Source organism: Physcomitrium patens, chromosome 11 (genome assembly GCF_059467195.1).
Source record: "Physcomitrium patens ecotype Gransden chromosome 11, ASM5946719v1, whole genome shotgun sequence".
Classification (NCBI taxonomy): Eukaryota; Viridiplantae; Streptophyta; class Bryopsida; order Funariales; family Funariaceae; genus Physcomitrium; species Physcomitrium patens.
In genome coordinates this window covers 11,831,728-11,975,906 of record NC_143420.1, presented here as the reverse complement: position 1 = coordinate 11,975,906, position 144,179 = coordinate 11,831,728, and the positions used below count along the sequence as shown (strand labels likewise).

Below are 144,179 nucleotides of genomic sequence, written 5' to 3'. Positions count from 1 at the left end.
ACCAAGGCCTTGTGGCCTCTCTTAGCAATCCAAATACTACATGTGAGCCTTGGTGAGGTTCAAATCTTTAATCTATAAGTAAGTTATCTTTGAGGTAAAATATTTTTATTTTATTTATTTATTTATTTATTTACTTGGTATCTATAAACCTTTATAAATTATTTTAAATAATTTTAATTTATATAGCTTTTATATTATTAAAAAGCTAAAAAAAATATCTTTTTAAAAATATATTTTTTATCTTTTATTTTATTTTTTACTAGATAAAAACTCAATAATCAAATTATAACCTAGCTTTGGATTGTGTAATTGCTTGATTTTATTTATTTCACTTGTTTTGTATTTTTTCTTTTTTTGTTTTTATTATTTATTTCTTTCAATTTACACCACCAATTACAAGCAACTCTTGATTGAGACCATCTTATGATTTGGATTGAAGGTTGGAATTTATTCTCATAGGTTCTAGAAGTAGATATAACTATTACAATGCTTAAAATTGGAATCTATATAAAGTCTAGGCATAAATAAACGATACAAAAGTATCAATTTGAGAAGCTTAATAAGCATTTCATAGCTTATAAAAAGATTAAGCTAGCATCAATAATATTATTTATTGGTACTAGAAAATTATACGTAGCTTATATCTTAACTACCAGAATAAAACATTAGATTTATATCAACCTCTTTCACTATTCAACACCATGTCATAGCTTGAAGGGACTTTTTGATGAGTGAAATATAATTTTTGTTTTTTTGTTTTCTTTTTTTGTTTTTTTATTTGTTTATTTGTTTGTTTATTATTTTTTTTCCTACATCTTAAATCTCTTGAAGGATAAAAAAAACCAAGCTTCTAAGTTAATTATAAATAGCTTTTGGATTTTTATATCACACACATGATTATAAATAATTATGAAGATGAAAGACATCTTTTATTAATCAATCTATCTAGGACAAGATGTAATTATAGATCAATTGTACAATTATCTAGTATTTTTATTGGAGTAAAGCTCAATGCTACAAATATGATACTTATTGCACTTCTTTATTGTCTTGTAAATTATCCCTCTAGTAGAAGAGATACTAAACTATTCAATGTTATAACATGCATTTATTTATTTATTTTTTTAAATCTATTACCTAATATTGATACTTATAATGGATTAGAATTAAAGAAGTCGGAGTAGAATAGGTTGATGAATGAATTCCTAAGAATCTAAGAAAAAAAGTATCTATTCTCTATTTTTACATAATATAATATATTGCAACAAAGGAAGGGAAGAAGTTTATTTACAAAGGAGCTTTTTATATAGCAATAAGGTATGGATGAAGGTATTATCACCATAACATGGATAGCATTGTTTTTTAATTGATTTTTTTTTTTTTTTTTTTTTTTTTTGTATTTTATACTTGATTTTTTAGATTTTCTTCTTTGAATTTAAGAATAAAGAGTGTTATTGGTGGAAAACATTGTTGGTACCTTGAAGAATCCATAAGATATTTTTATTTAATTCATTCTCTTCTTCTAAAGTTCTTTAGTAAGAAAAGAATTGTAGCCTCATAAAGAATTTAGGCTAAACTTCAAATTAATATAAAGTACAAGTAATTAATTATATGATCAAAATATTTATTTTTTTACATTCAAAGATGTTATTTTAACATACCATTCAAAAGTTGTATCTAAATATTAAAATTTGTGTAATTTGGAAGAAATATGATATATTTTTAAAATGGCATTATAACAAAGTTTATTATTTTTAATAGTATTTTTATTCCAAAAAATCATAGTGACTATCAATCTATTTACATTGAGTATTATTCTATTATATTTCTATCAACAATATTTCATTGTATGTATATTTTGATAGTATGTATATCTACTAAAATAATTTCTATAATATGATCATGTTGTATTTATTATTTTTTTTTTCATAGTAAAAATAAAAGATAAAAATAAAAATTATATTCAATAAAAGATTGAATTTTTATTCTAATATTTCTACATTAATTGTGAATGAAGAATTGGTTATGATTCATATTTATCAATAAATAATTTGACCTTATAATTAATTATATAAGATCTTTAATATAGGATAAAATAGTTTTGAAATGATATTAGTAACTTAAAAATATTAAGGCATGTCTTAGGGTTTAATTAAAATTTATTTATAATATTATTTTATTTAATCTCTCTTTTGGAATCTATTTATATTTTGTAATTTGATGGATTATCATTATTTTATTTTATTTTATTTTATTTTTTCTACTTTGATCATTGCTATATGAAAGGTTGTGCCATGAAGTTTCTAACTCAATGGTTTGATAATCACTCAAGTTGTGGGACATGTCTATTTACAAACCTAGTGTTTTTCTATGGTAGAAGATTCAAGCTTGATAAGTATTTTAGTGTGAATTGAGATGATGCTCTTTATTTGCAAAATGTCATTGAATGAGCTTTGTTGCACCAGTACTATCACAAATATTGTGAGGCCAGAATTGAATAATAAGGTCAAAGATTTTTTTTTATTTTATTTTTTTGTATTTGACACCACTTTAGTTTCATCCTTGATATCTAAAGTTTTTTTTAGTTTAAAATTATCTTTCTTTCATAATAGTACTTGATTCCATTTTAATTTATTTAGTTTCTTGATACTTGCAAATTGAGAAGTTATAGAAATAATCTTTACTATTTTTTCTATTAATTTTGTAATGATTGATTATTAAAGACTTAAATACCACTAGTAATTAACTTTTTTATCTTCTTAAGGTTATCCATTGCCTTAATTAGTTAGGAAATCTCGGCTAAATCATTTGAAGTTCCCACTTATAACTTCAATTATAATAGTATTTTATAGAATTGACAATAGTTAGAAAATAGTATATTATTGTTAAGAGTCACTTATGCATTGACATATAGCACAATTGGAGGTACAATAGTCAAGCCTCTGAGGCTCTATTGTCTTTCTTTTCTCAATTTAAATGATTGTTCATCTTATCTTGTTTGATTTTTTTTAATTCAAGTAGATGAATAACTTCATCCTTTGTTTGTTTTAAAGACAGTTTAACCTCAAGCGTATATTTTATTCTTACACTAATATCATCTTTTGTCTACAACTCTTTATCTACTTCTTCTTGTTGCCTAATTTCATTGAGTTGCCAAGCCATCTCTTCTTTTATCTATTCATCTTTTTCTATCGTGGTAAATAATTATAAGGAGAGAGGTTTACATGTTCTATCTATGGTCCATGGATTGGTACAAATAATAAAGATAAGGAAAAATTGCCAACATCCAATTCTTATACATTTAGTTGTTATCTTTAAGATTCAATCAAGGAAGAATTTATCTTAGTTTGGTACTAAAGACTTGGTGATAGCTCCTATGATTATTATTGCCAATGCTTTATTGACTTACTTTAAATTATTTGGATGTATGATTAAAATTGAGAATTCAAACATGAATTTGTATCAAATGTCTAATATCCCAATAATATGATATCTTTCCTTTGAATCTAATGAATGAAGAGAGAAGATAGTAGTCATCTCTAATATCATCTTCTTACTCTTCACTAATAGGCTACTCTATTTTTTCTTCAATTAATATAGGTCTATTACCAAAGAAAGATTTTTTATATTTAAATTTTTCAAATTGATTTTTCTATCTCCATCAATACCTTCTTGTGATGAACTTACTCACTATAAATTTATCTTTGAATTACTATGGCATCAAATAAAGATTACCACATTTTAAGGTGTTCAAGATCAACTTATAATGTCATTCTTTCTATATCATTAAAAGAATTTCTAAGACTAATCTTTTTCAATCTGTTAGGGACATAGTCCTTAGAACCTTCTAGAGACAAGTTTCTAGAACCTTCTAGAAGCAAGTCTCTGGAACCTTCTAGAAGCTTCTTAGTTGATAGAAGATGTTAGGGACATAGTCCTTAGAACCTTCTAGAGACAAGTTTCTAGAACATCCTAGAAGCAAGTCTGTGGAACCTTCTAGAAGCTTCTTAGTTGATAGAAGTTACTTGAGAAGCTTCCTAAATAGGAGTATATATTGGAATCAAGGGTGAAGAGTTCTTCAGTCTCGACAATACATCTCTTCGAGCTCTAGCTCACCTCTCTGGTGTTGTTCTTGTATTCATCTGATTAATCTAGTTCTTGCCAGTTCTTCTTGAACTTCTTGTTAGATCTCGAGTTTATATTTCTGTGTCCGTGATAGTTTGTCGAGACTTTACTCACCTCACATATCAGAGTTAGTTTCTTCCTCGTTAGAGTGTGGATTACCCCTCTGCTTGGAAGTGTACTAGCATTTTAGAGGTTGCGGATTACCCTCCTCTAAACTGATACTTCTTTTGTTACAATATTGGAGTCTTATTCTTCTTGGAGAGAGTGGATTACCCCTTTTCTTGAAGCTCGTAAGGTATTTTAGAGGTTGCAGAGTACCCTCCTCTAAACCAATATTGTCTTCTTATAGAGTCATTTCTGTCCTTCTTTTAGAATGGCCGGAGGCCAAGTCATTAGTATGACGGAAAGTTTGGAGTCCAAGTTGGATGCTATCATGAATGCCCTCGCTACATTATCACAAAGAACTGCAGAGATTGAAGGAGTCGTGGCAAGGCTTCATAATGATGGAGCATTTGGGATGGCACAATCTAGGTTGCACCAGCCTCAAACTTCTACACTTGGAGAAGCAACTTTGCCTCAAGTTCGACAAGCACCGCTGGTTCTACAACATAAAGAGCCCCGAGTTAGCCTTCCGGACAAGTTCGATGGTAAGCGTTCCAAGTTTCGAGGATTCGTCAATCAAATCAGGTTGATAACAGTTTTACAACCTGAACGCTATCCAACGGAGGAATCACGTGTTGGGCTTGTTGGAACCTTACTTACAGGAGAAGCTCTATCATGGTTTGCTCCTTTGTTTGAAAAACGATCGTCCATATTAAACAACTTTGAAACCTTTTTCGAGGTATTTGCGGAAGCATTTGGTGAACATGACAAGGTTCGATGGACTACAACAAAGATCCGGTCACTACGACAAGGGATGCACTCTACATTAGTCTATGCATCGGACTTATCGTAATTAGCATGCGACATCAATTGGGATGAAGAAGCGTTGATGAATCAATTCTATTGGGGTTTAAGGGATGATGTGAAAGATTTGCTGTTAACTCTTCCTGATCCACAAACGCTCAACAAAGCTATTAGCCAAGCTGTGAAGTGTAATAATCGCCTATTCCAACGCCGCTAAGACCAACATTCAAGTCAACATATGGTTCGTCACGTCCCAACTATGTCAGCAAGCAACGTCAATTCACATTCAGAGATAGAAGACATGCAAATTGATGCAGTACGTGTCAAATCCCTTACCCTAAAAGAGAAAAAGTGGCGTATGGAGGAAGGTCTATGCTTGTATTGCAGTGAAGAAGGCCACAAAGTTGGAAACTGCCTCAAGAAGCAAAATCGACGTATTTTCAAGACTATGGGCGCATTTGTTTACGAAAACGAGGATGCCCAGCCACAAAAGGAACCATGCGCCTAGACAGTGAAATATCACAACAACAATCAGCTTCCTTTCTTTCTACTCAACCTGCCCTTTGCTTTACAATCCCTTTGCTTATTGGCCCTGAGAAACTGAGAACCTTAGCATTATTAGATTCAGGAGCATCTGTTTGTTTCTTAGAGGAAGAATTTGCGAAGTGTCATAAGATCCCTTTAGTACAAAAATCCAAACCTGTTCACGTTGAGGTCATAGATGGGCGACCTTTATTGTTTGGTAGTATCACCCATGAATCAAAACCTATAGAAGTGACGTTTAAGGGCCATAGTAGTCATATTATTTTCAATATTATTAGAACCCCATCAAATCCTGTTATTCTTGGTCTTTCCTGGTTGGAAAAGCATAACCCATCCATAGATTGGAGGTTGCAAAAGATGACCTTTCCTACAAAACCACCCAAGAGCAAGCCTAGTAGAAAACCCCGAATAAAGAAATTCTTATTCATTGGAGCAAGAGCGTTTATAAGATTGTCTAAGGAAGGCACACCGTTTGTCATTTATGCGGCTCCAACTACCGGGGAGAAGATCTCGACAACAAGTATACCTGAGCAATATAAGGATTTTAAAGACGTGTTTCAAAAGAAGAATGCCGACATGCTACCAGAATACCAACCATATGATTATGCCATAGACTTGTAGGAAGGAGCACAACCGCCTTTTGGCCCAATCTACAATCTATCGCAGACGGGGTTGGCAGAATTGCGGAAGTACATCGACGAGAATCTAGCCAAGAACTTAATCCGTCATTCAAAATCGTCAGCTGGAGCACCCATCTTATTTGTCAAGAAAAAAGATGGCTCGTTGCAGATGTGCGTGGACTATCGAGGCCTCAACAAGGTAACAAAGAAGAATCGTTACCCATTATCCTTGATTTCTGGTCTCTTAGAACAACTGGGACATGCAAGGATCTTTACAAAAATTGATCTAAGGGGAGCTGACAACCTCGTACGAATCAAGGAAGGAGATGAGTGAAAGACAGCGTTCCGTACAAGGTATGGCCATTTTGAATATAATGTCATGCCCTTTGGTCTTACCAATGCTCCAGCGGTCTTTCAACATATGATGAATGACATTTTTCGAGAGCACCTTGACGATTTTGTTGTCATCTATTTGGATGATATTTTGATATTCTCCAAAAATGAGGAAGAGCATGAAAAACACGTTCATTTGGTATTGGAGAAACTACGCTAGCGAGGACTATATGCCAAGTTGGAGAAGTGTTTATTTCACTAAATAGAGATGGAATTTTTGGGATTCGTTGCGACTACGGAAGGCTTGAAGATGGACCCCAAGAAGGTGGAAGCAATCGTGTCGTGGGAGGTTCCAAAGTCGGTTAGAGATGTACAATGCTTTCTTAGTTTTGCCAACTTCTATTGGATCTTCATCAAGAATTACTCTCAAGTTGCTGCTCCTCTCACTCGGTTGACATGCAAGGATAAGCTTAAATGGAGACCTCTAGCGGAAAAGGCCTTTCAAGACTTGAAGACCACATTTAATACGGCTCCAATCTTGGTACATCCAGACTTTACAAAGGCCTTTAATTTACAAACTGATGCTTCGGATTTTGCTTTGCGAGCTGTACTTTCACAAATGAGAGAAGACAAGAAGCTCCATCCGGTTGCATTCTATTCTCGAAAGTTCTCTGCTGCTGAAATCAATTATGAGATCCACGATAAAGAACTTCTTGCTATAGTGGATTCTTTCCAAAAATGGCATCACTTTCTTGAAGGAGCTGCACATCCAGTGACCGTATACACAGATTACAAGAATTTGGAGTATTTTATGTCGGCTCGAGTTCTAAATCGACGTCAAGCTCGGTGGAGTATGTTGCTATCTAGATTCGATTTTGTTATCACTTATCGACCTGGAAAGCAGCAAGGACTATCTCATGCCTTATCGAAGAGATCGTATCTTGTACCAAAGGCTGAAGAAGCAGTGTTTGATCAACAATGTACGACATTGTTGAAGCCAGAGCAATTTCAGCTTTGTGCTACTATTGTGCCAATTGATGCTGACTTCCTGAATCAGGTATGTGCCGCAACCATTGAAGATTCAGTAGCCATTGATATTAAGCAATGTGCCAATGACGACAAGTTCAAGGTGGAGGGAGATCTTTTATACTTTGAGGAGCAGTTATATATCCCAAAAGGACCAGCACGACTTCGAGTTCTTCAATCTCGCTACGATTTTCCAATTGCGGGATATTTTGGATTCAACAAGACCTTGGAGCTTATTTCTCGAGATTTTTGGTGGCCCCAAATGTGGAAGGATGTGAAAGATTTTGTCTTCTCCTGCGACATCTGTTCAAGATCCAAGAATCCTCGGCATCGCTCTTATAGACTCCTACAGCCATTGCCGATTCCACGTTGACCATGGTCTTCAATTTTCATGGACTTCATCATGGACCTACTATCATCGAACTCATTTGACAGCATCTTTGTCGTGGTAGATCGACTTACAAAGATGGCACACTTTGTCCCTTGCAAGAAGACATCGTCCAGTGAAGTCATAGCAAGACTCTTTCTCGATAATGTGTATCGATATCATGGACTACTAGATGATATCATATGAGATCGAGGAACCCAGTTCATATCAAACTTTTGGAGATCTCTCTTTGAGATACTGAAGGTGGATATCAAGCTTTCTTCGGCTTTTCATCCTCAAACTGACGGCCAAACGGAACGGATGAACTAAGTCTTGGAACAATACTTACGATGCAGCATCAATTATCAGCAAGATGATTGGACCACATATCTGTCGCTAGCCGAGTTTGCATATAACAACACCCTCCATGCGTCGACTCAATACACACCATTCTTTTCCAACTATGGGTATCATCCGAAGCTTGATTTATTGAGTCCATCAACAAATAACAATCCAGTAGCTGAAGGATTTGCGAAACAACTATCAGAGCTTCAAAATACGTTGAAGCTTCAATTACAATCCGTTCAAGAATCCTACAAGGTGTCTGCAGATAGATTTCGGAATCAAGCACCTACTTTCAAAATTGGAGATAAAACATGGCTTCTTCGACGGAATATCAAGACCAAGCGACCATGTGATAAGTTGGACTATCGAAGATTGGGACCATTTATCATCCAGAAGCAAATCAATCCAATGGCGTACCGTTTGAAATTATCGGCTTCTAAGAAGGTATATACAGTCTTTCATGTTTCTTTGTTGGAGCCTTATCGAGAGTCATCTTTTCCTGGAAGAGTGCAATGTCCGCTGTCGTGTTGTAACACGAGTATACCATGAAAATATAAAGAAATGTGACTTTTATTAATGTTCAGTTACCTCGAATATTGGGAGCAACGACCAATTCCAGTACAAATACTGAGAAGCCAGGTTTAGTCACCCCGTTACAGTCAACCGGGGCATACTAAAATGCTCCATTTGATTCCAATAACGGGAGTCAGCAGAAAGGAAAAGGACCAATTTAATGACGGGTGAGCCTGGTTCGAAGAGCCAATTGGATCCAATTTCAAGACATCCAATCCAAGTCCTATTACGGGTCTCTTACCCAATATGAGACCTAACTTCGTCGAGTAACCCAATGCGGTCCAATTACGGGAACATCCAGGTCTTACTGCGGGCCTCTTAGCCAATCTGACGCGAAGGACCAATTTGATCCAATTACGGGAACATTCAGGTCTTACTACGGGCCTCTTAGCCAATATGAGACCTGAATTGGTCGGACGACTCAATGTGGTCCCGATTACGGGGGTTTCAATTCCGTTTCTGGATGTCCTGTTCTCTGTGCTGTTTCAGGGAACGTTGTTTCCGGAAAAAGAACCTTTTAAAAGGCAAAAAATGGAGGAGAAAGCTTGGACGGCGGAGCCAATTCCGGATCCAAGACAGTAGATTGAAGAAATTTAGAGGCTAGGGTTTGAAAGAAAGGAGAATTAGGGTTAAAGGGGAGGATAGGTTGAGAAATGAAGGAGAGAGAATAAGGGGTTTTCAAGGGTCAGAGAGCTAGCTTCATGCCTCGGGCGGAGAAAAAAGACAGAGGATTGGGGTTTTTTTTTTTCATAAGGTTTTGGGAAGACTGAGACAATCATTGCTGAAGTCAGTATTGTACCAGTGAATCGGGATTTTAATGAAGTGGGTGTGATTACTCTTGACTGTTTTGTGAAATCAAAGTTACGTCTGTGATTGAAGAATTAAAAGGATGTCTATAGGATTGAATATGCGGAGTGAATGAAATTTATTGGGTTAATCTAACGAGACAGTTAGTGGATACAAGGTCGTGAGTTTAAAGCGGTATCGGAGATTAGCAGATCGGGTTGTTCGGGGTTCTCTGTAACGTCTAGAGACCTACCGGCTGGGGCAAAAAAGATTTCGGCGAGCAATTGAAGGACATCCGTATAGATTTACGATATATTCTTACAATCGTTTGTATTCCAACAGTCAAAAACCGATAGACTGCTTGAATATTAGTGAATCTCCATACTACCTTCTACAGCCAGATGCTCGACACATTCTCGAGCAGAAAAGCACGTAATACGACACAAGTGGTGAACCCGACGTGAAAGCTTGAGGTGGAAGGTATTGGATTTTGTTTGATTTTATTTTTATTTTTATAGAGAACAAAAATAAAAATTTTGAAGGATCTTTGGGAGGAGTTTGTGGTGGGGTTTCTTCTAAAGGACAAGGTATGCACATGGATCCATCTATTGCTAGTATGTTTCAAGCCTTCTCATTATCAATGTAGCAACAGCAAAGCAATGATCGAAAGGAAGCTTTGGCAACCAAAGCATTGCAAGCAATGGTCAATAAAATTGATCAATTTGATGGAAGGAATATTTCAAGGTATTTAAGATGTTATGTTCGTGAAATGGAATTAAATCGGGTTTCTGAGAAAAAAATGGTTGAATTATTTGGACTTGCCATGATACCAGAGATAAGAGACCATATTATATCGATTACAGATCGTTATGGGAATTCATGGGAGGTTTTTTCACATGCATTGAAAGACGAATATTTCTTGGAAGATGTTGATCGCGTTACTAAGAAGTTGTTTCTGGAATGGATTGGACGGCCTAATAAGAATTTGCAAGCAACAGAGCTACTAAGGGAATTTGAGAGGCAGTACTCTCAATTGTCGAAGGTAGAAAAATTGACATTGGAGCCAAATAACGTTGATCTATTTCTTTAAGCTGCTGATGGAGAATTGCAAGGGAAATTAGAACTCCTTCTTGAAGACAAAGAAGAAGATGAAGGATTGACAACAAAGTAGAAGAATATTGAAGATGCGATGGGGTTGCTTACAAAAAGAGAAAGGAGGAAGGATAGGAGCAATATTCCAAAAACAGTACAAGCACCCAAAGCTCCAGTATATACAACACCACCAACAATGCCTACAGTTCAACCTTCGACATCCTTATCAAAGAAAGCTGATATGGGGATGGAAGAAATTATACAAGGAATGCGAGATCTTCAAATCAAATTGGCAAGACTTGAAGAGAATACTTCTACAAACAATTTGAAGAATGTTTCAAAACAAGGATATGTACAAAGATGCATTTGGTATTATGATGCTTCACACACTAGAAAAGATTGCAATGAATTTAATAATATGATACGACAAGAAATTATTTGCTAGAAAGATGGAAAGATAGCATTAAAAGATAGGGAGGATCTTCTTCAAAACAATTTTGGCAAGGGAAGAATGAGAGCATTGGTTCAAGATTACTTAAAAGAGTATGAAACAGCAACACGAGAAAGTGTAAGTTATGGTGCTAGAGTAGATGATGACCTTGGTGGAAGTACGAAAACTAGTAAGTTTTGGGCTTCTGCCATTTCTACAATACAAGAAGGAAAATTACCTCGAGAAGCATTATTGAGGACTGCAGCTACAATATGAGGTGCAACAGGTTGGGAGGATCCTGTTGAGTCTCTTTCAGTTCATGCATATATTGCTAAGAGCCAACATGAAGCTTTGATAGAAGAAAAGAGACGAGGAAATTTTGATGATACGAGAGAAGGAAATTCTTCTAAGAGGCAAACTCGAGGAGACAAGGCTTGGGAGGCAACTTCACAAGAATTTTCTGTAAAGGATACCTCAGCATCATTGGAAGAAAAAACAAGGGAGACAAAAGATAAGGGCAAATCAATTGCTTATAAGCTACTTTCTGACATTGAAGCGGCAACAAATTTGAAAGGGGTATTGGAAGAACGTATATTAAACGCTAAGGTGGAATTCACATTGAAAGAAGTTTTGGGAATTGCAAAGAAGGAGTTTCATGATGTTATCATTGATAGCATTAAGCGAAAGAGGCAATTAATGGATGAAACTGGAATGAGTCATGCTATTGATGCAAGAATATATAAAGATGAAGAAGAGGTTGATATTGGTTACAAGCAACCAACAAATGAAAAGAATGGGTATAATCAACAAGTACGTTTTGAAGATTATAGTGATAAGGAAATGGAAACTTTGAGCCATTATACTCGAAAGCATTGGGCAAGGGCAACTACTGAGGTATTGGTGAAAGTAAGAGATATAGAAGAACCAATTGTTGCTTTAGTCAACCATGGTTCTGAAATAAATCTTATGTCTAAAGATCTTTATAAGAAGCAAAAATGGCCAATTGATATGGAACATGGATGGATACTACGAGCAGCTAATAATATATGGGCGAATTATATGGAGCTTGTCCAGATGTCAAAATTTGGATTGGAGATGTTGCAACGGAGCAACATTTCTTTGTTCAAGATACAACGTCTTATCCGTTGATTTTAGGACAACCTTATATTACGGCAATACGGATGGAAACAAAAATACTTGACGATGGTTCTCCTTATCCAAGGATACGTAGCGAAGATGGGAGGAAAGCTGTACAATTTCTAACAGTACCTCCTAACCATGAACGGAATCGAGATAGGTTGAGGGAGAAACCATTGCCAAAGATTGTTGAAGGATTTAAGGATTTTGGGGAGGTACCACTGTAAAGCGAGATTATGGAGGTACAAAAGAGGAGGTACTCTCGCGAGATGAAGGTGCCTTTGATGCGAGTTTTATTGGTATTTTAGAGAATGGAAATATTATGTATAAGAAAGTTGATGATTTTAAAAAAAAAAAAAAAAAAGAGATTATATAATATTGAAGGAGAATTATGCAAGTTAGGTACGCAGCAAGAAGATGAAAGTGATTTGGATAATGAAGGTGATGAAGACGAATTGGGCAAAGACATAGAGAATATATTATAAATCAAACAGCAATTGGATAAATTGGAGCATACCGGAGGATGCACAGGTTCAGAGGGAGTGGATGTCGTATTGTAATACGAGTATACCGTAAAAATATAAAAAAAGGGGACTTTTATTAATGTTCAATTACCTCGAATATTAGGAGCAACGACCAATTCTAGTGCAAATACTGAGAAGCCAAGTTCAGTCACCTCATTACAGTCAGCCGGGGCATACTGAAATGCTCCGTTCAATTCCAATAATAGGAGTCAGCAGAAAGGGAAAGGACCAATTCAACAAAGGGTGAGCCTGGTTCGAAGAGCCAATTGGATCCAATTTCAAGACATCCAATCCAAGTCCTATTACGGGCCTCTTACCCAATATGAGACCTGACTTGGTCGGGCAACCCAATGCAGTACAATTACGGAAACATCCAGGTCTTACTACGGGTCTCTTAGCCAATCTGATGCGAAGGACCAATTTGATCCAATTACGGGAACATCCAGGTCTTACTACGGGCCTCTTAGTCAATATGAGACCAGAATTGGTCGGACGACTCAATGTGGTCTCGATTACGGGGGTTTCGATTCCATTTCAGGCTGTCCTGTTCTCTGTGCCGTTTTAGGGAACATTGTTTCCAAAAATAGAACCTTTTAAAAGGTAAAAAATGGAGGAGAAAGCTCGGACGGCGGAGCCAATTTTGAATCCAAGACGAAAGATTGAAGAAATTCAGAGGCTAGGGTTTGAAAGAAAGGAGAATTAGGGTTAAAGGGGAGGATAGGTTGAGAAATGAAGGAGAGAGAATAAGGGGTTTTCAAGGGTCAGAGAGCTAGCTTCATGCCTCGGGCGGAGAAAAAAGACAGAGGATTGGGGTTTTTTTTTTTCATAAGGTTTTGGGAAGACTGAGACAATCATTGCTGAAGTCAGTATTATACCAGTGAATCGGGATTTTAATGAAGTGGGTGTGATTACTCTTGACTGTTTTGTGAAATCAAAGTTACGTCTGTGATTGAAGAATTAAAAGGATGTCTATAGGATTGAATATGCGGAGTGAATGAAATTTATTGGGTTAATCTAACGAGACAGTCAGTGGATACAAGGTCGTGAGTTTAAAGCGGTATCGGAGATTAGCAGATCGGGTTGTTCGGGGTTCTCTGTAACGTCTAGAGACCTACCGGCTGGGACAAAAAAGATTTTGGCGAGCAGTTGAAGGACATCCGTATAGATTTTCGATATATTCTTACAATCGTTTGTATTCCAACAGTCAAAAACCGATAGACTGCTTGAATATTAGTGAATCTCCATACTACCTTCTACAGCCAGATGCTTGGCACATTCTCGAGCAGAAAAGCACGTAATACGACACCGCCACCTAGTATTGAGATCAAGAACCATGAGAAATACGAGGTTGAAAAGGTGCTAGATTCACGGCAAAGGTAGGGCAAGTTGGAGTATCTTGGTCATTGGTGCAGCTACGACATTAATGAGCGAACATGGGAGCCAGCTGAAAATCTCACCAATGTGCCGCACAAGGTACAGGAGTTTCATCAACAACATCCTCATAAACCTAAGCCAGTTCGACGATAGCTTCCTTCTAAAGCTTGCTCACCTAAGAATATAAAAAAGGAGGAGAGCACCACCAAAATTTGCAGTTGATGTAGTTATTTTCTCCACGATAAAGTAGAATTTCTTCAGTAGCCATAGTTTGGTCTTCTGATATGGATAGCCAAGAGATAGATACTATGCTAGTCAGATTATCTCAACCGACTAGCTCACGAAGGCGACCCCGAGATGAAGAACCGCCTACACCATGACGACGACAAAGGATACCGAGTAACCGATCACTGGTGATTGTATTCGAGTTCGAGCTTGCTTACGATGGTCAGCCAGAAGGCGTATTTACAGGACAATTTTACAATGAGGACACGAAAGTTCATGCTTGGTCAGAAGTTGAAGGAGTGGGCTACTACTGTTGGCTTCAAGGGCCAATGAACCACTTGCCTCATGAACAACAGTTGGAGTTGATAGCAGACATTATGCGACAGATCTTCATTTTCTTGCGTTGGTACTCATTAACAAGAACATTGCTTCTCAGAGACCTCGAAGCCAAAGGAGGGGGTGATGTTAGGGACATAGTCCTTAGAACCTTCTAGAGACAAGTTTCTAGAACCTTCTAGAAGCAAGTCTCTGGAACCTTCTAGAAGCTTCTTAGTTGATAGAAGATGTTAGGGACATAGTCCTTAGAACCTTCTAGAGACAAGTTTCTAGAACATCCTAGAAGCAAGTCTGTGGAACCTTCTAGAAGCTTCTTAGTTAATAGAAGTTACTTGAGAAGCTTCCTAAATAGGAGTATATATTGGAATCAAGGGTGAAGAGTTCTTCAGTCTCGACAATACATCTCTTCGAGCTCTAGCTCACCTCTCTGGTGTTGTTCTTGTATTCATCTGATTAATCTAGTTCTTGCCAGTTCTTCTTGAACTTCTTGTTAGATCTCGAGTTTATATTTCTGTGTCCGTGACACAATCTTATAAGTACCAAATGCCTTGTAATCTTCTTCATTAATTCTCTCATCCTTCTATCTCAGTATTTTATTTCAATGCTAATGCTACTCACTATGATTTCTTTTTTTATTGTTTTGTTAAGTCTTTTGCCTCACTTTATTCTTGTCTAGGATAATGCAAGCCCTCTCATTATGGTTTTAATTTGGAACTTAAAATGGGACAAATAGAATTTCTATTTGTATATTCTATTCTATTGTTCTATCATTCCATTTAATTCTTTTTTAAGTCAAATTGCCTCAAATTGGCCAAAGGTCTTGAATAAGACTGCCTATCATTTTTCTAAGTTCTCGTTGATTAATGGCTACCTATTACAATTTGGTTCATGTTCATCTCTATCTTAGAACTAGAATTGGTCTTATGTCATGCATCAATTTGATAAAGGAACAATGGTCAAATTGCATCTACTTCCCAATTTTTCTTTCTCCAATTCTTAATACTTTTATAAAGTTTCTATTTTTCATATTTTTTAGTTTTTTCTATCTACTATGAATATATTAATTTTTCTCATTTAATCCTATTTAGTAAACAATTTGATACTCTTAGCTCCTACAAGACTAGCTTACTTCTATCTTAGCTTTTAGGTTCTCACATTTATTATAATAAACTATGGTTTTAACTTGTGACCATCTGAATTAGAATCTTTATCTTATGCATTTGCTCATGTATTGATTACATGAATGTTATTTAGAATTTAAAAAGTAGAAAAGTATTCTTTAATTATATATATATATATATATATATATATATTGTTTATACACAAAATTATTGACTTTGTACCTCTTATAAACATTGCTTTGATCTCCATTTTTTGTATCATGTCTAGTTAATATACACTATGAATCTACATATTAATTTTTGCAATGAGATTTTTGCAAAAATTAGGGAATTGTTATTATAATTTTTTAATTTTTTTTTTTAATTAGGGAATTGTTACTATAATTTTTTTTTCTAGTAATAATAAATCATTCAAGTTAAAAGTTCATCCAAGACAAATCTCATCTACAAATGATTTTCATCCAAAAATAAATTTTCATCTACATATGAATTATCATCCAAGAATGATTTTTCATCTGCAAATAAGCATTCATCCACCTTAATTAACTTCCATACATAATTTATCATCCAAATTGATTGAAGTTCATCCATGATTAATTTTTCATCCAACACTCATTCACACGAGCTGAGGCTAATTGCATTCTAACCTAATTCGCTTAATCCAATGGTACTTCTATCCAAGAAAATTCTGCACCTTCCCGTTAGCAAGCTCCTGATTGTCCTCCAGCCTTCAGCACCGCAACATCCTGCTTCTCAGGTCGTGTTGGACTCCGTTGAATCTGTTCCGTGCAAGCTTCCTGGTCGCCACAATCTCTTTCTATTCTTCACACTCAACATTCGGAATAGAATGTGCTCCAAAAGCAGTCTTACTTCAATTTCCTCCACGCTGGCTCCGTTCACTCTGTGTACTACCTTTCCCGATCCGATGGCAATGGTACCACCTTGTCATGGAACCACAGTGTCACGAAGATGTAACGGCTCACAACTATGATCAAGTCCACTACCTACTCTGTCTCAAAACTGAATTATAATCTGGGGGTCTCAATTTAGATCCTCTCATCTCGAGGGAGTCGACCACCTTTTTCTACGATTGTTTTTTTTTTTTTTTTTTCAATACTTTTGCGAGCCGCAGAAGCTCTATATTGATAGCGTCTGAAATTGGGATGAGGGCTCAGAGTCGCGCGATGTGGAAGTTGTTGAGCCGCGCGAGAGCTCCGAGGATTCACAAAAACCACACGGGTAGCAGATCTACTATCATCCACTTCTTGCTCCTAACTTCAACGTGGTGACTAACAAGCAGCAAGAACAGTAACCGCAGTCGCTCCAGGAACATAGACAGCTCAGGGTCTGCCCATGATGTTGTAAATTTATTGGTTGATTGGAAGCTATATCATTGCGACCACTCGCATTGGTGCGGCAAGGAAGAATCCCAATACAAAACAATTTTGGAAGCTGTAGTCCTTCCTTTCCGAAGAGTCCCTTCTTTCCAAAGATCAGACCCACTTCTTTCGTGGAAGCCCAGAGTCCACCAAATTGTTCATAAAGACATTGATTTCAACCGACGTCACCACATGGAAGCATCCACTAAGCATCCTTACTACAATAGACGCTCTCTTGATTCTTAAACTGTCTCACTCGGACAATTGAATTCGCATGCTCTAGGTTAGCACAACCGCTATCCACTTTTGATTGCAAAAACAAGATACCAGAACTGAAGCTAATTTCTGAGTAATAGTTAACATCCACACTCGATTCCACACAATTCCCAATGCAGAACGACCATGTATCAAGCATGGAAATTCAAAAAATCACTCTAACCAGATCAGCCAACCAAAGGAACCAGGATAAGGATCCTCGCAGATAGAAATCTGCAACTTCGAATCATATTGACAACCAAGGCGGCGAAGGCACTAGCAGTCAACGGCGTAATGCGACCGCAGCACCACCAAATCAACGATGGCGCACTACAGCACCAGGAGAACCAAGAGTGCGCTGAGCCAATGCTACCGCTCACCGATGCACCCCGCATCCAGCACACAATGGCCGTCGACAATCGACTCCAACGCCACCACTCAATGGCGCACAACTTCCGCACGCACTAAAAAAATAAAAATAAAATAAAAAAATAAAAAGGATTTCTGCACCGCAACACTCCAACAAAAAGAACCACACGGCAAAACAGTGTCAAACGACCAGCCGATTCCGCTGTAGTTACCTTCCACGGCAACAAAAACCTTGGCCTTCCGCAACACAACCAAGATAGGAAAACTGGGAGAAAACAGGCTATGCCGCCGTCGCCTTCGGAGCCCCACAGCGACACATTCTGGCGCAGCATCCAGGCAGATGAGGCTGGAGCATAAAACATAAAACAATCATAAACCTCTATCTGCGGTGCTTTAATACTCACTAAAATTTGGCTACGCAATTATTCTAAGGTCCTCATGGAATATGTTCACAACAGAGGTAGTCACTATCTACACTCAAATCTTCTAGTTAAATTAATGTTCACGTTGCACCTAATATCTAATTAGAAAAAGTTGAGCAAATATAAGCAAACACTTGAGATTTGCAACTATTTCATATAAACAAAAATTCCTAAAAAGAAGTTTTATATTTAGATGATTATACAAGTAAAATTGTTCAAGTATAAGTACAGAACCTGAGCCTTTCAGCTGCAGCCACGGTATTTTAATGTAAAATAATTTGTAAGTTTAACCTAATGTGGCATGAGTGTTAACCTTACAAATTGATTGACAAATAAACTTGCACAGAGAGCATAATGCTCTAACAGTCCCTCTTGCTCTCTATATTATTTCTCAATCAAAGATGTTTCAAGTGAAATTTTTGCCTTCCTATGTTACAATTGGTTTTTAATAGTAGATTAAAGTCTTGATTATAATATATATTTTTACTTTTAAAATATAATTCAATTTTTTAAAAAATACAAAGATATTGCTTATTTTACTTTTATTAATTCTTGAGTTTAATTTTTTATGTAGTGGCAATTCTTGCTTGTGTCAAATTGATTTTTTGTGGTTGTTGTTTAGCATATCATCAATGTTTTTAATGAGTTGTTCCTTTGTTGTTTCAATCAACTAGTTGATAATATAAGAGAGCTTGTCAAAGATGCAAAGGTTAGTTGGATGCAGTTATAGTTAGTTAGTTCTTCAATGGAGTGTGAGAGTGATATTGGTTGTGCTTATTGTTGTGAAGTTGGTTTTTCAAGGTTAGCAATCTTACCTTTGTTACAAGGAAGGAAACTTTATGCTATCAAGCAAGAAATTAGGCTTGATATTTACAAATTGTAAGAAAAGTGTGAGCACCAAATAAATAGTTTTAATGGCTTACAATATAAATCTTTCAAGTCAAGAAACAAAGCTAATTTATATCTAAGTTTAAAGGTTCTTAGAGTTCTAGTCTCTAATAGAAGAAAACATTGCTAGTAAGGATTTTATGCTTGGATTGTTTGCATAGCAGGTGTAGGATATAGTCTTTGTAATAAAGTCTGCTCATTGAATAGATGTAGGAACATAGTCTACTTTAACTTGTCTTTTTTGGAATTTTTTCTAATGAAATACATCATTATATCTATGTATCGGTTATTTCATGCATAATTGATTTGTCTACAAGTCAAATGTAAGATTGATTGTAACTAAATAAAGATGTAGGAGTTGTATTTTTTAGTTCTTTAAAGAGTTTCTAGAAGTGAATGTTATCTACTACCATTGTCATATTATATGAAGCCTTGTGTGAGAATGCATCGAACACTTGGTTGTGGAAGGTAGAAGGAGTATTACAACAATAAGATTTTAATTCTAATAAAAACCTAAATAACTCCAATTAAATCTTAACAATATTAATCAAGCTTTAATCAATTCAAAGAAACCTCAAAGAAATTATGAAAGAAGCATGAAAAATCCTAAAGAAATTCAAAAGAAGTATTAAAATAAAATCCAAAATATATCTTAAATAAATTCTAACCAAATCTTACTTTAATCATATTTAAAATCCTAATAGTCCTTACTTAAATCCTAAATCAAACCTTGATTAAATCCTAAACAAACCTTAAATTCTAACTATTTCTTAAATCCTAAATCAAACCCTAATCAAATTAACATGAACCTTATGGTAGTTTAGAACCTCAATATCTATTGATTATATCATTGATCTTGCTTAAGATTTTATACACCTTTCAAAAACTAAGTTGGCAACAAGCACTTAAAATTTGAAGAAGATCGAACTTACTAAATAGAAGATTGACTCTAAATTTGACATGGGCATAGAAAATCAAGTCTAGTCTCTATATATAAAAAATTCACTTCAATCCAATCGATAGATTGATAAAGATCTTAAAAACACTCACTAATCCTCAAATTCCAATTTTTGAGACATCAATCCACAAAAACCTTTACACACTTCAATCTAATTATTCGATTGATTCCAAAATTTTCACACATACTAATAACTAAAATACCAACCCTTTTTCTAAAATTCATTTATACATACACCACAGAACTGAAGAAACCCTCAATTTTGTAAATATAATTTTATTTTTTAAAATCTAATACAACCAAGAATATTACTAATTTTAAAAAACTTTCAAAAATTGAATATTAACTCAATTTACACAAAAAAATGCTGAAAAATCTCTTTGCTAATCTATTCTCTAATTCTACTCTTTGATCTTCCAAAGAACTCCAAAATCGCCATAGATATGTAGTTTTGTATCTTAGGGATCTCATTTTGATCTAAGTTGACAATTAATCCTCTCTAGGTGTTAATATTTGATAATTTGAGGTAATTTTTGCTTGAACCTATTAGTAATTTCCTTCTAAACTTGTCTATATGAATTAATTATCTCATTTACTTTGATTTGAGGTATTTATGCCCATAAAATCAAATAGAAGTTCCTTCTCTTAAAGGGGGCATTAAGACTAAATCTTTTATTATCTTTCTATTATTTAACATTATTTTCCTACCACATCTTCTGATTAAGCTCTTCTATAACAATATCTATATTTTTATTTTTTACCATATAATTATGTTTCTACATAATACTACATTAAAAAAAAACTTTGTATTTGACTTTAGTGGTTAATAGGAAGATTCCATCTTGCAATTTCTTGACTAGTATATGCTTGAATTTCTTAGCTTATATATAATACTAGATATTGATCTTTAGGTGTCTAAGTCTCTTTTCCAATCAAAATTTTTAAATATAAATTATGATTTTTTACCTATGTAAGATAATTGTCGACCTAAGTTTAATATACTTTTTATATATTTTAGGATTTATTTTGCTATCAATAAGTATCTCTTTAGGTGAGACCATATATATATATATATATATATATATATATATACATCAATAAAATACAAGATTGTAGATGTTATAAAAGCTATCTTTGAAGCTTCAAATGTTATTTTAGCTTCTTTATTTTCTTCAATTTTGCCTTAAAAAGTTAAATATATTAGTAGAACTACAATATTAAAAAAATTGATAAAAATTTAATAGTAATTAAAAAAATTCTAAAATATTAAAAATTTCTTACTATTCTAGAAATCTTTTAATCCATGATAATTTAAACTTACTTAGGATCCATTATATAGCCATCATTTGACATAATATATCCTAAAAAATCAACTTAAGTTATATAAGACATACACTTCTATATCTTTACACATAGCCATTCATCCCTAAGTTTTTGTAACATACAATAAACATAAATTTTATGATCTTTTGTGTTCTTAGAATAGATTAAAATTTTATTTAGATAAAAAATAACAAAATTATCTAAAAACTTTCAAAAAATATTATTCATTAGATATTAAAAATCAACAAGCATATTTACGAGTCTACAATGCAATCTTCTAAAATGACATTATATTCAAAATATAATCTTTCATTCATCTCTTTCTTAATGTATATAAGATTTTATGCTCTTTAAGGATTTATTTTATTTAGATCTTTTCTAGATTTAATTAATCAAGATTCTTAATACCAAAGGTAGAGAGTATCTATTATCAAAAGTAATCTTATCAAATTGTGAATAATTTATAGAAATTTGAAATTTATGAACTAAAATAAACCTCTACTAGTTAGAAGTCTATCTTAGTTCATAACAATTTAATTATTTAAAAGTAGTAATAATTTCTAATTTCATTTTTTTTAATGTCCAATAAGTCCTAAAACATTCCAATTGTGAGTTAAAATAACCACTCTAGTTGGTGATTTCTTCCAATTCACAATTACTAATAAACTTGTGAATTAATTATCTAAATGCTTTTAATTATTTTTTGCTCAAAAATCTTTAATATTTCTAATTAATTAAATGGCACATTCTCACATTTACAATACCATATTGCAAGCCACTAACAATTCAAAAATCCATACTTCAAGAAGAATTTTTTATATGATGTTATTTTAATTTTTGACTTTTTTATTTATTTTTTTTATCTAATATTAATTATCATTCAAATTAAATTTTCATCTGAGATAAATTTTCATCTAAGATAAATTCTCATCTTTAGATAAATTCTTATCCAAGAATAATTTTTTATCTATAAATAAAAATTTATCCACCTTAATCAAGTCTCAGCCACTAAAAATAATCTAATTGATTTGGCAATCATCTATTCAAATCATAGCCTCATCCAATTTAATTTAATTTTTTATGTCTTTTAATTTTTTTGTCAATCACAATTCTTTGGATCAAAGATAATTTACTAAAAAGAATTTAATGAATAATTGAATTTTGCTAGAAAAGACTAGATTCAATTGTGATTTTTTAACTCACAACCATCAATTATAATTCTTTAGCAATGCTTTAAGCATCTCTTTTGGCTTCTTATTGAATGCCTTGCTATCGATCCTTGGCAATAGAAGCCTTTGAAAAATCTTCCATAGTATTTCTATAGAACTATGGTAAAAACATAGGATCTATTGATGTTAAACTTTTAAAATTTAATGATTTGAGTTTGTTTGTTTAATTCAATATACACTACAAGATAAATGTTTTTACTTAAATTTAAATCTTTTTCTAATTCTAACTTCTAAATACAAAGCAATATACTCAAATTAAAAATATTACTCCAAACTAATTTTGAACATTTCATATTCTAATTTTTTATTAAGAAAAACTCCAAGCATTCTTTATATACTTGAAAATTTTATCAAAAAAGCAATAAATTAAGTAGAGACTTTGGACTTGCAAATGATAGTTGAATATAACAGATCATATGGAGGTAATTGTTTATTGATCAAGGGAGTTGATGTCATGGATATACATATATATTCTAATAAATATCTATATAATTAGGTAAAAATAGGTAAAAATAGATAAAAATAACTTAATTTTATAATATCTTCTAAAAAAGCTTTCTAAAAGCTTCATAAATGATGCTTTGATTTTACATATATTTGTAGTTAATTGATAGGTTAAAAACTTAGTCTACAAGTTAATCATATGTTGGTAGCTTGCAAAACAAGATAACTATGTGGTGCACATATAAAAAAATTTCCTTGCAAGTTAAGATACATGACTTAAAAAGTCAACATGTTTTGGAAGTCCTATAAGACATTTCCACATAGCTTTTAATTGACAGTATATACGGAGGCAAGAGTAAAGCCTTCTTCACTCTTATTAATGCCTTTTTAGTCTTTAGTCTTGTTTCAAGTCTTTTTAGTTTCTTATTTTTAATAATAGACATTTTAGTTCAATATTATAACATCTTTGATTAACTATTTAGTTCTTTCAATAATCTATGAGTGTATTCAGGATTTCTTTCTTCAAGATTCATATCCTTGACAATTAGATAAGAGCATTAAATTAATTTTTTTGTCTTATTTTAGAAATGAGTGGATTATCCCACTTCCATTGTTATATTTTGAAGATTGCAAACTATCTACTTTTAAACAAAAAATCTTATTTTCTAACATTGATCCTTTTCTAAAAGAAAGTAGATTATCATTCTTTGTAGAAATTTTCATTTGATATTAGAGGTTGTAGATTATCCTCTTCTAATTTAATTTTTTAAATTTGTTTGAATTATCTATAAAAAAAAAGATTATGGATACTACTCTTAGTGGAAGTAAATAGATTTGCAACTATTACAGATTTTTATTACCTTGTCAATATTCTAAGAGTAGAAATCTCTTGTATTTCCAATATGAATCATAAAAATACTATTCCTATACCTATAGAAGAAATTAAGGGTCTACAACAAGAAGTTATGTAATTAAAAGAAGCAAGTAGATTGACTTGACAACCAAATTCAAGGATTTTTTCTTTTACAAGTATAACGGGGATAAGAATTAGTATGCTTAAGAATTTTGATGGAACAAGATTAAAATTTTGAGGATTTTTATATTAAGTCAAGCTCTATTTAAGGTTGCAATTCTTCCAATATCCTGATAGATTTATCCAAGTCAAATTAATAGGCACACTTGTATCAAGAAGTACTCTCTCTTGATTTGTATCTATAATGAAAAAGAATTCACGACTTCTTTATGATTTGAATTCATTCTTATAATTGTTTACAACCACATTCAAAGAAAGTAATTGAAAAAGAATAGGAGAGACGAAGCTCTTATCTTTACAACAATGATCATAATTAGCCACCATATATATTGCTGAATTCCAAAACCTTACTTGCGACTTAGATTGAAATGATAAAGCCATTATCAATCAATTTTGATATGAGTTGAAGGATAATATCAAAGATTTATTATTAACAATGCCAAAGGCAAAATCTTTGAAATAATTTATTATTTAAGCCATTGCATGCAAGAATCTATTATTTAAAAGACGTTGTCGTAATACGTGAAATCTTGCTTGAAAATGTTCCAAGCACCTCACTATGGAAGATAGAATGGAAAAAAAAAAAAAAAAAAAAAAAAAAAAAAAATCCTAACTCTAATAGAATACTAACTAAATTCTAATTAGACCATAAAAATGTTAAGTAGGCTTTAATCAAATTCAAAGAAACCTGAAAAGAATTACAAAGAAATAATAAGAAATCTTAAAAAAATATTAAAATGATCAGAAGTATATCTCAAATACATCTTAATTCAATCTTAATTTGATCTTAGTTAAAATCTTATTAGACTTCATTCAAACTTTAGGCCAAAAACTAAATCTTAAATCCTAAATAAACCCTAATAAAATCCTAAATCCTAAATCAAATCCTAATAAAAGCCTAAATCCTAAATTAAACTTTAATTAAATCTTAAATCAAATCCTAATAAAATTCTAAATCCTAAATCAAATCCTAATTAAATCCTAAATCCTAAATCAAACCCTAATCAAATCTAAAAAATAAATCCTAAACCAAACCCTAAATCCTAAATCAAATCCTAGTAATTCCTATAATAGATTTAAACATCAATTACTAATGAATGAACTATTGATCTAAACTCAAAATTTACACATTTTTTAAAAATTAAGTTGATGACAAGCACAAAAAATTTGAAAAGAATCAAAATTATCAAATAGATGATAGCTTCAAAAACGTGCTTGGATATTGGTCGGCCTCCTTCTCTGACCTTGATGCCAATCTCTCAGAGCCAATATCTCTCTTTTTTACCATTCGATTGATCTCAAAATTATCATATATATAGGAAAACAAGTCTAATATTCTCGTACATAAATTTTATTCTAATCCAACTAGTAGATTGCAAGAAAACTTAAAAATCCTCATTAGACCTACTAAAAGTCACTTTTGTAAAAAAACAGTACTACTACTAAAATTTTTATTACCTTCCTATCTTTTATCCATATTTTTCTACTTAATCTTTTAACTTGGCTCCTATAATAAGATCCATATTATCATCTTTTATCATATAGTCTTGTTACAACATGACAACATGAAGAACAAAGACTTGGCTGACAAGAAATAAATCAAATAATAAAGGCAGCTTCTAAGTTTTAAGAAACTTATTCTTTAAAATTAAGACCAATGCAAATTGATGCAATACATTTTAAATCCTTTATGCAGCAAGAAAAGAGTAGAAAATATCAAGAATTTTTATGCTTATATTGTGGAGAAGCTAAACACACTACTTAATATTGTCTAAAAAAACAAAGCAACCACAAAATCAGAAGCATGGTTGCCAAAGTAGACAATGTGTCAAAAAATTAATTTCTCTAGCTACAATAAGCACTAAGCCGCTAGAATCTTATGTAATTCCTAGTAAAGGTCTTATTTTCTCTTCAAATCCCACATCTTATTTTATAATAGAAGTTTATTTAGGACCTAAAAATCTCAAAGTCTTAGCTTTATTAGATTTAAGAGCCTCAATCTATTTTATAGACAAAGATTTTGTCAAAAAATAAAAAATATTGTTAGCCAAGAAAACTAAACTTATACATATAGAAGTCATAGATGGTCATTTGCTATCTTTTGAAGATATTATGCATGAGACTATTTCTTTAGATGTAGCAATTAAATATCATAATAGTATAGTAATATTTAATATAATAAGATCTCCATCTAATTTAATTATTTTAGAATTATCTTGGTTAAAAATGTATAATCCTTAAATAGATTAGATTTTTCATAACCTTAATTTTTCTAGTAGTTTAATCCAAAACCTTGTTAGTCAAGTAAAAATACATAAGTCTAATATATCTAAATCTTTATTGATAGATGTAAAAGCTTTTACGCATGCTGCAAAAGAAGGATTATCTTTTGCTATATATACCATATTTATTTTTGATGGTGAAAAGATGTTAAGTAGTATTTTTAGCTAGTATCAAGATTTCTAAGATGTTTTTGAAAAGAACAATCAGATATTCTTTAAAATCATTATTCTTATGATTATTCCATCGATCTTTACAAAAGACCTCAACCACCATTTGCACCAATCTATAGCCTTTTATAAAACAAATTGGCTACATTGAAAGAGTATATTAATGAGAACTTAGCTAAAAATTTCATATGCTATTTTGAATTTCCAACTAGGGCTTCTATCTTATTTGTGAAAAAAAAAAGATTGATCTTTGTAGATGTATGTACACTATTAAAGACTCAACAAGATCACCATCAAGAATAGGTATCTTCTACCTTTGATTTCATGAATTTTTAATCAACTCAATTAAGCAAAGATCTATATAAAAATAGATCTACAAAGAATATATTATCTAGTACACATTAAAGAAGGAGATGAATAGAAAATCATGTTTTGAATCAATTATGGGCATTTTGAATATAATGTCGAAGCTTTTAGACTCACAAATATACTAGCTACTTTTTAACATATAATGAATGATGTCTTTTATGAATTTCTTGATAATTTTATCATCTATTCTTTGAACGAGATCTTAATCTACTCTAAAAACACTGAAGAGCATGAAGTTCATGTTTATCATGTGTTACAAAAACTTAGAGATGCAGGTGTCAGGGACAAGAACTCGATGAAAGCTAAAGAGTAAGTGAGACTTTTCTCAAAAAGAAATAGGACAAAATAGAAATATGTATATTAAGAAAGAAACTGGAATGGCTATTGCCAAAATACAAGAAAACTAGAGACCCTTGAAACTAGACTAGAAGCAAGAAAGGAGTTGACAAGAGTGAAGAGGGCTTCACTCTTGCCTCTATATATACTATCTAACTAGAAGCCACGTGGCGATGTTCTATAAGACCTCCAATATATGTTGACTTTCTAGGCCACATGCCTTTGCTTGCAAGGCAAGTTTTCTATGGATGGACCACGTAGTTAGCTTGTTCTTTAAGCTTCCAACATGCGTGGCACATGGCTAACTTGTTGACCAAGTTTCTAACCTAAAAGTCAACTATAGACTCCTATAAAGTCAAAGCAGCGTCTATGAAGCTTCTAAGAAGCTTCTCTAGAAGATATTACATAATTAACCTACTTTTACATACTTTTATCTATTCATATAGGTAATTATATGTATGTCCGTGACATTACCCCCCCTTCTAGGGACGAGTTCCACGAGGAGCGGTGATTATATATTGAGAAAATCTAATATGCTGCGAATTGTATTTGCTACATACTCTGATCTTTGTTCTCTTCGAAGATAGTTGATGGGTCCTCTTAGCCATCGATAGTGTCCCATTCCAGGGCGAGAAGACCACCCTGTTATTTGATCACTGTTGAGGCCTTCATAACTTCCATCTATTCGAGGAAGAACATGTCGTTCTTGAGGGTCTTCATTTCGGTTGCATCGTCTTGAAGGTTGTGACAATCGCAATGTCTCATCCGGTAAGTCAGCAAACGAAGGTTCTTGAGTTGAATCCGCTGGTTGTTGGCTCTCCATCTAATTAGCGTCACAAAATGCAAAGAAGTTACAAACAAGGATAGGAAATTGAATGTTATCTTGCCTCAATCTTGTCTCTTTTATAAGAGAGGTTTTCATCTTGGTTTTGATGGATGTCGTTGATGAAAAACTTTGACTTTAGCTGATGCATTTGCTAGATTCCTGGATGGCTCCCATGTGCGCTCACTAATATCATATCCGCACCAATGAACAAGATATTCCAGCTTATTTCGGCGCCGCCTTGAGTCTAATATCTCTTCCACCTCAAATTCTTCATTATTATCTACTTCTATAGGAGGCGGTGGCATTTGTCTTCTTCCTTGTATATCCACTGTCTTATATGGTTCAAGAAGAGACACGTGGAATACAGGATGGATCTTCATTGACTCCGGTAGATGTAACCGATATGCAACTGGGTTGATCTGTTCAGAAACAGAAAAGGGGCCAAGCCTACGATAGTCCAATTTGTCACAAGGTCGAGTAGTCTTGATATTGCGACGAAGTAGCCATACCTTATCACCCACGTTGAGTTGTGGTTGCTCTTTACGATATACATCTACATTTATCTTTTGTCGTTCTTGAGCTTTCTTCAACTGCGCCTTCATTATTGCATGTAACTCTGACAACCGATTTGCCATATCTTCTGCTGTAGGATTATCAACTTTTGAAAAATCAAAAGTATCAAGTCGTGGATGATAGCCATAATTGGCAAAGAAAGGTGTTTGTTGCGTGGAGGAATGTACCGTATTATTATAAGCAAACTCTGCCAATGGCAGAAGGTTTGTCCAATCATCTTGTTGGTAGTTGATGGTACACCTTAAATACTGTTCCAAGACTTGGTTTACGCGCTCTGTTTGTCCATCAGTTTGAGGATGGAAAGCTGAAGATAGCTTTATGTCCACTTTTAAAATCTTGAAAAGAGTCCTCCAGAATCTCGACACAAATTGAGTTCCCCTATCCGATATGATATCTTTAGGTAATCCATGATAGCGATAGATATTATCAATGAAAAGCTTAGCTGTTTCTTCACCTGTGATAGATTTTGTACATGGCATAAAATGTGCCATCTTGGTGAAACGATCTACTATCACAAATATAGAATCATAAGATCTTGAGTTTGGAAGATCTGTGATGAAATCCATAGAAACAGAAGACCATGGTTGTTCTGGTATAGGTAATGGCTGAAGAAGTCCGTAAGGTCGATGACGAGGAATTTTTGATCTTGAACAAATATCACATGATTTTACAAAGTCTTTGACTGACTTCCACATTTGTGGCCACCAAAAATCTCTTGATATGAGTTCCAGAGTCTTATTATATCCAAAGTGCCCTGCTGCTGGAAAGTCATGACGTGCTTGAAGAACACGCAAACGTGCTTTTCCTTCTGGAACATATAGGCGTCCTTCAAAATATAATAGATTATTCTTGAACTCGAACTTAGAAGAATCATGAGACTTGGAAGAATTATTCTCGATATCATGAACAAGAGGGTCTGAGGACATACTGGACTGGATTTGCTTGAGAAAAGTTGAATCAACAGTCAATGTTGATTTCACTGCTCAAAGATGAAATTGCTCCGGTTTCAAGAGGACCGTTCTTTATTGCTCAAAAGCTGCATCTCCTTCTTTTGGTGCAAAATAAGAACGTCTAGACAGGGCATCGGACAAACCTTGTTGTTTTCCTGGCCGATAAGTGATAATGAAGTCGAATCTTGACAAAGACATACTCCAACGAGCTTGACGACGATTCAACACGCGTGCTGACATGAAATACTCGAGGTTCTTGTGATCTGTATACACAATGACTGGACTAGAAGCACCTTCTAGATAATGACGCCATTCTTGAAAGGAATCCACGATTGCAAGAAGTTCTTTATCGTGGATCTCATAATTGATCTCGGCTGCTGAGAATTTTCTTGAATGAAAAGCTATTGGATGAAGTTTGTCATCTGTTCCCATTTGTGATAAAACTGCACCCAAGGCAAAATCCGATGCGTCTGTTTCCATAAAAAATGCCTTGGAAAAATCAACACGATATAAGACTGGTGCAGAGACAAACGATGTCTTCAAGGCTTCAAATGCTGCTTCCGCTTCTTGATTCCATTGGAATTTATCTTTACTAGTCAAGCGTGTAAGTGGAGCTGCAACTCTTGAGAAGTCTTTGATGAAGATCCGATAGTAATTGGCAAATCCCAAGAAACATTGGACATCTCTCACAGTCTTTGGAATCTTCCAATCCATGATTTTTTGGACTTTCTTAGAATCCATCATAAGACCATCATTTGAAATGATGTATCCTAAAAAGTCAACTTAAGTAGTGTGAAATACACACTTTTCCATCTTGGCGTACAATCCTGCATCTCTGAGTTTTTGTAATACTTGACGAACATGTATTTCATGTTCTTCAACATTCTTAGAATAAATCAGGATATCGTCTAGGTAGCAGACGACAAAATTGTCTAAGAATTCACGAAATACATCATTCATGAGATGTTGAAAAGCAGCTGGTGCATTCGTGAGTCCAAAAGGCATGACATTATATTCAAAATGCCCGTACCTGGTTCGAAACGCAGTCTTCCATTCATCTCCTTCTTTGATCCGTACTAGATTATATGCTCCTCTTAGATCTATTTTTATATAGATCTTAGCTTGATTTAACTGGTCAAGGAGTCCTGATATCAAAGGTAATGGATACCTGTTCTTGATTGTGATCTTATTGAGTCCTCAATAGTCAACACACATTCGTAAAGATCCATCTTTTTTCTTTACGAATAAAATTGGAGCTCCTGCTGGAGATTTTGAATGGCGTATGAAATTCTTCGCTAAATTCTCGTCAATATATGTCTTGAGTTCAGCCAACTCATCTTGCGATAAACTGTAAATTGGTCCAAATGGTGGCTGAGTTCCTTCCTTGAGATCGATTGAACAATCGTATGGGCGATGCTCAGGAAGAATATCTGCATTCTTTTTCTCAAAAACGTCTTGATAATCCTGATATTGACTTGGAATGCCACTTGAAGTCTTTATGCTTTCAGAAATAGGTGCAGCATAAATAGCAAAAGTTGATCCTTCTTTTGCTGCGTGTATAAATGCTTTTGCACCTATAGGTGTGAGTTTTACTATACTAGACTCATGGTTTTTTACTTGGTTAATAGAACTGTTACTAATGCTTTGAGGAAAATCAAGTTTACGAGAAATCCAATCTATTCGAGGATTATACTTTTCTAACCATGATAAGCCTAAAATTATTGGATTAGAGGGAGATCTAATTATATTAAAAATTACGCAACTACTATGACTATTTATTACTACATCTACAGGAAGTGTTTCGTGAGTTACATCTCCAGAAGACAACGGACGACCATCTATGACTTCTACGTGTACAGGTTTAGTTTTTTGTATTAATGATATTCTATGACATCTAGCAAATTCTTCATCTAAAAAACAAGATGAGGCTCCTGAATCTACCAAGGCAGAGGCTTTGTAATTATTAGGTCCTAAACGCACATCTATTATAAAACAAAGAGATGGTTTTGAGGAGAGGATAGGACCTTTATTAGAAGTTGTACAAGATTCCAGCCGCACGGTCCCTATTGTAGCTGGACGTACTCGTTTTCCGACATACTGTCTTCTTTGACAGCCGTACTCCTCATTTTATAGTTACGTCGCTTCTTTGGACAATGTTGAGCAGTGTGCTTGGGTTCTCCACAATATAAGCACAATCCTTCTTCTCGACGACGAGACTTTTCTTGCTCAGTAAGAGGTTTGAAACGTACTGCATCAATTTGCATATCCTCTACTTCCGAAGGTATGTGTTGAGGAGACGTCGGTGTTGCCATTGAATTGTAGTAACGTTGAGGCCCACTTGTGCGACTCTCGGATCGAAATTCAAAAAGTCGATTGTCGTACTTCACAGCAAAGTCAATTGCTTGACTCAATGTTTGAGGATCAGGTAAATTAAGCATCAATTTCTTTACCTCATATTGTAATCCGTAGAGAAATTGACTCACAAGTGCGACATCATCCCACTTGATATCAGTTGCAAGTTGTCGAAATTGCGAAGCATATAATGTTACTGATCGATTGCTTTGTCGCAAAATATGGATCTTGTTGGTTGCAACACGAATTGCATCATGTTCTCCAAACATGGATCGAAACTCCGCCAAAAAAGCCTCTAGATTATCCAATATTGGATCTCGTCGTTCAAGAAAAGATGAAAACCATGACAATGCTGAACCTGAAAGAAGTGTACCAATGAATCTAACTTGTGACCCTGGAGTTGGATAGCTCAGGGGTTGAAGTTCAATCACTAATTGGACCTGATTGATGAATCCTCGAAACTTGGATCTGGTACCATCAAACTTCTCGGGCAAGGCCACTCTCGGTTCTCTAACACTCGAAGGGTGTTCCATTCTGGGAGAAGGGACATGGTTTGGTGCAGATGTTGAAGCAGCCCCAATCATCTCTATATCTTCACTTCCTACCATTCTTGTTGCTCCTTGTGGTGGTAAATTGAGTTGATGCATCGCAAGCATTAACTCCCTCAATTGTTCTTGCATCTGTGCCATTGCACTCTTCATTTCAACAAGCTTTGCCATAGTAGCACTTAGAAAAGAGAAGATGTCTAACAATGCTCAAAACAAATAGAAGAGAGGAATTGATAACAAAGAAAATACTAAGAACAATATCAGTTTAAAAGAGGGTAATCCGCAACTTCTAATGCGCTTATGTCTTATCAAGAAAAAGGGGTAATCCACTCTTAATCAAGAAAAGACAAAGCTCTGATATTGTAAGTGTACTCTTGTCAATCTGTCAGGGACAAGAACTCGATGAAAGCTAAAGAGTAAGTGAGACTTTTCTCAAAAAGAAATAGGACAAAATAGAAATATGTATATTAAGAAAGAAACTGGAATGGCTATTGCCAAAATACAAGAAAACTAGAGACCCTTGAAACTAGACTAGAAGCAAGAAAGGAGTTGACAAGAGTGAAGAGGGCTTCACTCTTGCCTCTATATATACTATCTAACTAGAAGCCACGTGGCGATGTTCTATAAGACCTCCAATATATGTTGACTTTCTAGGCCACATGCCTTTGCTTGCAAGGCAAGTTTTCTATGGATGGACCACGTAGTTAGCTTGTTCTTTAAGCTTCCAACATGCGTGGCACATGGCTAACTTGTTGACCAAGTTTCTAACCTAAAAGTCAACTATAGACTCCTATAAAGTCAAAGCAGCGTCTATGAAGCTTCTAAGAAGCTTCTCTAGAAGATATTACATAATTAACCTACTTTTACATACTTTTATCTATTCATATAGGTAATTATATGTATGTCCGTAACAGCAGGATTATATATCAAGTTAAAAAAGTTTGTATTCTACATTACTCAAGTCGACTTTGTAGGACACATCATTTTTAACAAAGGACTAATAATGGATCCAAAAAAAGTCTAAATTATCATTGATTAGAAGATTCTAAGAACAATAAGACATGTGCAATGTTTTTTGGGCTTTGCTAATTACTATTGAATCTTCATTAAGAATTTTTTTTCAAGTTATAGCTTCACTTATATATTTCATTTGTAAAAACAAACTTGAGTAGAATAAAGAAGTCAAAGCATTATTTGATGCTTTAAAAAAAGACTTTACTTTTGTATCAATTTTATATTATATTGACTTTTTTAAGGTAATTTTAATGGAAATAGATGCATCAAATTTTGCCTTAGGTGCAATATTATCATAAATAGGAAGAAATTAAAAATTCTATTTAATAGTTTTTTATTCCAAAAAAAAATTAATAATTGAGATTAATTATGACATCCAAAATAAAGAGTTTTTTGTAATTGTAGATTCATTTCAAGAATGGTATCATTATTTAGAAGGCACCTTAAATCTAGTCACCATGTATATAGATCATAAGAACTTCAAGTATTTCATGTTGGCATGTGTTTTGAATTATTGCCAAGCTTATTAGAGCATATATTTATTAAGATTTGATTTTAAGATCACTTATCAACTTAAAAAACAACAAAGTTTGTTGGATATCATTTCTAGATATTCTTATATTACACCAAAAGAAAAAAAAAAAAAAAAAAAAAAAAATACACATCTTTTAATCAATAAAGAAGGATTTTCTTAAAATAGAATCATTTTCATCTTTGAGCAATAAAATCAATATTAACTATTGATTCAACTTTTGTCAAAGAAATTCAATCAATTATGTCTTTTGATCCTCTTATCTATAATATCAAAAATAATTCTTCTAAGTCTCATGATACTTCCAAGTTCAAGTTCAAATTTAAGAACAATCTATTCTATTTTAAGGGAAAATTATACATTCCAAAAGGTGGAGGATGATTACGTATTCTTCAAACTTGTCATGACTTTCCAATAGCTAGATATTTTAGATACAACCAAATTTTGGAATTAATATTGAGAGATTTTTGGTGGCTTCAAATATAAAAAGTAGTCAAAGACTTTATACAATCATATGATACTTGTTCAAGTTTCAAAGTTCTTTGTCATCGACTTTATAGACTTTTCTAGCCATTACTTATTCCAAAACAACCATGGTCTTTTATTTTGATGGATTTTATCATCAATCTTCTAATATTAGATCTGTATGATTCTATATTTGTAGTAGTAGATTATTTGAGTAAGATGGCATATTTTGTACCATGAATAAAATATATCATAAGTATAGAAATAGCTAAGCTTTTTCTTAACAATATCTATTGCTATCACGAATTGGCTAAAGATATTATATCAGATAGAAAGACTTAATTTACATCAAGATTTTAAAAAATCCTTTTTAAGATTTTAAATGTAGATATAAAATTTTTTTTGGCTTTTCATCCTCAAATTACTAGGCAAATGGAATGAGTGAATCAAGTTTTGGAGCAGTACTTGAAATGTACCATCAACTATCATCAAGATGATTGGACAATTCTTTTACCATTGATAGAGTTCATATATAATAATTTAATACATTCTTGTAATCAATAAACATATTTTTTTACCAATTATGGTTATTATCTATGACTTGATACTTTTGACTTTTCAAAAATTGATAATCTTACTGCAAAAGATATGGCAAATTGTTTATTAGAGCTATATACAACAATGAAGGTATAGTTAAAAATAGCTTAAGAATGAAAAAAGATTATTGTAGATGTCTATTGCAAGGAACAACCATAATTCAATGTAGATGATAAGATATGATTACTTTATTGCAATATCAAGATTACTTGTTCTTATGACAAATTAGACTATCATAAGCTTGGACCTTTTTCTATTGGTGAACAAGTCAATCTTGTTGTTTATGGATTATATCTATCAAAGTCTATGAAAATCCACCTTATATTTCTTGTGTCTCTTCTTGAGCCATATAAGATAGTAAATATCTTGGAAAGAAGACAAATGCCACTTCTTCCTATAGAAGTAAATAATAATCAAGAATTTGAGGTAGAAGAAGTCTTAGATTCAAGGCAGTGCCAAAAAAAGTTAAAATATTTTGTTCATTGGTACAGATATGATATTAGTAAATGCACATAGAAGCTAACAAAGAATCTTACAAATGCAATAAAGAGAATTGAATCTTTTCATCAATAATATCTATCAAAATCAAGATGAAGAATAGCAAATCTTTGTTGTAAAAGAAACAAGATCTAAAGAAGATAACATTCTATCTTCTATCTTTTTTTGTAGCTTCTATGTATTTAAGATGTTAAGAAGAGGGAGAACCAAAAACCAATAGAATTAAGTTAAGAGTTTTTACTCACTGACTTATTTGAAAAGACATTACAATTGTCACAACTTTTAAGATGACGTAATCAAGATGAAGATTCTCAAAAACAACATATCTATTCTTGAATAGATGGAAAGATATAACATATTTGATATCATGACCTTAGAAGAGACTTCCAATGTTTGGTGATTTTATTAGAAATAGGAACAATTTCTAACAATTTTTTAAATATTTTATTTTAAAAAAGTTATGAAGGCCTCAACAACAATGAAATAATAGGGTGGTCTTTCTATCTTGGTATGGAACACTATTAATGGTTGAGAGGACCTATCAACCATCTTCAAAGAGAACAAAGATCAAATTATGTGGCAAATATAATTTGTTGCATCTTAGATTTCATCAATATATGATGATTGCTCCTTATGGAATTTGTCCCTACAAGGGAGTTAATATCATAAATATACCTACATATTCTAGTAAATGCCTACATGATTAAATAGAAATATATAAAAATAAATAAAAATAACTTAATTTCATAATATCTTATAGAAAACCTTTTTAGAAGCTTCATAAATGGTGCTTTGACTTTATATGTATTTTTAGTCAATTAATAGGTTAAAAACTTGATCAATAAGTTAACCACATATTGATATCTTACAAAAAAATCTAACTATAAAGCACACATATAAAAAAACTTGCCTTACAAGTTAAGATATGTATCTTGCAAAGTTACTACATTTTGGAGGTCCTACAAGACATCACTATGTAACTTCTAATTAAGAATATATATGGAGGCAAGAATGAAGCCTTCTTTACTCTTGTCAATATCTTTTTAGTCCTTAATCTTGTTTCAAGACTTTTTAATCTTTTTATTTTTAGCAATACTCATTCTAGTTCAATATTATATCATCTTTAAGTAACTTTCTATTTCTTTTCAGTGACACAAGAATGTATGGAGGATTTCTTTCTTTGAGGTTCATGTCCTTGATAGCTAATTAAAAATTTTGTCTACCTTAGCACTGCTAGTAATGTTTCTTTTCAAGCAATTCATGCTTTAGCCTTAAAACTACTTTTAAAGAATACTAGTTATTTAATTTTCATAATTCTTGATAAAATTGACTCCATGACCACAAAATTCAATAAAAGATCCACCATGGATCTATTCAAAGTTTAATAGATTTTTTAAGTATTCAAAAAATTTATCAATTATAGCTGTTCAATTAAATAGATGTTCAAATTGGAGCTTATCACAAATATGATAAGAATATAATAATCAAATATAGCCACCAAGATCTTTGCACTAATCTAAAAATTTGCAAGCTCACTTTGAAAATTCTAATCACAACAAAGGATTTTTTGGATAATACCATAAACATACATATTTATTTCAATAATTATCTATATGATTAAATAGAAATAAATAAAAATAGATTAATTTTATAATATCTTCTAGAAAAGCTTTTTAGAAGCTTCATAGATGTGGTTTTGACTTTATATGTCTTTGTAGTTAATTGATAGCTTAGAAACTTGGTCAACAAGTTAATGACATGTTGTACATATTGGTAGCTTGTAGAATAAGGTAATTATTTGGCAAAAATATAAAAAACTTATCTTACAAGTCAAAGTATATATCTTGCAAAGTCAACATATATTAGAAGTCATATAGAACATGGCCATGTAGATTTTAATTAGATAGTATACATAGAAACAAAAATAAAGCCTTCTTTATTCTTATTAATGTATTTCTAGCCTTTAGTCTTGTTTCAAGACTTTATAGTGTTTTTATCTTTGGCAATAGTTATTCTAATTTATTATATTACTAATTTTGAGTGACTTTCTAATCTTTTTAATTGACATTAGAATATATTGACTTTTCTTATTTTTGACAATTTTACAAGAATTTTAATTCATTATTCTTATTTTGTTTTAGAAGTAAGTGGATTATTCCACTTCTATTGTTATATTTTAAAAATTGTGGACTATCCACCTTTAAAAAAATAGTTTAATTTTTTAACATTGATTTTTTTTAAACAAAGCAAATCACTATTCTTTATAAAAATCTTCATTTGACATTAGAAATTTTAAATTATCTTCCTTTAATTTCATTAATTTATTTAAAAAAAAAATCATAAATACTATATTTGATGGAAGTAAAAATAAATTTTTAAGTATTATAGACCTTCATGAACTTATCAATACTCTTAAGATAGAGATTTTATACATCACCAATGCCAACCATGAAAGTACTATTCCTATACCTATAGAAGAAGTCCAAAGTCTATGCCAATAAGTTGTGCAGTTGAAAAAAACAAGTAGATCAACGTCACAACCAAATTCAAGAAATCTTACTTTAACAAGTACAAGAGAAGCAAGGATTAGTATACCCAAGAAGTTTTATAGAACAAGATTAAATTTTCAAGGATTTTTATAATAAATTAAATTCTATTTAAAATTGTATCTTTTTTAATATTCAAATAGATTTATTCAAGTTGGATTCATATCACATTATTTTTTAGAAGTATTCTCTTTTGGTTTTTATCTGTGATGGAAAAAGAATTACAACTTCTTTATGATTTGAATTCATTTGTAGAAGTATTTGCAATCACATTTGGAAAAAGTGATCAAGAAAGACTAGCAAAAATCAAGTTCTTATCTTTACAATAAGAATCATGGTCACCTACCATATATGCTCTTGAATTCTAAAACCTCACTTGCAATGTGGATTAGAATGATAATACCTTTATTAGTCAATTTCAATATGTATTGAAGAATAACATCAAAGATTTGTTATTAACAATGTCAAAAGAAGATTCTTTAAAATAATTTATTACTTAAGCCATTATATGCAACAATCAATCATTTGAAAGGCATCAAGAATAAAGATTTGGCTAAAAAAGAATAAATCAAGTAATGATAGTTGTTCCTAAGCTTTCAAAAATCTATTCATCAAGGCCAAAACTAATATAAATTATTATAATATATTTTAAGCCTCTAATTGATTGAAAAAAGATTGAATATTATTAAAAAGGTTATGCTTATATTGTAGAGAAATTAAGCACATTATTCAATATTATTCAAAAAAGTAATGCAATCACAAAACAAAGAGCATGGTTGCAAAAAAAGCCAATGTATTAAGAAATAAGATTCCCTAGCTACAAAAAGGACCATGCAGTTGAAATCATGTATAACACCTAATAAGGGTCTTATTTTCTTGTCAAATCCTTCATCTTATTTTATAATAGATATATGTTTAGGACCAAAAAATTACAAAATCTTTGCCTTATTAGATACATGAGCCTCAGCTTATTTTATAGGCAATGACTTTGTCAATACATAAGAAATACTATTAGTCAAGAAAATTAAATCTGTACACATAGAAATCATAGATTGTCATTTATTACCTTTTGAAGATATTACCTATGAGACTGTTCTTTTAAATGTAGCAATTAAAAATTATAATAGAGTAGTAATATTTATTGTAATAAGATCTCCTTTTAATCTAATTATTTTAGGATTATCATGATTAAACAAAATATAATCCTCAGATAGATTAGATTTCTTAAAACCTTAAATTTTCTTGTAATTTAATCCAAAATTTTGTTAGTGAAGTACAAATGTATAAGTCTAGTACATCCAAATCTTTACTAATAGATGTAAGAGCTTTCATGCATGTAAGAAAAGAAAAATCATCTTTTGCTATATATGCCATGCTTATTTTTAATAGTAAAAAATTATCAAGTGATATTCATAGCCAATACCAAGATTTCTAAAATATCTTTGAAAGAATTCAAATATTCTTTCAAAACATTGATCTAATGATTCTTCAATTAGTTTATAAGAAAGAACTCAACTACTATTTGGACCAATCTATAACTTATTGCAAAATGAGTTGATTGTAATTAAAGAATATATTGAAAAAACTTGGCTAAGAACTTCATATGACATTCAAAATATCCAATAGGAACTCATATCTTATTTATAAAGAAAAAAGATAGATCTTTGCAGATGTGTGTAGACTATCAAGGACTTAATAAGATCACCATCAAAAATAAGTATCCTTTATCTCTAATTTTAAGACTTCTTGATCAAATCAATTAAACAAAGATTTATAAGAATAGATCTATATATAATTAAATTTAATTAAATATATAATTTAATTTATACTAAAAAAAAAGATAAATAAAAGATTATTTTTTGAATTAAATATGAACATTTTAAATACATTGTCATACCTTTTGGACTCACAAATACATTAGTCGCTTTTCAACAACTTATGAATGATATTTTTTGTGAATTTTCTATTGATTTTATCGTCTATAACATTGTAATCTATTCTAAGAGCAAAAAAGAATATGAACTTCATGTTTGTTGTACATTACAAAAACTTAGAGATGCAAGGTTATATGTCAAGATAAAAAAAGTATGTAATCTATATTGCTTGAGTTGATTTTATAGGATATATCATTTGTAACAAAGAGCTAATGATAAATCTAAAGAAGGTCCAAATTATCATAGATTAAAAGATTTTAAGAATAATAAAAAATATTTAATATTTTTTAGGCTTTGCCAATTACTACTAGATCTTCATCAAGAACTTTCTTCAAGTTGCAATTTTACTTACATATTTGACATGTAAAAAAAAATTCAAGTGGAATAAAGAAACCAAAGCATTATTTGATGTTTTGAAGAAGGAATTTATTTTTGCACCAATCTTATATTGCATCAATTTTTTAAAAGAATTTTTCATGGAAATAGATACATCAAACTTTGCTATAAGTGTTGTATTGTCACAAATGAAAGAAAATGACAAATTCTATCTACTAGCTTTCTATTTCAAAAAAATTTTAATAGCAAAGATCAACTATAAAATCTACAATAAAGAACTTCTTTCAATTGTGGATTCTTTTTAGAATAGGCATCATTATCAAAAAAGCTCTTCCAATCCAATCACTATATATATATAGATCATAAAAATCTTAAATACTTCATATCAATGGTGTTATATAGTAATACAACTATATAGTGAAAAATAAAAATAAAGGTATTGTTATAAAAGAGCCGAATAGAAAGATATAGAAGAAAAACTATGATAAATGATAGGAAGGTAACAAAAGGTTTAGTCTTAAATTCTACCTTTTAAGAAAGAAGTTTCTATTTTCTTATAGAAATATAAATGCCTCAAATCAAAGTAAATGAGATAATTAGTTGATATAGACATATTAAAAAAAAAAAAAAAAAAAAAAAAAAAAATGCCAATAGGTTCATGCAAAAATTACCTCAAATTACTAAATATTGATATCTAGAGAGGACCGGTTGTCAACTTGGGTTGAAATCAAACTCCAAGGCACAAAACCATGCACCTATGGCAACTCCTGGGTTCTTTGGTAGATCAAAGAATAAGATTTGAAAGCAGACTTGTAAAGAAATTTTTGAGTATTGGTTTTATGCCAATTGAATAAATATTTAGTTTTTCAAAGATTTTCAAAATTAGAGATGTTTTTAGTTGGATTAGGCTTTTCAAAATTAAATTATGTTTACAAAATTGAGGGTCTCTTAAGTTTTGTGGTGTGTATATAGATAAGTTTTGGATAATATGTTGTTATTTTAGTTGGTAGTATATATGCAAATTTTGAAGTCAATTGAATGGTTAGATCAAATTTTATAAAGGTTTTTGTGGATTGATGTCTCAAAAATTAGAATTTGAAGGTTAGTGAGTATTTTTAAGATTTTTAATAATTTATAGATTAGATTGAAGTGAATTTTTTTTATGTAGAGACCAATATTGATTTCTAAAAATTTAATTATATTTTAGAGGTAATTCAATTGTTCAAGAAGGAGATATTAACTTTAAAAGTTCAACATTTAGATTAGAATAGGAGGATAGACAATACCTGAGTAGAATTTAGGATTGATATTCTATTTGGTAAGTTTGATCTTCTTCAAATTTTGTGTATTTGTTGCTAACTTAGATATTAAAAGATATATAAAATCTTAAGTAATATCAATGATATAATTTATAGATATTGAGGTTTTAAACTACCTTAGGATTAGATTAATTTGATTAGGATTTATAATTTGTTTATAGTTTAGAATTTTTTAGGATTTACTTAGGATTTAGTTAGGATTTGACTTATGATTTAAGTAAAGACTACTAAGAATATAACCAGAATTAAATTAAGATTTGATTGAAATTTAGAATTTTATTATAATACTTCTTTAAAATTTCTTTGGGATATCTTCATGCTTCTTTCATAATTTCTTTGAGGTTTTTTTGGATTTTATTAAGACTTGATTAGCATTACTAATTTTTAATTGGAGTTATTTAGGATTCTATTAAAATTAAAATCTTGTTATTGCAATATTCCTTCTACCTTCTACAACTAAGTACTTGGTGCATTTTCAAGCAAGGCTTCACATAATACAACATGGGTGTTGAATTGTGACTAAGCTTGTTGGAATATGTCATTATGAAGTTTTGTTTTTAAGATCACATATTGATTTAAAAAAACAACAAGATTTATTAGATGCACTTTTTAAATGTTATAATCTTATACCAAAAGATAGAGATGCAACTTTTGATTAATAAAGAACAGTCTTTTTGAAGCTTGAGCAATTTCATCTTTGAGCAATAAAATCAACATTGACTACTAATTCAATTATTGTCAAGCAAATTCAATTAAGTATGTCCTATGATCTTTTTTTTTATGACATCAAAAATACTTCTTTTAAATCTTATGATAACTTTCAAATTCAAGTTCAAGAACAATCTACTTTATTTCAAAGGTTATCTATATGTTTTAAAAAGAGAAGCATATTTACATATTTTTTAAGCATTTCATGACTTTCCAACAGCAAGACATTATAAATATAATAAAGATTTGAAGCTTATATCTAGAGATTTTTGGTGGTGTGAGCTAAAATAAACCTCTACTAATTAAAAGTTTACTCTAATTCACAATAAATGAATTAACTATGTGAATTTAAAAATAAAGCTATTATTTAAATTTTAATCTATTTATTACTTGTTCTTCTTAAAATACCAAGTTATTAATCAAATCTTCTAACATTACTCACATTCACAATGATAATTCATTCCTTAACTTCATACAAAAAAATTCTTTCTTCTACTTCTAATTAAATAATTTGGTTTAATTTTTTTTTATTTTATTTTTATCATTATTATTATTTATTTATTTATTAGGTCATTTTTATTATTTTTTATTATTTTATTATTTTATCATTTTTAAAAATATATAAATTTTTACTTCTTAAATAACTGGTGGTAAAAGTAATTAAGTTATTATCTTTAATCCATAGTAACTATAATTTTTTTTAAATGTTGGATTAAAAGTTAAAAGTAAAGTTTAAAAGTAAAAATAAAGTAAAAGTTTAAAAAATAAAAAAATAAAAATAAAAGAGAGAAGATTAAAAATTAAAAATTAAAGCCAAAAGTGAATGTAGAAATTATAAGTTATTGTAAAAAATAAAATAAAGGAAAATAAAAGAAAAAATAAAATAAAGAGAAGTATAAGCAGAAGTACCTTGACAACACCCAAGGATTGAAGGAAGCACCCCCCTTTTACTCCAAAATTTTCTACAAATCCAAATTAGCTCCAAATCTAGTGATTTTTATTTTTTTGGAAATTTAACTTCAAGAAGCTCCTGCTTTGAAATTTTCGTGGCAATCTAATACTTGAACTGCGAGCAATACTTCTTCAAAGTTGGGTCATTGGGCCTACCACTACAGCTGACCCCTCTTCACTCAAAAACTCATTAAAAATTCAAAATTGCTTAAAATCTAATGAAATTTGTGCCAATAGAAGCTTGGCTTAAAGATGCTTGTATTTACATAATTTCAAATTGATCCCATGACTTGGCACTGAAGAATGGCTTTTAAAAATTGGGTTATTGAAACTACTAAGGCAGCAGCCCCTTTGCACTCAAAATTCACCAAATATTTGGTTCGATTCCAAATTGAGCAGGCCTTAGCTCGTTGGAAAGCTAATAAAAAGGGCTATGTGATGGTAAATCTTTACTTAAAAATCTTGTAAAACCACAGATTTATTGAGGAAAATCCGACACCTCTCAAACCCTTTTGACTGTGGAAATGGTTAGTGACCACTAATTGCAAAGGGGCGCCTTTTAAACCACAACAAGCACCACCCATGACACAATACCAATACTCATAAGTTTCTAAAGTTCATAGTGAGATCTAAGATCAAGAAAGAAGCAAAAAAAAATAAGATTAGAATTAGGGTTGAGACCACATGTTAGCATGGCTTCGCCCTCATCAAAAGAAAAAGAGAGAGAAGCTTGGGAAACCAAACCATTCTTATAAAATTTAGTGGTGGCTTATGGAAAGGTGGCCACATCTCCATCCTTGATCTCAAAGATCCCTAATATAGATCTATGGTCTTCCTTCATCTAAGAGCTAATTTCATGACTAAGGCTAATGGCTCTTGTAAGTGGAAAAAAAAACATTTTTTGATAAATCTAACTTAACCATTGTGTTTAAAACACCTTTTTATGTTAAGATTGACTACTAAAATGCATCAATCTATGCTCCTTTGCAACTTTTATGAAAGTTTTTTACTTAGAAGGATTTAGGCAATATTTGTAAAATTCTTCAAAAAATGAGAATTTCATTTTTCTACTTGTGCTTTGAAGGAAAGGGTGCTGATCTTGTTTTCTTCACTCCACATGGTGCATTTGATGCCTCCATTGCATTTGAAAGGCTTCCATAAATTAAAAGAATCACTTTGCCACTTGGAATTGTTGAATTTAGAAAAAATCTTCAAATCCATCATAATTAAATCTCACTAGATTTTCTTTTTTCTTTTTTTTTTTGATACCAAGACTACTTCTTTTATAATTCTTCTACTACTAGCTAACTAGAAAAATATATTCTTTATAGTTTTCTCTTACTAAACTCTATCCTAGATTGCATGTCCGCTATTAACAATTTATTTTCTATTTTTTCCTAAAATTTTAATATTAACTCATAAAATTTATATTTTAAGCATAATAAATGTATTTTTTATACTAAATATCAAAGTGAATCAATTCAATGGCTTACAAGTGGTAGCAAGTGTAGAAGGCTGTAAAAGATTTTGTATAGTCATGTGATGTTTGTTCAAGATCAAAAACTTCTTATTATTAGTCTTATAGACTTTTTCAACCATTGCTTATATCAAAATAATTATGGTCTTCAATTTCTATAGTTTTTATTACAAATCTTCCAAGTTTAAATTCATATGACTTTATATTTGAGATTATAGATTGTTTCAATAAAATAGCACATTTTGTACCATGTACAAAATCTATTTTAGGTGATAAAATTGACAAGGATTTTTTTTAATAACATCTATCACTATTATGGATTGCCAAATGATATTATATCAGATAGAAGGACATAATTTATATCAAGATTTTAAAAAATCATTTTTAAGATATTAAAGGTAGATATAAAATTATCTTTGGCCTTTCATCTTCAAATTGATGGATAAAAAAAATAAGTAAATAAAGATCTATAGTAGTATTTGAGGTCTACCATCAACTATTATCAAGATGATTCGACAATTTTTTTGCCATTGGTATAGTTTACACATAATAATTTGATACATTTTTCTATTTAATAAACATCTTTTTTTTATCAATTATGGTTATAATCTATGACTTGATGCTTTTGAATTTTTAAAAGTTGATAAAATTCTAACAAAAGATTTGATAAATCATTTATCAAAGCTATATAAAATATTAAAGGCACAATTAAAAGAAGTTCAAAAATAATAAAAGATCAATCTAGATATCTATTGCAAGGAACAACCACAATTTAAGATGGATGACATAGCATAATTACTTTGTTGCAATATCAAGACTACTTGTTCTTGTGATAAGTTGGATTATTGTAAGCTTGGATCTTTTCTTATTTGTGAATAAGTCAATCATATTGCTTATTGATTATATCTATTGGAGTCTATGGATATTCATCTTATATTCCACATATCTCTTTTTGAGCTAACATCTATCAAAACTAAGATAAAAAATAATAAGATTCAAAAAATATGATGATTGCTTCTTTTGGAACTGGTTTCTAGCAAGAAAGATTATATCACAGACATATATTTATTTCAATTATTATCTATATGATTAAATAGAAATAAATAAAAGTAGATTAATTTTATAATATCTTTTAGAAAAGCTTTTTAGAAGCTTCATAGATGCAATTTTGACTTTACATGCGTTTGTAGTTGATTGATAGGTTAAAAACTTAGTCAACAAATTAATACCATGTCATATATATTGATAGCTTATAGAACAAACTAATTTTATGGCACACATATAAAAAAAAAAAAAAAAAATCCTTATAAGTTAAGATATGTGTCTTGTAAAGTTAACATGTATTAAAGATCCTATAGAACATGGCTATGTAGCTTCTAATTAAAAAGTATATATAGAGGCAAGGGTGAAGCCTCTTTTAGTCTTGTCAATGTCATTCTAGTCTTTAATCTTATTTCAAGATTTTGTAGTCTTTTTGTATTTAGAAATAGTCATTCTAGTCTTTAATCTTATTTCAAGATTTTGTAGTCTTTTTGTATTTAGAAATAGTCATTCTAATTCAATATATTACTATCTTTGAGTGACTTTTAATCTTTTCAAGTGATACAAGAGTGTATTGAGAATTTCTTTCTTTGAGATTCATGTCTTTGACATATAGTTGTCAGCTCAATGGTTCTTAAGAGCTTATTTAGTCACAATTATTACTTCATATAAGAAGTGTCAATAGATAGAAGTATTGTGATGCACAACTATTAAACTCGCCAATATTTAATCTAATGTCACTAAACCAAATAAAATTCTAATGACATTAATATACAAGCTAAAATTTGCTAGTGGCAATGACAATCTCTTGGAATAAAATGAATTAGCTAGTCAGATTTATAATGGGCTCGAATCACCTCATGACAATATGATCTTCAACTACCATCCATGAGCGGTTTACAAATACAACAACATCCTTTCTGTACCAAGATCTATATAAATTCTATAGAAATTATAAAATATCTTGGATTCTTTTTAGATGCTTATAAGATATTAAAAAGATGCCAATTTGATGCTTGCCAAAATAATTTCTATTTAGGAATTTATACTAGATTTTTTATACTAGCTATAATTAATATATTAATCCTATTTTGCTTATATTTAGACTTTTTTACCTAATCTTTCACTTAATTATTTCACTTGGCACTTTAATTGTGTTCTTTTCTTCTAAAATAATTCATGAAACAATTTAGTGACTTACATAGTGATTTGTCTTTTTTATATATAGACACAGTAAGAATTCTTGCTAAAACTTTTGAATGGCATATGAGATTTTCGAATAAATTTTCATTGATGTATATTCTAAGTGAATACAACTCATTTTTAATAAACTTTAGATTGGTCCAAATGATAATTAAACTCCTTTTTAAAGATCAATTAAGTAATAATTAGGATAATATTTCAAAAAAGTATCTACATTTTATCTAAAAGAGAATTTTAAAAATATTTATACTAAATTAAAATATTACTTAAATTATTTTTATTTTTAGAAATAAATATAGCATAAATATAAAAAATATATATATATATATATATATATATATATATATATATATATTTTTTTATAGCATATGCATTTGATGTTATTAAAGCTTATGCATATACAAATAAGATTTTTGGTTTTTTTTATTAGATAGCAAAAATCTTGGTTATCATATTGAAAAATTAAAGATTACAAAAAAATATATATATTTATAAAATAATATTTTTTTCCTATAATAAACTTTTAAAAATTAGATTAAAATAAGATTTAATAACATCAAATGTTACTAAGCTATTATGATCAATTTTTGCCATATCTAAAAGAAAATTTGTTTTGTAACATTTCTAAAAGAAAAGAAAAGAAAAAAATAAAATAAAATAAAATAAAAACATAACAATCTATGACTCTTATATGTACAGCCTTAGTTATCTTTATCAAGGATATTTTATATATTTTAATAAAAATTTTATTTAAAAAACAAGATGAGACTCCTAAATTTAATAAGATAGAGGCTTGGTGATTTTTAGAGCCTAAAAAAACATATATTGTAAAACAAAATAATGGTTTTAAAGAGAGAACATTACCTTTGCTAAGTGTTTCACAAAATTCTACCTACATAGTTCTTATTGTAGCTGAGAAAACTTATTTTCCAACATTGTCTTCTTTGAAAAGCATGCTATTTATTTTGTAGTTGTATCACATTTTTAAAAAATGTTGGCAATGTGCTTAGATTCTTCATAATATAAGCACAATTCTTCTTGACAATGTCAATTCTTTTCTTCTTCAATGAAGAATTTAAAATATATTGCATCAATTTGCATATCTTCTACTTTCAAATATATGATTTGACAAGATATTAGTGTTGCTATTGAATTGTGAAGATATTTAGACATACTTAGGTAACTCTCACATTGAAATTTAATAAGCCAGTTGTTACATTTTACAGCAAAATCAATTTCTTGACTCAAACTATGAAGATAAAAAAAATTAATATTAATTTTTTTATCTCATATTAGAATCTATGGAAAAATAGGCTGATAAGTGTAGAATCATTTTACTTAATATTGATTGCAAGATGTTAAAATCATAAAGCATATAGTGGTATTGATTAAATGCTTTAACACAAAATGTAAATCTTGTTGGTTGCAACACAAATTGCATTATGTTTTTTATACATGGATTGAAATTTTTCCAAAAATACATCTAAATTAACCAATATAGGATCATGCCATTTAAAGAAAGATGAAAACTATGATAAACTAAATTTGAAAGCAATATTCTAATAAGCCTGTCAATGACAAGAATTTAAATAATGTGATTAAAAAAGTGAGATGTGTCTCAAAAAAAGATGATATCAAGAATATATATATATATTTTTGTAAATATAAGAAGAAACTAGAATGGCTATTGCAAAAGATAAAAGAAAATTACAAACTCTTGAAACTAAACTGAAAGCATGAAAAGAGTTGATAAAAGTAAGGAAGATTTCATTCTTGCTTATATATATATATATATATATATATATATATATATATATATATATATATATATAAGCTAACTAAAAAACTATACTTAAATAATTTTCTAAATATATTAACATAAATTAAAGATCTTATTGCTTAATATTAATCAAAGTTCTAATAATGTATTATTTACATTATAATAATGATTGATTTACAAATAATATGAAATTTTTTTATTATAAGAATTAATTTTTAAAATCAAATATATATATATATATATATATTATATAATAGAAGAAATATGATATAAAATTAATATTATTCTTTATTATAAATAAATTACAAAGACAAAAAAATCCAATCATATATATTAGTTGATTATAAGTTAATTTATTATATATATTTAATTTTTTTTAATTCTTTGTACAAAGATACAAGTAATTACCACTATACTACAAACATTGTTTTCAATGAAATAAAATAGAGATGTTTGTTTAATTTTCTCAACTATATGAATAAAGAATGTTTGCTTTAAAATTAATTGATTAAAATTTCTATAATAAGAAGTTTCTTAAATTATTCTCTAAATTACTACTTTTAGAAGGTATAATTAACTTTGACAAAAGAAAACCTCTATAGTATCATTTTTTTTAATGTTTCTTCTTTATTTCTTATTATTCACAAAGCAAAGGTGTAAGGTACTTATTACTAAGTGTATATATACATATATAATAAAAATTAACCAATAACTTTAATTCTAACATCTACAAACATATGTATATGGATAATGAATATTAATATTAATTAAATAAATAGAATTGAATAAAAATAAATAAAAATATATATTAAATAGATAATATCTTGATCAAGAAAATTTTTAAAAAGTAATAATAATAATATTTATTACATCCTTAGATACTTCTAAATATTCCTCACATTTATTAAAACATAGTATTCTACTTTCTTACTTTTAAGAAGTTGCATTGGAAGTAATTTACAATAAGTAATTTACAATACTTAAAGAATATGTAATATCAATAATACACCTTCCTATTTATCATCCTCTACATTGATAAACTCCACTAGAAAGGATTTAGGTTCTTTCATTTGAAATAAAATATTGCTTGATACTGTGTATATTACATAGTCATTTCACAACAGTTAAAAATAGTTTAAGTTGTAATTTTAGTTACATTTTTTAGTATTGCAGAAAAGCTTGTAAATCTGGAGCAATCAAGTTATATGAGATAAGGCACTACCTTGGTAGTATCACAATATTAAAATTACTTAACAATGGACAGGCTTACAGTAAAGTAGGATGACCATCATGAATCACACAAGTTCTGAGACTTTAATTTAATTACCTTAATTCTTGAAAATCCTCCAAGAAACTAGTTATCATTAAAAATCTTCAAATAAAGGTAAGCTAAGAGCAGTGCTTTTCAGACTAAATCCGTCCTTAGAGTCAATACAGTCGGGCACAATTTGTGCTTAGTCTGCAGGATTGACTTGCTTATGGAAGTAAAACATCGCAGGAAGACTACGAGATAACTGACAACTGCCAATCACCAAGCTTGCCTAAACTAAGAGCTGAATTATCTTACTCACGTTCAGCATAGTAACAAATTGACCTTCAAATACGTATAATCTCATGTGATAGACACATCGATATTGATGTACCTAAAAGGCATTCTCTCCTCCACAATCCCATTAATTCTCTGGTGTGTTGTCGGCGGAGAGCTACTTTGCAAACATAAGCAGGTATAGTTAATCTAGTCATTTGGTAACTATTTACCGGCCGGATTGAGCTGTTTCAACAGGCCCCCATAGGTGGAGTATAGGACGCGATCTTTTGCCCCAGTTCGATGTTTATCATTATGCTTGCAAAAGAACTTGAGCTGATCAAGAGTACAAAGACCAAGAGTCTGAGTTAGCAAGAGAAATAGCCAGTTTATTTCTCTCTTTTTCTCAGCTATGATTGGCTTCACACAGTCAATTTGACGGCACAATGTGCAATCAAGAAGCCGTGGAACCATCCAGTGCTTTGGTGCGCGATCATGCATTAAGTGCTTGTTCTCCAGGAAGTATCTTTCAAGCTGAACAAAAGCTGCCTGAATTCACCAAACAACCTCACAGAATTAGCAAGTTTTGTGGCGCTAAATTACCCAGAAGAAAGAAGCAACAACAATAACATTAACCAGCAGTACACTGGGTAGAGGCGAATATCTACTTGAAATACACTTGAGAAATACAGAAATCGTACCTGTAGATTGACCTCGACAGTAGTCATTCCATCGCACCTTTTACACTGCACCTCACCACTAATACTGGTTAGGCCGCGTCTCAATATCCACTCAAGACTATGGTTCTTCGCACGATATTCTGATGACCATAGAAATGGGGGTGAGACATGAGGACCTTTCTTCGTTACATTGCCGCCAGTACCTAACAACCGCTCACCTGCCACAATCCACACATTGGAATGAGCAAAAATATTGTATGATATCTTTCTCCGAACACTACCAAGAAAGTGAGACTTCGAACAGTTTCCATACATGAAGCTCACTAAATCATTGAAAACGGCCATTTGTGCAATCGAGATTCCAAACTAGAAACTCGAGCTTTCAAGTCTACAAAGTTGAAGAAGAAATATTCAATAGAATTCATGATGTCGTGATGCAACTATGCCTAACAACGAATCTAAACTAACTTAGAACTTCTCCAAGTCTGAATCGTACTGCTAGCTTAGTACATGCTATAACGCATATAAACATGTAACCCATAAAAAACACAGAATCCTCTCCAAATACAAGAAAAACAAAACCGATATATTGAAGTGCTCAAGTTCACATTAAAGAAAACAATTTACTTCCCTTGAATACGTGTGTAACTTCCTTCCAAAGTAAACCAACCTAATCGTAAACGTTCCTTAATGAGTTCGAGACCCTCTAAAATATAAGAGTCCATTCGGAACAGACAAAGGCGACTAAAGTGCAAAATTGGGCATTTACCATACTGCAGTCCTGTATTATCATCTCGCGTTACTACAAGTTTTAGTGGTTCCAAAAGCATAATTAAGGCGGAAGAGAGGAGTTAAGGGAAAGGAACTGATAATTATAAGATAATGCACGCATCATATGGTCATTCAAGAAGTGTCGGGAATGCGTATTATGAACGGTTGTTGAAATTCCTAGTACCAACTATTGAATCTACCACCACAAAATGGATTATGACGAATTTCTTAGACTATTACGGTTACGGTTATTTGTTTTCTGTCACACCAATGCTTTATGAATGAATTAATTAATTAAATAAATAAAAATTACACTTGCAAATTTAACTCAATTAAAACAGAAGAGTATTGATGAGAAGAATGCGAGGTAAGGAACATGGGACTGACTTGTGCATTGTGAACCAGGGGGCAAAGTGCGCACAGGGGTGCGTCGAGGGCGATAGTGTTCATCCACTTCGTAGAGCGTCGTCACCACCGGCAAAAGTGGCCCTTGCTGTTGAAAAGCAGAACGGAGAAATGGATCTGGCGAAGGCGACAGCCGAGACGAGGAGCCAGGAGGCCCTAGTGTAAGTCTCAAGCTGTCTTCTTCGTCCTCAGGATCACTCATGAAGGACTGCCGTAGAAGGTCCAGCCTTGCCCTCTTATTCGACCCAGCCACTGTGACCTGATACCCTAGGCTACTCGCAAAAGACGAGAAGAACTACCTTCAAGTGTCTTCAATGTAAATCTACTTGTATGCTCACTTCTCTGCTTGTGGCACTGCTGGTGCTTCAAGATGCTCCAAAATTCTAAGTGATGACAGATACCTTTCCTCTGATTGTTAAATTGTACTTGCGAATCCTTGCAGCCAGTCTCCAAATCCAATATGACAGTGGACGATCCTTAAACTTGGACGCGGAGCCGCTGAGCAGTGCTAAACTAAGTCAATACAAATTCGAAACTTGCACGGCACGTGAAATCATATTGCCGAGCGCAATTCGATTCCAGCAGCTGCTATTGTGCGAAACATCACGTACGAAACATCTGCACCGCGAATCTACAGACCTAAAAACGTTAATTCGACGCCCCAACGAGTAAGCTCGCTCGCACAAGGCTGGCAATCCTAGAGGATGTCAGACAGAGTGAACAGCCTTGGGGTGTCGGAACGAAGAGACACAATTCATGAAATCGAGAAGAGGCAAAAAAGCCGGAGCCAGGATGTCGAGACGGCCTGGCCAGCAATCTGATGCCAGAAAGGACATTGCACTGGCAAAAATGGAAGAATCCGACAAAACCCTAGAGGGAAGAGGAGAGAGCAGAGACGATCGCAGAGTCGGGAGCAATGCCGGGATGATGCCACTTCGGGTTCCCATGTTATGACTGCCTGCCAGAACAGATGCTGTTTATCATGGCGAGGAGGAGGACAAGTAGGAGGAGAAGGAGTAGGAGTAGGCTGCATGATCAGCATCATCAAAGCCGACCGGACAGACAGCCTCGAAGAACGAGTCCAGTCGACACGAAACGAAACGAGACGAGACGAGTCGAGTCGAGCGGATCGGAACGGCTTGAGGGGGGGGGGTAGGGGGTGCGCAGGCATGGCACGACACGGCACGGCTCATACACCCGGAATGCCCATCACCGCGTCGCAGTGTGTGATAGGCCCCCCGATGCCTGCCCAGTCTCCCTCCCTCCCTCTCTCTCTTCCTCTACCCATTCCATTGCCACTTCCGCATGACTTTTTCTTGACTTTACTGTTACAGTGATTTAATCATTTGTTTGTTAGTGGGGGGGGGGTATTTAAGGTGGGGGATTTTTTTTTTTTTTTTTTTTTTTTTTGGAAGGATTGGAGAGTATTGACATAATGTCATCATGGAATTGAATGGAGAATTTAGTTTGCTAGGGGGAAGAAGGAGACATGAAGCATGATTTGTGGAGAATATAATTGGAAGCACAAGGAGCCGCATATTGTTGTCTTTGTTCTTGTCCCAACTTCAAAATTAGAAACCAGTGGAACAAAGTCTCGGATGAAACCAAATCTATTTCCCCGAAGGGCATCAATTGTTCATCTTATCATTTATTATTGTTATTATCTTTGTTTTCCAATGACCCACATTGGTTATCTCGAAAGGATTTAGTAAATGACATTTTCCTTGTTTGATTCCCATGATTGAAATAACACAACAACCACAAATACCTTTTTGCGGGCTTTAAAATCTGTACATTATTATAACCTGTTAAATCTTGAAATAAAACATACCAGACAAAAAATACAAACTCCAAGTTTATTTATAAACTTCCATATATATATATATATATATGTGGGTTTATTGTCTAATGCATTTATAAATACAAATGACTTTTACATAAACATCAAATACCAAAAAAATACAAAAAAACAAAAATAAAATATTTAAAATAATGTTTTCCTGAAACAAGTATGCAGTGCATGTCACTTCAGGCATTTGTAGAAATTAAAAGGTGCCGGAATCCAGTGTGTCACTAAGCTTCGTCTGTCCATCCGTTTGCATGTCTGGCCATCCATCCATCCAAGCGTGGCTTCAGGTCTGTCTGCAGGATAGCCTCCCACTGCCCCCTGAGATTTGAAAGGACACATAGAGAGAGAGAAAAAAGATACACACTCTCTCTCTTACTCACAAAAAAGGCGGGAGCGAGAGAGGAAACCCACGTGGCAGTCCACCTCAGCCACTTCACTTGACTCTCTCTGGCTCTGAGACTCTGGCCCTCTTACTGCTGTCAGTCCTGCACCTGCTTTCAGCCGCTTCGGATGAATGGAACTTGGATGTGTGATGATAATTTTTCTCTGGTCGTTATTGCCTACATTTCCATACAACGCTAGAATCAGAGGTTGGGTACGGACTACATTCTAAATAAACTCGTTTATTCAGTTGGGTTTTGTCTAATTACAGTGATTTTTATTTGAATTTCGGATATTCGAATACACGCTCAACAATGTGCGTTTCAGATTCTTTTTCTTTTTCTTTCTAATTGTGTCAGAATAGGTCTGGGATACACCTGGAGATGGCAAACCTGACTTGTCCCTTTCAAAAATCGAATGTAAAATTCATATAATGAAACTTTAGATTTTTTTTCTAAAGAACTGGAGCTGTAATCGAATCTAAATCTGTAACAAAAATATTTCATTTTATTCTAAATTAAACTGCGTACTAAAAATACTAAAAATTAAAAACCTTTGAAAGCAGAGCACGTGTCTTGTTTGAGATCTTTGATGGTACTTTGGATCTTTGTTAATTTGATTGACTTATAGCGAACTGATTACAAATAAATACATATGAAGAGCACAAACCAATAAATATACCAATTTTTTTATAAAATATAATATTTTATTAAATTCTAAAAACGCTGTGCGAAAATATACAAACAGGACAATTTAAATAATTGAAATAAAGATAAAAGCACTGTAAATGAGTTAAGAATTCAAACTTAACCTGCTTTAAAAACTTATATTAAGAAATCCAATAAGTCAAAAAAATTGGTACTAAAGTATAATCTTACAATTTACATGCAAGGTGTAGAATCACATTTTCAAAAAAAAATGTAAAAAAGTGTTGGGAAGTTATGTTTATTTTGAAGCTAGTTCAGTTCTATGACTTTGATCGAGAGTTTAAATGATTTAATGTGTGAATATGTTTACAAACAATATTATCATTGGATGATAAATCAAAATCTTAAAGCTGAATAATTTTCATATTTATATAAATATACATGTAGTTGATTTCATCTGTAAATTAAAAGAAGACAAACTTCTCAAATAGTAGAGTACTTTATTAAGGCAAAAATTACAAAAATATTTCAAAGCTGACATATGTATATATCATTTTCAATTAGGCTTAAGGGACTCATTTTTATGTTACTATTGACACAAGACAATTACAAACTTCATAACATACTTGCACTAGTTTTCACTGTGCTATTTGATAATTGATAATTTATAATTTGATTAAAAAATAAATCATTTAATTTAATTTGGACCTCCAATTAAAAGGCAGTGTCTTCATTCAGTTTCAGAAAAAGATAAGACATGTTTAGAAAATAGAATTACAAAACTTAATATCTTTTAAATCCCTGAGATGATTATTCTTTTGAGGTGATTTTTCTATGTTAGTCATAGACTTTGCAAGTCGTACATATGTCAACCAAATCTACTTCTAAGCTTAAATCTACCCTGCTATGTTTGCAAATAAATTTGAAATATTTTTGTCATAAACATTCTTAGTATTTTTATTAAATTGAATTGTATAACTAGATTTCAGTTTGTGTAATTATGATATTTATATATATAAATATATATATATAAATATATATATATATATATATATATATATATATATAGTTTGCAGCAACTTATTAATATAAGTGAGTTCACAGCCAATAATTTAACTTCTAAGCTGATATTCTATTATTAGTTATTTAAAATCTTTTGATCATAACTGCATGCATGTATGTGTACATCTAGTTTTTATTTTGGTTTATGTTTTGATTTTGTTTTTTTAAACATACAATTATATCTTTCATGAACTTAAAAAAGAAATTAAAAATAAATGGATATCTAATTGCAGGAAAGAACGTTATATTTTTTTTATTAAACAACAACGATCAATATTTTTATTAATAATATGTTTTTAAATTTTTAATTAAAACAACGTTATAAGTATAATGACATGACGTTGATTTTTATAACATATTACAGCTACAATGATTTCTGTAGGAATAAGTAAACTTAAACAGTTAACGCTAAATATATTAACTGTTATTTATAATTTTTTGATGGTGTATCGAAACTTCAAAATTGTTAAATAACTTAAAAAAAATTAAATTATTTTTTTAGAAATTAATAAAGAATAAATTTTAAAATTAATAAAGTCAACAATACAATTTTTCTTATATAAAGCATACTAATAAGTTCTCATCAATTTCTTATTAAAATAAATTGTTTACTGATATGTAGACCATTCTAAACTAAATCACTATTCTGATTTTTTTCCTATTGCACATTTAGGTGCCATAAGTTAAATATGTTTCAAGTGTAACTTAAAAACTTGGTTGAATTCTAAATTTCATACATTATTCGGTAAAAATCATTCACTGATGCTTTTTTATAAAAGAAAATGACATTCTAAAAAAGACCAGTAATTAAGATCTTGATGTAATACTTACGTCTTGTAGATTATTTATTAATAAATAAATAATATATCATTATTATAACACTAAAATTATGAAACATAAAATACATATAAAATTGGTAATAAAAAAATTAGAATGTTATAATATTATATTAATTAAAAATATTGAAATAAAATAAAAATTCTAAAAATTTATGATTTTATAATTTGAGAAAATATAATTATACATTCTATTGATTTTTATAAAACAAATATAAGATTATTTGAAAAAAAATAAATCAATTAAATAGAGCATATTTATTAAAAAATCCAAAGATCTTAAAATCAAAGAAGGATTTTTGAAATATTTACAAAAATTTAATTTTCTTCTATTTTCTTAAATATATTTAAAAATTAATTAATTCTTAAAATATCATAATTTTTTATTATTATTTTATACATTTCCACAAAGAAATTCTTAAATTTATAAGTAAAGTAATTGTTAGTGAGACCTTGTTGTTAGATTATTTTACATATATTTAGACCAATAAAATAGTTATAATTAAATAAAAGTGTAATATGACTTAATTAATAATACTTGCAAAATGTAATATTTTCTTTGTTAAATTTATACTATGAATTATATTTTAATGATTGTGTAAAGTCTTACGATCACTATAAATATTAATTAGCAACATGTTTGTACTACTGAAATAAATTCAAATGTTTTATAAATTAATTTGAGGCATATGCTTCTAATTGCAAGACAAGTTTCTAATATGTGTGCTACATGCATAACTTGTTGTCTAAGTTATCAATCTATTAATCACTTACAACATTTGGGAAGTCAAATCCATGTTTATAAAGTTTTTAAGAAGTTTTTTTATAAAATATCATTAAAATTTTATACTCCTATTTACTTCTACATAACTCTTTTTAATATTATAGTATAAATTTGTTCATAGCTTTATCTTCTCTTATAGAAATAAGTTCCATAAAGAGTAGTAGTTACATGTTGAAAATGTTTAAAATGTGGCAAATTATAGTTTCTATATACTATGATCTTTGTTCACTTTACAAGTAATTGATAAGTCCTTTCAACTATCAATAGTGTCATATATTAAAAAAAAGAGAACACTTTTTATTAGATAATTGTTAAGGATTTTATTACTTTCTTCAAATAAATCATTTAAAACACCATTAAGATTGATTTCTACCTCCAATAATATCACCAAATATAAAGCATCTCTTCTAAGATTGTAAGACCTAATTTGTTGTGTCTTGCTATCAATTCCAACAAGACATGTTGTTCTTGACGGTCTTCATTTCTATTAGGTCATCTTAAAGGCTATGACAATCTCAATGGCTTATTTAATGACTCTACATAGAATAATTCTTAAATTAAATTTTTTGATTTTTGATTCTCCATCTTATCAATACTACAAATATAAAATAATTACAAATATGAATAAAAGATAGAATGTAATCTTTATTGGATGTACTTTGATTTATAAAAAATAATTTTGAGCCTCTTTATTATGATTTTGATAGTTGTTGTCCATAAAAAACATCAACTTTCTTTGCTTTGTTTACAAGATTCTTATGTGGCTTTCATGAGTATTCATTAATATCATATCTATGCCAATGTACAAGATATTCTAATCTATTTATGCACTTCCTTAGATCTAAGACTTTTTCTACTTCAATTTTTTTATTATTATCAATTTTTATAGAAAGATGTAACATGGTTATTTTTCTTGATATATTCACTATCTTATATAATTTAAAAAGAAATATATAGAACATGAGATGAATCTTTATAGACTCTAATAATTGTAATCAATATGCAAATAAATTGATCTTTTCGCATGTAAAAATTAGTCGAAGTTTATAATGATCTTATTTGTGATTAAGACAAATATTCTTTATATTATGATTTAATAACAATATTTTATTGTCAATTGTAAAATTGAGATTATTTCTTGTAATAGATATTTACGTTGATCTTTTGTTATTGCATGAATCAAATTATGGATAAAAATCATAATTAGCATATAAAAGTGATTGTTGAATAGAAGAATGTATTATATTATTATAAGCAAACTTTGCCAACGAAAAAATAATTATTCAATTATCTTGATGGAAATTGATGGTATTTTTCAAATATTGCTATAATACTTGATTTTCTTGTTCTTTTTATCCATCAATTTGATAGTGGAAGGCGAAAATTGGTTTTAAATCTATCATTAATATCATAAAAAAATATTTCCAAAATCTAGATAGAAATTGAATTCATTGATTTAGTGTAATATTTTTTGATTGTTTATGATAATAATAGCTATTTTTAAGGAAAAAAATCTCATTTTTTCTTTACTTGTAATAGTTTTTGTACATGGTACAAAATTGGCCATTTTAATAAAGTAATCTACTATCACAAATATCAAATTATAAAAAATCAAGATTCAAAGATTCAAGATAAAATCCATAAAAACTAATGATAATGATTGTTTTGCTATATATATATATATATATATATATATTTATTTATATTTATAATGATTGAAAATGTCCATAAGATCAATGAAAAGGAGTTTTTGATCTTAAATAAGTATTGCATGATTGTACAAAATCTTTAATTTTCTTCCATGTTTGACACCACTAATAATCTCTTGATATTAATTCTAAGGTCTTATAGTATCCAAAATATCATGTAGTTGGAAATTATATTGAGCTTAAAGATCACGTCATTGTAATTTACGTTCTAGAATATATAAGCATTCTATATAATAGTAAAGATTATTCTTAAATTTAAATTTAGAAATATCATAAAATTTAGAATAATTATTTTTAATATCATACATAAGAAGATTTGAAAATATATTTAATTAAATTTGATTAATAAGACATTTAAAAAAAGCTTATTTTTATTCTAACCAATAAGTGACGGTAAATAAAAAATTTCACAAAGATATGCTTTAACAAGTTTAATCACAATTTAAAATATATATTGAAATAAAATACTTAAGGTTCTTATGATTCGTATAAACATTGATTTTATTATAAGTGCTTTTTAGATAATGGTGTCATTTTTGAAAAAAATCTATAATTGCATATTAAAAATTATTATAAATAAAAAGCTATATAGTGAAGTTTTTCATGTCCTTCTATTTGTGAAAATATATCATTCAAGGCAAGATTTGATGTGTCTATTTCCATAAATAATGTCTTCAAAAAATCAATATTATATAAGATTGGAATTGTAGTAAAAGTTGTATTTAAAGCTTTAAATTTTATTTTTTATTTTTTATTTTTTTATTCTATCTATGTTTGTCTTTAAAATTCAAATATATGAATAAAGCTGCAACCTTAAGAATTATTTTTAGACAAAAATCTGATAGTAATTGACAAACTCTAAAAAATATGGCACATTTTTTTTTTTGTTCTTGAAATCTTCTAATTTATAATAATTGAAACTTTCTTAAGATTTAACATGAGACTATCATTTAAAATAATGTATTCTAAAAATTCAACATGAATTGTATAAAATATATTTCTTTATTTAAGCATATAATTTTGCATCTCTAAGTTTTTATAATACACAACAAACTTAAATTTTATGCTCTTTTGTATGCTTAGACTAAATTAAAATGTTGTTCAGCTAATAAACAACCAAATCATCTACTGTTCTTTAAAAATATCATTAATTGGATCTTGAAAAGTAAATGGAACATTTGTAAGTTGTAAAGGCATGACAATATATTCAAAATGTCCATACATAGTTCAAAATACAATCTTCTATCCATTTTGTTTTTTTTTATCCACACCAGTTTATATGTTTCTTGTAAATATGTTTTTATATAGATCTTCATTTAATTAATTTTTTTCAAAAATCCATAATATGAAAGCTAAAGAATATCCATTCTTGATGTTTATCTTATAAAGTCTTTAATAATTTATATACATCCATAATGATCCATCTTTTTTCTTTACAAACAAGATAGATGCTTTAACTAGAGATTTTAAAGAACATATGAAGTGTTTGTCTAAATTCTCATTAATTTATTATTTAAATAAAAAAAGTTCATTTTTGATAAGTTATAGGTTGATTTGAGTAAAGAGTGAGTTTTTTCATGAATATTAATTGAACAATCATAGGAACAATGCTCTAAAATAATATTTATATTTTTCTAGTAAAAAACAAATTGATAATCCTTATACTTACTTGAATTTTGATTGAAGTTTTTTTACCATTAAACATAAGTGTGGCAAAAATAAAAAAAAATGGTCCTTCTTTAACAATATGCATGAAAGTTCTTGCACCTTAAAAATAAGGATTTTACTATATTACACTTATGTCTTTCTACTTAATTAGTAAAAATCTTAATTATGTTATGAAAAAAATTAACATGATAAAATAATTCAATCTATCAATGGATTATATTTTCTTAGCCATGATAAACCTAAAATGACTAGGTTAAAGAAAGATCTAATAATATTAAATGTTACTAAGTTATTATGAGAAATTATTATTATACCTATAAAAATATTTTTATACACAATAATAATTTCTAAAAAATACAAAATGACCATCTATGATTTATACATTTATGAATTTAAGTTTTTTTTATTAAAAATATACTATGTCTTTTAAAAAAGTCTTTATGTAATATAATAAAATAAATATATTCAATACTTTTAAATATAATAAAATAAAGGCTTTATAATTTTAAAATCCTAAACAAAAAACTATTGTAAAACAAAGTGAAGGTTTTGAAGTGAAAATAAGACCTTTATCAAGTGTTGCATAAGATTCTAATAATATATATATTTTTATTATAGTTCAATAATTATTATTTTTTATTTTTTTATTTTTTTTAATATACCAATTTTACTAAAAGCTATGCTCTTCATTTTTTAGTTGCATTATTTCTTTGTACAATATTGAATAATATGCTTAGGTTCTCTACAATATAAGAAAAATTCATTTGGAAATTATTGAGTCTTTTCTTATTTAGTGAGAAGTTTAAAACATTTAGCATCAATTTGCATAGGTTTTGATGTTAATAAATAAGTATTTAAAAAATTAGGAATTGTTACCATGACTTGATTTGTTCATCTCCTACCAAATCCATATTTTTGGTACCTTTCAAAGAGCCAATTGTTGCATATAATAACTTGAGTAATAAATTATTTTAATAAGTTTTTTTTTACGGCTAATAATAAATCTTTGATATTATTTTTTAATTTATATCAAAATTGGTTAATAGGAAATTTATTGTTTCAATCCATGTTGCAAGTAAGGCTTTGGAATTTTGCTTCATAAATAGTAATTAATTATGATTCTTATTGTAAACATAAGAATTTTATTACTGCTATTATTTTTTAATCATTCTTTCCAAATGTAGATATAAACACTTCCAAAAATACATTTAGATCATATATTAGTAGTGACTTTTTTTCCATCAAAGGTAAAAAATAAAAGTGAGTACTTCCAAATAAGTGAGCTTTTATAAATCTAATTTGAGTAAATATGTCATAGTATTAAAAAGAGTGTAACCTTAAATAAAATTTAACTTATTGTAAAAACCCTTAAAATTTTGATATTATTTCATCAAATTTCTTCCAACATACTAATTTTTTTCTCTTCTATATTTGTAGTAGCAAGAATTTTTGGATTTATTTGTAGGGTTGATCTACTTGTTTTTTTTCAATTGTGCAACTTTATAAAATAGATAGTTATTTATCTATCTGTATTATATTTTTATTCTATAAATATAAAAATAATATTTTTTTCTTGACATTATTAATTTATAAAATTTTGATCCTAAAAATATTGAAAATTTTGTAAAAATTAACAATAGTTAAAAATTTATTCTTACTTCTATTAAATTTATTAAATTATTAACTATTATAAATTTATTATTTTAAAAAATTCTATAATAGAAAACTTTAATAAATCTATATTTCAAATAAAAAGAGGATAATCAACAACTTCTAATATCAAATTATTTTTTTAATAAAAATAATAATTTATTTTTAAAAAATATATAAAATTTGTGTTGAAAAAATAATAAATGGTAGTTTAAAGTTGGAAAGTTTATGATCTTTAAAATAAAAAAATAAGAAGTAGAGTAATATATTCAATTCTAAAATAAAATAAATATAAAAAATTAACATTCTTGTTAAAATGTCAAGGACATGAATTATACTAAAATTCTGAAGAAACAATATACTTTTGTGATATTCAAAGAGAGAAAGTAGACAAATCAAAGATAGATATAAGATAAAAACTAGAATGAGTATTGTCCAATACAAAGAGACTAAAGATTCTTGAACTAAATGAAGAATACAAGAAAGGCATTAACAAAAGTAAGGAAGGCATCATTCTTACCTCTATGTATATTATCTAACTAAGGTATTATGTGGTGACATTTTATAGGTCATTTAATACATGTCTAATTTGCGTGACACATGTCTAATTTGCAAGGCAAGTTTTCAACATATACTACTTGTGGCCAACAAGCTGGTCAAGTTTCTAACTTACTAATAACCTACAAACATTTAGAAAGTCGAATCTCTCTCTATTAAGCTTCTTTACAAGATATTATCAAATTTATATACTTCCAATTACTTCTATATAATTTCTTTTTTTTTCCTAAAATAAGTGTATTTGTAACACATTATTGTTTTAAAAAGATGTATTAGTAATATCAGTAATACTAATAAATATAATTAACATGTTAATTGGATATCTACTTTACATATCTATATGTGATACATTCAAAATTGTCATATATATCAATTGCATAAATTAAGTTGTAATGTTATAAAATTTATAATATAATTTTCTAGTAGATTATTTAATTTTTTGAAATTAAATAATGCTCACTTAAAATGTTCAAATGATTATATCATTGAAGAATCAAGTATCCAATATTGTAAAATTCTACAAAGGTAATAAAATGATAGTAAACATACAAGCATTTTACTAGAATTCTAAATTTAAAACCAGTCAAGAGCAAACAGCTTCACTACAGAAAAAATCAAAATGATGTGAATTGAGAGCCGGATGCCAATTTGTTGTACATTTGTGGAATGTCTACAAGAGAAAAACAAAAACACACATGAAAAAATTACCAATTACCGATGATCCAAATAAAATGAGATTCAAGCAGCAAGAGAATTTAAAAGTCATGAGACTCCGAATCTGGCAGGAAATAAAGCCTTCAGGGGGGGGTTGCAGACAAAAGAGGGGTGAAATGAGGAATGTACCAGAAGCGAATGAATGCGGGGGCCACTGCTGTCGATGGAATCAGTGTCGTGGTCTCACACACAGATCGAGGCGGCGCCGGGTAACAAAAAGCCTTCCTCCAGTGCCAGAGTCTTCACGCGGGGGGGGGGGATATCAGCTTCACCAGATGCGTCGTCGCTGCTCTCACTCTGACCCCCTTGACACTTACGACCATTTTCACACAACTGTACTAGACCTAGCGGAGTGTTTCTGCAAAGTGGACGTAGGCTGGGAACTGATGCACTTTGGCGGCCGCCAATTCAGCTCTTCATTCCCTATTCTCTTTCCAGCTGGACGGCGATTCAGTTTCTCCTGCCCCTGCTGCTGCTGCTCGCTTCGAGGTGAACCCGTGGTTGTACCTTTTGTCCTCTTCGTTCTCTTGACGCTACCAATCCCTCAATTAGTCACGCTCATTCTCGATGACTTTCTAGTGAGAGGAGTTTCAGCTGACGACGCTGTGGACCTGGAGCTGACACTGGTGTGGACACTGCGCGCTACTTCCTTCTTATAATGCTGCAAGACAATAGGTTCATTGTTTGCCATATGGATGAGCTTCTTCATCCGCTTGATTGGCCTAGTTGCTTACGGTTTCGGTAGTATTGCTGTTCTTTCTTCGGAAGGTGGAAGCACTTATACGTCGAGTGGATATCAGAGCTTCTGTTAGTTGGCTTTGTTTGATTTTTATTTGATTTGATTTTTTTTTTTTTTTTTTATCACTGTTGTTGCTGCTGTTCTTGTTTGTTTTTTTTTAGTTTGTTTTAATATATTCTTGAAACGGAAGCTGTGTACTCGGTAGCAGATTGAAACACGATATTGCGGAGTGCCGTCTGCTTGGAAATTGTCGAGAGTGTGTGCTTTACATTGTGGACCTCATGCGCGGCGACAAGCACTCTCTCATCGAGTGTCACTGGTCAGTGCTGCGGTCATTGCTCTCCGCCGCCTGGCAGTCATCATTTTCTTTTTCTTTTTCTGTCAGCTTATTCGTGTGCGGGTCTTTCCTCTACTGTGCTATGATAGCTCTGTGGTGACGATTTCGTAGCCTGAGCGACAGGATGGGAACTGACAGGAAATTCAAGCTTCGATTATGTTTGACAGCGCTTTAGTACTGCCGTCGACGAGCATAAGGCACTTCTCATTTTTTTCTCCTTCGGCTGCTGTCGCTTGCTTCCTTTGCCGCCATTGTTCTGTTTCGACTGAACGCGGGTAATGCCTGGGGTACCTTCTTCGTAATCACAAATTCCATTTTCCTCATATGTCACTGTATCTGTGCAACTATCTGACTTCTATTTCGCGAAGGTGATGATTTGAGTCGGGTTTGAAGAAACAGGAAGCGAGAGGGAAATGTAGGGGACAGAGCAGTAGAAAACGCTTGGTTTCGCTGCAAGGTCATCGGTGCCCTACAACGCGTTGGGTGGAGTCCATTTTTTAATTGGACATCGTCTTCAAGTTTTATGGAAAGTTTTAGTTGATATGTGTATCTTTCCCGATTAGGTTTGACAATAGTGCTGTGGCTTACCGATCATTGAGATATTTGCATTGGAACACCATTTTGCATTCCCCAACCTTCCCCTTCCTTGATTTGTCGGCTCCTCTGAGTTTTGGAATCGTACGACAAAAGTTACATGCAAAAAGTAACAACTAATTCGACTCCAACGAGAGGGAAGACATGTAGCTAATGAACAATCGATTCATCAATGACTATAGTCATCCGATGATGGTAATAAGCAGTCATAAGATACCTTAGGTTAGCATCACGTGCTTGCCAAGTCTACGAAATTCTATGAGAGGAGAAATGGGAGAGCGTTCGCACATGCGTTACTCGACTCTTGCATCTTGTCAAGACTCTAGGCGAGACCATTCTACTTCGTTCTCTGGGCTTACAACTGCGGCGCACGAGGACCTCCGCTACCGTTTTGAGCTTCCGGAGGACGTGCCATGGAAGTCCATCGCTTTAGCCGTCGTCTTGCTCGCGTTCGGATGTTTCTTCCTGATCATCTCGCACTTTATCTACACCCAGCACATGGAGGGGGATTCCTCTCAGGCTTACGGATTCCTGGTGGCCGGCATCCTTCTTTTCCTACCGGGCTTCTACGAGACCCGAATCGCCTACTACTCGTGGCGCGGCTGTAAGAGCTATTCTTACTCGTGCATTCCTGCTTATTGATGCAACAATGATGGACTTACTCAACTTTTTGTGGACGGCTAGGGTACAAGGTTCCATGTTTTTTTTATCCCTCTTCATATAAATTCTGTTAGAAGGTTTAGGTGGTCGCCGTGCCGCCACTTAATATCATATTGTTTGTGGTCATGACAGCTGTTGTGTCTTCCTGCGATAGCCACGAAGAACAAAATATCAGCTTCACTCGGGAAGGTTGTGTTTGGTGCCGGAATAGTGCAGGGTCATGCTTTTTTCGTAATAGTTCATCATGTCGCACATTTACCGTCATCAATACAAACGTCGAAAGCCGAACTAGACATTAAAATAGGAAACCGTCTCTACTTCTCAGTTTTGTTTCGGACAGATTTTCATTATATGACGCAATGGCGATGGGCAATTCAGCTACGACGTTTAGATTTCCATGAAAGGTCATTGCTGCTAGTAAAAGAGTACTTACCAATACCGGGAACGGTATCTGCCATGCAACTCTTTTGCAAAGTCGGCTTAGCGCGATAATACCTGCCATTGGGAGCAGTAAGAACGCTACAAGAAGGTCGCAGGATTTGCAATGGTTGTGCAGAATTTTTAATTTTTTTATTCATGAATGCCACAATTTTTTTGGTTCATTTTCTTGGTAACTCTGGGAGTGTCGTTGAATGAACATTGCATACTTACAAATAAATGTTTCAAAATTCTTCGTCGCAACAAGCTAATTGATGGCAATTGAAGTTTTACTGGTGGATTTGGAGGAGCTAATTGCGTAAATGTAACAGTGTCTATGAGTGGGATACCCCTGTCGTTGAGACTCGACCATGGAGACATGGTTTGATTATCGGCCTCGCAGTTTCCGAAGCTGCGCTGACCCATTTTCCAACCTCGAGGCGTGAAATCCGGATTGAATAGAACAACTGGTTTCCGTTCGTCTTTGAAGAATGTACCTTTTCTCTGATGATCTGGTTAGAAGTATCATTCTGTCATCAACAATCCTGCCGAACAATGTAGTTCAAGACGGTGGAGCCGCTGCTTGGTAATTTCTCACGATTTAAGCTAGTGAATTTCCAAGTCTGACGTTTGGGATTAATCACAGGCTATACGATGTCCTCCCTGCAAGCAATTGCTGGATATTGCACATGCTAAGATTCTTCTGTGTTGTCATTCTGGCTAAGCATGTGGTGAGAACCTTGACAAAGCAGTAATAGTCATAACAATCGTCATAGGCACATGCAATCTCCTGGAAAGCTCTCTGCAGAAATTGCGGCCTTACGTTGTTGACTGAAGAACTAATATACAACCTGGACTCCAGGGTTTTGAACTTTAGTGTAGGGAAATCTCGAGACGATCCAACTTTATTGGCAGGAGGATGAGGGTATACACATTTGAGATCGGAGATGAGTCTTGATTACGTAGAGTGGCGGTGTACATTGTAACTTTAGGTACACATACCAGCTAGTTGTAGTCATATGTCACTTCTTTCTGCAGACTGTTGACCGCTGCCAGTTGATTTCACCCTCATTTACTCAGAAGTAGTAGCGCCTCAAAGCAATCATGGATAGATGAGTGTAAACTATCAAGACACCATCAACCTAGAGCAAAATCAGAATACTTGCAAGGTGACGTCTTGCTTTTGGAAATATATTAATTTTATCACATTTACGTTCCATATTTTCATAATTCTTTAGTGGCTTATTTGTCTCCACTCCGCGGCCTTAATGATCTGAGGGGTACTTCGGAAATTATGGTGAACAATCTATCTGCGATAACGACGAAATATGAGACACAATCGATATCAACTCGTACACAACATTGCATCTCGCTTCATCTTCCTTCTAATTAGATGAGTTCACACATCACAATAGGCCAACACTGGCTTGAGGAACTATAAAATCAATTTAAATGAAGCATTCTTAACATTCAACAATAATGTAAAATAGTCAATCAAGCCAATACCAATCCAATGTTGTGTTGCATCAAAACGAAAATCACAATTTTAATACTAAAAAATGAATTACTTGACCCAAACGCTCAGAAAGTGGCTTCTAAACATTTACTCGGACACGTCATCAAACTTCCAGGGTGCTTCAGGGTTCCACTCGTTTAGAACACCCCAAAGCATCTCCTCCATCTCTTCAAGAGAGTCGACATTTCTACAATCTTCCCGCTCCTTAAGAATTTCACCCATGGCATCATGTTCATGTAGCAGACAGTAGCACCTACATGGACCACATTCCCAAGTTCCACAGTCAAAATCATCGTAATGGCACTCGATTAGTCTATTGTGCAAAAGGGGACTGTTGGGATGCAACCGAGGCTTGAATTCAATTATAATAGATAGGGTGGTGCATACATTGCTCTATACGATGGCCGAGTGTAATCTTTGCGTGAATCATTCCACGTCGAATTGGGTATAGTCAAGGGAAGTCCATAGGCCATCAATGCAATTTTCATGAAAAGCGGCTCCATCTTGAAAACGCTCACATGCATAGCCAAGAACTCATACAAAGGATCCCCTGCACATATGAAACAGCATGGAAGCAATTTTAGCCTTTACACTAGTTTCAGTTTGAAAGTAACTTGAATTTGAAACATAGCGTGTTCGTTTCACAATCTATAAGACTTTTTGTAAGTTAGTTTTTTGCACTCATGTAGACAAAAAATCTTAATTCTATAACTTACAAAGGTAGCCTTTAGCAGCCTCCACCTGATGATTCTTATGTAGCACACTTACCAAGCGTCACATCCCCAAAGTCCAAGATGTATCGAGGTTGCATTGCCCGACAGTTGCGTATTTCCTGTGTAAAAGGTAAGCAACTGAATTACATTGCTGAGGAATCCACACATCTGCTTCCAAAATAAACTTTTAAAGTAGGTCAACTCGTTTACAGGACTATCCCCATTATCCAACTTTGAATATTTTATCTTATTAACTTCCTGTGGTAGTTGCTGTAGTTGGCGAAGATGACAGACCTTGTTTACACAGGCGAGCTGACTGAGGTCAAATAACCCAGGAATTTGTTTGTCCTCAGAATATGGAATCATCTGAATGTTGTCTGCCATGATATCCATATGTAGCCATACAGGAGGCCGCACACGTCGAGGCGATCCACACTGGACCTGCGATGTAAAATCTCAGACTGGTCAGTCAATCGTAAAGCTTGACACATGGATAAAGGAGCGATTTACACTTAAGTACTGATAAATGTACCTTCTGTAAGCCAACCAGAACAGCTGGGTCTTCAGGAAGATATGTCTCCAACTGTTCAAGAAGCTTAGGGGGTAGTGATTCCCTAAACAGGACACAGCACATTAAGTGAAAAACTTTAGGTGCTAAAAGCTTTTTTTCTCCAACTAATTTAAGACTAAAGCATCTCGTTTACAAAAGCATTACATGTTATAAGTTAAGCGTCCCTGTCTTACCAAATCTCAAAACGCTCCAAGATTTTCGCACGTTGTTGTCGCATCAATCCGACAAAATAGTGCCATTCCATTGGAATATCAGCATGCAACTCCTTCTTTTTATCCATGTCACCAGTACTGATCCCAGTTTGCAAAAACATTTCACTGCCGACAACTGTGTTTGCTTTATCAGTCGATACGCTCGAATCAAAACAGTGCTTTACTACAGAGCCATTAACCATAATTCCATGTCCCAAAGTGACTGACGTCTCTATACTATTTGTAGACCCTTGCCCATTTAATCTTGAAATTTTCTGAGCCCATGTTGTCCTTGACAATGTCGAAGGCAAAGGCAAGGAATGCAGAAGCCGAACTTGTTCTCCTAGGAAGACAGCTGCTGCTGCGTAATCTCCTTCTGTCATCATATCCATACTGCACAAAAATGAAAATAAAGTTAGTTGAACAGTTAACAACACCCCACAAAGATGAAAGCAAGTCATTAAATCGCTTCCAAAGCTTCAATTGACGCATCAACAAACATGCACGTGCATCACCACAGAAACAAACAAATATCATTTTCCCCTGATTGAGATATCTACTCAATTCCTGGAAGCAATTATCAGATATCATGACGAAACTCTGCATCCAAAATGCATACGTCATCTTCATGGCAAACATACAAGAAAGGAAAACTGCGAAAAACATGTTTCATATCAGCTAAAATATTAAGTAAAATGTTCAGAAGAGATGCTGAAAAGGAAGGTACGCACACACGGTCCATATTGGTGCCATCGCGGCGTTTGTGAACAATGTAAGGCCAAAAAACTGTTTCATCATTCAGCCCGGTGATTTGGTTCTCATTGTATTCAGCGTCTTTAGCATTGTCATCGATTGAAACTTTTGCAAGCTCAGCCTCTGAACAATTGGTCCTGTATCTGCTCTTATCAAGTTTTGAGATGTTTCGACTTCTTTTCATTCCAACACTGTGTGCCTCAACGACTCTTGAACAATCCTCATACCCATTCCATGGTTCCACTTTATAGTCCTTGCCATCTGGCAACACGATACCGCTTGCAACTAAAGAGGGAATTGTATCCTTTAATGGTGAACCAGTCTCGTTCAAGAGGGAGTAAAATTGAAGCTGAATCAAGAACGCACACACAGTAAGTTTTAAGATCATTTACTTAAATTTTAGTCGACTCAACGTTCAAAACCCAGCAATTCTATAGGATTCACTTTCTTGCCATGTGATGCCGATTCAAGAGTTCAAATTCTTACGAGATACAACTGGAATTTGATTTCTGTAATTGTAGCTGGAACAGAAGATGCGTGATAAGAGGGAGGGATAGAAAAGAATAAAATAAAATGAAATAAAGATCTCAGATGCAGCCTGCATCCTTACATAAGCAAAGTTATTTGAAATCTTCCACATTTATCATCTAAGGCTACTTGCTAAAAAGGCAGTCACGGTACCTCAGTCCGCAGGCCGTCAGTAGCTACCCAAGGGCCACCTTCTTCAACACACAACTTTATTACAAAATCGCCAACAAAATAAACCTGAAACATAACCAAGTATTGAAAATGAGTATCAGTTTTCAAAACATAGAGAAATCCAAAAAAAATCTTTCAGTGTGCACACAAGGGCCTGGGTACAATCTGTGGCCTGAAGAAAGCTGACAGTGGAACTCGGTCCTCTCATTTAGGAAATGAATGATAAACAAGGAAAGATAGATAGTAATCACGGGTCGCGTTGAGGTGGATGTGGCAACCAACCTGAACAAAGAGCTAATCAACTTAGCTAAGCGTGCAGTTTCTCATGTGCTGTGATAAATAATCATATGTGGATAGTCGAAAGCGGACTTTTTTTCAGAAGTTTACTTTGTAAAATCAACGAGCACTTTAGAAGGTAAGAAACTTCACCGGATTACTGCCATTTCCAATTGGAAGCTGCTCTTCGTCAACAGGTATTGAGAAATTATGCGTTTTGCAGATGGCAATGACTCGATGTAGCCACGATTCCGCATCTACTGCGAGGCATGCACACTGCTATCGAAGGTCATCTATCCGGTACGGTAGTTTTTACCATAGAAGACAAATCTCATTGAAAGTCATTGAAAATCCATAGAGAGTATCGATTTGCTAGAGGAAGATAAGTTTTACATATCTAAAGCTGTGCACAAAAAAGATCACATGCAAGCAGAATTATTAGAAGTCGACATCTAGTCACAAAACTCCTTGAAAGGAATATATCAACATACCCAGCAAGTGCTTAATCAGATGGGACTTTACAAAACATATAAACTGACCTTCCACAGGCGCACATGGAGATCGGGCCTAAGTTTCCATAGCTGACGAAGCCAATGCCGCAATTCACTTCTATCCAAATAGCCGTCCTTGCTCGTACTGGAAATATAATGGTTCGACTCTTTTTCTGTATGTGTTGCTAGATAATCCACATCAAAATATGAAACGTAGCCGTCTGGGTCGTTAAGGTCACGACCCAATTTTTCACCTAATAATTCACTTGCATTTGCATTGCACAAATTCCTGACAAATATCAAAACTTGTTCCATCAACTCCTACAAGCACCCAGAACTCCATGAAACCTTGAAAAATGATAAAACTTCTGCCTAAACGTTTTTCGTAAAGAGGACGAAACATGAAAGAAAACATAGAGCACTCTGACAACTGACCACCCACTTTGTTCACTTTAAACAACAACTTGCAGTATGCCAATCCTGCTTTCCGGACTAAGTTTTAAAAGTAGAACTAAAACTAAAACTACAACCCGTGAGAGGAAGATGTCAACCATAAACACCCGTTTTAAACTACAAAACACTGTAGTTAAGTGAACAAAAAACTTAGATCCTGAATATGGTGAATGAGCGTGGCTTACCCTTCCACAAAAGCAACAGAATTGGCACAAAATTCCTCGTTACTTTTAATCCGCTCGGCTGGTTTATCCTGTCTGCCCTGTATCGCGAGATGACCTGCTCGAGCAATACCTCGATGGTAAAATCCAGGTGCCATATCCAAACAAACGAGTTCCAAGTTTGAGGAATTTACGTAATTCTGAGTTACAGCCACGGAATCATCAATATTCAGCACACAATGCCACCACCCACTCGGTACTGAAATAGTTTCCCCTGGCAGTTGGGTACACTCCAAAGGTTTGTCTTCATCCCTCAGTGTTGGATACACCTCCAACCACCACTGCAGATGAATCATAGACGTTAAGGGAAAAATGTGCGATCTACACAAAAGCAGTAAAATTTAACGAGGCTAAATTTCAACCACTCTGGCTATGCTTCCAGTAACATGCTAGAGTCTAGCAACAATTTTATATTGAATTGTGAAGACACACAACCCAGTCCATTATCATGCTATAATGTAGCAAATACTGTCGCGTGTGGCCTATTACCTGAAGAGATGTCGGCCCATCGAAATTTACGGAACCATCATCCAAGTCAACGTGAACAACCACAGCTGGTGGTACTCTCCCCGGTGGATACAAAGCCCATCTGCAAAATGACACTGAAATATTATACCCTTAGATCGTCGAAAACAAAATCTTTCATTTTACATAGAATATGGTCATCCTGAATGAAATAAGTGGCAGTGTATCCCAAAACTATATACGGCTTTGTACTAATCCGCTAGAGCTGCAGGAAAGGAGTCCATTATGAACTGTCTCACAAACATACATAAAGCAAGGATCATGAGCGCTGCACACCTTTTGCGTCCCGAGAGAAGAGTGTTCCAAGCGCTTGTAAGTGCAGGATCTACATGCCATGATGCTCCAGACCTTGCAGGTCCAGCAACCAACCATCGGAAAGGAGGACGAACAGACTTGTCCAGAACCGCAAGCAGATCCTCTGAAAAGACCGGTGGTATACTGTACTCCTCCAGCATGTCAGGCGCGGACTCTCCAAACTAGAGCATCAACCACAAGGTGAATTTTCTATGAGCTATTCTAAAAAAGCAATTCATAACAGTAGCAAACTTGCACCACACATACCTCTTATCTAGAACAATGCTTGGTTTTCAGTCAGTACCCTGCAGGGAAGTAGAAATAAAACTGAGATCTCAACCCGATTGACATGAAAGACTCAAAAACAGGACAGGTGTGGAGGTAGACATAAACCTCGGCATCAAAGATGTAAAGAGGCTCTTCATCGTGTTGGCAAGCCATGTATGTGGCATAATCCTTCAGTTTCATCTTGATTCTGCTGCCATGAGCTTGAGACACTTTAAAACCAACATCCCCATATTTATCTACTAACTGAGGCCAATTCCACGTCTTCTGAGCTGGCCAATCTTTCGTTAAATCAGTAATCAAGACCTGCAAAAGTGAGCGTTACCATATCATACCAAGAAACGACACTCGCAACAAGTAATTTTCATTTAGATGTACCTAGTATAAATGTTTGTTATATTAACAAATAAATAAATAAATAAACATATTAATCTCACCGGCTTCTTGCCATCGTATTTAGAACGAAATTCTTCCAAAGAAAGATTCTTCTTCCGATCAATAACACCAGTGTCACAAGCAAAGCTCTCTAATGCCATGTTGCACCGATACCATCGTTTGTACAGAAACATCGAACTGAAACCTGTTAAATTTACGTCCAGAGATGTCATTCTATAGAGGAATGAGCCATATCAAAAACAAACAAGTTGTCCAACTAAGGGCACGATCCGATTGATCACAAGAGACCAAAATGAGCACACTCACCATCAAAGCGCATAGGTGGCTTCACTAATCGTGTCCCCTTTTCAACGTAACCCAGCCTGTGCAAGAAAACAATCTCAGTATCACCAAAAATAAAATCCCCCCGACTGTGTATAACTTGCTAAAAACACGGAGAGCCAAGGTATCCATGCCCTTTTCCGATACGCAATTGACAACTAGCCGGAACATTGAAAGGATTCTAAGTTCCTCGCATGGGGTTTGAATTCAGAACAGAAAATTGCAGAAATCAAGTTTCCAGGACTAGTTTTCAATCTCTAAAATTCACCCATTCAACAACATGTATTAGACACGAGCAGAAATACCCACTTGATCAAAGCTGACTGGCGCCATGAGCCTTCGAAGTCCAAATATCCCCCGTGATATAGATCAAGGCATAAATCCATCCATAAGGGCTCCTCATCGCAGAAGATGTAGAACACGCTGCATTGGCAACACGGAATCAATTAAAACCATTGACCTTGGAAACTCAATACAATCTTGAACATCAAATCTTCATGAACTTCGTAAAATCAGGACGGAAACTTCACCAATAATCTGCCATTAAACAAATATCCATGAGCTGCAAAGACAATTCCTTCGCCACAGAACCTCGTACCTACTAACGCAAGCCAGAACACCGACGGTTCGAGGAGGCAAAGATGCAATTATCGAACACAGTGTCTCGTCGGGTAAGACACAGAAATCTCCCAGCGCATCTGGTCTACGATCTCTCGGCTGCCCCATTCTTCTCCCCGCTCCGTGATTCGAATACCAAAACGATGGAACTAGGAATCCACAATCGCAAACAACTAACGAGCAATGGCGTGGCTATGCACAAGTGGTTGCGAGTTCAGAAAAAATCGCTGGCCATTCGCGAAAGAAAGCTTTCCTAAATTTCGAAAAAAACAAAATGCAGAGGAAACATGAGCTCACGCCTCAGCAGTGAAGAAGTATTACCGCACAGCACATCGCAGCAAAGCAAAGCCATAGCCACAGGGTTTGGAGCTTTCCGCACAGCTTCACAACAACGCTTACTGGGCACAAACAAGCGCTGCCGCGGTGTCGCCGCCATGTCACGTGACCTCTATATTTGCGGCGGTCTTCCGCGGCCGCCGGCGATACTTGGCGGCAAGCACCCAACCAGGATGTTTGAGCACACGAGGTCTCTAAACGAATATTATATCTTGTATCTGTTGTATTTTGTAATTTTGTATTCTCTACACGAATCTTATGTCTAATGTATTTCAATTTCTATTACAAAAATTATTGAATCATATATTTAGAAAGTATACTTCCACTTGAAGAATTGCCATTGTAATAAGAAAATAAGTGCTACCATAAAAATAGGAAAAACAAACAAACAAACAAATAAAATTTCTATTTTAAAATCTAAATTTAATATATTAATGAGAAGTTACAAATTTCTAAAAGAAGTGGTGATGATAGAAGAATAAAGTAATGTGATTTATTGATTTTTTTTGGATTTTTAAAAAGAAAAAACTATTAATAGTATCATAGAAAGTTATAAATTTTATTGGCATCTTTACAACTATATATACAACTATAATATTAATTCAAGGTATATCAAATGACATAGAAATTTAAATTGTAGTATAATATATCATTTTAAAAATTTCATGTGTTATTATAGAACGTGTCAATAGAATTGTTCATATTTAGATTTTTTTGCTAATAATCTTTATATATTTAAGAATTAGTGGAATGGCAATGCTTACAGAAAAACATTTAGAGTCTTAAGTACTAAAAATTGCCTTGAATAGAGGACGTCCATCCTTTACCATAATTCTAAAAATTTTGAAGATAAAAATAAAAATAACATAAATCATTAATTAAGATAAATAACACAATATTTTCTTTCAAGTAAAATTACATCAATAAAAAATATATGTTTCAAAATATAATCCAAAAGTGGAATATTATACTTAATTTTAATAACTCTTATTTGTGGTGGTTGAAATAAAGATTAATTGTGTTATAAAAAAATGAAAAAAGATACAAATGTACTTTTTCAAAAATAATAGTAGAAAAGTGATAAAAAAATAATAATCATTGAATTTGGTAAAAAAATAAAAAAATCATGTATTTTCTACTAATAATATTATTTTTTAATTATTTGTTTACTTGATATAGTATAATTTGTAAAGATTTTAGTTTCTTTTACTGCTTAAATCATCTATAAATTTAAAGTAGGAAATTCAAAGAAAAACCAAAAAATTTCAAAGACTTCTAAAAAGAAAGTTTTAATATATGCATGTATCTTTTTTCTATTATTTAATAAATTAGTTAATAAAAATGTATCTTGTTAGGTAGATGATAAGATAGGTATTCTATTTATTTTCCAAATAATAATAGTTTCTTGGTTAGGTTTTCTTATCAAGATGATATAGTAAATAATGTCACCAAAGTATGTTTTTAAGAATTATAGTTTCTAATGTCTTGTATCTAATTTTATTTTATTTTTTATTTTTTTATATTTCATTATTGTGAATTTATTAAAATAATATTTTTTACAAAATTAGGTTGCAAAATTAGGTTGCAAAATTTAACTAATAAATGAATTATATTAACTAATGTAGTGTTTGATTATTATTAAAAATTGAGTTGTTCATTCAAAAATCCACTAAATTCGTGATAATAAAATTAAACATAAGACACCTTAAGAGACTTTAAATAGTAAATTAAATAACCTACATTAAAGATAGCATAATTTACATGAAATAAAAAAGTATACCACAACAAACTTTTTAAAGATTATGATCCGGTTTTATTTTAATTTTGTTTATAAATTAATAAAATGTATATATACACACACATTTTAATGCTAAACAATGTAACAATTCAGTTACATATTATGTTGCGCAATAGCTATGGAATCCACACACTTTTAGATTGCAGTTGAGATTCCGGACACCACTTGACAAAACTATCAATTGGAGACACCCACATGTCCTTGCCGTCTCAAAATGAAGTTTGTTTATTAAGGCAACAAAAATAAATAAATAAATAAATAAAATTGCTCACTTAGTACTGTAAAAAATAAAATACATTTAATGTATTATTATTCCATATTCAGTTATTTTCTTAATTTATTAATATAATTATTATTTCTTATCTCTAATTTTTTTTGATGTATAATATAATTCCAAAACTGTTGTTTTCTTGTTGTTTTATGATTTTAAAGTTAAGAAATGTATTAATCAAGACAAGATTATTAAGTTAAAAAGTTATGGTTTTAGAAGAAATTATATGATTTATAATAAAAATCCATAAAAAATGTTATTTGTATCATGTTTATAAAATTTTAAATCATCTACTTACATCACAATTAATTACGTGGTCATCAAAGTTGGTTTTCTAGTATCAAAATTAATCCAGCGAAAGATCCATCCATCAAAAGGCGGATTGATATGATACCCATCCATCTATAAATCGTTACATCCATCCATCCGCCCATCAGTCCATCCATTTCTCTTTAGAGAAAAAGGCTCCGTGCCAAGAGCAAGGAAAGCAGGAGGAAGGGGGGCAAGTCGGGGATAGGAAACAGAGTGACCACAACGACGACGACGACGAAAGCAGCAGCAGCATCAGAATCAGGCACTACTTACGCACTTACTTACTTTCTAACTTACTTAATTACGAACTTACTTAATTACTAACTTACTTACTAACTTACGTACTAACTAACTAGGGTTTTTGAATCAGTCCAGTGAGTCCGTCGCTCCGTCAGTCACTCCGTCAGTCAGTCGTCTTGGTGCCAGCACTCTCTCTCTCTCTCTCTCTCTCTCTCACTTGGGCTGGAAGGAAGGAGTGCGAGGAGGGGGGAGGAGGAGGAAGGAGGAAGGAGGAGGAGGAAGGAGGAGGAAGGAGAAGAGGAATAGGAAGAGGATCACTCTCACGCTCTCTCCCTCTACCTACCGCATCATCACCATTATCTCCCTGTCGCTATGGAATCCCAGCGTAGCTTTGCAAGGCCCAAACCTTGTAGTTGATCATGCGGTATCCCTGAAATCCCTTTCATATATGTGCTTCAGAACATCGGGTTCTGAACATTATGGTGATTTAGGGTTTGGTTGTTCACCAGACATGCCCATGATAGTGCTTAAATTCCATTTCTTCAGGGTATGAGAGCTATTTCCAGGAGATTGAGGGTTTTAATTCCGAAGACGAGGAAGATTTTTTTGTGAGCACTGTTTGGATGAGTGCTATGATTGTAGTCGATTGGATTGAAACGGGTTAAAGAGTGAGTATCATTGGGCTGAATTTTGTCGCGAGAGGGTTGAACCAGGTTGGTGTCAATTAAGGGGAGAGAAGGAATTGGTAGTGTTCAGAATTGTTTCCCATTTGAGAGTATGGCGCTCTTCGGTATACAATGCTCCTACGTGACGGAGGAGTGTTTGAAGGAATGGAAAACTACGAATACAGCTCGCAAGTTGAAGGGTGCGGTTTCTGCTGCTCGATTTGTGTTTGAGCTCTGCCAAACCCTGGTGAGCTACCTTTCTCGTTGGAACTGTTACTGCTTTTGTCTTGAAACTTTCCAGGATAACTCCGTTTGTTCAATTGCACATTGGAGTTTTCGAATAAAAAAAAATCTGTTTGAATTGCAGCTTACAATTTGTGCTGTTGAGAATTTGATATCAATGAGCTTCTATTGTTGATTGTGCATTTAGAATTTTTTTCCTGAGGTCCATTCTGAGCGCCCCCCCCATTCCCCCTCCCTGTGTGTTATCAAGTGCTCTGCTGGAGTGACCAGGAGTGTTATATTCGAATCGGGTAGATTTGCAGTTTTGTAGTTCAAACCATACGCTTTGACTTCTTATTGGTAGCAACCAATGTTTGGAAAAGAAAAAAAGAAAAATCTTTTCAGTTCAATCTAGCTGCCTTGTAATTTTGAAATGAATGGCGGTGCTGAAATACAATCGAAGGGATGTTTGACGATTAGTTTAAGCCCTATCTAACACAACTTATCCATTTAACCTAATTATTTAAAATTTTAACTATGGCCCGGGCTATTACCTTTTGCAAGTGATGAGCATTCTAGTCCTAGTAATACTCAAACAGTAATAAATTCGTAGGACTTGAGAAGAAAATTGGTGATAGTTTACTGTAGAGTTATTGGGTGGAAGATGTATAATGTCTTATATTTATGTCCTTTTGCAGGTTCTTGGGGAGCTACCACTCACAAAATGCCGAGTCGCACTGGATGCAGTGAACCTTGCGGAGCCCGCAAGCAAGGATGGAACCGCATCTCTTTTAGCAGATACCATCGCTCATTTAGGCCAAGAAGTTCGTTCTATTTACTCTCTTCGCTTGAGTCACCTCTATTTCGACATGCTGATTAAGTATGATTTTTGAATTTAAGTCAGTCACTGTGTTAGAACTAATGCTGCAGCACAGATTCAGGACGAATGATTTCGCCTTATTTGTGGTTATAAAGCTATGGAGTGAGATCATGTGATGAGTATGTGTCGAGAGTCCTCATCTTTCTTTGTCACTTTGAATCGTACCTCAAAATGTGGTTAAATTAGGTGATGATCCGTGTAGTCGTTTAACTTATCTCTTGGTTATTCCTTGTTTAACAGTTCTTCATCTTTTCATCTTCTACAACCTACACTCTTAGTTCTAATCCTCAGCAGCTGTGGAAGTTCAATCTTTCATTTCATTTCGCAAGTTGAAATTCTATGTTGCGTTGTGTGATGTGGCTTGGCAGCTTACAGTTCCTGGTGAACTTCGAAGTCGACTCGTAGAACTTGTAAGTGATAATCTAAGTCTGGTAACGTAGTATAGATAATACATCATGACCTAGCACTACGAGTTTGGAACAAGTCAACGGTCTTTATCTTTTAAACTCTCTAGATAATTAACTACTGATTTGCTTGATGTTACTAAAAAACTGGGGATTCTTTACATGTTCAGGCAAAGTGGTTGGTGGATTCAGGTTTGATACCTGTCAGGTTGCTGCAAGAACGATGTGAGGTGGGTTTTCTCTTTTGTCAAAGTTAATTCTTCCTCTCTGATTATGTTATAGAGATGTATCAGGGAGAATTAAGGTATCGCGTTTTTCAACGTGTTGTTTTGTTTTACTTGCTTTACATACTCTCGACTGAGATTCATTCGACTGGCATTTCGTTAGGCGGAGTTTTTATGGGAAGCCGAGATGATTAAAATTAAAGCGCCGGATTTGAAATCCAAAGAGGTGCGCTTCCCCTCCTGCGATTTTATTTTTGTCTATCTTTTCAGTTCTGGTTTATGTTCGCACAAAGTGCCTAATTCCAATTGTTGGGTGTAATAATTCACTTACACGACTAAGTTATTACATTTTACCATTCATGTCAATGAGGAAACATACTAACCCTAAAGATAAAAGTGAAACTTGCTTTTTTAATGTGCCCCCCCCCCCATTGTTCAACTAATTAATTTTGGTTTGGTTTCGTTTTTCTTTGTTTTGATGTTCTTTAACAGGTCAGGGTTAACACAAGACTTCTATACCAACAAACAAAATTCAACCTTTTGCGAGAGGAAAGTGAAGGATATGCGAAACTGGTATATATTTCAGTGACCTTGCTGTGCTTTCTATTATTCACTTACAGGAGTGTTAAAGATTCCCTTTGTAGTCTGAAAATAAGCCAGTAGTACTTCAAACGAGTTGCATGTTATCATAGGTAAAGCGATCGCAAGATACAGACTTTATGATACGGAATGCTAACAATGTGATGAATCTTCACTTGATGTTAACTTGATTTTGTTGCTGTTTTTATTCATCGATTCGGATAGATTTTATGTTAGTTTTATATCTCAGCGAAAGAGCGGCATTCTTGAATTTATGAGCCAAAATCTGGAAGTGCGATGGTAAATTCTATGTTTCGATTTTGTAGTTGACATTGCTTAGTCAACGAGGTCCGGATGGACTAGCGCATGAAAAGGCACCAGCAGTCATCAGTGCAATCAAGGTTTTTTTCCTTCCTGCTTTAGTCCATTACTTAATTGTTGTACATCGTATTGCAGGTTAGCAGACATGGACTGCTCAGTATGGCAGATATTTTTTAAATTGTAGGATCTAAACTTTGCTATTAACCTTGCAACTCTTAATACTGATATAAGCTGCTATATTAACCTATTTGATTAATGCCAGTAGAATAATTGGTATCTTGCAAGGTCTGACTATGACTAAATCCAGTTGCATTGTTGATGCAGTCGTTGATCGGTCATTTTGATCTGGACCCAAATCGTGTCTTTGATATTGTAAGCATACCTTTCCTTCATTTGCAAACACTGGGGTTTCAAAGGATGCCTCCAATTTTTATTCAAATTTGATTACTGGACATCACACCGTGTGGGAACGGTTTTTATAAATTTTCATGTCATCAGCACTTTTTTGTAATGAGAATCTTCTTGCAGTCTTTTACGAGGCTAAGAAGTTCTATGATTTCTTTTTCACCAATATTGCCATGAGCAATGTCCTTTTGATTTTGTCGGTTATTTTATAACAAACTTCATTACATACAAAATCTTTGTTACAGTACTGTGCAACTGGAACTTGACTATTTTTATTTTTATCATAGGTTTTGGAATGCTATGAGCTGCAACCGGATAACAGTTCATTTTTGGAGCTAATCCCTCTTTTTCCTAAGGTATTATTTACATCATTCTCTTTCTCGATAAATATTTACATTTGCGAAATATGTTTTTGCAATCCTTTGGATCGTTTTAATCATTTATTATAAATGAGAGCGCAGATGCATGGAATATCAGTGAATATTTTTGACTATTCTGATTGTAAAATGCTTTCGCCTGAGCATCTCTTCTGCTGGTTTACGGATGTCTATCTGTGTGCATATCCTTGATTCCACGCCTGATGTTGGATTTGTGACAGACGCACACAACGCATATTCTTGGGTTTAAGTTCCAATTTTACCAGCGACCGGATGTTGAAGATCCTGCACCAGATGGCTTGTACAGATTAGCAGCAGCTCTTGTTAAAGCAAATTGCATTGAACTAGATAGCATGTATGCGCCGTCACCGATCTTTTTAATCATACGCTCTCTTAGGGTGTTTTTTCAGCAACCATCCGCTAATTTGTGGTTACAGTTGCTCAATTCTGAAATCTAAGGTTCAATGGAATCTACCAAGTAAAATGTACACCAGATGAAATTTGGTGTGTATTTTTATTAAAGACCACAGGCACGAAGTTGAATTCTATATCAACGAATTAGGGGGGGTGTTATACTGCTGTACAGCTTCAAGAGCAATGACACGGATAAATCTAGTGCTCAAGTTACTTCGCATGTTTTTAGTAAAATAATCCTATCAACACTGAGTCTCGGTTACCTCAGATCCATTATTCTTCATGTAAGGTTATCATAATTTGGTGCAATGTGCAGATTAGCACATATGACACCCAAGGATGAGGAGGCTTTGCAGCAATACGAGGAGATCACAAAGAAACGAATGGAGGAGGTATTTCTCACTCTGTACACTGCAATTTCTCACTCTTAGAGATTTACAATATTTGGGGTAGATTTTGTAGTTCAAAGAAATTACCTTATAAAGAAATAAGTTAGGTAAGTTATTTTTCTTCGATTGCAGTTGAGCACTGTGAATACATAATTACCCGTTGGAAGCTGTTGGAGTGGGAAGTTCTGAATGTTTGTATTGCTAGAGGAGCGGAGACGCATTGCTTTATTCAATCTTGATATTTAATTCTGATTGAAATTTACTCTTATTTATTTATTTATTTATAAATTCCGCCATTTGATTTTGTCTCCTATGCCCTATGTTCTGAGCACTTTTTTTTGGTTCTGTAGATTTTAGTATGCTATGTTTTTACTATTGTTATCTCTGCAGGCCAATCGGATAGGTAAAATCAACTTAGCTGCGATTGGAAAGGACCTGATGGAAGAGGAGAAACCTGGTGATGTTACAATAGATTTATATTCAGCGTTGGACATGGAGAGCAATTCTTTATTAGAGAGATCTGATGAACTCTCCAGCAATCAAAAGCTTGGTCTCCTTACTGGATTTCTACATGTAAATGATTGGTGAGTTATCCTGTTAACTTGCATCGTAGGAAGTTTTTAACTTATGCTTGCATTCACTCCATTTCCGGGTAGGTACGATTACGATTCTTTTTTTAGATTACAAGTTGTGTGTTTTGGTTGTTTCCGCTTTCTAAAAATTTCACATACATAAAACCTTATAGTAGCATGATTGTCATGCTCATTCTTTTAATTAACTCCTATTGTGTCTTTAAATCAATTGTATGGCAGGGCAAGCTTAACCACATCATTATTCCTTCAAATGTGAACCGCACAAGTTTTACTTACGTTTGTATAATATTAGAATTATTTTCTGACAGGAGGTTTTCGCTGCAGGCCCCATGCACAAGTACTATTTGAACGCCTTGCACCTTTGCATCCAGTAGCTCATGAACAAATTTCCACCGGCCTTATCAGGTCTGATTTGGACCTGTTTAGTCACGTTTATGTTAGCTGTTTAATCTGCTTGATTTGCTTTCACGACTGTTTGGGAAGCTGGGTAGTAATCTCTTACTGAAAATGAATATTTGTGGTGTCTTTTGCATCTAATTATGTGTTGTAAACTCTGTTTTTTCCATTTGAACAGCAATCGTTTGACATTGAGTTGTTTGAGAATTCTTATCTTCAACTAGAGTTTTATTCCGGTTTATGAATATATTTATCCTAGTGCTTTAATATGTGTTTGCTAGCATTATGCAGAGCTTGTTGTTCTAATTGCTGTATTTTTCAATGTGAACAGAGCTATTGAGAATGCAATTGGTCCTTACTATTCATATGTTAGACCTCGTTATCTGTCGAAATTGGGCAACGGGAATGTAGAAGTACGACCAGAGAATGCTCCAGAGCTTCCCAAGGAAGTTTTTCGAATGCTTCTGTGCATTGGCCCTTACCTTCATCGCAATGCTCTTCTTTTGCAAAAGGTATACAAGGTCTTTTCTTGTTGTACATTGTTATGTTCTCTTTGGTTGTTGTGTAGCGTACATTTGTTGGATGAGTATAGATTTTGTTGATTGCAAAACCGTCAGTACTTCATAGAATTGATCTATCCGCTTATAGCATCTCCCGGAGTGTAGTGGCCTCTGTTTGTCTGAGAGATGTATATCTGCAGGTATGTAGAGTATTGCAAGGTTACTACCAGGCGGCGTTGTCAGATGTGGCTTATTCAACTTCGATGGCAATTGGTCAAAGTAATGGACAAACAGAGAAACGGCATCCACGGGAATTGCTGAAGGAGGCTAGGATGCACGTTGAGGAGGTCTTAGGAGCTTCTCTTCTACCATCGCTGCAGCTACTTCCTGCAAATCCAGCAGTTGGGCTTGCCATCTGGGACGTTATGAGCCTTCTTCCGTACGAGGTAACTTTTTGAAGAGCACGGTTGTATCGAATGATTTTAATGTATTGATGATGGTCTAATCTGTACAAGGCACTGATTATCAGTTTACCTTTTGCCGTTAATTTGATTTTTCTCATGTATTTTGCAGGCGAGGTATCGACTTTATGGAGAATGGGATAAAGATGATGAGCGTATTCCAATGGTTTTGGCTGCTCGCCAAACTGCTAAGGTAAGCTTGCAGCATTTAATATTATCTCTCTCATTTCCCTCCACGATCCAATAATCGATTATGTGGTTACCCCCTTCTGCCTTTTGTCTCCCAGATTCAAACTGCAGACTTGATTGTTCAGGGAAAGGCGTAATAATGGTAAAGTTCTGAATATTCTTGAGTTCTGTGCCAACTAGAAAGGTGAATCAGGGCAGTCTTTCATGCAGCTGCATTGTCAGTCGTTGCCTACTGGATTAATATTTGTTGATGGCTAGGAGCTTCTGTGCCTTAGGTTTATTTTTTAAATATCTGTTGGTGAATGCAGTCGTATTATGAATTTATCCAGTTTAGGAGTGGTTTAGGATGTTAATGGTTGTGATAAGTAATCATGTGATTTTTAAAAACAGTTGGATACAAGGCGTATATTGAAGCGACTTGCGAAAGAAAACCTGAAGCAGCTAGGTCGAATGGTGGCCAAAATTGCTCATGCAAATCCCATGACTGTCCTTCGCACTATAGTTCACCAGGTATTTAAGTCGACTTGTAATTCTTTTTCCAGTGCTCCGACTAAATTATAAGGACGGAACATAGAGCCATAAAGTTTTTTTGGTTGTGAGTTTTAGAAGGAACGTGATGAAATGAGTTTTTCTGACGTCAAATTAGTGGAGATGGTTTATTACTAAGTAATCTCAAAACCGTTTTATTTTAGTAAGAAGGGTGTCGATCCGTGTTAATTTAAAGCTCCCAAGAATTAAGTTGTATCTGCTCTAAATTGTTCTTTGCAACCTATCCTTGCCGGTGTGTTGTATGCACCGGAGATGCTAGTTCCTTTTCGCTGCTAAGTTCGTCGCAACTGTCAGTAGTTCGTTTACTACAATGTTCTTGTTGGTAATTGATGCGTTCTTTTTGTTTATTTATTTATTTATTTATTTAAGGTGCTTTAAAAAAATAGTTGACCGTAGTTTTAGTTAATAAACAAATCATCATATAATATATTAGCGAGGAATTCAGTTCTCATTTAAATTGTATATTAAAAATTGTTTAAATTTACTATGTGATTCAGATTGAGGCCTACAAAGACATGATTGCGCCGGTTGTGGACGCTTTTAAATATTTAACACAAGTAAGTACTCATACATGTTTTAAAGAATTTATTTTATTACTGTCTATGATTTTTAATATCCATTAGTTACCTTCAGTTGATAACAGTTTCTAAAACCGTGTTTAGATTTCGAGTATTTTTTGGAGTTGAAAGATTTTTTTTCTTCTAAATTCATTGTCAGATGTTTGGTTGTGTAACTAGTCATGATTAAATTTCATGTTCTTTAAAAACCCGCTAGATCTGTAAATATTGTATAACTAGCTACATAGTTATATGAATAAGTATTGTGCAGTAGAGAAAATGAAAGTTAATCTTCGTGCTTGAAGTTTATATTCTTCTGCTAGTTGATTAATTACAGAGCAGGTGGTGAACATTGATAATTAAATTCCTTGCTCTTATATTCTTGCAGCTGGAGTATGATGTGTTGGAGTATGTAGTCATCGAGCGGCTAGCACAATGTGGGCGTGAAAAGCTAAAAGATGATGGAATTAATGTATCAGATTGGTTGCAGTCGCTTGCTTCTTTCTGGGGGCATTTGTACGTATTTTTCTTTTATTAATCTTTTAAATGAATTTGGAAAATTTGATTGCTATTCATGCCTTATTGCACGGCCTAGTTATGTGCATTATGAGCAGTTAGTTTGGCTCTGGGATCCGTTCTTTTGACGATATCTTTTCTTACTAGTCTCTGAGAGTTTATATCATACAGTGACTGAGTCTATTTAATTCTTTTTAATGTTAGCTTGTTCAAGTCTCATAATTTGTGGTGTTGGCTTGTAGATGTAAGAAATACCCGTCCATGGAGTTGCGTGGGCTTGTTCAGTATCTTGTAAATCAACTCAAACGTGGGGAAGGCATTGAGCTAATTCTGCTTCAGGTAGTTCAACACTGATGTTTGTGTTTAGATGGTTGGAAAGTTTCCAACAAAGAATGAAATTCTTTAATGCTTCGTATTCGTTAACAGTTCTGTTTGACTTATTCTCGAGGTGAATCCCACTATGTTGGTTTTATTTAGAAAATCAGAAATATCGTACATTTTTATCCGTGAAATGACGGCTTAATATTTAACAGAGCCATTTGTTGTCTATTTTGTGCTTACTTGCAAGTAGTTCTTTAAACCTCTGCTAAAGCCAGACTTTGCCAGGTCACGTAAGCACATTGTCACTGATTTACCACTTATGGTACGAATGAAATAAGTATAGTTATAGTGACGTTGGTCAATATTATTGACATGGTTGTTAGTACACTGTGAGCATACTCAAGCAGGCAGCTTTGGACATTTTACAGGAGTTGATGCAGCAGATGGCTAGTGTAGAGTACACCGAGAATGTGACTGATGACCAGCTGGAAGCCCTGGCTGGTGGAGAGGCATTACGATATCAAGCATCAGCGTTTGGTGTTACTAAAAACAATAAGGTATATCCTATTTTTGTCGGATTGTCTCAAGAGAGACAGTAGAATGCTTCTGATGATCTAATCACTTTACTATCGGATTTCGAAATAGAGGTATCTCTGAATTAGGTGACCGCATTTGATAACTAATCCGGTCATTAAATTGAAATTTTGCAGGCATTGATGAAGTCCACAAACAGACTGCGAGACACGTTGCTTTCAAAGGATGAACCCAAGCTAGCCGTACCTTTGCTTATTTTGATTGCTCAGCAAAGATCATTGTAGGTGTCTCAAGCATTCTAGCTTGAAGTATCCTTCTTAATCTTCTGTCCTCTCTGTATTTCTGCTTTAACTACGACTTAACATCCAATGATGCTTCAGCTATTCAGCATAATTTCTTTTTGAAATTTCACTATTATGTACCGTATATTGGTCACGATATTGGTCCTTGCAGCTCATTTTTCTCTTTCGTTGCAGTGTGGTGGTCACTGCGGAAGCATCCTACATCAAAGTGGTCAGTGAACAGTTTGATAGATGCCATGGCACTCTACTCCAGTATGTGGAATTCTTATTGAGCGCTGTTACTCCTCTTTATGCTTATGCACAACTCATTCCGTCCCTCGAAGATCTTGTACAAAAATATCATTTGGAGGCTGAGGTACTTGCATCTCGTGTGCCCCCTTTATTGTGTAGTTTCTGAATTTGTATCATCTGTGCTCGAGGTTAGAGTTGCAAAGAAAATACATTGATTCCTATGTATGATCTCCTTAAACCTGGTGATATGTGTAGGTTGCTTTTCATATTTACAGGCCAATCATGAGGTTGTTTAAACCACACAAATCTTTTGCCTTGGGTTGGCCTGCTGATGTCACAAAGCCTTCAACTGAAGGTCAAGGGAAGGATGATTCGGTCACTGTGACATCTGAGTTGACATTGGACCTTGGTTTGAACCAAAAGAGTGTCAAGTAAGCTTCCTGCACTTTCATACCTGAAATACTCTTAATGAAAATGATGTCGTCCAGGCAATTCGTATTACCATCTTTTTCTATATACTTCCCATGAGATAGTGATCTGTGGACTTTTATTTTTAAGATATGCAACGCTCATGTGCTACACCGTCAACAGTTTCTAGTGTGGTCCACGCTAGTCTCGAACTCAGATTCTCAGCCCCGTTACCGTTATTATTGTGGACCACACTAAGTTTAAACCAATAACATTTCATTTTCCTTGCAAACTTACCTGACCAGGTACTAGTTCGGACTATACTAATATGTAATCCACACTACATATAAATCCTCAATAATTACTGTTGCCGGTGTAGCCTTGGTTCTTTATTGAATGGCAATTGCATGATGTTAAGTAGCATGTTTGGTATTCTTTCTTTTGCTTGTATGCATGATTCTGTTTTCTAGCTTTATAATTGCATAATGAGTGACAGCTTTTTCCATTTCAGGTGGTCCGATCTGCTTGAAGTGATAAAAACCATGCTTCCAAACAAAGCATGGATGAGCCTTTCTCCGGAGCTCTACACTACCTTCTGGGGTTTGACCCATTTGGATATTTATGTACCGCGAAAAAGGTATGAAGCAGAAATATTAAAGCAGCGAATTGCACTTAAGGCGCTCGAAGAGAACTCAGATAATTCGCATGCAGCTATTGCGAAGAGGAAAAAGGACAAAGAAAAAATTCAGGAAGTTCTTGACAGACTTTCATCTGAGTACCAGAAGCAGGAAGCAAATGCTGCAGCTGTGCATCAGCGGTTGGTAAGAGAGAAAGACGGATGGTTAGCTTCTTGTTCTGAATCGTTGAAGATCAACATGGAATTCTTACAACGTTGTATTTTCCCAAGATGCGTGATGAGTATGATGGACGCCGTATACTGTGCAAGGTGTGACAAGCGACTCTCTTGGCTTTGTCATCCCACTATTCGTGGTGCTATTCTTCGTTCTTATAGTTCTGGAAATGATACCTGCTAGTCTTTATTCCACAACTTTTATTTAAATACCAGAAGAAACATTTAAGAAGAAGTGATGCCTTGGTTAAAATGTGACAGTATACTGCATCTAGAGTTCGACTTGAGTATTTTAGCTGAGCTTTGTCCACCGTCATCAGCTGTTTTCTATCCAACAATATTATGAGACCTTTTGTCTTGATTTGTGCCAGATTCGTGCAGACTATCCATAGTCTTGGAACTCCGTTTTTCAACACAATTAATCACATTGATGCCCTTATCTGTAAAACATTGTTACCAATGATCTGTTGCTGCACTGAGTACGAGGCGGGCAGGCTTGGTCGATTTCTATGTGAAACCCTAAAGATGGCTTACCATTGGAAGGTTAGATTTGTTATTTTTTAATTATGAGTTGTGTTATTGAGATTGTATTAAGACCAAGCAGGGCATTTACTAATTTCTCTTGTTTATCATAACTGTAGTGATCGCACAGAATTTACCAATTTAAAAGAGCAAGCTAGGTTTAAATTGCGTTCTCGAATTTCATGTGTCCATGTGTAAGCAGAGCTCCGAACAAGTCTATGAGAAGGAATGCGGCAACATGCCAGGGTTTGCTACTTTTTACCGGGATCCAAATAGCGCACGCGTGACTTTTGAGCAGTACGTTCGGGTATGTTCTTTTTCCCATGAAAGTGCAACCAAACTGAGTGTCTTTTTATGATACGTTAGACAAGCTATGTAAAATTTAATCAAACTTCTCATGGATTTTCCCAGTTTTTCCGGCTTACGGTGTTGGCTATTAGGTTTGCGGATTATTCTGAGCAGTATAGACTTCTGTTCTTTACATTGGAGGTTGACTCTATTGGCAGGTTCATTGGAAGTGGAACTCACGGTTGACGCGCTTGCTTATTCAATGCTTAGAATCTGAGGAGTACATGGAGATACGAAATGGACTCACCGTTTTAACAAAGATTGCTAGCGTGTTCCCCGTGATGAAGAAGAGTGGAGCCAACCTCGAAAGAAGGGTTTGTTTCATTTGACTTTAAAGGCTTGAGTTCTGTTCCACCGTGTTCGATCTTGATCAAGATTGCATTTTAGTTCAATGTTTCACTTGTAGTTGTCTCAGTTGTCAATTATTCATTTTACTAGGATCACAATAATGAGGAAATAAATTGCCTTGATTGTGTAGGTCCTAAAGATCAAAGGAGACGAGCGGGAAGATCTTAAGGTTTTGGCCACTGGTGTTGCAGCTGCTCTCGCTTCACGCAAGGTATATCTCCTGACAAATATTCTCTATTTTCTGTTTTGTTGTCACTACCGCCTTACGTTGTCATTTGATCAGCACAGTACCCAGTTGTTCACTTGCATTGGTTGTTGATAGAATGCATGGGTTCCTGAAGAAGAATTTACAATGGGTTTCGTCGAGCTAAAACCACTCACCGCAAAAGCTGGTACCCAACGAGCATCGTCCCCTACTGCTTCCTCTGCAGTATCCGCCGAGGTTGTAGCAATTTCATCTAAAGAAACAGGTAACTCTAAACCGGAAACTGTTAAATCTGTAAATAAAACAGATTCGCCAGGAACGTTACCCGCTACAACCAAGGCCGATAGTTCCAGCAAAGGCAGTTTACTCTCAGCCAAGGCTCCACCCTTTGTGCCCTCTGCTTCGAGTAATACAGGAAAGTCAACAGTTTCTTATGATGGGATACCCCCTGCTAATTCCAGCCGCAGTTTTGCGCAAAGTTCTACTAGAAGTGCAGCAGATGCTCAATCTCGTGGAGTACAAGCAAATCAGGCGGCGACTGTTGCTAAAGGGGAGGAAGCGACCTTCAATCTTTCGAAGACATCAAATGCTGCTGATCCCGAGGTAAGAATTATGTTGTGTACCTGTAGTATGAGGGTATATAAAATGAGGAGGGTTATTAAGTCAATGATTTATTTTGTAAAGCCTCTCTCTCGGTAATCAGCTGAGTGGCATTAATTAATGAGCTCCATATGCTCGAAAAGCACATGTTTGCATTCTCTCGTATTAACTATTTTTCCTTTTTTCAGGTTGGTAGATCCAGTGCTCGGAGACCATCTATGAGTGCCTCGCATACTTCCATGAAGTGAGTCCTTCTAAATCATTAACATATTCTGTAGTATTATGTTCTATCCTGCAGATTCATTGCAAGGTTTGCTAATTTTGGACTCTATTTACTCGTGTTCACCTGTTGTTGATACTGAACTTTCTTTACAGGGATGAAACTGCATCGAACCGAGCAACAGCAGCTACCTCTCCAGGAAAGCCTGAGCGGGAGGTCCGCTCTGAGCCTGGAGGAAGTTCACGTTCTCGCACCTCATCAGCAGCAGTGAATGCAAGTAACGGCAGTGCCGGTGGTACCGCAAGTGGTTCAGTGAAGGCTCAAGCTACCGTGTTCAGCAGGGGAGGGGAAAGAGGTAACCAGGATGGCGGATCTCGTCGCACTTCAGATCTAAAAAGTGATAGTAGCAAAGTCGCCGAACCTGACATTAAACCGGGAGATAGGGAACAGAAGAAACCTGAAGCAAATGATACGTCCACGAAGGGGCCAGCATCAAAATCTCCAGTTCAAAGAGAAGACACTAGTGCCACGAGGTTAGGTTCGGGAGAAGAACTGGTAAGGATCAGAGAGAAGAGGTTTGCATCACAGGATGATACTGAGCGTGGACAAAAACGGCGAAAAGGACCGCATGGTAGTAGTGATAATAAGGCAGAAGCTGGAGAACTTGTGCGTCCTTCCGAAAGAGAGCGCTTTGTTGATCAGCGAATGGCGGAACGGGATTCTAGTCGCGCACACGATATTTTTGAGAAGGGACCACAAGATCGTACGCTGGAGAGACCACGTGACAGGAGCAATTTAAGAGGGGCAGAGAGAGCAGTTGATCGTGGTGAGCGTGACTCTCGGCCTACAGAGCGGGTACCGGACAGGTTAGACAGGGACCGGGGTGATAACTACACCAGTGACCGTCACAGGGACAGGTCGATCGAAATTTTTGGAAGAGAGAGATCTTTGGATAGAAATTTAGACAGGGTCACTGATCGCGTATTTGAACGAGGCAGCGAGAGGATAAGAGATGACAGGGTAAAGGATGAACGAATAAGACAAAGACATAGTGACCTACCCGGAGAGCAACCTCATCCAGATGACCGGTATCCCATGCAGAATCTGCCTCAGAGGCTGCCCCCTCCTCCACCATACCCTCCAAACACTGATGGTCTAAACAGGATTCCAGTTGAGGAGGCACCGCAGGGTCGACCAGGTCGAGGTGTTCAAATAGGGCTATCACCACGTCCACATGAAAAGCTGGACAAGAGGCGTCCAGATGATAGCGGAGGTCTGGAGGAGCCCAGAAAGAGGCGGGATGATGACGCCCGGAATCGAAAACGCATGGACGATAGGGAAATGCAGGCTCTCAAGGTCTATGGGCGTTCGAAATTTCATTGAGGAATAATTAGTTCAATTGTGTTGCATATATCATACATCGGCGTACTTGAGTCAAATTTTTATTCAGCGCAGGAGTAAATGATACTGCGAAGTTTCTGATTGAATAGTTTTGCGTGAATGATGTGATTTGTGTAATAAGTGCTTACATCAGGTAGTTGTTTTGTAGGTGGATCAAGACAGAGAGCGAGCGAAAGAGAAGGTAGATCAGATGAAGGACGAAGACCTGGGTTCAGGTTCAGGAAAGCGACGGCGTAAATGGCGTGACCCATCGGCAGCGAATGAAATGTTGAGCTTTGCTCCTGCAGGTCCTCTTATGACCGGCCCTGCCTCTCAATACGAGGGTCGTGATCGGGAAAGAAAGGGTGGTCTGCTACCAACTCGTGGAGCTCCCCACATGGATGATACCTCCTATGACAAGGGTCCAAGCAGTGGGCGTGTTCACGGGAAAGATGGCTCCAAAGCATCAAGACGAGAGCACGAGCAGTATCCTTACGATGATTTTCGCGTGTGTTAACTGAAATGATGTTGATGTTTCATAAAGAAGTATTGATTCAGATGATATTTTTAAATTAATCATATGGGATTTTTTGGTGTCCAGATTACGCCACATTTTGATGCCACTCACAAGAAATCTTTGGAATTCTTTTCCTTGACATGACAGTGCGAGGTCTATTGACAGGGATTGGGAAGAGGAAAAACGACCTAGAGCAGAAGTGAAATCACGGCGACATCACCGCAAATAAACTTGCTAACGAAGCATATCAGTGAAATATTTAATCTTGAGCTTCTTAACTGATTATAGTGCCTGTCAAAGTATCTGGCATGTTCTTCAGCCTTTTATAGAAATTTACGCAAGTGCAGTGTGCAACAGATTATTAATCCAGTTATCTTGTATGTCAGATTCCTGGTCTTTTTGACTTTCAACGTGAATTATTATAGCATGAGATATGTAGACTGAGAACTTGCATCAATGTCCAATTATTTTTGTGCCATCTCAAAATCTAAAAACATGGAACCTGTCGTATATCTTCACAATATTCCATTTAGATGCATATCTAAGCTTTTCACTATGCTCGTAAATGCGTATTGCGAGTGGCTATGAGCCAGCGGGAATTGAACCCCTAGATGTCATGAACTATTTTGTGGTCAAGTGTTTCAAAGTGGTTTTTCTAGTTGGAAATAAACCAGAGCTCATTAGACATTGGAACACTTCATTCAACAGATGACTAGTACACTAGTAAAGAAATTGTGGTTTCATATGTCGACTAGTTCAAAACAGAACCATAATCTAACAGTCTATTCGAGGGAAAATAATGCAACAGTATTGTGGACAATTGTGAATTTTCTTATCACTTCTATGGCAGCAAGTTTCTAAGGTTTGGTTGTGCACCTAATAAGTAATATAATCCTGTTTACTTCTATTTGAATGTTTATTTGTTACTGCTGGCTATTTAACAAATTGTAGTTTTTTTGTCATCAAAATACTTATGATTTGTGTTAACCTGATAAGCCAATTCCTTTACAATATTGTGGATCTGAAACCAATGAATTCCTCCCATATATGAAATTGTATTGCAAACTTTTCTTTTGACAACCATCCTATTGTTTTATGGAAGGTTTTTTTATTCTCAAGAACTATTGTTCCGTGTTCATATTACCTATATCATCATTCCTTTACCTCCAAATTTCACTATATCTTTAATTCCTTTGGCACTAAGAGTCCCCATCACAAATCTAGCATTAGCTATCATTAGAACAAAATTGATTTACTTTCATTTTGTCAACACATGTGCCCAATCATTATTTGTGAAATATTCATGATTTTGCAAACTTTTTAATTGATTAGGTGTGAATTTTGGATTCTTTTGTTTAACTTGCATCAAGGTCCAAAATTTAAACTTTGGATTTTAAGTTTGCTTGACATAATACCCTTCTCATAGTAGAATCAAACTCAATAATGTGGGCTTTTCTCTCATGTACATGCCTATTTTAGATAATGTTTCAAAGCTACCAATAGTAATTGCTTGCACACATACTCTACAATATCCTATATTGAACACTAGTAGTAGACCAAGAGTGTTCAATATAGTAGTGGTGTGTAAAGACTATATAACTAGAATAAATTACCATACACATGCTTTCAACCAAATACAAAACACTTAGTATTGAACACTCTTGGTCTACTACTAGTTATTACAGTCTTTACACACCACTACAATTTATACCATTCAATTTACTCAAACATTGCTCATAAAGTTGAATTAAATTAAATTTTGGGGTACTTGCAAACCTCTTGCAATCTTTCTAATACTCTCCCCTCTCCAACCTTATCAAAGTGCTAACTTCTATCTATTGCCTTTTAGTTTGAGAGGTGTACTTTAATGAAGCAATTTTGCCATGAGATTCAATAGTGGTGTGTAAAGACTATATAGCTAGAGTAAATTACCATACACATGCTCTCAACCAAATACAAAAAACCATTTGTGAATGTTGAATTTGTTGTTTAGATAATATTGATTCCTTGCAATTTAAATGTGAGCAAAACTAAGAGAGGTAGGTGATTTGATCCACAAGTTTCTCTCTCCCATTTGTATTGCTATACTTGTACTTTAATTGCTATATCATGACTTATTTTAGAAACTAACTCACTTTCAAATTTGATATTTACAACAATACATTAATTGTAGATCTTAATTAATATCAAGATTACTAATTTCATACTCAATCACGATTCACTGTAAGTGAGGCTCTCAAATTGGAATTAAAGTCTCACTCTAACTTGTTCTGTATTTCTCAAATTATAATGTTTAGATAATGAGACTTTGGGAAACAATTACTTGTTTCATGGTCGTTGGAGTCAGGTGAAGAACTGTGAACGCACAAAGTAAAGGAAATATCAAGGCCTCAGATACCAGAGCAAGACTATTTGCGTATTCCAGGAATACCGATCGAGACTTCACTTTTAAAGGTCTGAAAATACGCAGGATCAGAATTAGTGAAAAATGAGGCCCTTCGTCAAAAACAATTTCAACCATTCTATTCCCCATTTACAGTTACAGATTTTGTCCGTTGAAAAACAGGTAAAACGGAACAATCATCGCATAAAAGACGATACCAATATACATAACCCAAAAGAGCATTCCAGGATACCATCTTCCTTCAAAGTTTCAAACTATTAGCGCACTGTTTACTCCAATAATGAGCCGCCATATACAGCTGGGTGTAAAAACTCCGCATTTGCAGAACAGACAGCCGATTTGCTGAGGAAATGGAGTGTATAGCATCGAAAAATTTCATCTACTTTGTTGATCATGCTGAAATAAAAGCAGAGACTAAGCGTTTATGAACAAAAAAAAACCTACTTGCAACAAACAATATTTCCAAAATCTTCTGAAAGAAGCCTCTGCACAGATTGTTGGGGTGACGGAGTAACAAAGCCAACACTGAAACAGAATCCTTAACCATCCTAAGACAAGGCAATGAATGTAGAAAACCGACGTCATTCTTCTCGTGCGAAGAATCACTCGGTCGATCTGTCTATTTGCAATCAATCATATCCTTGAGCAACGGCCTGGTTTCCAGCACTGATAGCAGCGTTTAGCAGCCATTTTTTAATAAGCTTGCACTCACCGCTGTCGCTGCACCAGCTACATTCCTGCTCCCACCTACTGACACCAAAACCGATAACCAACCCACTAATCAAAAAAGTTACAGAAATATGACCTCACACAAAGCGGTTTGATTTGAAATATAATTTAAATATACACACCGCTGCACAAGTGATACCATAAACTAAAAAAATAACTTTAAATGTAAATCAGCGAAGACACTTCCAAAAGGAACAAAACCAGATAGTAAATGTGACATACCTGAAGCATATAACTGCATGATATCTATAAAGAGGATGTTTTCTTGTTTAAATCTAATACCTACTCTTATCAGCTTCTACAGAGCCACCTGCATAACATAGAAAGATGGAAAGTGCGGACATGAGAACAACACAGTAATTAAAATCAAGTTAGTAATTGCAACTACCACAAAAAGAACTATACATGAAACATTCATTATCAAAAAAACATTAGCATCGCTTCCCCGTCTGCTTGACCTGAAGAGCAGTTTATCGTTTCCAGCGAAAATTTAGAAAACGTTAAAATCCCACAAGAATCCCCAACAAATTTAAGAATCGACCCTTTGAATTGACCCTCGGAGACTACTACTTGCCACTGAAATCGGTAAACTGCGTTGTCAAATTAATATATACTGTATTCAACTCAAACATTATGACCTATAACACCAAGGTCATTACCACCGCATGGTCTACAGAATCATAATACTTATCTCGATGATACGCTACAATAGAGTTCACATCACATCAAATGCAACCTGAACAATAGGACTCACCTAAATATGAAGGGATGAGAAATCGGAAAGCTGAGGAAGCGACGAAGCAGAAGGCCTACTTGAGGCATTTGCCAACCCCTGTAGCATCTTGATCACCTCCACTACATCATCTAAATAGTACTTGGCTTTACTGGGTTTTTGACCCACAGTGCATGCGAATACCTCAGCAGAAGGAGCATGATCCATGAGAGACTCGATACTCTCAAACATGTCCTCGTCTGACCGATCATCACCAACACAAAGCACCATATCTGGCAAGGATCCATGTTCCTTCTCCATCATATAGAGCAACTTCTCCACTACAACGCCCTTACTCACGCCCTGATATGCAAAATGGAAACAAGTTCATCAACGCTATAACATGCATAAGCACCCATCTTGTGCTCACTCAAAAACCATTACTGAAATCCGGAAAAAAGAGCTCACAAACAATGTTCCGTGATTCATCATTAGAGGACCTACACTTGAATTCTGCTGCGTACCTGTGGTGTAACCTCCACAATGTGCGCACCACTCTTTACCGTGACTGGTTCATTCGCCAATACACTTTCTAGATGATCTTGCAACTCTTTGGCTTGCCAAGCTCCGAAGTCAGAGTCTGCAAATCGATGATTCCACACTAATGCACTTTCTTTGTCCTCAATGTAAGATCCATCTGTTGACTCCGTATAAAGTTGCATGACTGGCTTTACAACCAGTTTCCAATCGAAGCTCATGATCGGCACTTCACGCTCTACGAGATTCAACCGGTCCCACTCTGAGACACTGTGCAATCTGCAAGTAGCCCAGTCGGAATCCCGACTCCACCTATGAAGAATTTCAGATTGTCGTTAACAGATAGTCGGATTAGGAGAGAACGAGTCGCGGACGCTGAAAAGCCTCACAAAAACCAAAAACCGACAGTGTTTCCTCAAGCATGCCACACAATGGCCAAAAGAGCAAGCATAAATTGATTCAGAGAAATGAGTATATCTGCACCTGTAGAAGTATCCATGTTCAGCAGCAAGACCTAGTTTCTCACAGGAACTGAACCATTCCGCAAGCTTCGACCGTTGACGACCACTAACGATGAACACCACATTATTAGGGTCGCTGCAAAGTGTATTCAAAAGATCCAAAACTTCAGGGCTGGGGCTTTCTTTGTGTGATGTAGGCATCACTGTACCATCATAGTCCAAAAGTAAGGCTCTGCGGACACTCCTCTTGTATGCGGAAACAATGAGCTCAGTGCGCAGCTTCTTGAAGCTAGGATCCAGGGCTACAACCCGGAAACTTAGCCCAAAACCTATTCCATAGCACCGACGTTTAAAGTTGTCATTGCAAGTTCTCTGCAAATCCGAGATATAGGTTTTCGCCCAATATGCAACGTCGTGTGTGCTCACGTATCTGTAGTGCTTCTCATGCCGCAGGTGCTTCTCTTGATCTTTCGTCGTGATCGCAACATTCATAGCCTCAGCAACCATCTCAATGTTCCATGGATTCACCCGAATTGCACCACTCAAAGATGGTGAGCATCCAATAAACTCGGACACTATTAACATGCTTTTCTTAGCCGAAGAGTCGTTAAGATGATTTTCCGATCCCGCCAGCCGAGGAGAGCCTTCCCTACACACTATATACTCATACGGAATGAGATTCAGACCATCACGCACTGCAGTCACAATGCAGCACTCTGCGATTGTGTAATATGCAATCCGCTCAAAAAGTGGCACATGAGTCTCCACCAAGACAATCGGCTGATAGTTCTCAAACCCATACTCTTCGTTGACTCTATCAGCAATTGCATGAGCTTCATTCTTGGCCTCTTCGATATCCTTGCCTTTGCCCCTCGCAGGATTAGCAATCTGCACCATGACAACCTGTCCTCTCCACTGTGGATGTACCCTGAGGAGCTCTTCCATAGCCAAGAACTTCAACCCAATGCCTTTGAATATGTCCATATCGTCCACACCGAGAAGCACAATCCTGCCCTTATATTTCTCCTGGATCTCCCCAATGCGCCACTTCGTATCGGCAAGTTTCAGGCTCGCATCGAACTGGCCCATGTGGATGCCCACGGGCATGATCTTAATACCCACTGAGCGGCCATAATACTCTACTCCAATACTGCCCCTCTTGGACACGAACTCCAGGCCCAGCATACGACTACAACAGGATAAAAAGTGCCTCGCATAATCGAATGTATGAAACCCTATCAAGTCAGCATTCAATAGAGCCCTCAGTATCTCATCCCGCACCGGCAGAGTCCGATAAATCTCGGATGAAGGGAACGGGCTGTGCAAAAAGAACCCAAGCTTCACTTTGTTGAATCGCTTACGTAAAAAGGTAGGCAAAGCCATAAGGTGGTAATCATGCACCCACACATAGTCATCGTCAGGACTAATGACCTCCATCACCTTGTCAGCAAAAATCTTGTTGACGGATACATATGCTTGCCACCACATGCGATTGAATCGACCTCCATGCTCAGGACTAAGGGGTAGAAGATAATGGAATAGGGGCCACAACGTCTGCTTACAAAACCCGTGATAAAACTTGGATTTCAGTTCTTCGGGAAGAAAAGCTGGTACGCAATTAAAATTCTCAAGAAGGGTGGCAGCAACCTCATCCTGATCGGGTCCATCGATTTCCACCTTCAAACATCCTACGTAGACAACCTCCATTCCAGCCGGTAATCCATCTTTAAGCTGCCAAAGCAGCGAGTCTTTGTCCCACTCGAATATGTAGCTGTTTCCACTCGGATGAGGATGAGCGTTCAGCGGCAACATGTGCGCCACAACAAGCATGCGATTCTCGTCCGACATTCCGAATGACTCAGTGTTGAAGATCCCATCGCGGTGCCCGACAGGCCTGTCGTCATCATGATTGGTTCCGCCGGACGGCCCACCAGTGATGGCCGCACGCGACGAGCGGCCACCACTCGATCGAGTGAGGCCCAAGGAAGAATCACTGGATATTGTGGAATCCTCATTCAGATCCAGAAGATTACTATACGACCTTGAAACCATCGTTATACTTCCAATACGTTGTCTAATTCACCGACGCTTCATCACACTCTACACACGTATAGCACACAAGGACGGCGTAGGATTGATAATTCCACGACTTGCACCACCGTCCACGTCAACACAGCTGGGAACACGAAAGTACGTTGCGCTTCATCCAAGACGATTCAGGTAAAAACCTACAAAAGTTGGGTAGCGTATGTCAACTACTAGCTACAACGCCAACACGAGATTTCACCCACTTGCACACGCGGTCTACGCACCCCGTCTCCCTCCATGAGGTACTTGAGCAGCCAATCCTCCTGTTTCACTATAACCGCAGCGCACAAGAAGGGGGCCAGATTCTCTAATCCACTGAACAGGAGGGATCTGTCCCTAAAACCTAAATCAGGAGACTTCAAACAACTTCCCCAAATGTGACACAGCGGTGGCGGAACTGAATTTTTTCACTAAGAAAAGCCAGATCGGCAGAAACGAGGCCTTGGAAATGGAAAACCCTAGAGGAACCTCACCAGCGGCAGGGAGGAAAGCGAGCAACAAGCGCTAAAAGAACCGAGAGAAAAAAATTAAAGAAAAATTAGAGGGGAAAAAAAAAAAAAAAAAAAAAAAAAAAACTATCGTCGACAACAGAGGTACCCACGAAGACGACTGCACAACAACCATGCGGCAACCAGCCAAGGAAGTCCGGTTGGCTTCAAAGCTTTGATCGCGAGAAGCGCGTTGCAGCGAATTGGAATGAATGTTAGAGCGAGATGCGCTAGTAAACACCCCAGGGGGGTGAGCGGAACTCCCTCGAAAATGTCGTAATGAAGGAGAGAGACAGAAAGAGACAGCGAGTAGTAGAAGAAGATGAAGAAGAAGAATGGAGACACGAGGGAGGGAGGACACAGGCCAGCAAGTTGACAGAGAACGGGGAGGGGAGCGGAAAGAGGCAGGGGCAGAGCTGGGCAGACGAGGGCAGACGTTGAACGAGGCACGAGGGAAGGGGTGGGGTGTGAGGGTGGGGAGGGAGAGCTGTGAAGAAGAAGAAGAAGATAGACTGCTACTACGAGTGCTGGTGTGTCAAGAGACAACAACCCCCATGGGACACACAGACAGACAGACAGAAGAGAATAGCAGCAGCAGGCAGGGAAAATAGGAAGGAAAAATAGGAAAATAGGAAGGAATAGGAATCGGGAAGGAATACGAAGGAACCGGAAGAGACAGACAGCGCGCGAGAGAGAGAGAGAGAAACAAGGAGCCAGACAGAGAGATAGACACAGATGAGAGGCGGGCTGGGGGGGCGGAGGGGCCCGCCAGGCCGGGCCCAGCATCCTCCCCACCCGGCATTGCGCTGATTCGGGGGGGGGGGTGGGGCGCTGCTGCGCTGGAGCTTCGCTGCATCCGGATAAGGCTGCTGAGCTGTACTCCCCCCCACCCGTTTCCTCTCTCTCTCTCTCTATCTCTAATGCAGTACTACTACTACAACTACTACTGCGACTATTACTTCCGCGCTCCTCCTTTTCCACCTTCGTTTCTTCCCTTCCTTATTTGCGTCTTCTTCTCTATTCTCTTCTTCTCCCCTTTGCCCTTTTCTCCTTTTTCCTCCTCCCCCGTTCCTCTATTTTTTGTTATTATGTATATATATCCATCCATCCCTTCGTCCCTTCCCTTTCCCATTTTTCCACTCTCTCTCTCTCTCTCTCTCTCTCTCTCTCCTCTGCTGTGCATTCAATTCCGGTTCTGGTGGTCATCGTCTTCGTCGTCGTTGTCTTCTTCTTCTGTTTTGTCATTTCGCTTCGTGTGCCGTCTCCCCCCCCCCTCCACGTAAGGCATGACATATATTATGATTATTATTGTTATTGTGGATATAGGTATATATATTATTCTGGATATGTCTATATATAGATATATAGATATATATTGCAGCTCCATCCACACTCACACTCTACATAATGGATGATGATGATGATGATGATGCCTCATTCCCTACCGTTCTGATGCAAATGATGCTCTCTCTCTCTCTCCTCCATTCATCGTCGTCGTCGTCGTCGTTGTATACGATTTTAGCACCGTCTTTAGTACTTATACGTATGGAAGCTGGTCGCACCAACAACACCCCCCTTTTTTTTTCTCTCTCTGTCTCTCTCTCTCTCGGATTCCTCCTCCTATTGTTTAACATAAACAACTGTTACTAGAAATAATATTAATAATATCATGTGTTCACCGTTACTGTGTGTCGCTTCTATCCACTATTCCATGTCAATCGCCTCACAATACAACACATAGACAGCATCATACTTGTGTATTAATGGTCGTGTCAATACTTGTTGCTCTCTTCGTTCATCATGAAACATTTTTATTGTATTTTATTTCTTGTTTCAACCTTTTGCATTCCTCTTTTTTTTTTTTTTTTTTTTTTTTTTTTCCTTTTTCTTTAGAGTATTGATACCGACTGTTAGCTAGTTTGATAAAAATATAGTATTCAAACTGAACAAATCAACAAGATGATGGTTTCCACTTTTCTTGGTTGTATGTGTTTGAAAGCAGATATTAAATGGCTTTTTCAAAATAGTTATCTTTGTGATTCTCTCTCTCTCTCTCTCTCTCTCTCTCTATATATATATATATATATATACATGTGTGATTTTTGTAAATTATAATCTTGTAAGGTACTCATGTGTATTTCAAAAAGTTTTATAAGAAATTTAAATTATAATAAAACATAAATATTTTTTAATGATTTTTAAAAGACATAATTTCAAAGAAGAAATAAAAAATAAAGCATGCTCATATTATTACTTATTTTTTCATATTTATATTTCAATAATGGATTTAGAAATACCACACATCACATTCAAATAAATGAACAGTAGGATATTAAAACAAAATTAGATTTAAATTGGAAATCAGAGGCACCAAGTTTATCCTCATATTTATTTCTAAACATTTTATTCTATTTCATTTGATTTAATTGTTAGACCTTTTATTCCTGGTTTTAAAATTTACAGTTTGCTAGTGCTTCAATCATTTAATAACGGTTATGATGCATAAATAGGTTTTAATTAGTTCTGATTATGTCAATGAAAACATAAGAATAATATAAAAAAGTAATCCGTTTATTACATTCTAAAATTTAAAATATTAGATAATAAATAATTGATGATGTAAAATATTACATGATAATTTTTTTTTAAATATTCATATTTTGATGTTTTTAAAATTTGATACTATGTCGCAAATTAGAAAATAGAAATTATTTTTCTGCGAATTATATATATATATATATATATATATATATATATACAATAAATGACATTGTGAAGAATTTTAAATAATTTAATAAACCTGTCAACCTCATTAAAAATGTCAATTTCGGAATCTAAGTGTTACTGTAGATTTAGATTATTGATGCAGTTTTCCTGTACAAATATGTTATGATTAATTCATATCATAAACACTATTTTCATAATGCAAATAATCATAATAATAATAATAATAATTTATGTCAATATTTTGTAAAGATTCACAAGAAATAATATTGTATAAAACTGGTAGATGTTTGAAAATGACCAGAAAATGTTATCAATAACAAATTGTTAATGTAGGTGTATACATACATACATACATACATTACAATTGCGCTTAGAAGTTAAAACTCATAGAACTTTGAAAATGTATATGTTACTCATTGCCCATCGCAAGTAAAAGAAGAATCCACTCATTTTTGGAAAATTACAGGATTGAAGAGAACCATTAGTGAATCTTAAAGTGGCAATCTAAATAGAATCAGAGGAATTTTTTTTATAACAGTTCTTTACAATATATAGGGAGTTCTATTTATAAACGTACTGTGGACAAATATTAACAACCAACATATACATTTTTCTGCATCAACTTTTCAAGTTTAGATATTTTCCACTTTCATTGCTCCAAAGTCATTAAATATTTTTATGGCATGATTTAGAGGAGGTAGTACCTTATGAGTATTTAACATTTGTATATGCCAATTTATCAATTTTGGCAATGTTGCACTTTAACTATGATTATATTTTCTACTGAAGCAGTATATATAAATTTAAGAGTGTTTTGAGTTTAGAAAGAGGCAAATTAAGAGAGTACACTTAATGTTGTTTATTAATACAAAAGAATCATTTGATGTGTAATTTTTTAAATATATATATATATATATATATATATATATATATATATGATTACATTGTTCTTAATTAAAAATACATTTAAGCTCTCAATGCAAAGTTTTTTTTTTATTTCTTTTTAATGAATAAATTGATAAAAATAGAATCATTTATTAAAATAGAAGTAAAAGTTTTTAATATCCATAGTTTGTTATTAAATTTTTATGCATATATATATATATATATATATATATATATATATATATAAATTAATTAGATTACATGTAAATCACCTTTAATTTAAAGTTATAAACTATTTGTTCATAAATTTAAAATACATTGTGTTTTAATCATTAAAAAAATTACATTTTTATATTGGGCTATATTAACATACAGTATCTATATAAGATAGAAATTTATTTCTATATTTGGATTTTAAGAATTTTTAGAATTTGAAACACTATCAACTAAAATTACTAGAATTTAAGTTTAAGTAATATGATTTAAAATATATATTATAGGATTTTAAAGCAAGAAATTTATAATAAGTTGCCTTTTTAAGACATGATAATTTAAAAATAGAAATTTAAATTTTTAGATCTTAGAAATAAAATGGATATTTTTTATTTTTTATAGAAAATATTTTATAAAGAATAAGATTTATGCAATGTTCTAAAAGATTTATTTTTTATTTGCAAATGGTGTTTTAAAAAATCGACTTTCTTTACACCAATTTCCTTATTTATTACTTTTCTAAAATATAAAATTTAATGTAATCACTCTTTGAGGAAAAAAAATACATCTAAATTTTTTATTCACCTAAATATATAATTTTTTAAAGCTATTTTGGAAATAAATTAATATTTGATATTAAAGATTAAAAATAATATAAAACTACTAATAAATAAAATATATTTAATTACAAATTTTAAATAAATTTATTATTTGATTTTTAAAAGATTTTAAATTTTTTTATTAAAAAATTAATTAATATTTTTTTTCAAAATATATACAAGGACCTAAATAATAATAATAATAATAATAATAATCATAATATATAATAAATTAATATTGGTATTATTTCTACAAGTTTTTCTACAATTATTATAATCTTCCATCCATCACATGCCACCTTTGTTCAAAGCCTTTCAAATCAATTAAATTTTCTTTGTTTAATATCTTTCAAAGCATTTATTTTATATATTTTTAAATTGGAATAAAAAATATTAAAAATATACATTGAGTAGGTGGCAAGTAGTGGCGGCATCAAAAAAAATTGTTGTAATATTAATGATATCCATAATAAATATATAATAAGTAAATAATAAAAAAATCACCTTGTTTACTAAGATATATATTTTTATTTGTGGTTTTTAATCTATCATCTACTTATATATAGTAAATAGATGAAATTAGCTCCTTAATACCAAAATAATATATAATTTAAAATATTTTTTTATTAAAAATATTTGCTTTATTTTTTTTATTCAAATTGAACCAAAACATAATTATTAGTATTATAGGGTTCCATAAATAATTTATATTATTGTAACATGTTTAATAAATTAATGATACATATATATATATATATATATATATATATTTAATTTGATTAATTATGAATAAAAATAGATAATGTAAAATGTGCAAATAAGAAAGCAAAATGAACTATGTATTTATTTTAGAATAGATTGCTATAAATATGCATTACTAAAGACAAGAATTACTAAAAGAAACTATAAATAAAATATAATAAGGAAAAATATAGATATTTAATTATTATTATGGATTTAATTGAACTAAATAAGTATAAAAAAGAAAAAAAGAAAAGAAAATAAACATATACATGATTGCAAAACATTTCACATGATACATACAAACAATATTTGTAGAAAAGTAGAGCAAATTTGTAACTACAAAAGATATTGTTACAAGCAAGAAGTTAAGGAATAGATAGTAATAATGCTAAGAGTTCTAATATTTATTAATTCTATTGTTAAATGTTGGAATTTTTTTCTATAATATTATTGATTTAATTGATTGCATTAATATTGATAATATCATTTTATACAAGATCATTAATTATTTAAAAATAAAACAAAAGTCATTTAATTATTCTAAAAATAAAAAAGAAATCCAATAAAAGTAATGCTAAAAAGTAGTTGTATCAAAAATCAAATGGATATTGTGAAAATAATAAGGTAAATTTTTTTCTATTATTAGTTATATATTTAAAGATTATTTATGATATTATTTTATTATATATATATATACATATATATATATATATATATATATATATATATATATATATATATATACCCAAATTAAAGAAGTAGATAGAAATAAGTGGATTTGATAATATCTTATAGAGAAGCTTTTTATAAGAATTATAGATTTAGATTGGACTTTATACATGTTTGTAGGTAATTGATAGGTTAAAAATTTGGCCAACAGATTAATTATGTATTGCACATGTTTGTGACTTGTGGTACATGTTGGCTATAAAGTGCACATGTAAGAAACTTATCTTGCAAGTTAAATACATGTTTTTTAAGTTAGACATAAGTTGGAGATCCTATAGAATATTGCCACATAATTCCAAGTTATATAATATATATAGAGGCAAGATTGAAGCTTTTTTCATTGTTTTCAATGTCTTTTTTATTCTTATTTTTGTTTCAAGAATTTTTAGGATTTCTTGTTTTTTGCAATAGATATTCTAGTCTTAATATTATACCATCTTGAGTAATTATCTACTCTTTTTTAGTGACATAAGAGTATATTAATTCTTTGGTTCTTTGCAATTCATGTGTATGATAGTTTAGTAAAAATGTCAATTTTCTATTTTTATTTTATTTAAAAAGTAAATGAGCTATCCTAATTTTTTTCTTATATTTAAAGTTTGCAAACAATAAATCTTTAAATTAATTTATTTTTAATTTTTTAATATTTTATTTTATTTTATAGAAAATAAACTACTTTTTTTAGTAGAAATTTTTATTTGATATTAGAATTTGTGGATTATCTTCATTTAATTTGACTTTTGGATTTATTAAAGTTATGTATTATATAAATAAAAAAAAGATTATAGATGCTATACTTAATGGAAGTAAAAATAGATTATAATTATTGTAAATCTTCATGAGCTTGTCAACATTCTTAGAGTAGAAATTTCATGTATTATCAACATCAACCATAGAAGTATTATTCCTAAGTTTATAGAAGAAATCAACAATGAAGTTTAATATCTATACAAAAAAGTTGTGTAGTTGAGAGAAGTAAGTAGATCACCCTCACAATTAAAACTAAATAGTCTTGCTACTAGAAGTATAAAAGAGGCAAGGATTAATATGTTGGAAATTATTTTGGAATAATATCAAAATTTTGAATATTTCTACAATAAATCAAGTTCTATCTAAACTTGTATTCTTTCTAATATATTAATGAATTTACTCATGTTGGATTTACAAGAGCATTCATATCGAGAAGTGCTAATATTTGATTTATATTTTTGATAAAAAATGATTTAAAATTCTTCTATGATCCAAATTTTTTCTTAAAATTATTTACAAGTATATTTAAAGAAAGTGATAAAAAAATAATAGAAATCAAATTCCTATTTTTACAATAAGGTTCATGTTTAGCCACCATATATGTTGTTGAATTGCAATACTTTGCTTGTGACATGGATTAAAATGACAAAATCCTTATCAATCAATTTTGATATAGGTTGAAAGATAATTTGAAGAATTATTGTCAATAATGCCAAAAGAAAATTTATTGGATTTGTTTATTGCTTAAGCTATTGCATATAATAATTGAATTTTTGAAAGACATTAAGAACAAAGATTTGAGAAAAGAAGAATAAGTCAAGTCATGATAATAATTTGTAATTTTTTAGAAATTTACCTATCAAGTTTTGAACCTATACAAATTGATATAAAATATTTCAAATGTTATATTAAGTAAGAAAATATTTGATATTGTAAAGAAAGATTGTGCTTATATTATAGAAAATCTAAATATACTATTTAATATTATCAAAAAAAAAAACAACACAATTACAAAATAAAGAACATGGTTGCCAAAAATGATAATATATTAGAAAATAAGTTTACTTAGCTATAATATGAACCATGTAATTAGAATCGTTTGCAATACCTAATAAAGGTCTTATTTTCTCCTTAGATTTCTTAATTTGTTTTAAAATAGGTATTCATTTGGGACCAAAAAATTCCAAAGTCTTAGTCTTGTTGGATTCAAGAGCTTAAACTTGTTTTATAGTCAAAGATTTTGTTAAAAATCATAAAATATTTTTAATAAAAAACTAAAACTATTCATATAAAAGTCACAAATAATTGTTTCTAATCTTTTAGAGATGCTATCTATGAAAATATTCTTAGATTTCTTATAATATTTTTTTATTATAATATAATATATATTTTTTTATTCAAATAAAAAGTGATAAGTCTAATATAACTAAATTCTTAATAGTAAATTCAAGAGCTTTCAAGCAAATTGTAAAAAAAAAGGTCACTTTTTGCTAATAATTCTACTTATTTTAAAAATTAGCAAGATATCAAGTAGCATTTTAAGTAAGTATTAATATTTTTAAGATATTTTTTTTAGAAAAAAAATGTATTTTAAAGCATTTTCTTAATAATTGTTTAATTTATTTTTTAGAATGAATTTAATCCTCATTTAAATCAATCTATTACTTATTACAAAATTAATTTGTTATATTGAAGGAACATATTGATAAGAACCTAACTAAGAGCTTCATAAGCCATTTGAAATCTCCAATATGAATTCCCATCTTATTTTTCAATATAAAAGGTAGATCATTATGAATAAATGTAGATTTTTAAGGACTCAAAAACATCATCATTAAGAATAGATAATTCTACCTTTGTATTAGGTCTTCTTAATCAATTAAATCAAGTAAATATCTATGCAAAAATAGATCTACAAAGAATGTATAATATATTATGTCAAAAAAAAAATTAATAGAAGAATGAATTTTAAACTAAGAATAGAAATTTTGAATATAATATCATGCATGTTTGACTCACATATGTACTAGGTACTTTTTATTATCTTATGAATGACATTTTTTAAGAATTTCTTCATGATGATTTTTTTGTCTATTATCTAAATAATATTTTAATCTATTTTAAGAATATAAAAAATCATAAATTTTATATTTTTTGTATATTATAAAAACTTAAAAATATAAGAATATATACCAAATTAAAGAATTATGTATTTTACATAATTCAAGTTGATTTCTTAAGATACATCATGATGGATCTTAAAAAAGCTTAGATTATTGTGGACTAAAAGATTTAAAAAATAATAAAAAATATCCAATTTGTTTAAAATTTTCCAATTATTTTAAAATCTTTATTATTTTATTTTATTTTTTCAAGCTACACTTCTATTTATTCATTTGAAAAACTTAAGTGGAATAAAGAAGCAATAATATCACTTGAAGCTTTCAAGACATCTTTCACTTTTATATTAGTCTTATATTGCATCAATTTTTCTTAAATATTTCTTTTAGAAACATGCATTCATTTCAAAAATGGTATCAATCATAAGCTTTTATGACACTATATTTGTAATAATAGATTATTTCATCAAGATGGCATATTTTTATCATATACAAAATGTATCATAAGTAAAAAAAAATAACTTTATTTACTCTTTATAATATTTATTACTATCATGAATTATCTAAAGATATTATATTAAATAGATAGACTCAATTTGTATCAAGCTTCTAGAAAATCTTTTTTAAGATATAGAAGATTGACATAAAAATCTCTTTGTCTTTCTATTATTAAATTAATAAAAAAACAAAATAGGTGAATCAAATTTTAGAGTAATATTTAAGATGTATTATTAACTACCATGGAGATGATTATACAACTCTTTTGTTATCAACACATTTTATTTATAATAACATGGAAAGTTCTTCTAATCAACAAATGCCATTCTAATCTAATTATGGTTATCATCCACAACATAATACTTTTAATCTCTTAAAAATTGACAACTATATTACAGAAGATTTTGTAAATCATTTAATATAGCTATACACAACAATGAATGTACAATTAAAAGGAGCTCAAGAACAACAAAAATTCAATGCATATGTCTATTTTAAGGGATAATTCTAATTCCATGTTGGCCATAAGGTATGGATATTTTGTTGTAATATCATCACTAGTTGACCTTGTGAAAGTTGGATTGCAATAGACTTTAATCATTTTATATTTGTGAATAGATTAATCTAGTTGCTTATTAATTATACTCATCATACTCTATGCAGATCCATTTTAATATCCATGTGTCTCTTCTTAAGCAATATAAGAAAATGAATATACTAGAAAGAAGACAAATACCACTTCTTCATGTTAGAAGTAGACAGTAATGAAGAATTTGTAATTAAAAAAGCCTTAGATTCAAAATATTATGAAATAGATTAGAGTATCTTATATATTTATAAAAATATGATAGCTAGCCAAAATATGATATCTAATATCATACTTTTATAAATATATATAGAAGCTAGTCAAAAATCTTAAAAATAAAATAAAAAATATTCATATTTTTTACTTAAAATATCTATCAAATCTAAGATAAAGAATCAAGCAACTTTTTGCTATAAAAAAAAAATTAGTAAAGATTTCATTCTAACATTATTTGTGATTTTTGTAAATTTGGAGTTCCAAAAAGATTAAAAATTAGAACTAACAAATTCAATTTAGGAGCTATCATTTACAAAGTTACTAAACAAAGTATTGAAATTGTCAGAGCCTTCAAATCAATATAATAGGAATAGAAAACTTCAAGAATAATAGGTTCTTTCTCAAATAAATAGTGAAATATAATTAATTTGGTGAAATTTAATTAATTTGAATTAAAAACATATTTGTAAATAATAGCTCTTAAATTGAATTATATTATAATTTGGTAAAATTCAAATATATTTACTTGGATTAAAAAAATAAATAAAAGTGAGTAGATTTCATAATATCTCATGGAAAAGCTTCTTAAAAGCTTTATAGACTTGGATTTGATCTTATGCGTGTTTGTAGATAATTGATAGGTTAAAAACTTAGCTAATAAATTGGTCATGTAATACACATATAAATAAAATTCTCTTACAAGTTAAATATATGTCTCACAAGTTGGACATGTGTCGGAGGTCCTATAAAATGTCACCTGTAGCTCTTAGTTATATAATGGATATAGAAGGAAGAATAAAGCCTTCTTCATTTATATATATATATATATATATATATATATATATATATATATATATATATATATTTATTTGTTTCAAGATTTTTTTAGATTTCTTTGTCTTTGGTAATAGAAATTTTAGTCTTAATATTATACCATCTTTGAGTAATTATCTATTCTTTTCTAGTAACACAAAATTGTATTGTTTCTTTGGTTCTTTGTGATTTATTTCCTTGACACATTCACAATAATAAACCTTATATTGACTACATATATTTGTATAATTTTATTTTTATCTTTGAAAGTATATAAAAATTATAACTATAAGGCCTTTAGTCAAAATTTTAAATAGATAATTTTAAAAAAAATGAAATAAAATATTTACTTATAATAATACTTATTTCAATGATGCTAATTTGAATATCAAATATTTTTTTTGAAAATTAATTTTTATTTAAATTGATGGTTTATACAATAACTAAGAAGAAATTCTTGATTCGAAATATATTTTCATGGTAGGTTAGATCTGAAAGTGCTCAAATTTTCAAATATTATTTTTTAATAATTTTTATTAAAAAATACTATACAAATGTATAATACTACTATTACAAATGAAGCTTTTGTAATTTTGGTTAGTAAAAAAATATATTTTATAGAAAATATAACATTATTAAAATAATTAATTATATTTTATGTACATGATAGTTATAACTTTTGAATTACTTAATTATATTTTTAAAATAAAAAATGAAAGTAGAATTCAAATTTATCTAATGAAATAATTAAAATTTTAGATGCTACTAAAAAAATATCAAATACAAAAAACTAAAATTAGTCCATTACTTCAAAATTAATCAAAAATTAAAATGTAAGAAAATAAAAAAAATTATATCTCTATTTATTTAAAAAAATTAGTAGATACATAGACTAGTACTATTAAGATGTCATCAACATAATTTAAGTATTATGGCAAAGCTAATATTTTTAGAAAACTTTGAATGCTACTTCTCTAATTGATATTGCTACATTCTACATGACTTCCTTATAGACAACAAGATAGTAATATGCTCCTTTCTTTTAAGCATTTCTTTTTTTCTTTGCTTTAGGAAAAGATGGTGATTGATAAGGAGATAATAAATATTTTATGAAAAAACAATTTGTAAGATGTTTTATATATATATATATATATATAGATATAGATATTGGCTACAAAATAATTAAATTCAAAATGGTATTATCTTTGTTTTTTGTTTTTTTGGCCACCAAAAACAAAAATAAACTTATTTTTTTATTTTTTCAATTTTTGGGCTAATATTGGAGTTGAATATTAGGTTTTTAAATAGGCCTTGAATGTAGAAGCACACTCTTTAGTCAATTTAAGTTGTGTAGAGGTCACATTGTTGTGTAATATAAAAACTAACTTAGAAATACACTAAAAATCTTATCTTGGAAGGTAAAATATATTTGCAACAAAAAAAGAATATTATAATCTTAATGATATTATAAAAAGAAATTAATAAAAACTGAAAAATTATAGTGAATTTTCAATGAAATGCTAAAGAATTTTGAGGAAATACTAAAAGAATCCTAAAAAATTTATAACTAAGCATAAAAATATATATTAAAACAAATAAGAAACAAATCTTAAATAAATTCCTTAAAACTCTAAATGAATTTTAAAGAATATATATATATTCTAAAAATATCTAAAGAAATTATAAAAAAATGTTAAAGAATTACTAAGAAAATCCTAAAATCATCCTAATTAAACTTAAAGAAAATCCTAAACAGATTCTAAATAAATCCCAATACTCCTAACAAAACTTCAACAAATCTTAGTAAATACTAAGCTCACTTTAACCAAATTTCAATAAAATTCTTGAAAAACTTAAAAAACTCTAATAAAATCCTTATCAAAACTTAATCAATTCTAATTAATACTTGGATAGTCTTAAAACCTCAATAATTATTATTTAAATTGTTGATCGTGCTTAAAATTTTGCACATATTGCAATATAGTAGTTAAAAATAAGTTTTATAATTTAAAAAAGAACTTGACTTCCTACTTGGAGGAAAAAGCTCCTAAATTGATTGGATATTAACCATCATTGTTTTGCAATCTTAATATTAGTCTTCAAGCAATAATAATTTTTCAATGAATTTTTTATTCATATTAAAAATTAGGATTTTTTGAAAACTAAGATCACAATGTTGTTACAAATGTTTTTTTCAATCTACATAAAAGATTATTCAAGATCAAAGAAACCATTACAAAGCCTTAAAATCCAAATTCTAAGACTTTAATCTACTTGGATTTTAATTATTTTTAATCTAATTATTAGATTCACTTTAAATTTATAAAAAAATTGAAGATAAGTAAATGAAAAAGCTTATAAATTATAATTTATTAATATTCCCAAAAAATTTATAAAAAATTTAAATATATATATATTTTTTTCAAAAACTTTAAGTACTTAAAATACCACTTACTTAAAAAATCTCTTAAAATATATATATATATATATATATATATGTATATTATCCATTAACCGTATTATACCACATCAATGTAAAATATAGCCATATCAACTAAAGATGTGGCATTCATAATTCTCTACTTTATTACTTTGCAAGTAATTTATAATATTTTAAAAAATTAAAATTATTATCTAAAGGCCAAATACCTCAAATCTACTTTAATTTAAGTATATAAGTTTTTGATCAAATATATATCTTTCATATAAAAGGTGATATATGTAAAAATTTATATAGTAAAGAATTTTTGGATAAGAAATATAAATTTGGAAATTATTTTCTATGTTACTAAATAATAATCAATACCAGAATTTCACAAATAAAAGAAAAAAATCCTAAATAATTAGTAGTTATCTATGATTTTTGTTGTCTAATTTATTTTTATTACTAAATTAATATCAAAGAATGACCTATATTGATTATTATAGAATATTCTTATTTTTTTCTAGATAAAATATAATTATATTATATATACATCAAATCCATACATAAAAAAATCTAGTAGCTTTAATAAATTAGATTAGTATTCGGATATCTATTATATTTTTATTATATTGATATTTTAAATTTATTTTTATTTATAAGCTATTTAATAGAAACCACTATATTTAAATATTAAAAATATATCTTTTAAATGATTACAATAGAAATCTAAGAGAAAAATAGAAATAATAAATTTTAAAAAATACTCACATAATTCTTTGTCATATGTGTAAATAAAAACATAGCTAATTTTTTATATGTTGAATTTTTAAATCATCACGATTAGAAGAAAAATATTGGTGTATATATTTATTAATAGAATATATAACTCTTATTAGACATTATGTAGAATAGGCAATTGACACTGCTTTATCAATTAACATCGCTTTATTGGTTGATAAGTTGTAGTGACTATTTATTGGTGGTAATACCATTTAGCCATTGTAGTCTACTAAGCTATCATGCAGCCTAATAAGACGAGTGTCTGTATGTGAATTGGACATTGTTGACTAGGCTAATTGTTTGTGTATTCACACTAAAAAGTTTGTGTAGTTAGACATTGGATTAATAGTATAAGAATTCAAACGAGAAGATCATTTCGGTAAGTGGTTTAGCTCTCTTTTGTTTACATATTTATACTTCTATTCTAGCAATATACTTCCTCATATTTTATGACATGGTATCAGAGCTTGGTTCTCTTGAATTTTTCTTTATAAATTGAGTGTATGTGTGAGGTTGTTTTGTAAAATGTTGGCTTTTGATCACCTTTGAAGAAGTTTAATTTTCTTGTGGTAGTTCTTGTTAGATGCAACATAAGATATCACGAAGAAAAAGAAAATGGTATAGGAGCTTCAATAAACTTTGCCTACAATCCACAGCCTTTCCAAATATAATTCATAGTCTACACAAAGCTTTAGTGCAATTGAGAACTTGTTGTTGAGAATGGGCTATTGAAAACGTATAAGTTTAATTGACTTTAAAGAACAAGAAATTGAGATCATTTTATCAAAAATGGGCTATCAAAAACATGCAATTGGGATTGTCCTACTAAAAAAGAACTATCTAAAATAGGCAATCCAGTTAATCAATTAAAAGTTTCAAGACATAGATTGAAACTTCAAATATTAAGCTCAAAAGAATTTAAGAAGTCCAATGAGTCAAGAAAGTCTAGGGATTCCGAGAAGATTTGTAAGTTAAATTTTTTGATTTAAATTAGACATATATTTATCAGAATTGATATATCTTAGTCAATTTTAGAAATTTAAACTTGAATGTTTTTGAATGCACTAATAGTACAATAATACACTCATCTAAATTAAATTTGGATATTTAAGAGTAAATTTAGAGTTTTTACAAATATTCAAGTAGAAGGCTATATATAAAGATATTGAACCTTACTTTGATTCTATTTTTATTCTTTCTAATTTTTCTTTCTTTAATCCTATTATTTCTTTTATTTTTAGCATATTTCTTATACTATGGTAATAGAATATTGAATCATATAAAAATTTAGTAGGAACAATTGGCACCTTTGAAAGGATAAGATTAGATTTATTCTAATTGATAAGGGATTGTAGAAGGTTGTATGTGGAAAATAGAAGAAATCCACTAGATTATCTATAGATATGATTGAGTTAAAAAAATGAGAAGATATAGATGAATAACTATTATTTGTAATTTATTAACATCTTTTTAGTTTAGAATTCATGACAATAAGCAAAGCAATAAGTACAAAGGCCCCATAGAAGAGTTTAGAAGTAAGATATGAGATTAAAAATACTTCAAGCCTATTATTCTTGATTTGTAGGTTCTAAACTATGCAAATGAATGAAGATGACAACATCATCACATACATATTGAAATTGTAGGAGATGATTGAGCAACTTTTTTCAATTGGAGAGAAAATTTTGGACATACATTTTGTCATGGCATTATTAAGGAGTCTTCTATAGCCATACTATACTTTGATGGTGTCATTGCAAATATGATCTTTCATTGAGTTGATATTAATTATAATGACAACTCAACTATTGCAACAAAAGTCTTATAACAAGAATGTGGGATCGACCTTTGAGATAGTATTGGCTATGGAAAGAAAATCCAAGCCACATTCTTATACTCATATTCATGTATTGTCTTCAAATGATTACAAGAAGGATACCAAATGCAAATATTGTAGCAAAAAAGGTTACTATAAGAGAGAATATTTGACCAAGGAAAAAGATAGGAAGTTAGAAAAGTTAAAAAAACTTTTCAAAAAGAGCAAGCTAATACAATAAAAAAATTAAAAGAAGGATGAATCTATTTTTGTAGATGCATTATTTGTCACGAAAAGTGATAAAGAATAGTACATCAATTTTGGTGCTTTTGAGTACATGATAAGAAATTGAAATTAATTTTTAAGTTACAAAAATCTACTATAAGGTCCCAAAGTCTATTTTGGCAATGATACTAGAATTTCCATCAAAAGAAAGGATAAGATCTCTTTTCAATTTCTAAACAATATTCAAAAGGATATATATGACATCTTATATATTGAAGGATTGGCTAAGAAGTTTCTTTTTATTAATAAAATAATAGATCAAGGTTATGAAGAAAATTTCAAGGCTAATACATGACTTATGAAATAAGACAATATAACCATTAAAAGTATTAGGCATGGTAGCTTGTACAAGCTACTAGGATCTTTGAATGAAGATATGAAGACTTTTCTTCTTACAAAGACAAAATAAACTTTGAACAAGGCTGATCTCTAGCATCAATAATATGGTCATCTTGGTATTTTGGATTTAAAGAAACTATAAGCACGTAATATAGTCATTCATTTAGACATATGCAAGAATATAGGGTTTGATTTTTGCAAAAGGTGTGTTTATAGAAAAAAATATTGTGATGCTTTTTCAATAAAAGATAGTACTTGTACAATGTTTTTTTTGAAATTGATATATTTTGATGTAAATGGTCTTATAAAAATAACATCTCCTAGAAAAGAAAAATAATTTATCAATTTTATTGATGATTTTTTAAGAAATACTTTTATATATTTTATGAAACAAAAATCTGAAGTTCTAGATAATTTTAGAATTTTTAAGGCTTTACTTGAAAAACAAAGACATTAGAGATTCAAAAATTCGACAATGACATCTAAGATCTTCAAATAGTTTTGTGAGTACCCTGGCATTGAAAGATAATTTTCAATGTCTTATATGCTTCAACAAAATGGAATTGCAAAATACAAGAATGAAATATTATTTAAGAGTGCAAGGTGCATATTATAGCATAAGCAACTTTTAAATATATGGTCGACAAAAGCCATCAATACTAAAACATATGTCTTTAATCAAGCTCCTAATATAGTTGTGGAAGGAAAATTATCCAAAGAAATTTGATCAAGTATAATATTTTTAGTACACCACCTTTGTAACTTTGGATGTAATGCCTATGTACATATTTTAGATGAAAAATTCACAAAATTTTACCCCTAGAGCAAAAAATACATATTTTTGGACTATGATGAAGGTACTAAGTATTATCATTTGTACAACTTTGAGAATGGTTCTATAATTAAAAGCCATTATGTTAAGTTCGTTAAGTGTGAAGATTTTAAGCAAAAAGAAGGAACTTTAGAGGTTTTTATTAATAAATCTCAAGAAATAAAAGTTAAAATTAAGCCTATTGAGACTTGATCAAATTTGAAAAGTGATAGTAAAGATACATTGGGAGATTTGGACATTGGCAAAGGTTACAAATAATAAATTATTGAATCTTTATTTTTAATTAGAAATATTTGAATATAAGCTTAAGTACTTAGATAACAACGTACAGTTTTAATCCCACTTCTAATCTCACCTCCACCTCTACCTTTATCAATAATGATGCATGCAAGAGCACGACTTTTGGTACAAAAATAACCAATTGATGAATCAACATTGGCTTGGATGCTTTCTAAGTCATTCATATCTTTAGTGTATATAGCACATACTTTTTATACAAGTAGTGAAGAACCACCTACTATCATAGAAGCTATGGGAAGGAATGATACTTGGAAGTAGAAAGAAGCAATAGATTCAAAGTACTAGAGTTTCATTGACAACAAGACTTAGATTTTGAAACCATTACCAACAAACAAAAAATCAATTGGTTGCAAATGGATTTTTAAGATCAAATATAATGCAGATGGATTGATAGAGTACTACAAGGCAAGATTCATTGTAAAAATTTGTACACAAAAAAAGGTATTAATTACAATGAGACTTTTACTCTAGTGTCAAAAATTACCTCAATTTATATATTTTATGTATTATCTACAATCAAAGATTTGAAAGTTCATCAAATTCATGTTAAAACAACATTTTAAAATAAAAATATTAAAGAAGAGATATATATGGACCAACCAAAAGGCTATATATTAGAGGATGAAGAATAATTGATGTGTAAACTGTCTAAAATACTTTATGGGCTCAAAGAATCTCTTAGGGCATGGTATAAGAAGATAGATGATTATTTTGCTTGACATAGTTTGAAAAAAAGTCATGCCAATCCTAACATTTATGTATTGTAGATAACTAATAGATTCTATATTATCATTGCATTCTATATAGGCATTCTATATAGATGACTTGATGCTTATATCCAATAACAATAAACTTCTCTTGAAATCAAAGAAAAACTTAGTTAAGAGGTTTAAGATGAAGGACTTAGACAAAATCCACTATATTTTGGATATGCATATTATGAAAAAAAAAAAAGTTTTATAAAATTTTGTCTTATTCACTAAAAATATATAAAAAATGACTTTGAAAGGTTTGGCATGAAAGATTGTAAATCTTTGGCTATACCTTTAGATTCTAACAACAAATTATTAAAAAACATGAGTCCACAAATTCTTGAAGAGATTGAAGGAATAAAAAGAATTGCATACCAAAATACAATTACCAATTTAATTTACTCAATGATAGGAACTGGGGCCAATATTTTTTATCTAGTGGGAGTTGTTAGCTAATACATAGAAAATCCTAGTCCACAACATTGAATAGAGGTAAAATATATTTTGCAATATCTTCAAGATAAATGAGATTATGTATTACAATTTGGAGGAATTTCTTTGAATTTACAAGTGATTGATTACTATGATGCAGATTATGCAGGAGATATTGATATACAATGTTCAATCACTAAATATACATTCTTGTTGGCTAATAGTACAATTAATTGGAATAGCAAGAAGCAACTAACAGTTGCATTATCTACCACCAAAATACAATATATGACAGCTACTTATACTATAAAAGAGGTAATTTGGCTTCAAATATTTTTTTAAAGATATTGGATCTTTTGATTATTTTGAGTAATAACCAAAGTTGTGTTTCTCTTTCCAAAAATCCTGCATTCCATGCTTGTACTAAGCATGTTGAAATTCAACATTACTTTGTTTGTGAGAAGATTGAGAGTAGCGACATCAACTTAGTTTTTTGTGGAACTTAAGACATGGTTGTAAATATTTTGACCAAATGTCTAACTCATGAGAAACATTATAAATTCAAGAAGATGATGGACCTCATCAAATTAAATTAGTCTAATATATAATTAAATAGAAGTGTTAATAGAGTGTATAATTTCTATTAGACATAATATAGAATAGGCAGTTGACACTGCTTTACCAATTGACAAGTTGTAGCCACTATTTATTGGTGGTAATACCATTTAGCCACCATAGCCTACTAAGCCATCATACAACCTAACAAGACAAGTGTCTATATTTTAATTGGACATTATTGACTAGGCTAGTTATTTGTGTGTTTATATTAGAAAGTTTGTATAGTTAGAAATTGGACTAATAGTATAAGAATTCAAACAAGAAGCTTATTTTGGTAAGTGATTTTAGCTCTCTTCTCTTCACATATTTTTACTTTTATTCTAGTAATATACTTCTTCATATTTTATCACAACATATGCACTTTAGAGATTATATTGTTAGATAAGTGTATATCTATTAAATATTTTAAAGATAATTTCATTACTTATATTTGATTTTAATCTATGTTAAAAGACCTATTATCTTTGAAAATCTTAAGATTTATAATGATGTCTTTTATCTATTTTTTTGTGATGTAATTCTTGCTAATGGATATTGGAAGGCAATACAAAATTTATTTGTGCAATACAAAATGTGTTTTTAAAAAATATATATAAATTATAAGAAAAAAATATTTATAAAAATTTAATTTTAAATTTAATTTAGATATTGGTATTTTTTAAAATAATTTTTTTATTCCTATGATTGAAGATTTTGATTATATATTATATAAATAATAATATTTTGATATATTTTATTATTAATTTGTAACTATTCAAATGTTATTAAATAGTATTATAATATTATTGAAGATAAGAACAACTTGAATAATTTTCAAAGTCTACCTCAATTGTTAATGAAATAATTAACTATGAGTTTAAATAGACTATTATTTTAATAAGCAACATTGTAAAAAGAAGTTTCATAATTTGAATTTTTTTTAAATATATAGAGTCAACAAATAAGATTTGTACTTATAATTTACTTTTTAAAATCAAAAACTAAAAAAAATAAATAAATAAAAGTATATAATGCCAAAATGTAAATAAAATAAGCATAATTATATAAATGAATTTGGTTAAGCCACATCCTAATGCTATTAAAGCCACACTCCCTTTTGCTATTTCATTATTAATTTTGTCCATCTTCCATCTCTGTCTCCTATTTCCAATCATCCATTCTTATCCTCTATTATCAATCTCTCATCTCCAATCCTTGTTTCTAATCTCCCATTTCCGTCCCTCATTTCCTATCTCCCATCTCTATCTCTCGTTTCCAATCTTCCATCTTTATTTCCTATTTCTTTATCTCTATTTTCCAATCTTAAGTTTTTCAATTCTATGTCTCTATTTTTAACCTTAATACTACTATTACATAAATGTAATACTATGCTAAAATCTTATTTGTTGACTTCCAAAATGGCCCATTTTAGCATAGTTTTTTTTAATTTGAAAAAAAAATCCTTCTATTTATTTTTTAAAAAATAATAAAGTTATTTTTTTTGAAAATTAAAAGTTCAAATTTATAGACATTAAAAAAGATCATCCAAGACATTTATTTGTTTACAAGGATTTACAATTCATATTAATTTTGAATAAAGTTGTATAAACATGATCTTCAAAATAATACAAAAAATTATTAAAGTGATCAAAATTAAATATTTGTAAATTTTTTCTTCTACCAAAATATTTCACAAGAATATCTTAAAAGTAAAATATTAATTGATTGACTTTTTTATTTTCCGATTTTTTTTTTGAAAGTATACTTATAAGAAATTAGCTATAGTATAAATAAATTTTAAGTTATTATATTCAAATAATCATATGTGTCAGATTAGGAAATAAGAACTAGGAAATAGAGATGGAAGACTAGGAAATGGGACAAGAATTAGTATGCTTGAGAAGTTTTATGGAACAAGCTCAAAATTTCAAGAATTTATTCAAAAGTAATGATGTTTTTGGTAGAATTAAGGTTTAAAAAATAAAAATATGTTTTCAAATTTGAGGATTTCTTGGATGTTGTGGTGTGTGTACAAGTGAAATTTGGACAATGTTTTGGTGTATTTGTTATAAATGTATATGCAAATTTTGAAGTCAATCAAATAATTAGATTGAAGTATATAAAGATTTTTGTAGGTTGAAGTTTCAAAAATTGGAGTATGAAGATTAGTGAGTGTTTCTTAGAACTTCACCAATTTGTCAATTGAATTGAAGTGAAATTTTTTTGTATGGATACTAGACTTGATTTTCCACATTTGGATGAATTTTGAAAACAATTCAATAGTTCAAAACTGAGATATTAGAGCTGAAAATTTAGCATTTAGGTTAAAATAGGATGCCACCTAACACCCTATTGGATTATCTTGCATTTCTCTCAATTGATAAGTGCAATTGATTTCATCTTTCATGTGCTTGTTTTTAATTAAGATATTATGAAGTGTGCAAATTTTGAGCTGATGTCAATGGTTTGATTATTAGTTGATGAGGTTCCATTCTACTATAGGATTTGTTAAGAATTTATTTAAGATCTAGGATTTGCTTAGGATTTGATTTAGAATTTGATTAAGATTTGATTAAGATTTGTCTATGATTTAGGATTTTATTAGAATTTCGTTAGGATTTGACGTAGGATTTGGTTATAATTCAATTAGGATTTCAATTAGGATTTATTTAGGATTTCAATTAGGATTTATTTAGGATTTTTATTTTTAATATTCTTATAGGATTTTATTTTTATTTTTAATATTTTCTATTTCAAATATTTCTTTAAAGGTTTATTTTTATATTTCTTTAAGATTTCTTATTATTTTTCTTTGAGATTAGTTTAAAACATCTTTGTGTTTCTTTTATAACTTCTTTTAAATTTATTTTGAATTGGCCAAAATTTAATTAGGATTATTAAGGTTTATTTAAAGTTTATTTAAGATTCTATTAGACTTGAAAGGATTATTGTTGCATTTCTACTTACCTTCCATAATTAAGTGCATGGTGCATTTTCAAGCAAGAAAATACATAAAATAACAACAATCAATGACCATATATATTGTTGAATTCCAAAACTTCATTTGTGACATGGACTAGAATGACAAAACCCTCATCAATCAATTTTGATATGGATTGAAGGATAATGTCAAAGATTTATTATTGATAATATTAATACAGAAACTTTAAAATAATTTATTGCTTAAGCCATTCCATGTGAAGCATCCATAACTTAATTTGAACCATCCATAGCTTCAAAGTATTCATACATGTTCAAAACACAATCCTTCATTCAAAACCTCATTGGATCAAACTATATACATATATGGTACACCATTGAATATTGTCAAAGAAATATGTTCGAGTAAAGAAATCAAAGGTTAAAATGCATATGGCATGTCAAAAGTTGCTAAATTCACTTGTAGGTGCATCCCCTTCATTGTGCCAAATACTTGTATATGACCCAGAACATCATTAAGACAGCTCTACAAAAGTGGGAAGTTTGTAGAAGTCATCGGCCCATTTTGGTGACCTATTGACCTTATTCATGAATAAATTCATGAATAAATTCCTACACTAAACTAAAATATAACATCGAGCAGTTGTTTCCACCTCATTGAGAATGCAACCCTCGGTGCAGTATGTTAAAAGGACGCCCTGGCTGTCAAGACCTCCAAACACTCACATTTGACTCAATTCTAACCTAAAAACAAATTTTAAACAGAACTGTCTACTTCAGAATCAATAGCGTACTAGGTACAAAATCAAGCTTTCAATCATTTCTACTGTTACGCACAAAGTCAAGAGGGCAAACCGTCAAGTTGACTACCCCAGCCGCGATTAACTTGTCGCAGCGGCGTCAGCATCTCCAACTTGCAAACCGCCAGCAATACGCTATCACGCTATCATTGAAGTTTGAACAGGTCGTGACAATCAACCGAATGGTTATGATTCTGGAAAGGAATCTATAGCCTATTCCGTCGCCACGAAGGCCGATTTCTTGGAGTTTGGAAAATATGAATATATTTTTGATAGAGTGCGAACATGGCTTGGACGTTGAAGATTTACATCTTCTCAAACGGGAAGAGCAGCATGACCTACCTATCTATGGCCATCCCCTGCGTAAGGCACGTGAGCTTGTCTTCCGTGTGGACCATGGCTGCCATGCCCACCCTGATGTGCCCCAGGTCGAGATAATTCAAGCCTTCCATAAAGCAAATCGGTTATCATTTGCTCGATGTTCTCAGGCGTGTACTTGCAGTAATTCCTGGATCCACCTCCAGATTCCAATAGGTGCCCAAAACTACTAAGGAAATTTCTGTAAGTGGGAACAACTGCCTGAACAACAGCGTTTTTAGTCCCTTCTCGGAGATCTTCCTCGGCAATAATCCATCTTTGATGCTTTTGACAAGCATAGTCGAAAGCGGAACTAAAATCACGTATGCGTTTGGCGACAAGATCTCGGACCACACTCCTTCCTGCTTGTGAGTTGATCCCTTCTCGAGTGAGGTACTTCAGCACTCCACCCCAGACTTCATGCTCGTATGCCAATGTATATTGCTCTACCTGCACATGGTAAACTCTCAGCTTAATCATAGCTGGTGATAATCACTTGATAAAAGCAGTAAACTAACTTGGACAAAGAAAGGTTAGATAAAACCCCTGAGCGCTGCAATTCCATCACCTAAGTTCACAGTCAAGTTCAAAAATCGGGCAAGACAAAAGCATTCACGTCCAAACTTTTGAAAACAACTCGAGTGTGTACAGCGACGCGTGCCGAAAAAGTGAAGCGTTGAGAAGCCTGAATACCTTTCGACGCTGCTCAGTTAACCATTGATCCCCTAGCAATCCACCGAGCTCACATTTCTTAGAGCGCGTTCTCATATACCATATATTGTTCATTAAAAATATGTATCGCAATGCAGGGTCGGTATAATCATTGGACCTCGCTTCAACCTGTCGCTCAAGCGCTTGCATAAAGAGAAGAACGCCATGAGCCAGTCCACTCTCTTCTGGTCGGGCCTGGCCTCGCCAAGTTTGTTCAATTTTCAGCACTTTGTCCATGATTGGGTTGTATATATCACCGACCAAGTATTTGAGATAATTGACCACATAACTGCTGAGTTTTGTCACACTTCCGTCGGGCGCCACCGACACTTCATGCTGCTGCTCAACTACCCATTGTTTGAACTCCCAGAAAGTACAGCAGGCTTGAGCTACTATCTGAAATTTCAATGTCAAAGAAAAATGCAAGAACACAACGGAATTAGGAATTCAGCAAAACGATCCAAACATTGATGGCTAAGGTCAAAAAGTTACATTTCAGGAGAATAACAGGAAACACCACTTCGACAGTGGCGAGAAGATAGATGCATTTGATATCAAAACAAACGAAGAGCGTAAAAGAATTACGAATACAACAAACATCCATCTGGAAACCGAGATTGAGGAGCATGCCAGCTCCAAAAATGTTAAGAAAACTGACTTAATCTGAAGATCGGACAAGAGTCAAAGTTTACCATTTTTTGTAGTTCCCGTAATTGCAATCGGAGCTCACGACAACATTCGCCATCAAATAAACTATTTACATTTGGCATGCATCTTTCCAGTGCGTCGTACATGTCGAGCAATTTGAATAACTTTTCAGGAGCGCGCTGACTGCGAGCAACACCCTCTCCAAAACTTATGAACTGGCCCATTCCTATCCTCGCCACCTTATATAGACATTCGTCGATATAGGCACCGTTGGCAACTTTCCCCAAGACTTGCTCACAGAGCTGCTTCTCACTAGCATATAACACCTTCACAGCTACCTCAATATGCTCGGACCATTTCCCTATCATGGTTTGCAGAATATCCCAGTCCATTTTCTCAAGGGCCTCTGGGTTGCAAGTTTTCAAGTAGTCTAACTTCAACCCCTGCAAGATAGTAACCAAATATTATTAGATCTTAAGCTCATCTAGTCAAAAGTGGTTCAAATGGCATGCCTGAAATTTCACCAGCGTCATTCATATCTTATACAACCTCAACAAATGCATGCTTCCGAGAGATTATCCAGTGGAATAAAAATCGTGTGCCACAGTACCTGGAGGCTGACGAAAGCTCGGGTACTTCGAATCTCTCGGTATGACTCAACACATTTTTCAAGACCTCCGTTACTGGATAGATTTTGCATGATGGCCTGCAACCGCTTCAATACTGCAGGTGGTAGCAGAATCTGATCTGTTAAGCCGTTCCCGTTCGTCCTCTCGGCCTCGTCCAGGCGATCAGGAAGTGTCAACGGTAACGTGTGCTGTACCAATATGCGCTTGAATTCTTTGGCTATTCTCTCCAATGCAATGCCCAGGAGTCCACCATCCAAATTTGGGTTTGGTTCACCTACATTGCATAAAACTATTTCATTCAGATAACTAAGTCAAGTTAACTCACTCCAATCACGTCATACATTTACTCGGCAAATCATGCGCCATAAAATCGGTCGCTTCCTCGCCATAAAATGTGCCATACCTTCAAATGTTACATACTCAATTTCAATACGCTACTAGGGTGAAAGGACTCAGTAACAATCATTTAACTCCCAATGGAATACAATTTCCAAACCCAAACACCTCCAACCCTAGCAACACACTTGGGTCTCAACTACAGTTACTGGTTTAACCCTATTTCAAAGATATTCAACATGTTGAGGCCTGAGGTTTAGTCTACAGATTGTATGAGAGCTATGATTTCGCCAAACAATCTAGGTAAAAAATAGAGGAGCAACTATCATAGTTTTATGCACTTCGCTACCTACAGGGCTGAAAGAAGGCAACTGGTGGAATTCATTACCAAAACAAAACAAACAGTATATTACAATAAGATGAGATACTAAATAAAGCACACAATAAAAACACAGTAAAACACCTACCTAGAACCAGACGTTCACAGCCCTAAAACAAGCTTACACGGCGATCCCAATCAAAAGCAACGCCTAAGATACTAAAAAATCACCATTTATTCATAAACACAAGATGCTTGTGGTTCTCAAAAGCACGTACCCAAGCACCACAATCAATTACGCTATTCTCTTACCCGCCGACCAATACGTTACGAATGTAGTTGATAACGAAAGATAGCTCGAACTCTACCCAGTACCAAAAATCAAGTTCTACAATGTCGGCGTGGAATACAGGCGTGTTACACAAAAAAAAATAAAAAAAATAAAAAAAAGGCATTCGTACCATGAATTATGTCAGTAGAATATAGAAAAGAGTGGTTAGAAGATACGGACCTGTGCTATACGATTTCAATAGAGAAATGGATTCAATAAGCCTCTGTTCATGAGCTTTTCCGACTGCTTCCTGCTGCATTACGGATTCCGCAGCGTCTTGCAAGAGTCTCACAGTGCCTTTTGTATTTAGCTTAATATAATTGACACACTCATCAAGCTTCTGCACAGCGACCAGGTAGGCGTCGAGATTCTCCTTAGGATCCCGCATAAGAGTTACTTCCAGCGCTCTTAATTCCTCAAATTTCTTCAGCACTGTTTTCGCTGGGCCCAAGGCTTCCTCAATCTGACCAGAGAAGCATCGAGCTGACACAGTCCCAAGCAAAAGTGGCGCCATTGCTTCCTCGATAGGCTTCAACCTCCCACGAATATCCTGCAACTTATTCTCCGACTTACTTAAAGCCAATCCAAGCTCCCGGGTCTTCTCCAAGGTTTCACATAGCGCCTGCCTTGCAATTATCAGCTGAGCTGTGGAGGCAACTAACCTACTCAACTCGGACTCCCCCATTTCAGCTCGGTTAACCAACAATGCGACAATACTCGGTGTCTCTTTACCACCAATCTGTCACCACTCTCGGATCGCCTCCGCAGTCCCCCCCTAGCGCATATAATAAATATTAATTCAATTCACAAAAAATAAATAAATAAGCAAAAGAAAAGCCAAGATCTCCGCAACACGTCTCCAGAATCCCCCGAGCCTCTTACAGCGATACTGGATTTCTAATTCCTCAGAACCATTCCACCTCCGATTCACAGCACGACCTTCTAGCCAAGATCTGGAAGCTTCCTAAGAATTCGAAACAGTAACTCCATAAAAACCTCTTCCAACTCTGGCTCTCCGAGCTCAATCATCAACCCTCGCCAGCTACGCAATCATTCACCTCACACAAGCACGGCCTCCCCACCCTCCAAAGCGCAGCTTGCTCATGCGATCCCTCAGCACAGCAACATCATAGCAGCGACCCGACGTCATTTCACCCGATTCTCCATTTCAAAAACCTAAAACCAAATCGAAGCTTCCCCGACACCGACAAATTCCTGTCTCAAAGAATCGGCGAGATCTTGTAGCGCTCAGCACTCTCTTCCTCTCTATTTCAACATGAAATCGCTGACCCGCTGCCCACAGCAAGCAGATCTAAGACGTAGCGCGGCAATAATGCAGTAGTACCATTGCTGCGCAAGCATGGGCAGAAATTCGAGGCACCGTGCTCGCATTAAGCAAGCTAACTAGCGATTGAGGTGCGGAGGCGGAGGAGGAACCCGGTCCCACCCACCCACCCTTGCGAGCAGGAGAGAGAGAGAGGGAGGCCCTGATTATGGCTTCGCGATTCACGGCGCGGATACACCCGTCCCCGTCCCGGGTCTGTGACCGCGGCTCTGCACCTACGGCCGCTCCCTCGGGCTGACGTGTCATGTGGCTTGCGTTCCTTTCATAAGTTCTTCCTTGCCAATGTTAAAAAACCAGCATACACACATACAGATATATACATAGAATAATTCATTTGGATTTTTTGACTTTGTGTAAATCATTTGTTAGAAGACTAAAAATATGTAGAAGATTTTATTTTATATTAACATGTAATAAAAATATAGATATTGTTAAATCTGAAATATAGTAAATAAATAAATAATATTAGCTATCTTAGAAAAAAAACATGGATTCTTATATGTATATTTCTCATATAAAACAACTCAAGGGGTGACAAATGCACAAGATAACAAGAAGAGATAAAAACTCTCTTTAATTTGTTGCATGCTTCATTGTTTTTATCAAAAGTTTTCATCAAAAGCAAAGCAAAGCAAAACTTAGATTAACTATGACATTAACTCAGATTTATGTGTTGTTTCAAGATTTTTCTAAGAAGAAAAGCATGCAAGAGCTCTAGAAAATAAAACTTACGCATGAAGTATTGATTGGAGAAGCCCAATTGAGTGTTTTTTTCCACTATATTATATACCATATTCACCAAATGATTATATGTATGACATTCTAATTCAATATAGCTTGTGAGTTTCAATAGTTTTGGATTGTTTCATGAACTTCAAGAGGGGGGTGGATTAAGAAAAAGAAGAGATCCCAATTGAGTATTACCACCAATGATATGATTGCCATCATCTTTTCAATGCATTTTTTAGTTGTCTGCAATTCTACTTTGTTTTTTCTTTTACAAGAATTATGAACAATGTTGGCGATTCTCACAAAGAAAACACCATCTAGTAAGGTTGACGCATGTAATTTCATGAAAAAAGAGAGACGTAGATGCCATGAGTGTTGATTGTTGTGGAGGAATGCATTTTGCAAGATCCCATCTTAGTCAAGCACTTTGCTACACTCCCTACCTCTAGCATACTACTACTCATAAGAAACACCTTCAATGCATTATTCAACCTGTATCAATTGTATACTTCCCATTGTTTAGTTCAATTGATGGATGTTTGAGCACAATCTTATGTATGAAGAAACCCGTGTATTAAGGTTACATTATGCATTAAATAAATTGATCGATGGTCCAATGAATACTTGAGGCCAGCTATTATGGCAATGAGAGTTGCTCTCGCATGGAAAAAGAATGGTGATTGCACATTCAAGTTGGATTAAGGTCACAAGAAATTTACAAGGTATCAACTCTCTTAGGTCTTAGAGCACATAGTTTCTCTTCAATGCATTTACTCCATTGATGCATTTACTCCATTGATGCATTTAAAGCTTCTATTCATAAACATTGTATATTTTGAGGATTTGTAATTATGTTCATATTCAATTACAAATATAATTTTTGACAACATTGTGCATTCTTTCATTGGTTTGTGTATTTTAGATGTATTCTTTTCTCAATGTGTACTTAGATTATGATTTGTACAATATTGAAGAGTATTTAGATCTCTATATGTAACCATAGATGTTTTTTGTTTGATTTAGATGTTTGTTGTATAGATAATCAGAGAACATCTATAGCTCAAAATATTTATAGAATTCAATGTGGATCATGTGAAATTAATTGTATTATATTTAAAATGAATATTACATTCATAAAGTAAATTCTAATTCACTTAGTAGTTTTTAAAGCCAAATTTCTTTTACTATAGCATTAGTTAAGGCCATGTAGTTGGATTGAGTTGATGATAAAGCAACACTATCTCAAGAAATAATTCTTCTAGCCAAAATAAAGAAATTATCCAATGTCAATTGATGAGTATGTTTATTTCGAGCCCAATCAGCATCAAAAGAACCATGTAGAACATCTCCATGAGGTATTCTTTAGTATCTAAAGCCAAAATGAAGTTTACCTTTAATACATCACATTTTTTTTCTTTAAAGTTTGAACATGTAATATTTTGGAGTTTGAAAGATATTGTGCTAAACTTCCAACATTAAGCTACCAACTTGTGGAGAGTAGGGATATGAATCAATAAATTCTTATTCTTTTGGAGTAGGCTAAGATTCATCTTTACTTAGTCCTATACTAGATTGAATGAGTGTGCTAATGAGATTACAATTTAACATATTATATTCTTCAAGTTTAGAAGTTAAATATTTTTGTTAGAAGTTAAATATTTTCTTTTCCAATGATATCTTTAGTTTGTTGAATAAGATGTAATTGATTACTCACAATAATACAATCATCATTATAAGCTATTAGAATAATAAATCTTCTACTATTTTTTCTATTTTTAGATAAATATTAATATTAGTTGCTAATCTTGTATAGCCTTGTAAAATTAAATAATTATCAAGGAGTTTATACCATGTCCATGATGATTCTTTAAGTCCATACAAAGATTTGATAAGCTTATAAACTAAATTTGGATTTTTAGGTTGAGGTAATCCTTTAAGAATAAACATGTATATATCTTCATCTGTATATCCATGTAAAAAAAGGTGGTTTGAACAACTAATTGATGTATTTCAAGGTTGTATTGTGTAACTAGAGCCAATAACACTTTAATGGAATTTAATTTTACAACCAGAGAGGATGTCTAAAAATAATCAAAACTTTTCATTTGAGTGAATCTTTTAGCCACTAATCTTACTTTATATTTGTCTAAAGTTCCATTAGCATAAATTTTAATTTTTAATACCCACTTAAAACTAATTGGATTTCTATTAGGAGAAAGAGGTGTTAGCTTCCAACTTTTATTTTCTAAGAAATTAAGTTTAATTGTTATTGCAACTTGCCATTGTTCTTTATTAAGTCACTTAAAAGCTTCACTTGAAATTAAATTTCTTCAAATAAAATATTTTCTACATTAGCTTGATGATTTCTTTTATGGTAAGGGCAAAGTCTTACAGATGAAACTTCATCTTGAATGGATTCAATCAACCACTTTGTTGATTGCATTTTTCTTTTAGGTCTAGGAGAGCATCGATGTGGAGGACTTTGATTTATTGGAGGATTAGAAATAACCTCAACTTCTTCATGAGTCAAATTTCTTTTATTTTCCAATGAAAGCTATCAAAGTGCCTCCACAATGTCATCATGAGAAGGTTGATTTTATGAACTTACAATACTATTTAATGGATGTTGTACCAGTTGACTTTGTGTATTCAAATGTAAAGATGAATTATGTTGAAATTGTGAAGGTGAATCAATTTGATATTATGAAGAACATGGTTGAGATTGTGAAGATAATATTTGAGTTTTTTTGTAAAGAACTTAGATTCTTAAAGAAATTAAAATCTATTAATTTGGATTCTTCATCTTGGTCTATTTCAAAATGTTTAATTGGTTCCATATGAATACATTCATCAAAAATAACATCACGTGATATTATAATCTTTCTATTAAGAGTTGTTATAAGACAATAAGCTTTTGATTCTTCACTATAATCCAAGAAAATAGCCTCAATAGAATGTGAATCAAGCTTTTTTCTAACTTTCTTTTGAACAAGCACATGAGAGTTACTCCCAAAATTTTGAGATAAGATAAAATTGGATAATCTGCCAAAACTACACCTACTAACGTTCTATTTTTACATTCAGATGCATTGTTTTTGTTATGGTGTGTAAGCTAAAGGCATTTCATTTTGATGCCTTCTATTTCACAAAATTCATTAAATTTATCTGACATATATTCTCCACCTTGGTCAGATCTTAATGTCCTAATATTGTTTCGAGTGTGTCTTTCTACAAAATTCTTATATTGTACAAATTTATCAAAGGTTTTGGATTTATGTTTCATTAAATAAATAAAAAAAAATCGTGAAAATCATCTATAAAGGATACGAAATATTTGTATCCAGGATGTGTTCCTGCTTGCATAGGACCATGAATATCAGAATGTATAAGTTTTAGAATCTTTGTTGCTCTAAGTGATGCTTTAAGTGGAATCTTTTTCTTTTAGTTATTTTCCTTCAATACAAGATTGACATAAAGTTTTGCCCTTGACACTAAAAGGTTCAACTCGTGTTGACATTGTTTGGATTTGTTATAATCTGTGTGGATTGATGTGGCCTAGTCTTAGGTGCCACAAATCAACTTTGCTCAAATTTGTAGTAGTTGGCATAGTTCTAACTGTTGAATTAGGTATAATAGTGGTACCTAATTCAAATAAGACAAGATTCAATTTGCACTCTGCAATTATTTGTCTTGAGGCATTTAACAAAGTTATAACTCCAAATTTAACACGAATTCCTCCTCCAGCTTCATCAAGCTGCTTAACTGAGAATATATTTATTGCAAGTCCAGGTACATATAAAATATTGGGTATGAGTTTTTCCATACCATTTATAAATTTTACAGTAACATAACCTGGTCTTTAATAAGATGTCCGGGTTTTTTACAATAAAAACACCTCTTCTCAACAGCATTAAAGTTTTTCTTACCAAAAGGCCAATTATTACTTTTACCTTTGAAATTTGCAAACTTATTAAACTTAGGCTTATTAAACTTATTATTGTTGAAATAAGTCCTTTTAATATTATTATTATAAGAAGACTTCTTCTGCACATAAAGTGCTGCTGTATTTTCTACTGTAAGATTTATATCCTTCATCAAAGTTTCTTTTTGCATCAAAACTGTGATTAAAGACTGTAATGTAACTCCAGAATGTCTTCTTAAGGAACTAACAAAAGTTCTATAAATGGGAGGTAAACTCCTTATTAAAGTGAATATAGTCTCATCATCTGACATTGGACACCCTGCTGCAAGTAATTGCTCAAGATGTGCTTTGAAAGTATGTACATGTTTTACAACACTTTCATTTTCTTTCAATTTCAATGTATACAACTTGGTGCTATTGGTAAAGGTTCACTTCCACTTTCCACAGATCATAATTTCTCTGCCTTGAAAATTAGAGTTAATCTATGTTTCCAAATATTAAAATATGTTTCATTAAACTTAGAAACACGACTTATATCTACCTTATGTGTCATATTTCAGTGTTGTTAATTATTATAAAATGAATTTTACATTGCTCCATGAACTTGGAAATATTTCTTTCAATATTTCCATGTCCATATTACTTACAGATTTTAATTTTTTTTGAATGAAATGAGAATTACTTCCCCTGAAGTTGAAAATGCTGAATTCAACACCAATCTCAATCTACATTTCAAATTGTTGATTTACAAATTTATATAAATCAAGTCTTATCTACTTCAAGCATTTGAATTCCTCTCTGATTGATCTAAATCCTGCTGTGATACAATATAAAATTAATTGTATATTATACTAAGAATGAATATTACATTCATGAAGTTGTCCTCTTATACCTCATGGTATAACTGTTTGGTGAAAGATTGTGTCGTTAAGAATTCTAATAAACTAGTGTACTACATAATCACTAATTAGCTAATGTGATTCAAATTTCCATGACAATGTCATGGGTTCAGCTAGTATACATTTATAAATAGTTTGTTAACACTTAAGATATGTCAATTTAATACAAAAAAATATATATAAAATATCACATTGATAATCGTAATATAAAAAAAACGTGGATTAGTCTATTTCGAGACTTTCTCTTAATTTGTATTATCTGTATAGGATGATCCTTTTAGAAGATGACTTTTCTTCACTAAGTCAAGAATCTTCATAAGACTTTTGGACGATGGCCTCTCAAAGTGGGTCTCCAGATATAAATATTCTATTGAAAAAATATCTATATACCTTTAAAATAACAAGTAATAGTTCTTTTATTCAATTTTGTATGTATGTATGTATATATTGTATTATAAGAAAATAATGTATGTATTTATTATAAGAACTTGTAGTTTGTACATATGTAGGTATGTATTAGTCCAATCTTTAAGTAAGTCATTTTAGCATATTAAATTGAGAAATTTATTTTATAATTTATATCCCTTTGTCATTTTTGAAATTAAACATATACACACAAATATATTTATATATTTATATGTATACATCCACTAATAGTTCTACCATACTTTTCACAACTAATTGTTCAATAATCCTTAGTATGTATTTACATAAAAACACATATAATTTCTCAACAAGACCTTCTTTGTTAGTTCAAAGATATGTCGTTTCTTTTTTCTTTTTTTAGTCTCATTTGGGTGTTTTAGATACAGAGAATTGTTGCAAACTTGTAGGATAATGTCCAATGTACGAACAAGATATTTTAAATTACATAGTTTTCGGCCAAGCCGAAACTCTATGGTTTGGTTTTGAATTCTTGTAATATTAGAGTCTAATTGATTTCAGAAACATATTGCAAATATAAATACTTGAGAGTATCCGTTTAGATATTACCTAAAATGCACTTATGGATCACTCTGAATCACAGGACAATAAAGAATAAGAGCTCAAGCTATTCAAAGGCATAGTTTGAGTCAAGCCACAACAAACGTGCAATTCTGCGTTATTTTATACATTAACACATGATATTACAAAGGCAAACCAGAGATGACCTCAAAAACTCCGGATCCCAAACCCAGAAACTAATCAGCAAAATCTTGACAACCTGAACCAACTCCTGATGGAGTTGATAGCTACAGTGGCACCTTCTAGATCTACATCTGAATGCAAAAACAAGCGGCACTTACATGGCTGTAAGTACAACTCGATCATTGAGGGATGCCCTGCTAATTAGATAGTTAGCTCGAAAACGCTAGAGAAAGCCAGAACGTCATAGACTGATTTCCCATAAAACTACGTCAAAGGAGTGGCACCAACTACGACGTAACTCCAAGGAAAGTCAATCAACTGACATTCAAGACTAAACTTGGTGATATCGACAAATTGACCGGATCAACCTGATTAAAAATAACTTGCTAACTACTACTATAGTGGAAGTAGGAGTACACTAAGTCTTGTCACAATAAACGTGTAGATTGCTACAAAAAGATCAGATGATTCTATTCCTAAGGAAAATAAATATGGTTAATCGGTAAAGATTGTGTACCTCAAAGAGAGTCTGGACCAGCGTGATGTTAGGCACTCTCTCTACCTGGATTGAACTTTTTCATAAAAATCTAGCCACGCCAAGGGATGGAAGAAAGCTAACTGCAGTGTTCCCAGTCTTTCAAAGACGAGACAAAACAGAATTTCTCACACCACTTAGGTCCGTATGCTGTCTGGGTCCTCGATTAAAATCCGCACATACTTTCGAACGATCTCGTCTCCTTTAGGACCTCGCCGCTCGCGGCACTGAAAGCAGTTGGTCCTATTGCAACCATCATCTCTCAATAAATGTCACCAATGATTTGATGCAATTGAGATCACACGCGAATTAACGTTATGATACTTTTAGAGACATACTAGTTGTAAGGAGTTCATACAATCTCTAACCAGAGAAGGCCTGCTACAGGACAGACAAGATTGCAGCAATGCTAAACCAATTTAAGGAACTTGCACTGCATATCAGTATTCCATGAAAAAACTGAATGCTTACCGTCTTGGAAAGTTGACATTTTTGCATTCTTCACATTCCCAATTACCGTTTATTCCTAGTTCTGGCCTCAGACCACCACCCATAGCCGTTGCATTCACTGCTGCCGGATCCCCAAATTCCTGACCAATGAGACCAAAGAAGATCTAGTATTCAGGAGTGATGCTCTTTGCAAGAACCGAGATACATTCCCTCAAACCTTCATCCTATCTAGGAGCACATAGATCAGGTGAGAACGTTTAGACACCTAGATCGGGAAATAATTTAGTGAAGGTATACCTACTAACTGCTTAGTATGAAATGAGACTATGTTAGGGATCAAACACTACGTTAAGATGCTGAACATACCCGTAAAAAGTCGCTGGGACGATCCTTAAAGTCCTCAAATAGTAGATCTAGGCGACCCATGATTCCTCGAGTAGACCCTGCCGGACTTCCGATAGCCCCGACAACGTTGCCTCCTCGTGCTAAATAATTCCCTAAACTGTTGCCATGTGCTAATCCTGGTCCTGAGTTTAGAGCAAGGCTGCCCAAGCCACCTGAGCCTGGACTCCCAATGCCCGAGGCTCCACCTAAATGAGATTGTGGGAGAAGGTTTACTCCATTCAGAGGCGTGGTCAGTCCAAGTGGATTGGACCCAGATATAAGGGAGGAAGTAGTGACTAATCCTGACTCTCCTCCTGTTTGCATTCTCGACTTCATGGTCTGTAACCAAAGAGCAGCTGAAGCTAAGCATTCACCGGCGTCCCCTACTGGATCCGTGGATGCAGCAAAAGAGGCCACCAGTTGCTCTGCTAGTCGCTTTCCTTCAGTAGCAGCGCTGCACAATAAAAGGCCTAGCATTTAGTACTCTACAACCCCACAGTAATGACTATTAGCATGGCTGGAATCTGATGCAGTATGATGATACATTCACAATCTTTGAGGACGTGTAATGGTTGTGACCTGAGAGTGGACCGGCGACCGGACACACCACCATCTCCAGTCACGTAATGAGATGAAAACGACGGAAGAATAGGCGAATCAAAGCATCCTCCCATCCAAGGCTCCATATCTCCAACATTGACGTGGCTGGATCCTGGAGATATGGAAATTCCAGATTGTTGATTTTCAGCAACCCCCATGTGTGGAATCAGGCCTTGATGAAGTATCCCACCGCGCTCACCTCCCAGGGCCTGCACCAAAACAACTCGTTATAAGTTCTTCGTATTACAATACTAAACTCACAAAGCATGCGTTTGACCAAGAATCCCAAGGTTTTACTTCATCCTCCATCATGAATCGAAATACAATCGCTGAAGTGTCACAACAAAAAAGTTCATTGATCAAACAAGTTGACCAGGTTTACATCTCTTTAGGCATTAAATTACTAGTATTTGAGATGAGAGATTCAAGTTTTTAAAGTTTTCAGGTTTATACACTCAGCGAACAAGAAATGGCATAAATTCTGAACATTATTAAGCATAAGAAAAATTACCATATGTGGGGCTAACCCTGAAAGACCCATTTCGCGAGAAATCTTGATTCTCTCTATATATGCCTTCACTACTGCATTCCCCAGTGGTCCTCTCCGCTTCCCACATTTGTTGCACTGTCAATAACACAATAACGAGCTAGTTTAAGAAACTGACACGTCACATACCAGCGTAACCTCTTTTCCGAATCATGTGCGAAAATCTAACACTGATGAGTAAACCAAGAAACTGGCTTCTTGGAGCATCCAATGTAGGAGCACATAATACGGTAGATGCAAACTCCAATGCTCGCAGACAAAAAATGTCATTTTCCTATTCCGCAATGACAGAAATAACCATCAAATAGCAGAGGTCCACAACAAGATGTCCATGACTGCGTATAGACAACGTAATTCAGGAGATTTGAGCCTGATTGAAAAGGAAGCTGGTGACGACTTCCTGCTTAAGGCAAACTATTATCACTTTGAAACAAAGTCGTTTATTTGTCCTTGATGATACACGATAAATCCACTACCAGCAGACCTGTAAGAACTGCTGATACCGCTCGATAGGCTGTGAAGACTACACATAACCTACACCCTACAAGTGCCGTTTCTAAACCCAGTAGCTGATGAAAGAGCTAGCGAAGTCTTCTTCGACGAAATTACAGAAAGATATACATGGTTCCGGACGTACTAGCACATAATAAACTTACGAAATGAATGGTTATTTCGAATTGTCAATAATAGTCCCCAGGTTGGGTTCCGAATACCCCATGAGTAAACCAAAAGAATACAGATTATAGTGTCCTAAAAAATCACTCACAGAAGGACCAAAAGCCATGAATGGCTATATTAACTACATGACGAAAGCAGTGAAAAAATTTAGTACCTCCGTTCTTCGGGGATAGTTGACATTGGTACACGATGGTTCGTCGCATGCCCAGTTTCCATCTTCCAGTGCTCGTGGTTGTTTTCCCCTTTGTAGCGAACCCCCTTCACCATTCATCTGTTCTGGAAGACCTTGCATTCTGTACATGGTCATAATATATATATATATATATATATATATATATCCGTGCGTCCGTGCTCAAGAAATTGAATGATTCAACTTCATCAACAGAGAGAACTTCGCTATAAAAACAGGTGAATTTTGATGATTTTGGGTTTAAGCACTGAACTTGTACTGGATGCGTAAGAACGATGCCTTACAAAGAAATTATGGAACACAAACATCGGACAAAATGTCATGTTATCTCCGCAAGCCTAAACGGGCAAGCTCGGACTATCAAATCCTACTACGCAACGAGGGAAAACATTCGTTGCGGCCAGAATGTATCTAATTTTGAAAATATATATATATATATATATATATATATATATATATCTTCTTTCCTGCCTCTTCCTTCAGCGCATTTAGAATTTCGACACGATATGTTCTCCTGAAAGTGATTCTCTCTGCTCTTCTATTCGGATCATGGGCATTGCATATTCATAATTCCGTACCAGAAACTTAGGTATCCATAGAGTAACCTTTAGGAAGAATCCCGATGTCACAATCATGGAGTTAGAGAATGAAAAGGGTTCATACTTTACTACAATGTGTGAGACGCTTCGGTAATGTATTGATCAAGGAACTTTTCTGCTGTTGAGTACCAGCCACATAATCAAAACTGCACGAAGCACAACGAGAGGGAATTATTATTCTTAGCCAAGCAATCATTCATTACTAGTCTACTTCGGGGCTGCAGGAAAATTGAGAGTGTGGGATTGTTCGTTAAGGGGAATCAATGACAACGAAGGGCATTGCTTTGATGTGCGATGCACTTGAGCCCATCCACGTTGTTATTAAACAGGTACACTTGCAGACACCCACTCTGATGACTCAGATTGACAATTAACGTTAATGATGTTGAGAGTATTGCTTGAAGTTGTGATTTGGTGGCTCATGAGTACCTTGAAAGATGTTGGGAACACTTGAGCAACCAATTCGCATAATGACCACCAGAACCTTCACCAACAGAGTACATATATACCTGCAGATGGTTAACAGCAACCGATAGACTCACAACTTAGTGGCCATTCAAAAGAACACCGTGGGAATGATGAAACTAACTCCAAGGCATGGCAAAAGCATGTCATGTCGTGCGACGCTGTCAGCAATCTTCTCAGGCATTCTCTGTCGTGTTCCAATTCAAATTATCCAACCACCATTCCCCAAATATTCAGCAACTTTGTCCTTTTCTAATGTCTCAGCCGATTTAATACAGTCATCTCTGTAACGAATCCAAAATAAGCATTGGCACGTACCTACGCTCAGAGTCACCCTATAATGCAATGCTTGGATTCCGAAATCTCGTCACACCAAATGCGAGTAGGCACCACGACCGGAGTTTCAACACTGAATTACGAACAGCCAACGCCAGTATTGGCAACTTGTATAGATAAGAATCTTCGCAATTCGCTCCTCGCCGCGAAATTAACGGACCGCTACACAAGACCATACAGCGCCTGCCACCGCCACCTCGTCCTCACCACCCGCTCAATTCTGCTTACAATCCCGCAACCACCACCACCACCCCTTAACCAACCCCCTCACTCTTGCAAATCTCAAAAAACGGCTGCCATGACTCACTCTCTTTTGAGTGGCAAAACGCTAAACAACAGGAACATGTCCTCCCAATCCCGCACAGAAAAAAACTACGAATGAAATCCTGGTAACCCAACTCCCAGCCTCGCCCTGGAGAACGCCACCACTGAGGCTCCAACGCCGCCAGCAAAATGCCTCCAATACTCGCGGGCCTGAACAGTGCGGGAAGGAGGGAGCTGCATTGCAGTGCAGAACGCGTGGTGGGCGAAGAAGAGGAGGACGAGGAGCGGAGAGAGAAGAGAGAGATAGTGAATGCGCCGTGAGTGAAAGGAGCATCAATCCTGGCTTACGCGACGCAACGCAACTCGACCCACGGTTACCACGGCATGGATGAATGAATGTATGTATGGATGAAGTAAACTTGGCGAAAGGCTGCCCCTGATGGATGGACGAGGGATGCGGGGAGGGTAGATGAATGACTCTGAATGAATGAGGTGGAATGGATGATCCCAGGCATCGCCCCCCGTATACATTCACACCGCCACCTGACCAACCTCGTCCTCTGGTTGTCCGGTCTGCGTTCAATGTGGACCAAATAATTAAGTTGGCACCACAGGTAATTTAGATACATGAATTTGCAGCCAAAGAGGTTTGTAGAATTTTATGTTGGGGTGTGCATTGCAAGTTTAGGGCAGCTTCTGGTGGCACTAGTAAAGACTGTCATGATATGTGGTCGAGGTGGATGGCAAGTTGTGACTGCAGTAGCAAAAATTGTGGTGGCATTAACACCCTATAAGTAATATAACTTTCATACCTTTTTCCATTATATATATATATATATATATATACATATATATAATCATATTCATTTTTTCTAAAATATAACATAAGAAATCTGAAATTGGTTTGATATTTTTAATTTATATTACATAGTGTTATTTGATGATTTAATTTAATAAAATATCAACATTTCCAAACAATATAGTTATTATATGTATATATACATTCAAATGTATTTGAAACAAGCTGTAGATCATTAAAGTTAATAAGAATTTGGAATAACAAAGCAACACGATCCATTTTAATATGTTAAGTTCTTTAATTTAAAAATCACATTTGATTCCATATCGGGATGAAAATTTCGGTCTTTACACATTTAAGTGCAGAATGTAGGACAAAACAAAGATATTTGGTCATGTCAATATGTAAAAGTTCGTAAAACTCTTGGAACAGCCAATGGTTGGCAGAGGACAAAGAAGTATGCATGAATCTCTTTAGTATTAAATAAAAGACTTAGTTTTATATTTAATTTTTAGGTAGCTCAGAACATACCATAAAATATTTTGTAATGTGATTGATTGTATAGGTGACTTACACCTGTAGACAAATGAGGTGGTCATCAATGACTGAAAGTACTTCAAGTGCCAATTAGAATTAATAACGCAAGCATGTATGTACATAGTTTATAATCAATAGTCATATATAATAGATATTAATAATTCGTGATAATGTTCTTTGTAGCATTTAAAATTTTAGATCATGATTCTAAAGTCTTCGATCTCTACAAAGAAGTCATCTCAGATGATGGTGACAAGTCATCCAAACAACAATAAGTTGTGCATTTAGATGAGTGGAATTGAGAAACTTTTACACAAGAACTCTACAAGGACAGAAGTGCATCCAAATCGCGAGGTGGACAGAGATCTCTGAAGCGGAAGATAGCTCTTCAGGGAAAAAAAACCCAAGAGGGTTGAGAACACATTCAATACCAATGACTCTAACAATATCGTGGTAAGCTACTAAAGTGCATCCTAAGTTACTTCCGTGCATCAGAGACTTAATTCAACTCTACAAAATAGTTCAAGGAGTGTATCAAAAAAACGAATTTTTTTTGGCTTACTGTATTAGGTATGGTAGGACGTCCGAACTTGAAATCATGTAAGATAACATCGTCAATAGTCTCATTCATCATCTATGCAGATAGATCCAATCTAGCAGAAAATCTCCACGTGGTATGTGGGTAAACAGTTAGATTAACTTCAGTAAGCAAATTAGCTCCAGAAGTAAATAATATACATATAATCTAAGAGAACTCACCATACCAACACACATGAACTAGAATGGTCAACTCCTCCACACTCAGGGTTAGTACAACCGACTTCAAAAGATTTGCCTTGCTGCTCCAACTCTAGCATGTGAAGCGCCACTTCACAGCTCTGTGCAACAATCGGTTCAGCATCTGAGCGAAAAGACTTCAGCAACTCCACGCTTCGTTCATCTGTTATGCCAACCAGTCCTTCAGTGTCCACAAATGATAAGATAGGGTCTAATGATGAATTCTACGCTGCCAGGGCTTGGTCACTTGATTACCAAGTACATCTCTTAGCTTACACAAGACCGACTTGCATTCAATAATATTTGAGAGTTGAACCATTCAAAACAAACAAATATTTATCATGAGGTCATACCAGCAATTGAGCCCAGGGCCTCAGCAGCTTCATGTCGGACCATGGGATGCTCCATTGCATCCTTTAAAGTAGTCACTAGAGCTTCCGTTGAATCTTTATCTTGAAGCTGCCCTAAAACATATGCAACCTGCAAAACCAGAGTTGTGCAAACAACAAATAACATGCGATAGCTTAGAATAGTACACTTTTTCAAGTTACATTTAAGCACAAAACATACAGACTTTTCTAGATACAGGAGTACTGGATAGGGATTCATACCTCATGCTTTAAAAGAGCACTTTCACAATGCAAAGTTTCCACAATAGCCGCCACAGCTTCAGGGCCACCGCGGTTACGAAGACCAAACAAGGCTTCATAACGCAAGTGCATTTTCTCCTTTTCGTCAAGAAGCACCTTCCTTTAGCATCATAATTCAAACAGAGAAGAAAAAACACCCTGTTTAGAATACATCCTGATTACTGAACACCTTCCACCTATGATCTTCTGACCTCGCCTAATTCATCACCTCATTGTCAAATTATTACCATCCAAGACAACTCATGACATCCACTTCATTAGCGGTAAGGTGCGAATTCGCTAAAGATGAACTGGACAACAAGTGCCTGCATCCCAGTTTCCCAAGAGGTGCGCTTAATCCCAAAATAGAAATCAAGAGGATTTCTATTGGAACGATAAATCGAAATCATGACTGAAAGATGACAATGGATGCTGTGAAAACTGAACTGTTTTACCTCATCTCAGCAACAGAGGAGGACGAGGAAGCCGCAATAACAGGATCCACGGATCGAAAGGGTGATTCTTCCAAGTCTTCTGCTTCAACTTGATGAATGCGATGCAAGGCTAGTTCGCAGGTTTCCCGCACCTCTGGAGCCGGATCATTTACAAGAGCCTCTTGAAGCAACTCCAAACACTCTGGTTTACCGATCGCACCTAAGGCCTCCGCTGCCTGCAATTAAAGACTTGATTATTAGACTTGCCAGCTATCTTTAACAAACAGCTCTCAAACCAAGTTAATCACGCGGATTGCATTCCACTTATTCTATCATTCAGGTT

At 32.9% G+C, this 144,179-nt stretch overlaps 9 protein-coding genes and 1 long non-coding RNA gene across 18 annotated transcripts in view; 3 read left to right on the top strand and 7 right to left on the bottom strand.

Annotated features, from left to right (window-relative positions):
* Positions 1-27,318: 27,318 nt before the first annotated feature.
* Positions 27,319-30,137, bottom strand: LOC149988152 (uncharacterized). Its single transcript, XR_016505328.1, has 2 exons — positions 28,885-30,137; positions 27,319-28,787 (listed from the first exon to the last, which is right to left on the bottom strand). It is a non-coding gene; the product is annotated as an uncharacterized LOC149988152 (long non-coding RNA).
* A 20,124-nt stretch (positions 30,138-50,261) lies between these two features.
* LOC112288145 (uncharacterized) lies at positions 50,262-53,290 on the bottom strand. The gene is made up of 3 exons (XM_024532026.3): positions 52,332-53,290; positions 51,195-51,391; positions 50,262-51,042 (listed from the first exon to the last, which is right to left on the bottom strand). Exons 1-3 carry the CDS (start codon positions 52,549-52,551, stop codon positions 50,719-50,721), a joined length of 741 nt encoding a protein of 246 aa, XP_024387794.1. The 5' UTR covers positions 52,552-53,290; the 3' UTR covers positions 50,262-50,718.
* An 11,153-nt stretch (positions 53,291-64,443) lies between these two features.
* LOC112288664 (uncharacterized) lies at positions 64,444-67,139 on the top strand. Its single transcript, XM_073537275.2, has 3 exons — positions 64,444-64,833; positions 65,155-65,265; positions 65,422-67,139. The coding sequence occupies exons 1-3, from the start codon at positions 64,483-64,485 to the stop codon at positions 65,560-65,562; spliced, it is 603 nt and encodes a 200-aa protein (XP_073393376.1). The 5' UTR covers positions 64,444-64,482; the 3' UTR covers positions 65,563-67,139.
* LOC141044345 (uncharacterized) lies at positions 65,983-67,139 on the top strand. Its single transcript, XM_073537274.2, has 2 exons — positions 65,983-66,481; positions 66,670-67,139. Exons 1-2 carry the CDS (start codon positions 66,136-66,138, stop codon positions 66,834-66,836), a joined length of 513 nt encoding a protein of 170 aa, XP_073393375.1. The 5' UTR covers positions 65,983-66,135; the 3' UTR covers positions 66,837-67,139.
* Positions 67,140-68,381: 1,242 nt separating this feature from the next.
* On the bottom strand, positions 68,382-75,662 carry LOC112288663 (lysine-specific demethylase JMJ21). Of its 3 annotated transcripts, none has more exons than XM_024533110.3 (18): positions 75,258-75,662; positions 74,969-75,082; positions 74,645-74,700; positions 74,380-74,522; positions 74,051-74,248; positions 73,640-73,839; positions 73,328-73,427; positions 72,803-73,119; positions 72,213-72,429; positions 71,827-71,949; positions 71,380-71,463; positions 70,677-71,047; positions 69,928-70,338; positions 69,716-69,797; positions 69,478-69,624; positions 69,239-69,302; positions 68,858-69,020; positions 68,382-68,723 (listed from the first exon to the last, which is right to left on the bottom strand). In XM_024533110.3, the coding sequence occupies exons 1-18, from the start codon at positions 75,383-75,385 to the stop codon at positions 68,558-68,560; spliced, it is 3,084 nt and encodes a 1,027-aa protein (XP_024388878.1). In that variant the 5' UTR covers positions 75,386-75,662; the 3' UTR covers positions 68,382-68,557. The 3 variants fall into 3 exon arrangements, with proteins under 3 accessions (XP_024388878.1, XP_024388877.1, XP_024388879.1); XM_024533109.2 differs by having other exon boundaries at positions 72,213-72,453; positions 75,258-75,633; XM_024533111.2 differs by lacking the exon at positions 68,382-68,723 and having other exon boundaries at positions 68,879-69,020; positions 69,187-69,302; positions 72,213-72,453; positions 75,258-75,633.
* Positions 75,663-78,442: 2,780 nt separating this feature from the next.
* On the top strand, positions 78,443-94,139 carry LOC112288566 (THO complex subunit 2). 2 transcript variants are annotated; one of them, XM_024532853.3, is made up of 34 exons: positions 78,443-79,146; positions 79,820-79,945; positions 80,370-80,411; positions 80,576-80,635; positions 80,793-80,855; positions 81,122-81,202; positions 81,535-81,609; positions 81,854-81,901; positions 82,222-82,290; positions 82,533-82,666; positions 83,042-83,117; positions 83,505-83,698; positions 84,032-84,112; positions 84,435-84,615; positions 84,804-85,049; positions 85,177-85,257; positions 85,644-85,763; positions 86,300-86,359; positions 86,748-86,875; positions 87,118-87,214; positions 87,625-87,753; positions 87,907-88,010; positions 88,207-88,387; positions 88,519-88,694; positions 89,183-89,617; positions 89,893-90,064; positions 90,246-90,350; positions 90,550-90,705; positions 90,870-90,950; positions 91,062-91,547; positions 91,733-91,788; positions 91,920-93,120; positions 93,314-93,630; positions 93,815-94,139. In XM_024532853.3, exons 1-34 carry the CDS (start codon positions 79,012-79,014, stop codon positions 93,888-93,890), a joined length of 5,772 nt encoding a protein of 1,923 aa, XP_024388621.1. In that variant the 5' UTR covers positions 78,443-79,011; the 3' UTR covers positions 93,891-94,139. The 2 variants fall into 2 exon arrangements, with proteins under 2 accessions (XP_024388621.1, XP_024388620.1); XM_024532852.3 differs by having other exon boundaries at positions 78,507-79,146; positions 93,809-94,139.
* A 2,162-nt stretch (positions 94,140-96,301) lies between these two features.
* Positions 96,302-101,776, bottom strand: LOC112288567 (alpha,alpha-trehalose-phosphate synthase [UDP-forming] 5). Of its 2 annotated transcripts, none has more exons than XM_024532854.3 (5): positions 98,527-101,776; positions 98,031-98,355; positions 97,549-97,869; positions 97,017-97,104; positions 96,302-96,812 (listed from the first exon to the last, which is right to left on the bottom strand). In XM_024532854.3, exons 1-3 carry the CDS (start codon positions 100,554-100,556, stop codon positions 97,549-97,551), a joined length of 2,676 nt encoding a protein of 891 aa, XP_024388622.1. In that variant the 5' UTR covers positions 100,557-101,776; the 3' UTR covers positions 96,302-96,812; positions 97,017-97,104. The 2 variants fall into 2 exon arrangements, with proteins under 2 accessions (XP_024388622.1, XP_024388623.1); XM_024532855.3 differs by having other exon boundaries at positions 96,302-96,815; positions 98,527-101,299.
* Positions 101,777-123,879: 22,103 nt separating this feature from the next.
* LOC112288871 (exocyst complex component EXO70A1) lies at positions 123,880-129,016 on the bottom strand. Its single transcript, XM_024533556.3, has 5 exons — positions 127,770-129,016; positions 126,585-126,877; positions 126,019-126,417; positions 125,309-125,722; positions 123,880-125,065 (listed from the first exon to the last, which is right to left on the bottom strand). Exons 1-5 carry the CDS (start codon positions 128,272-128,274, stop codon positions 124,601-124,603), a joined length of 2,076 nt encoding a protein of 691 aa, XP_024389324.1. The 5' UTR covers positions 128,275-129,016; the 3' UTR covers positions 123,880-124,600.
* A 6,554-nt stretch (positions 129,017-135,570) lies between these two features.
* Positions 135,571-140,953, bottom strand: LOC112288668 (uncharacterized). Of its 5 annotated transcripts, none has more exons than XM_024533132.3 (9): positions 140,379-140,953; positions 140,025-140,104; positions 139,660-139,741; positions 138,961-139,082; positions 138,093-138,206; positions 137,561-137,790; positions 136,964-137,435; positions 136,619-136,737; positions 135,571-136,390 (listed from the first exon to the last, which is right to left on the bottom strand). In XM_024533132.3, the coding sequence occupies exons 4-9, from the start codon at positions 139,075-139,077 to the stop codon at positions 136,285-136,287; spliced, it is 1,158 nt and encodes a 385-aa protein (XP_024388900.1). In that variant the 5' UTR covers positions 139,078-139,082; positions 139,660-139,741; positions 140,025-140,104; positions 140,379-140,953; the 3' UTR covers positions 135,571-136,284. The 5 variants fall into 5 exon arrangements, with proteins under 5 accessions (XP_024388900.1, XP_090110439.1, XP_024388899.1 ...); XM_090254313.1 differs by having other exon boundaries at positions 138,961-139,077; XM_024533131.3 differs by having other exon boundaries at positions 138,961-139,099; positions 140,379-140,950.
* Positions 140,954-142,650: 1,697 nt separating this feature from the next.
* LOC112288669 (deoxyhypusine hydroxylase-B) overlaps positions 142,651-144,179 on the bottom strand; it is a 2,244-nt gene continuing 715 nt past the window's right edge. Inside the window, exons 2-5 of the mRNA XM_024533133.3 lie at positions 143,858-144,072; positions 143,385-143,523; positions 143,127-143,253; positions 142,651-142,936 (exon numbers count right to left, since the gene is read on the bottom strand). Of these exons, the coding sequence (XP_024388901.1) occupies positions 142,752-142,936; positions 143,127-143,253; positions 143,385-143,523; positions 143,858-144,072 (666 nt within the window). The 3' untranslated portion in view covers positions 142,651-142,751. The remainder of the gene's footprint in view (positions 142,937-143,126; positions 143,254-143,384; positions 143,524-143,857; positions 144,073-144,179) is intronic.

Bases quoted from the DNA above. Each gene is read 5' to 3' on its own strand.
- LOC112288566 (XM_024532852.3), top strand. From the start codon at position 79,012: ATGGCGCTCTTCGGTATACAATGCTCCTACGTGACGGAGGAGTGTTTG. The intron at 82,667-83,041 runs GTATGCGCCGTC...TGCAATGTGCAG, and splicing joins TGCATTGAACTAGATAGCAT to ATTAGCACATATGACACCCA. The intron at 86,360-86,747 runs GTAAGTACTCAT...ATATTCTTGCAG, and splicing joins CTTTTAAATATTTAACACAA to CTGGAGTATGATGTGTTGGA.
- LOC112288663 (XM_024533109.2), bottom strand. From the start codon at position 75,385: ATGGGGCAGCCGAGAGATCGTAGACCAGATGCGCTGGGAGATTTCTGT. The intron at 73,120-73,327 runs GTAATAGGCCAC...ATTCATCTGCAG, and splicing joins ATGGGCCGACATCTCTTCAG to TGGTGGTTGGAGGTGTATCC. The intron at 70,339-70,676 runs GTGCGTACCTTC...ATTTTTGTGCAG, and splicing joins GGCACCAATATGGACCGTGT to TATGGATATGATGACAGAAG.
- LOC112288567 (XM_024532854.3), bottom strand. From the start codon at position 100,556: ATGGTTTCAAGGTCGTATAGTAATCTTCTGGATCTGAATGAGGATTCC. The intron at 98,356-98,526 runs GTGCAGATATAC...AATTCTTCATAG, and splicing joins GAACATGGATACTTCTACAG to GTGGAGTCGGGATTCCGACT. The intron at 97,870-98,030 runs GTACGCAGCAGA...TTTGCATATCAG, and splicing joins TTGTGGAGGTTACACCACAG to GGCGTGAGTAAGGGCGTTGT.
- LOC141044345 (XM_073537274.2), top strand. From the start codon at position 66,136: ATGAGAGGAGAAATGGGAGAGCGTTCGCACATGCGTTACTCGACTCTT. The intron at 66,482-66,669 runs GTAAGAGCTATT...TGGTCATGACAG, and splicing joins CTACTACTCGTGGCGCGGCT to CTGTTGTGTCTTCCTGCGAT.
- LOC112288664 (XM_073537275.2), top strand. From the start codon at position 64,483: ATGCGTCGTCGCTGCTCTCACTCTGACCCCCTTGACACTTACGACCAT. The intron at 64,834-65,154 runs GTGTGGACACTG...ACTCGGTAGCAG, and splicing joins TGGACCTGGAGCTGACACTG to ATTGAAACACGATATTGCGG. The intron at 65,266-65,421 runs GTCAGTGCTGCG...GGGAACTGACAG, and splicing joins TCTCTCATCGAGTGTCACTG to GAAATTCAAGCTTCGATTAT.
- LOC112288871 (XM_024533556.3), bottom strand. From the start codon at position 128,274: ATGGGGGAGTCCGAGTTGAGTAGGTTAGTTGCCTCCACAGCTCAGCTG. The intron at 126,878-127,769 runs GTCCGTATCTTC...TATGCAATGTAG, and splicing joins ATTGAAATCGTATAGCACAG to GTGAACCAAACCCAAATTTG. The intron at 125,066-125,308 runs GTATTCAGGCTT...TACCATGTGCAG, and splicing joins TAACTGAGCAGCGTCGAAAG to GTAGAGCAATATACATTGGC.
- LOC112288145 (XM_024532026.3), bottom strand. From the start codon at position 52,551: ATGAGTGATCCTGAGGACGAAGAAGACAGCTTGAGACTTACACTAGGG. The intron at 51,392-52,331 runs GTCAGTCCCATG...GGATTGTGGCAG, and splicing joins CCCTGGTTCACAATGCACAA to GTGAGCGGTTGTTAGGTACT. The intron at 51,043-51,194 runs GTACGATTTCTG...TGGTGAATTCAG, and splicing joins CTGTCGAGGTCAATCTACAG to GCAGCTTTTGTTCAGCTTGA.
- LOC112288668 (XM_090254313.1), bottom strand. From the start codon at position 140,098: ATGTACTCTGTTGGTGAAGGTTCTGGTGGTCATTATGCGAATTGGTTG. The intron at 139,742-140,024 runs GTACTCATGAGC...TGCTTCGTGCAG, and splicing joins TGTTCCCAACATCTTTCAAG to TTTTGATTATGTGGCTGGTA. The intron at 136,738-136,963 runs GTATGTTCAGCA...CTCATTGGTCAG, and splicing joins GTCCCAGCGACTTTTTACGG to GAATTTGGGGATCCGGCAGC.